Source organism: Juglans microcarpa x Juglans regia, chromosome 7S (genome assembly GCF_004785595.1).
Source record: "Juglans microcarpa x Juglans regia isolate MS1-56 chromosome 7S, Jm3101_v1.0, whole genome shotgun sequence".
Taxonomy (NCBI): Eukaryota; Viridiplantae; Streptophyta; class Magnoliopsida; order Fagales; family Juglandaceae; genus Juglans; species Juglans microcarpa x Juglans regia.
This window is the reverse complement of record NC_054607.1, coordinates 15,909,613-16,053,791: the sequence shown is the minus strand read 5'-3', so window position 1 is coordinate 16,053,791 and position 144,179 is coordinate 15,909,613. Positions and strand designations below refer to the sequence as shown.

The following is a 144,179-nucleotide window of genomic DNA, read 5'->3' as shown; positions in this document are numbered from 1 at the left end:
AGGATTTTGGAGGATCCTCCATCCCTGTTTGGATAGTAGAGCAAGATTGAAGCATCTCAAGTCTCGAAACCCAAGCCCTCCCATATCCTTCCTGCCACTAAGCTTCTCCCAGTTGACCCACTGAATTTTTGAAAAATCTTCATTGAAACCCCACTAAAACTTCCTTAGTATCTGGTTTAATTTCCTTGAAATAGAGGCTGGTAGAAGGAACATCCCCATTGCATAGGTAGGGATAGCTTGGAGCACAGCTTTGAGCAGTATCTCCTTTCCTGCTGCAGAGAGAAATTTGGTCCTCCAATTAGTGACCTGAGACCAGGTTCTATCAACTAAAGAGTGGAAGGATGCTATCTTCTTTCTACCCACCAATGAAGGTAAGCCCAGGTATTTCTCAAAGCAAGAAGTGGATTGGACACCTGCAAGGTGCATGATCAGCTGTTGGGTCATCCGGGCAGTATTCTTGCTGAAGTAAATGGCAGACTTATCCTTGTTAAGAACCTGACCTGATCCTTTCTCATATAACTCAAGGATGTTAAGAACACAATTAATTTCCTCCTGCTTGGCTTGGCAGAACAGAAGGCTATCATTAGCAAAGAAGAGATGGTTTACTTTAACAGGACCTCTACCAATTGCCACAGGAGTTATACTGCGACATGTCTCAGCATGTTTGAGGAGGGAAGAGAGGGCTTCTGCACATAGTATAAATAAGTAGGGTGACATGGGATCACTTTGTCTTAGGCCTCTCGTAGGTGCAAACTTTTTTTGAGGATCTCCATTAAGAAGTATAGAGTAAGAGACGGAAGTGAGACAAGCTTGAGTGATGTGGATCCAATGAGCAGGAAAATCCATTTTAACCATGATGGCTTCAATGAATCTCCACTCTACCCTGTCATAGGCCTTGCTCATATCCAGTTTTAGAGCCATAAAACCTTTCCTCCCTTTCATTCTAGAGTTCATAGAGTGAAGGACCTCATAAGCAATCAAGGTGTTATCAGATATGAGCCTTCCAGGGACAAAGGCACTCTGATTGGGGGCAATAATCTGTGGCAGTATGTGCTTAAGTCTATTTGCCATGGTTTTAGACACAACCTTGTATAAGACATTACAAAGGCTTATTGGTCTGTAATCCACTACTCTTTTGGGGTTCTGAACTTTGGGTATGAGAGTAATAAAAGTGTCATTTACCTCATTGAGGGTGCCCCCATGATTAAGGAAGCCAAGAGCAAAATTACAGACTTGATCCCCCACTACCTCCCAGTTCTTTTGGTAGAATTGGGCAGGGAACCCATCAGGGCTTGGAGACCCCAAGGGATTCATTCGAAAAATAGCTGCAGTGATCTCCTCCCTAGTGAAAGGGTTTAATAGCCAAGCCTTCTTAACACTGTCTAATTTGGTGTCCATTGCAAACAGACATTGGTCAATAGAACTGGGATTGGAAGTAGTGAAAAGAGAGGAGAAAAAGCTTGTGAATACCTCTCCAATTGCTAATAGGTCAGTGACACACCTTCCTTGCAGATCTTCTATGCTTTTAACTGCATTGGTCTTCCTTCTCTGGCTTGCTTGCATGTGAAAAAACTGGGTGTTTCTGTCCCCATGTTTAAGCCAGTGTTGCTTTGCCCTTTGTTTCCACTTGATATCATTTGCTATAATGGCAGAAACCACCTCCTCTTGGGTTTGTTTCATAGCTGCCAAGTGCTCACCAGTACCAACGTTCTGAACATGCCCAATAAATTGTGTCCCATTTTTAATGATCTGGTCCTCTTGTTGCTTAAGCTTTTGCCTCCAGGTCGTGAGACCCTTTTGGCAGCATTCAAGCTGTGTCCTTAAGGATTTGGCCTGACCATCTGTTATACCAGCATTTTGCCATGCCTCTCTCACCACCTTCTGACATTCTTCCTTTATTTCCCATGCCATCTCATATCTAAAGCACCATCTCCTTTTCATCCTTCCCTTAGTGGTGTTGTGCAGACTAATTGACAAAGGAGAGTGATCAGATCTAATTGCAGGAAGTGCGTTACAAACCCCATGACCATATAACTCATTCCATTCTTTATTTCCAAAAGGCTCTATCAATCTTTTCTTTAGTAAAATCATTCCCACATCTGTTATTCGACCAAGTAAACCTTTGCCCATGAGAGTGTATATCATTTAGACCACAAGCTTCCACAGCTTGTCTAAAGTCCTCAATCTGTTTATAAGGTCTGGCTGCTCCACCAATCTTTTCACTCTGATGAAGGATCTCATTAAAGTCCCCAGCACATAGCCATGCTAAGGAGTTGGTGGGTTTGAGCATCTTCAGCAAATGCCAACTACTGCCTCTTTTCCCTGTATCAGGGTGTCCATAGAACCCCGTGAATTGCCATGTAGGTCCATCCTTTATCTCCTGGATCAGAGCACTAATGTGCCATTTAGTATAATTAATGATGTTAACCCTCCACTCGTCTTTCCAGAGAAGGGCAATCCCTCCACTAAATCCCATACAGTCCATAGTAAAACACCCATCCATTTGCAGCAACCTCCTAATTGCCTCCATTTTATTACTTCTGCATTTAGTTTCCACTAGGAAAACCAAATTGGGAAACTTTTCCTTAGTCAGATTCCTAAGGACCTTAACTGTCCGAGGGTTCCCAAGCCCTCGACAGTTCCACACTAATATGCTCATTGATCATGGTAGGGCTGAAAGCCAGCCTCTGCCTTAGTCATAGGAAAATCTGTTGTATTGAGGCATCTCCTTGTCTTTTTTGAACTAGACTCCTGAAAAGTTGAGACTCTTTTGCACCCCCTCGCATACAAGTTCCTTGCATTGCATGCAGAACCATCAGCTAGGCTTGTATTACTATTGCCTTTTGTATTGGTCTCACTCTCCCGGGCTTTCCTTTTCCATTTCCTCATAGTCCTCATACCCTCAACCTTTGCCATTGGCATGATAGTGTCTTCACCAGGCGTTTGATCCATAGCCATGCTGCCTATTTTAGAAATTTCCTTTGTAACCCTTTCCACCCCTACTTCCTTCATAGACTCATGGAGGCTATATGTCCCCGACATTAGGTTAACTGCAGAAGCCTCCCCCACGTGAGAAACCTGTATCTCCTGAGGGCCACCAGGTTCTAAGAACCTATCATCCTTCTGACCAAAGGTAACCTTTATTGGGTCAGACAGTTGACTTACACCCTGGCTTCCAGCCAAGATCCCGATGCATGGATCCTCAGCAGCACCTTCTCCTCCTTTCCCATCAGTATGTGACTGATTGGTGCCTGTCTGAGACCCTTCTTACTTCTTTCTTGCTGACACCTTCTCCTTTTCACCTGCCACCTTTTTCGCGAAGGCTTCTGATGTACGAGGCACAAATATATCTTGGACAATAGTACCCTCTCCCCCTTTCTGCCCCGTCTGTTGGTTGTTTCCGCCCTTTGATCCGCCGTATCTACGGCTATCGAAAATGTTTGTGTTCCTAGGCTGTCCTCGGAGCCATGGACCAAACTGAGTTGGGGGCAAAGTCTCTCCTTGCTGAGCATTACGAGCAGTCAAGCAACCTTTGCCTTTGTGACTAAGAATACCACACTGAAAGCAAAAGTTTTGCAGCCTCTCGTATTTGAATGAGATCCAGTGTTGTTTGTCATCCAGCCTTAGCCATTTCCCTCGAAGTAGGGGTCTGTTAAGGTCCACAGCCACCCTTACTCTTAGGCATCTGCCCCAAGCACGTCCATCTGCCTCTGCTTCTACTCTTATAACCGGGCCTATAGCTTCTGCAAACTGCTCACCGAAATCTTCTGTCATGACTGATAGTGGGAGGTTGTGTAGCTGTATCCAGAATGGCTCAAAGCAGAACTTCAACCCATCTATGGATTCCTTCTCGTCCACCTCCATCATGGTGAGGAGGTGTCTGTCAAAGAACCATGGACGTCCACTTAGTACCTTTTCTTTGTCTTCTATCTTCTGAAACTCGATCAAGAAGGATTGATCACCAAGTTCCTTAAACGTCACCCACCCGTCCAGCCTCCATATTTGAGACATTGTTATTCTGAATCCTTCACTATTCACTCCCTTCTCCGTCAAAGCTTTCCCAACAATATAGTACTTTCCTCTTCTTATTCATCGCGGATGCTCTTTTGCTGGACATGGAAGCAACCACTTTCTTCCTTGGAGAGATGAAGCCTTTCCCATTGTGATGCCAGTTCCTCCTCCTCCATCTCGTCTAGCTACCCAACACCACTGTCACAGAAAAAACTCACCAAGGTGAGACTAAATCCTTTGTTGAAAACAACAAAGGCACTGGAACCCCACGCTTTCTCCCAGAGAAAGGGAAAGCACTCCTTCTTTCTTTGAAGTTGGCCATAGACTTTTTATCTTCTTCTTTATTCAATACCCATCTTTGCATGTTGCATGTGAGTTGCCCAGCACGTTCAAGTGCATTGTTCTTTTTCTTCCGCGCGGTCCTGCATCCATCTATTTTTTCTTTTCGATTTTGTGTGCGTGAGTTAGGCCTCCTTCAACGAGTAAAATAATAATAAAAAAAAAAAATACTACTTAGTCGTTTGAATTTTATTTATGCTATTTGGACTGATGTTTCATGTCTTAGGTGAGAGACAATTCAAATAGATTGCGTAGAGTTGCATTGAGCACTGAAAGAAATATACACAACTTAGAGATAGATAGGAATGATGCATGCCATGAATATCTGTTAAACATTCTTATTTCATTATCTCAAACAATTTACAAAAATTTGAAACTTTTAACCTCATTTTTCAAGCGCTCTTACTCTTCATATATCGACATATTATCCTTATCTAAAGGAGTAGAAAGTCGAAATGAAGAGACAAGTAAGGATTTTAAATCCTTATTCTCAAGCTTTAAGTCTCCTATTTTTTTGTTAGACTCATAAGCAAGTCGTTGAAGTTCATAAATCTTCTCGTTAACCTTTTCAAACTCACAAGTTTTAGACTGCAATTGCCGGGAAAATGTGACAATAGATGATAAGTATCGAGTACCGAGACCCAAAAGTTCATAAATGGCGTCATCATCTGACTTGTTAATTAAATCATTCTCATACTGCATCGTGGCACCTATGATGGATGTAGAAATAACTGGTGGCCGAGATGCAGAATACCTCATATAGTGAACAAGGGGATTGTTGGAAGAAGAGTGTCGAGCCATTAAAAAAAAAAAGCTTAGAGAGCGAGAATGCAGATGGATTTCAGAGAGCAAAGAAGATTTGATGCGAATGAAATGAAACTCAATACTGATTTTATATAGATGGAATTGAGAACAAGACAAGCTATCAGATTACAAGATATGATGGATGCATATTTTATTTAGCTAAGCCAGCGAGATTAACTGTAAATTGTCCTTATATTTCTCGTAAACGTTGAACCTCTGTTGTTAACCACTGCTGTTGAATTTGTATTTGTACCCCCTCTCGTTCTAGCTCCTCTATGCGTGGTTGCAAGTCATGAGCATACTAGTCTTTAACTCCTTGTTTTCTTGTTTTAATATTTTATTCTTTCTACTTTCATTAGCAAGCATTTGTTGCAACTCAGATATTTGATTTTTAAGATAATCAACCTCACTCACCCGTGACAGTAACCTCTGAGACATGGTTGTAATAGCGGCAACATATTAAGCACTAAGCATTCTTGATCCTGCAACAACCTCAACATTAGTCCTGCTAAAAAAATACATCTCTACTCCTATCATGGCGTTGACGACCTCAGGAGAGAAGATTAGTGGTTGGGGTGTAAATGATTTTTGATTCAAATCTGGAACATTATTGGAAGAATGTTACTCGACCATTTGAGAAATTGTGAGAAATGAGAGAAATTGTTCTGTGTGTATTTCGAAGGGTGAAATGGTCTTTTAAATAGAAGTCCAAAACATTCAAATCTCTGCAAAAGTTGATCTAGTCGGGACTCGGGGCGGGGCTCGAGGCTTTAAAGCATTTGTCGAGATTTGGGGGAAGGCTCGAGGCTTTGTTGCACTATCTTAGTGAACCCAGATGGCTTGAGCTTTACATCACGTATTAGGACCTAGGTGACTCCAGGTTTTAAGGCATTTGTTGGGCTTCGGATTTTACGGCACTTGTCAGGTTCCAAGTTTTACACAAATTATTCAACTCGATACAACTTCAGGGGTGAGAAAATTGTAGATCAATGAATTGGATGAAAGTCGTCAAGATGTCTATGACAACGCTCAGCTGGCAAAGGAACGCAAGAAGATTTTTGCATGATAAAAAAATTCATCCAAAGCATTTCACACTTGGTTAAGAAGTTTTTCTCTACAACTCTCGCTTTCATGTTTTTTCTTGTGATTTTTGAGTGTTGTTTCTTTTATTGCTTCTCTTTGTTTTTGAGTTTCATCTCATTCGCATCAAACATTTTTTGCTCTCTGAAATTTATCTACATTCTGGCTCTCTAAGCTTTTTCTTTAATGGCTCAACAATCTTTTTCTAACAATCCCCTTGTTCACTATATGGGGCATTCTGCATTTCGACCACTAGTTATTTCTACATCCACCATAAGTGTCATGATGCAGCATGAGAATGATCTGACTAACAAGTCAAATGATGATGCCATTTATGAAGTTGTGAGTCTCGGTACTCGAGAATCATATCCATTGTCGCATTTTCCTGATAATTATAGTCCAAAACTCGTGGCCAAGTTACCAGCACTCCAAAACCCGATGATAAATAAAGAGAAGCAATAAAAGAAACAACACTAAAAAATCAAGGTACTAGGAAAAACATGTAAGTGATAGTTGTAAAGAAGAACTTCTTGGCCAAGTGTGAAATGCTTGGGATGAAAAAAATTTTTATCATTCAAAATTTTCATGCGTTCCTTTGCCAGCTGAGCGTTGTCATAGGCATCTTTATGAGCTTCATTCACTTCATGGATATGCAATTTTCTCACCCTTGAAGTTGTATTGAGTTGAATAATTGCCGTAAAACTTGAACCCGACAAGTGCCGTAAAATCTGGAGCCCGACAAGTGTAGTAAAACCTGGAGTTGCCTGGGTCCCAATATGTGCTGTAAAGCTCAAGTTGCTTAGGTCTGCGGAGATAGTGCGGCAAAGCCTCGAGTCCTGACAAATGCTTTAAAGCCTCAAGCCCTACCCCGGGTCCCGCCTGGATAAACTTTTGCAAAGATTTGAATGCTCTGGGTTTCTATTTAAAAGACCATTTTCACCATTCGAAATACACACATAACAATTTCTCTCATTTCTCACAATTTCTCAAAATCTGTCAAATGGCCGAACAACTTTCTTCCAATAATGTTCCAGATTTGAATCAGGAACCATTTACGCCTCAACCACTAATCTTCTCTCCTGAGGAAGTCAACGCCATGATAGGAGCAGAGATGTATTTTTCTAGCAGGATCGATGCTGAGTTTGTTGCAAGATTGAGAATGCTCAGTGCTTAATATGCTGGCACTATTACAACCATGTCTCAGAGGTTACTATCACGGGTGAGTGAGTTGATCAGCTTAAAAATCAAATATCTGAGTTTCAACAAAGGCTTGCTAATAAAAGTAGAAAGAATAAAATATTAAAAAAAAAGAGTTTAAGAAATTTTTGGACTAGTATGTTCATGACTTGCTACCATGCATAGAGGAGCTGGAACGAGAGGAGATACAAATACAAAGTCAACAGCAGCGGTTAACAGCAGAGGTTCAGTGTTTACGAGAAATATAGAGACAATCTGCAGTTAATCTTGCTGGCTTAGCTAAATAAAATATGCATCTAGCATATCTTGTAATCTGATAGGTTGTCTTGTTCTCATTTCCATCTTTATAAAATCAGTATTGAGTTTCATCTCATTCTCATCAAATCTTCTTTTCTTTCTGAAATCCGTCTCCATTATCGCTCTCTAAGCTTTTTACCTTTTTTTTTTATTTTATTTATTTATTTTTTTTATTTTATTTCCGACCGCTTAGCAATCTTCTTCCAACAATCCCCTTAATCACTATGAGGTATTCTACATCTCAGCCACCAGTTATTTCTACATCTACCATAGGTGCCATGATGCAGCATGAGAGTGATTTGACTAACAAGTCTGATGATGACGCCATTTATGACTTTGTGGGTCTCAGTACTTGATACTCATCGTCCATTATCGCATTTTTTCGGCAGTTCCAGTCCAGAACTCGTGAGGTTGAAAAGCTTAATGAGAAGATTTGTGTGCTTCAACGACTTGTTCACGAGTCTAATAAAAAAATATGAGACTTAAAGCAGGAGAATAAAGATTTAAAATCCTTGCTTGACTCTTCATTTGAACTGCCTAGGCCTTTAGATAAGGATAACATGTTGACATATGAAGAACAAGAGCGCTTGAAAAATGAGGTTAAAAGTCTCAAGTTTTTGTAAGTCATTTGAGATAATAAAATAAAAATATTTAACAGATATTCATGGCATGCATCATTTCTATTTCTCTTCTAATCATGCATAGTCTATCTTCTAACATCGGTTTTGTGAAAATGTCTGCCAACTAATTATGTGTGCTTGTGAACTCTAGTACAACTAATCTTGGGTTGGCTAGTAGATCAGCCATTAATCATTTCATAAAGTTCATTGTCACTCTCTCTTCTTTGGAGACTGATCCTCTTTTTACCTTTCGATCATATGAAATAGGTTTAATCACTTTTAATGCATTATGGGATTCTTTTATTAGCAGGACATTCTGATGAGGGAGACTTGAATACTCAACTTCCAATCCCACATGATGTTCTTCTTTTCAAGCTTGCTTTCGCAGTTTGGATATATGGAGAACTTGATCTCAAAACATGAGCTTTTTCGTAGTTCATCACATGACAAAATCTAGTTGGAGTATTGATAAGAGCTAAGAGCCTAAGAGTGCCCTTTTGGACTTCTGGATCACGGTCTACATTTTTTGACCAATTGGTTATATCAGAGGTGGTGATCTATCATCTAATTGGTTTTTTTTTTTTTTTTTCCTTCCTTCATAGCATTAATTGGGTCTTGTTCAACTTTTGTTTCCCCGAATGAATATTTGACCTTTAGCTCCTTTGCGCTCTCTCTCTCTCTCTCTCCACCCTTACATAATAATATTCTCAATAGAAGTCTGCCTTGGACTTTATATTTCCAAAGCAGTTGGTTAAGTAGGTAAGAAGGTTTTGGTTTCTTATGCGAGAAGATTTTGTTTAACTTTGGATTTGTTTGATCAGTGAGTAAGAACTTGATCTAGTTGAAAATCCCTAGCCTAACTTTGGGAGGATGTTAAGAGTGTTTTTTTCTTTCATCTTGTTCAAGCGCTTGCTTCTGCATGAACTCTATGGAAAGCCAAGATGATCCGGAAGATCATATCAAGGAAATTAAGTTGATAATTATGAAATTAATAATCTCACATTACCTATAGATAAGGTCTTAGACATGTTTATAAGGAATGAACAATCCTCTCTTGATGAACCGGTTTTATGAGATGAGTTAGGCCCATAAATTTCTTCATGGTATCAGAGTCTGCCACAAGACGAATGGATGCCCACACTATGTATCTCGTGACAAGGATTGGAAAAAATATTAGCCTGCACATGAGGAAGTAGGCCTGCAACCCGCTAGTTAAAGTCGGGTTTGAACCCGACCCGACCCAAAAGTTCTCATGATAAGCGCCAACCCGAACCGACTCAACTCGAACAAAATCAAGCCGGGTCGACCCGTATGACCCGACCTTTAAAAACAAGTCGATCTTCTTCTCCATGCTTCCAGAAACAAAAACTGATCTTCAATAAAAAAACAAAAGAAACGAAAACCGATTTACAAACCTTGGAGAGGAAAAGAGAGAAGTTGTATTGGGATCGAAGGAGAAGATCTCGCTAAGAAGGTGAGGCATCCCCAAACGTCGACCTGTCCAGCACTAGCAGATCTGTAAACAGCGGTCTCTAGCTCCAACAACGCTACGCTGAAGGCAGAGAAGCAGATGTGTAAACGGCGGCGTCTAACGGCGTCTTCTAGATTCTTCTCTTCTCTTCTCTTCTCTGCATAGCAAACTAAAAAAAACTCATCCTTTTTTGCTTCTCTCTCGGCAACTGCTAAGGAATTTAAATTATGGTGGACGAGAAGAGGGCATGGGGTATTGGGTGGAAGGAAAGAGAGGGCCTCCAAGACAAGACAGCAAGAGAGATAGACGACGAAGATGAGCTTGGACTCTCCAACACCTTACTGCACCGTGATTGAGCATAGTCAGCGAGATTTTGCCACATTGTTGGTTTTTGGCCGCGAGTTTCAACCTTTTCTATTTCATCCTCCATGCCAGTTTCAATTTCGATTTTTTTACTCTTGATTTTTTTGTAATATTTTTGCTGCTGAATTCTAATCTGGTGGTGAAGATGAGATTGATGAGATGAATACGGAAGCTTCGCGACGGGGACGAAGTCCAACGATTGAGTAAGCAACTAGTTAGGGTTTGAGGAACAGTCGGACGGGTTGACACCAATTAATAAACCCGTTAATTTAGTCGGTTGGAGACCCGCTCAAGTCATACCCGACAAAATACGGATCAGTTTGGATCAGCATAATCGGGTTCAGCGGGTGCTCGGGTCACATGCACACCCCTATGAGGAAGGGTGTTGAGCAATAATCTCACATTACTTGTAAACAAGATTTTGGGTATATTTATAAAGAATGAGAGATCCTCTCTTGATAAATCGGTTCTATGAGATGAGTTAGATCCATGAATATCTTCAAAATTATTAATTATCCAAGTCAAATATGTCTCAAGAATTCAAAGTCACATGTGTAATAGGTGGAGTCTAGCTAGATATATATATATATATTTATATATATATATATATTAATAATTAATTGGGATTAGGGGTAAATAAAAGACGAGCTAGGAAGGATCAGGAAATCTTTGAATTTGTTACTTACGAAGCTACAAATTAACCTGGCCTGAATAAAGACTCTTACAAAAGAAAACAAAAAATGCGGAGCCCAAACATATATGCTTTAATTGATTAGCTGTTATTGTCATTACGTATTGAATAAACGTCATGGCTACCCAAAAATTCAAGGCCTCATGCATGCATGTCCGATTGCCATTATACTATTGCTTTTTATTATTATTAAAGACAATGAAAAATATGTCAACAAGTCCAGTTAGCTTCTAGTCTCATGCACAGTGTTTTCAATTATTATTCTATCCAGTGCACCGCACCAAAGGCCCACTCGAAAACAAGTACTATTGTGGGCCTACCTGATAAATTAAAGACCACATATATAAATATATATATTTATTGGCAGCGGAATGGAAGATTATTAAAAGAAAGACAGATAGGCGGTAGAACCGGCCAATATAAAATAAGATAAATAGAATATACATAATTAAGAGTAGGCGGTATAACCGACCATATGCATATATACGAAATATAGAAAATAAATAGATGCAAAAACAACAATTTGTATTGAAATATAGAATTACAAAATATTGAACTTACAAATTATAAGAGAAACAGGTGGAGGGATACAGAAGATATGGAATCAGAAATAAGAGGAAGGTCTTAAGAATTAAGCCTACCCCTTCATTCCTCAAGTACTCCTTTTAAAAATCAAGGAGTCTCTGCTTACAATAATTAAAGTAAAACAGTAAAAGTATTAAAGCCGTGAGTGAACAGTAGTTGGTACTGTTTATTCACGTAAAAGTAAAAATAATTATGTCTTTAAATTGCTTTCTTAGCGAGTCTTGTAGGAGCATCTGCTTTTGTCATAAAAGTGCCGGGAATCTGGCAAAGATGACTAATCAGTCTTTGAGACGGTAGTCTTCTTTGTCTTGTAGTGTCGGCTAGTGAATCAGGGGGTCATTCATCATCAGATAACCTTGGGATACCTTCAGAATCATGTCCAAACATATTGCTGTAGGGATCTACTACGGAAGTCTAAGATGATGCTTCTGATTTTTCCTTATCAGAATTATCATTTTCTAAAGACTTCTTTAGCAAGTGAATCAAATCTTTTTTAGTAAGACTATCCAGAACATCATTTTTCTTTTTAGTCTTGTAGTTTTTGAAGAAGTAGATGTCTTTCCTTTCTAAGAGGCAGCTGGTGAAGCAGGGGCCCTGGATTTAGGGATATCCAGTTGAAGTAAGAGAACCATAAGCATTCATCATCAGATAACCTTTGGATACCTTCAGAATCATGTCCAAACATATTGCTGTAGGGATCTGCTACGGAAGTCTCAGATGACGCTTCTGATTTTTCTTCATTAGAATTATCATTTTCTAAAGACTTCTTTAGCAAGTGAATCAAATCCTTTTTAGTAAGACTATCCAGAACATCATTTTTCTTTTTAGTCTTGTAGTTTTTGAAGAAGTAGATGTCTTTCCTTTCTAAGAGGCAGCTGGTGAAGCAGGGGCCTGGATTTGGGGATATCCAATTGAAGTAAGAGAACTATAAGTGATTGTGGAGAATTCTTCTTTATTTTGCAGATCTGGGGCAGTCTGCGGGAAATCCCTTATCACGTAATCAATTATGTTTTGGGTATAGGGGAACCTATCCTACCATTTTGTGAAGCAGCGACAGAATAATATATTGCCATGTCTGTCATAACTCCATTTCATGATCCAGGGTATTTTGTACCATTTGCAAAAATGGAGATCATAAGGAAACTTGGCCATCTGTGTGTCTAACTTTGGACCAACAACATTGGTGAAACATTTGAATGCTTTTAGAAGCATGTCAGGAAAGTTTTTAGGAACATGATCAAACTGGTTCCACCATTTTTGAAACTAGAAAGGAAGTTTTCATTTGAACTTTTTGTTGAAATTAAGAAACCATGAATGACTCATATTTGGTACTTGGAAGAACATGAATCTAGACCAAGCATCAATATAGTTATAGTAATTATAAACAACGTCAGAATCAGGAAGTATCTTAGAAGTGAAGGGGTTGGTGCCCCATTGTTCTTCTGTGATGACTTAGAGGATATAGGCACTATGGTAGATTAGTTTAGTTTTATCAGTTTTGTCATAAATTGGTTTTATGACAACGGAATCAGTTTGGAATAAAATTGGAGCGCTTTGGTGGAATTCTCCGGGATCCAGTGGAATCCTGGGGGAAAATAAGATGAAACTATTTTTAAAGGATCAGTGTATATAGAACGGTTAAGTTCTATGTAAAACAGGTTTGAAGAGTAGAATTTTCTGATATATTCAGTTTTTTATTTAGGAAGCAAATACTGAGTAGTAGTAGTAGATTTTGAAGTAATGGCTTTAGAATAGGGATCATATGGGGTGGAGACAGTTGAAGCAAAGGTAGCTGGTTGGATTATTTTGCCAAGGGTTGTAAATCTATTGGCAATATCAAGAGGTGAAGCAGGTTTATTTTTTATAAGAAGCTTATCAAGAATGGATGGTGGAATAGCTTTTTGTTTTCCCTTTTTCTTGCTCATGTTTTCAGGGTTTGCAAGAATTTACGGGTAAGAAAATCAGGAATAGAATTATTGGATCCTTTAATGTATTCAATATCAAAATAAAAAATACTTAAAATAGTTTGCCATCGTACAAAAATATATTTTGATGCAATATTTTCAACATCTTTTTCCAATACATACTTTGCACTTTTGCAATCAATGCACAATAAAAGTTTCTTATTAAAAAGATCACTTTGGAATTTCGAGATGTATAGTATTATAGCTAAAATTTCTTTTTTAATAGTACTATAGTTACTTTGTGCAGAGCTCCAGACTCCTGAATGGAAGCGAACAATTTGTTTGGATGAGTTTGGGGAAACAACATGTTTCAGAATGTCACCATAACCGATGTCAGAGGCATCAGTTTCAATAATTTTGAATGAATCAGAAGTGGGAATACCAAGAAACGAAAGAGTTTTGATGTGTGTCTTGATTTTTCTGACTAGAGCAGTATGAATTTCTATCCAAGGGGGAGGATTGGTGTGTAGCCTTTCAAAAAGTGGGTGACATTGTTTCCTCATGTCTTGATAGAAATCAACAACATAATTAAGGGAACCAAGAAAATACTGTAACTATTTTTTGTCAAGAATAACATTTGGGAATTTGTCAGCAAATTCAATAGCCCGACTGATGGGTCTGATTTTGCTTTACGAGATGTCATAACCAATAAATCTAATCTTGGTTTGAAACAATTTGATTTTCTTAGCTGCAATAACAAGATCATTTAGCCTAATGATATCTAGGAATGAATTCAAATGTTTGCAGTGTTCATCAATAGACTTGAAAAATATGATAACATCATCAATATAGACAATGGTGAAATTGGTGAATGAGTTGAAAATATCATTCATGATGTTTTGGAACTCACCAAGATATTTTTGAGACTAAAAGACATCACATTCCACTCAAAATGGCCAAAAGGAGTAATAAAAGTAATCTTATACCTATCTGACTCATTTATCTGGATTTGCCAAAGTCATGACTTTAGGTCAAATTTAGAGAAGACAACAACATCACTCAACTTGTGACTCAAGTCATTTTTATTGGGGATATGATACCTAATCCACTCTAAGACTTTGTTCAGAGGTTTGTAGTTAATAACTAGGTTCTTCTTTCGATCTCAGCATTTTTCTGGACATAAAAAGCTGCACAAGACCAAGGGTACTTACTCTGCCTAATTATGTTTTTATTAAGCAAATCAGTGATTTCTTTTTTGCAAAATTCCAAAGTTTTCCTATTCATTTAAATGGGTCGAGCTTTGGTTGGAATATTCTTTTCATTAAAATCTTTGATATAGGGAAAAGTAACAACATGTTTCTTCCTATACCGGAAAGCATTTGGTAAAACAGAATAAACATCAGAAATCAAACATTTGTTAAAATCATCAATTTTGGATTGAAGTAAAGTATTGGATAACTGTTCTGACATCTTTTTATATTTGATTTCCTATTGGAGGAAATTTAAATGTTTAATTTTTACTGAAAGCAAAGATTTCAGACTTTTATCTGTATCGATTTCAAATCTGGAAGCAAATTTAAACTTGACTTTTTTTACCAAAAGGATCGGTAGTGATACCATATTTTTCTGTAAAAAAAGGATATAAAGATGAAATAAAAGGGATTCCCAGTATAACTTTGTTAGTCATATTTCTGACCAAAACAGAAAGGATTTTAAAACAAACATTATCTTGGCAAACATGAGCAGTATTGCTTCAAAATCTACTAGTACGACTTAGTATTTGCTTCCTAAATAAAAGACTGAGTATATCATAAAATTCTACTCTTCAAACCTATTTTACATGGAACCTAACCGTTCTACATACACTGATCCTTTCAAAATAGTTTCATCTTATTTTCACCCAGGATTCCACTGGATCCCAGAGAATTTTGCCAAAACGCTCCAATTTTATTCCATTATCTTGGTCCAAACTGATTCCGTTGTCATAAAACCAATTTATGAAAAAACTGATAAAACTAAGCTAATCTACCATATATAGTGCCTATATCCTCCATGTCATCACAGAAGAATAATGGGGTACCAACCCCTTCACTTCTGAGAGACTTACTGATTCTGACATTGCTTATAATTACTATGACTATATTGATGCTTGGTCCAGATTCATGTTCTTCCAGGTACTATATATGAGTCATTCATGGTTTCTAAATTTTGACAAAAAGTTCAAAGGAAAACTTCCTTTCTGGTTTCAAAAATGGTGGAATAAGTTTGGTCCTGTTCCTGAAAACTTTCTTCTCATACTTCTAAAAGCATTCAAATGTTTCATCAATGTTGTTGGTCCAAAGTTAGCAAAACATATGGCGAAGTATCCTTATGATCTCCATTTTTGCAAATGGTACAAAATACCTTGGATCATAATATGGAGTTATGATAGACATGGCGATATATTAGTCCGACACTGCTTTACAAAATGGTGGGATATGTTCCCCTATACCCAAAACATAATTGATTACATGATAAGGGATTCTCTGTAGACTGCCCTAGATCTGCAAAATAAAAAAGAATTCCCCACAATCACTTATAGTTCTCTTACTTTAACTGGATATCTTCAAATCCAGGCCCTTGCTACACTAGCTGCCTCTCAGAAAGGGAAGACATCTACTTCTTCAAAAACTAGCAAGACTAAAAAGAAAAATGATGTTCTGGATAGTCTTACTAAAAAAGATTTGATTCACTTGCTAAAGAAGTCTTTAGAAAATGATAATTCTGATGATGAAAAATCAGAAGCATCATCTAAGGCTTGCATAGTAGATCCCTACAACAATATTTTGGACATGATTCTGAAGGTATCCCAAGGTTATCTGATGATGAATGACCCCCAGATTCACTAGTCGACACTACAAGACAAATAAGACTACTGTCTCAAAGAATGATTAGTCCTCTCTACCAGATTCCTGGCACTTTCATCACAAAAGCAGATGCTCTTGCAAGACACGCTGAGAAAGCAATCTGAAGACATAATTATTTTTACTTTCACGTGAATAAACAGTACCAACTACTGTTCACTCACAGCTTTAATACTTTTACTGTTTTACTTTAATCATTGTAAACAGGGACTCCTTGATCTATAAAAGGAGTACTTGAGGAACAAAGGGGGCAGTCTTAATTCTTAAGACCTTCCTTTTATTTCTGATTCACTTTCCTTCTCTTCTTTTTCCATATCTTATGTATCCCTCCACCTGTTTTTGTTATAATTTGTAAGTTCAATATTTTGTAATTCTATATTTCAATGCAAATTTTTATTTTTGCATCTATATATTTTCCATATTTCGCATACATGCATATGGTCGGTTTTATTGCCTGCTCTTAACTATGGATACTCTATTTATCTTGTTCTATATTGGCCGGTTCTACCACCTATCTGTCTTTCTTTTAGTAATCTTCCATTCCACTGTCCATTTGGTATCAGAGCCATTTGGCTTTTGATAGTTCGTAATTATTTCTCTTCATTTCATTTATTTTGTTCTCTTTCAACGCAATTTCTGAATTCTTACTTTGTCTATTCTATCTCCTTATTGTCCGTCTAGTACTTTAGTAAGACTCGTTTGCCGAAGAGCGTTGATGGCAGTTAGGTTGTCGAGTCGGGATAAGGATGTTAGCTCTAGGCATTGAAGGGTGAAAAAGTGTGTTGAGTGGTAACAAAATGAGTAGAATGTTTAGATCTAATTCAACTATTAGTTCCAGGTCCTCTGTGCCACCTGACATAGTTAATGAAGAAGATTATTCTTTTGAAGAAAATGCTTTAAGTGATTTCAACCAATGGAATATTCCAAAAATTTGTTCAAATTCTATTTATTGAACCTCTAGGGTTCAATCTGCTTTCAACACTGCTTTTAATGTTAGAACGGTTAAACAAACCTATGCTATTTCAAAATCTCAAGAAAAATGTTATCTCTTTACTAAAAAACTGATCCAAGAACTTTTAGTTTTTAGTAAAAGGATACAAATATATACGTATTGGTTTTGTTCAAGTTGCTGTCAAACCCCTAACAAGGAATGACATCAATGCATATGTTCTACTTTGTCTAAGAAATGCTAGATTCAACAAGTTTGAAACTAGCATTCTTGGCATGATTCAATCCTCTTTATTTAGAGGACCAGTTTATTTTGATTGTTTACCTGATTTAACTCTTGCTTTGGATGATAACAATATTATCAAAACTTTAACTTCGAATATTTTAACTTTTGGCTATGATATGCTAGAGGGAAACAAACCCCTTGCTATTGTTTATCGGATTTACTATCATCTTTTAAAAATGAATTTAAATCCAAAAGCTATTTCAAAACTAACTGTGGGAAAAACTCTCTTAATTCAGAGTTCTACCCCAGATGCGAACATTCAAGTTCCAAAGATGGTCTATTGGAAAGATATTTCCCTTCCCGAAGAATGGACTTTGGAACATGAAGTTTCCCCTGTTAAATCTGGTCCCGATAATTTCAATTTAGACTACATTCGATAATATTTGGATGGTACTGTTAAAATTAGTTTTGATCAGACTAGTACTCCTAGCTTAAGAAGAAATTCTTTTGCTGGATCTAGATTTTCTTTTGCTGGTTCTGTTTCTGATAATCTAGTAAGAAGAGACCAAAATCTCAAACAATTTCTAGAAGACTTAGTCAAAACAACCCAGCATGTTAATCATGATTTAAAACTGAATGAAATTTCTACATCCTCTTAGGTTACTTCTACTTATTATTCTACCAAGGATGATGAAATATCCAAAGACCAGCCCTTAAAGGAAGAAGCTGATAAAGAGGAAGATGCTTCATCTTTATCCCCTACAGTTTCGGATATGGCTGCTCCAGTTGCACCTATTCATCACAGCCTTACTATGATAAATTAGCCTTTTGAATTTGATTTAGTTGTTCTTGTTAATGAATATAGTTAAAAAGAAAACCGTGATAAGCGAAAAGCCTATCATTCTACTTTTTCTACTTCTAAAAAATTACGTGTTAAATGAAAATGGAAAGAAAAGATGAATTATCTACAAAGGCATATACCTTTCTTTGATTTTGTTCAAAATTATTATGTTCTAAAGAATAGTTTAAATGTTGTTAAAACTGATTTTGTCAAGGAAGAAGGTAAAATGGTGATCCAATCAAGTCACCTGCCTTTGGAGGCAGTCATTGTTTCCCATAAAGGTCTTGAAATAACTACTTCTCCTTTCAAAATCCCTGAAACTGTGTCCAAGGACCCAAAAGAAGACAAGATTTTAAAAGAAACAAAAAAAAATTATTCATCAGAATAATTTTGTAAATCTTGCTCTTCATACCATCGGACAACAATTAGATATGATTGAGGAAAAAAACAAAAAAAACCTATTTTTGCTTCAGTCCATATTTCAAAAACTATTGAAAATCCTTTAGTTTTTCCAAAAGATCAGGAAAAACCTACTTCAAAACTAATTGAAAAACCTTTGATTATTTTACCACAAGATCGGCCAAAAATGGATTTCCAAAATACACAGGCCAAAACTCTTGATAAAATTAATCAAATACTTGCTGATTTGAAAAAATGGCATTCTACTAGTGCTTTAACTAGCAATGAAAAAGAAGCTATTCTTGGCGAAACTACAGATGAATCATCTGACAGTGATACTTCTACTATTCAAAATATTGATTTAATTGAAAGAAATTTTCAAGATCTTAATTTAAAACCTGAAATTGCTAGATTTTCTTCAAAAAGACCCAAACCGATGAGTCTAACGAAAAACTGGTATTCCAGTCCTACTCTCCTGATTTACAATTTGAAGAAAAAGTTTTTCAAATACAATCTTCTTATTCTGCTGATAAAATCTACGAACGGAATATTGATGGATTGTCTAAACAAGAAATCCTCAATAATGTGAGTAAAATGTTTTCAGTTGCTAATGCTTATATTAATAATAATATTAGATAACCTGATATTGTTATTATTTTAACAAATGGTTTTTCTGGTGTGCTCCGTCATTGGTGGGATAAGTATCTCATTGATGATGCTAAGGAAACCATTCAAAATGCTGTCAAGCGTAATGATGAAAGGTTACCTATTTTTGATGAAACCATAGGGATGACTCATTCTGATGGTGTTAATACTTTGATTTACACTATTCTTAAACATTTTGTTGGAACTCCTTCAACATTTCTAATCGTATTAGTGATCAGTTGAATAATTTACGATACCATCAGATGTCTGACTATAGATGATATCAAGATGTTTTTATCTCCAGAGTAATACTTAGAGATGATAGTCATAAGCCTTACTGGAAGGAAAAATTCATTGATGGTCTACCCCATTTATTTGCTTATAAGGTTAAAAAAGAACTTATTGATATCTCGAGATTTTTTAATTACGAAAATTACACATATGGTGATATTTTCAGTGTAATTAAGAAACTTGGTATTAGTATATATAATGATCAAAGAATGTTTCGTGAACAGACGAAGAATAGCAAGAAAGCCAAATATGAAATGAGATCTTTTTGTGAACAATTTGGCTTTCCTCCTATTGCTCCATCTAGAAGAAAGCATAAGCATTTTACTAAGTTTTCTAAACCTCACGACAAGATAAAGAGAAAGCCTCGTGATGATTTTTACAAAAAATCTTTTAAAAAACCTTTTTCCAAATCCTTTCCTAAGAAAAAGAATTTTTCAAAAGGAAAATGTTATAATTGCAGCAAATCTAGACATTTTGCTGTTAAGTGTCCCCAGAAACCTAATAAATTCAAAAAGAACCTTAATCAGTTGAATATTGATGTCAATAATCAAGAAGAATTGTTTCGGCTCTTAGAAATACATTCCTCATCATTTGACGTTCATGAATTTAGTTCTAGTGATTCAGAATATCACTCAAAAACTGATTCTCCTGAGTCTTCTGATATTAAGCTTGGTTGCAATTGTGATAAATCTTGTTGCAAATCTTTGAGTAAAACAATTAATGTTTTAACCAAAGCTGAAGAATAAGAAAATCTTTTGCTAACCCCTTATTTCTCAAATTACAAATCCTGAACTCAAAGAAGAATATATTCAAAGTCTCAAGAAGACTATGGTTTGCCAAGGACCGGAAACTTCTAAACAAAAGATTAGCTTTCAAGACACTTTAGAAAGATTTCAAAAGAAAAAACCCAAAGATGTTTCTACTAATGACTTACAACAAGAAATAAATTCTAATAAAAAAGATATCATTGAGCTCAAATTTGAGATCAATAATCTTAAATCTGAAAATGGTGTTTTAAAATTGAGAAACAACTTGATCAGGATATTCTTTCAGATAATGTGCAAATAGATGATTCTGATTCAAGCAAAAAAGGAAAGGCTGTTGAAAATCAGATATGTTTGATCCATCATACTATTCCTCCCAAATGGTTTTCAAGAGTTACTATTATTGTTTGCCACGAATTTCAATTTTCAGTGTTACTATGATTGATTCCGTATCAGATATGAATTGTATCCAAGAATGATTAATATCTAGTAAATATTTTGAAAAATCTATTGAATGACTGTTTTCGGCAAATGGATCACATATGAACATCAATTATATATGTATGAATGCAAAGTACAGAAGATAGATAGATGCAAAAATAACAATTTGCATTAAAATATAAATTGTACAAAATTACAATTTAAAATAACTTATAGAACTTATTAGAGAAACTGGTGGTAGGAGATAGAGGATATGGAAGAAGAGAAGGAAGGTGAATTGGGTAGAATGAGAGGTCTGTCTGAAGCTTCTAAGAATGCTTCTAGAAAAGCTTGCCTACTTCGTTCATAAGGTGCTCCTTTTATAGACCAAGGAGTTCTTGTTTACAATAATTAAAGTGAAACAGTAAAAGTGTAAAAGCCATGAGTGAACAATAGGTTGTATTGTTTATTCACGTGAAAGTAAAATCATCATTATGTCTTCAACGTAATTTGCAGATAGAAAGGACGAGTCATATGTACCAGCTATCTTCTTTGTCATGTAGTGTCGGTGGATCATTCATCTTCAGATAACTTAGGGGTTCCTTCTAAATCATGTTCAAAAATATTGCTGTAAGGATCAGCTACTGAAGCTTCAGATGAGGCTTCTGACTTATCTTCATCAGATTTATCATTTTCCAAAGACTTATTTAACAGGTGAATTAAATCCCTTTTTGTAAGGCCACCAAGAGTATCATTTTTCTTTTTAGACCTTGAGGATTTATTAGTTTTTGTAGAAGAAGCAATTGCCTTTTCTTTTTGTGAGGCAGCAAGTGAAACAGTAGCCTGAATTAGAGGATATCTAGTTGAAACAAGAGAACCATAGGTGATTGCCGAGAATTCTTCCCTATCTTGCAGATCTGGAGCAGTCATTGGGAAGTCCTTTATCACATAGCTGATGATATCTTGGGTATAGGGGTACCTATCCCACCATTTTGTGAAGCAGTATCGGACTAGTATATCGCCATTTCTTTCATAATTCCATTTGATGATTCAAGAAATCTTGTACCATTTACAGAAATGGAGATAATAAGGAAACTTGGCGGTATGTCTGTCAAACTTTGAAACAACAACATTGGTAAAGCATTTGAATGCTCTTAGGAGCATGTCAGGGAAAATCTCTGGAATGGGGCCAAACTCGTTCCACCATTTTAAAAACCAGAGAGGAAGTTTTCCCTTGAATTTTTTGTCAAAATTAAGAAACTATGAATGACTCATATCAGGTACTTGGAACAGCATGAATCTTGACTAAGCATGAATATAGTCATAATAATTATAAGCGATTTCAGAATCAGCAAGTCTTTTTGAAGTAAAGGGGATGGTGCCCTAGTCTTCTTCAGGGAGAACTCGAAAAATATAAGCACTATGGTAAATCAATTTTGTTTTAGTAGTATTGTCATAATTGGGTTTTATGACAATAGAATCAATTTGGATTAAATACTTGAATAAAATTGGAGTGTTTTAGTTGAATTCTCCGAGATCCAAAAGAATCTTGGTGGAAAATAGGATGAAGTAATTTTTAAGGGATCTGTGTAAACAGACCTATTGGGCTCTATGTAAAATAGATTCCAAGAATATAGTTTTCTAATATACTCAGTTTTGGATTTTGGAAGAAAATACTGAGTACTGGTTTTTGAAGCAATTGGTTTAGCATAAGGATCATATGGGGTAGAAACAGTTGAAGCAAATGAAGTAGGTTGAATTACTTTGCCAAGGGTAGTGAACCTATTGGCTATTTCAATGGGTGAAGCAGGTTCATTCTTGATAAGTTTCTTATCAGGAATGGGAGGTGGAACAACTGTTTATTTTTCTTTGCCTTTTTCTTTGCTCATGATTGGGTGTCTGCAAGAATTCACGGGTAAGAAAATCAGGGATCGAATTATTATTACCTTTAATAAATTCAATATCAAAATAAAAAACGCAAGCTATTTTAAAATAGCTATGGGCTCTATGCTTAAAATAGCTTGCATTTTTTATTTTGATATTGACTTTATTAAATGTACTAATAATTCGATTCCTGATTTTTTTACCTGTGAATTCTTGCAGACACCCAATCATGAGCAAGAAAAAAGGCAAAAAAAAAAAAAAAAAAAAAACAGTTGTTCCACCTCCCATTCCTGATAAGAAACTTTTCAAGAATGAACCTGCTTGACCCATCGAAATAGCCAATAGGTTCACTACCCTTGGCAAAGTAATTCAACTTGCTTCATTTGCTTCAACTGTTTCTACCCCATATGATCCTTGTGCTAAACCAATTGCTTCAAAAACCGGTACTCAATATTTTCTTCCAAAATCCAAAACTGAGTATATTAGAAAACTATATTCTTGGAATCTGTTTTACATAGAGTCCAATAGGTATGTTTACATAGATCCCCTAAAAATTGTTTCATCCTATTTTCCACGAGGATTCCACTGGATCCCGGAGAATTCAACTAAAATACTCCAATTTTATTCCAGTATTTTAATCCAAACTAATTCTATTGTCATAAAACTTATTTATGACAAGACTGATAAAACAAAATTAATTTACTATAGTGCTTATATTCTTCAAGTTCTCACTGAAGAAGACTGAGGGACCAACCCCTTTACTTCAAAAAGACTTGCTGATTCTAAAATCGCTTATAATTATTATCACTATATTCATGCTTGGTCAAGATTCATGTTGTTCCAAGTACCTTATATGAGTCATTCATGGTTTCTTAATCTTGACAAAAAAATTAAGGGAAAACTTCCTCTCTGGTTTTTAAAATGGTGGAACGAGTGTGGCCCCATTCCGGATATTTTCCCTGACATGATCCTAAGAGCATTCAAATGCTTTACCAATGTTGTTGTTTCAAAGTTGGACAGACATACCACCAAGTTTCCTTATTCTCTCCATTTATGTAAATGGTACAAGATTCATTGGATTATGAAACGAAATTATGAAAGAAATGGCGATATACTAGTCCGATACTGTTTCACAAAATGGTGGGATAGGTACCCTTATACCCAAGATTTCATCAGCTATGTGATAAGGGACTTCCCACAGACTGCTCCAGATCTACAAGATAAGGAAGAATTATTGGCAATCACTTATGGTTCTCTTGTTTCAACTGGATATCCTCTAATTCAGGCTCATGTTTTACCTGCTGCCTCACAAAAAGAAAAGGCAACTGCTTCTTCTACAAAAACTAATAAATCCTTAAGGTCTAAAAAGAAAAATAATACTCTTGGTGGCCTTACAAAAAGAATTTAACTCACCTGCTAAAGAAGTCTTTAGAAAATGATAAATTTGATGAAGATAAGTCAAAAGCCTCATATGAAGCTTCAGTGGCTGATCCTTACAACAATATTTTTGGTCATGATTTAGAAGGAACCCCTAGGTTATCTGAAGATGAATAATCCACCGACACTACACGACAAAGAAGATAATTGGTACAGACTGACTCATCCTTTCTGTCAACACTTTATGTCAAAGCAGAAGCCTCCGAAATTACGTTGAAGACATAATGATGATTTTACTTTCACGTAACTAAACAGTACAACCTACTGTTCACTCACGACTTTTATACTTCTACTGTTTCACTTTAATTATTGTAAACAAAAACTCCTTGATCTATGAAAGAAGCACCTTATGAACGAAGAAGGCAGGCTTTTCTAGAAGCATTCTTAGAAGCTTTTAGACAGGCCTCTCCTTCTACCCAATTCAGCTTCCATCTCTTCTTCCATATCCTCTATCTCCTACCACCAGTTTCTCTGATAATTTCTGTAAGTTATTTTAAATTGTAATTTTGTACAATTTATATTTCAATACAAATTTTTATTTTTGCATCTATCTATCTTCTGTACTTTGCATTCATACATATGGTTGGTTTAACCGCAAGTTATTAACTGTGCATCCTTACTCTGCGTATTTCACTTCTTTGTTTCTTCATCCATTCCGCTATCCTTTTGGTATCATAAATATATATGGCTTGTTTACTCCCTATTTCTGTGGAACCTAGAACCTTAGTAAGACCCGTTTGCCGAGAGAGCGTTAGGGCAGGTTGGTATAAGGTTAACCAATATGAACCAATATGTAGAAATTTGTATCCTTTTACTAGAAAATTTTGGATGGATTAATTGTTTTGACTCCTGGAAACACAATCTTATGACATCCATGAGTTTAGTTCTAGTAATTTAGAGTATCACTTAGATACTGAACCATCAGATTTCCCAAATTTTAAGACATATCTGATTATCAACAACCTTTACGTTTTGGTTAGAATTAGAATCATTCGTTTGCTCATTATCAGAAGGAATATCCTAAAGTTCCAAAGAAATGAGGAGTAAACAAGACAAACTAAGAATTCAATGTTTGGTTTGAAGGATGACAAAATAAATGGAATGAAGAGAAATAAGACAATCTATCAGCAACCAAGAGCCAAACTTGGCTTTAGCTGAACTGTAAACAGTTATAAGCAGTATGCACACAATTAATAGCAGACAGTTGAACCTACCATATGCATGTATGCAGAATGCAGAAAATAGATAATGTTGAAATAAAATTCTTGCATTGAAATATAAGTTTAACAAAATTACAAAGTAAGTAGCTCATAATATTACAAGAGAAATAGGTGGAGAGGTCACAAGTATGAGAGAGAAGGAAGGTGAATTTTTGGAAGAGAGGAAGAAGCTTGTGAGTTCTAAGCCTGCCCTCTTCATTTACAAGGTTCCCCTTTTATCGCCTGTTTACAAAAATTAAAGCAGGAATAAAGTCCGTGAGTGAACAGTGAGCAGAACTGTTTATTCACATGAAAGTAATTAATCATGTCTTTGGACAACTTTTCAGTGTAACTTGCAGAAAACATCTCCTTTTGACCTTGGGAATCAGGCAGAGTGAGACAATAGTCTTCTTTGTCTTGTAGTGTCAGTAGTGAGTTAGGGGATCATTCATCTTCAGATAACCTAGGGGTACCTTCAGAATCATGTCCAAATATGTTGATGTATGGGTCAGCAACTGAAGCCTCAGATGATGCTTCTGACTTATTATCTGATCCGTCAGAATTATCATTTTCCAGGGACTTCTTTAGCAAGTAAATTAGATCCTTCTTATTAAGTCCTTCGAGGACATTAGTTTTCGTTTTAGACTTTGAGGATTTATTGGATTTGGTAGAAGAAGAAGCAGTTACATTTCCTTTTTGTGAAGTAGTTGGACAAGCAAGGGCTTGGATTAATGGATATCCAGTTGAAGCAATAGATAGCAGGGAATTCTTCCTTGTTTCTCAAATCTGCGACAGTCTGCGGGAAGTCCCTTATCACATAACTAACAATATGTTGGGTATAGGGATACCTATCCCACCATTTTACAAAACAGAATCGGACTAACAAATCTCCATTTCTCTCATAAGTCCACTTCATGATCCAAGGAACTTTGTACCATTTACAGAAATGTAGAGAATAAGGGAATTTGGCTATATGTTTGTCCAATTTACAAGGTCAAACCGGTTCCACCATTTTAAAAACCAGAGAGAGAGTTTTCCCAGCTTGTAGCAAGCCAAAAGTTTGACTGGAACCTACTTTGCTAATAGAAGAGATAGAAGGGAAAGAACTTTTTCTCGAAATTCAGAAACTAAGAGTGATTCATAACAACCACTTGAAACAACATAAATCTGGACCAAGCATCAATATAATCATAATAGTTGTAAACAATTTCTGAATTAGCAAGTCTTTTTGAAGTAAAGGGGTTGGTGCCCCAGTCTTCTTCGGTGATAACTTGGAGAATGTAAGCACTGTGATAAATCAATTTTGATTTGTCTATTTTATCATAAATTGGTTTAATCACAATGGATTCAGTTTAAATCAAGATATTGGGCACCAACCCCTTTAAAATTTTGCTAAAACCCTTCAATTTTACTCCAGTATCTTGCTTAAAACTGAAGCCATTGTGATTAAACCAATTTATGATAAAACAGACAAATCAAAATTGATTTATCATAGTGCTTACATTCTCCAAGCGAGTTATCACCGAAGAAGACTGGAGCATCAACCCCTTTACTTCAAAAAGATTTGCTGATTCAGAAATTGTTTACAATGATTATGATTATATTAATGCCTGATCCAGATTTATGTTGTTTCTAGTGGTTGATATGAGTCACTCTTGGTTTTTGAATTTTGACAAAAAGTTCAATGGAAAACTCCATCTTTGGTTTCTAAAATGGTGGAACCAGTTTAGCTCTGTTCCTGAGATCTTCCCCGAAAGGCTTAACAAAGCATTTAAATATTTTGCTAATAATGTTGTTTCAAAATTGGACAAACATACGCCAAATTCCCTTATTCTTTACATTTCTACAAATGGTACAAGGTTCCTTGGATCATGAAGTGGAGTTATGAGACAAATGGAGATTTGTTAGTCCGATTTTGTTTTGTAAAATGGTCGGATAGGTATCCCTATACCCAAGATCTTGTTAGTTATGTGATAAGGGACTTCTTGTAGACTGCCCCAAATCTGAAAAACAAGGAAGTATTCCCTGCTATCACCCATGGTTCTGTTGCTTCAACTGGATATCCGTTAATCCAAGCCCTTGCTTCTCCAACTGCTTCACAAAAAGGAAAGGTAGCTGCTTTTTCTTCTACCAGATCTAATAAATCCTCAAAGTCTAAAAAGAAAACTAATGTTCTTGAAGGACTTAATTAAAAGGATCTAATTTACTTGCTAAAGAAGTCCCTGGAAAATGATAATTCTCACGGATCAGATAATAAGTAAGAAGCATCATATGAGGCTTCAGTTGCTGACCCATATAGCAACATATTTGGACATGATTCTGAAGGTACCCCTAGGTTATCTGAAGAAGAATGATCCCTTGACTCACCGCCGACACTACAAGACAAAGAAGACTACCGTCTCACAGATTGATTTGTCCTCTCTGCCTGATTCCCAAGGTCAAAAGGAGATGTTTTTCACAAGTTACACTGAAAAGCTGTTCAAAGACATGATTAATTACTTTCACGTAAATAAACAGTTCCGTTCACTGTTCACTCACGAACTTTATTCCTGCTTTAATTATTGTAAACAAGCAACCCCTCCTTCTATAAAAGGGGAACCTTATAAATGAAGAGGGCATGCTGAAAACTCACAAGCTTCTTCCTCTCTTCCAAAAATTCACCTTCCTTCTTTCTCATACTTGTGACCTCTCCACCTATTTCCCTTTTAATATTGTGAGTTACTTACTCTGTAATTTTGTTAAACTTATATTTTAATGCAAGAATTTTATTTCAACATTATCTATTTTCTGCATTCAGCATAAATGCATATGGTCGGTTCAATCGCCAGTAATTAACTGTGTGCATACCGCTTATAACTGTTTACAGTTCAACTTATTTCTCTTTGTTTCCGCTTTGTTCGCTTTCTTTCGGGTGGATTAGTGACAATGACTAGGTGAGGGGTTCCTTTCTCTAGCTCGGCGTTATATATATAAGCAGTGCTATTTACAATCTTTTAAAGAGGACTGTTTTGTAGTTACAGTATATGAAATGACCAAATTGTTCCCATTATTAGGCTGGAATTGACTATAGCACCCTTCTTTCGTTTACAACCTAAAGCCAAAACAAATTGCAGATTTTTGTTTTCTCTGTCGCACGCCCCACAACTCAATCTCCTTCACTATTGTTGACCACCACAACCCAATCTCCTCGACCATCGATGGAACAACCACCTCCACCATTGACGGAGTCACATTTACCTGTGGAGAAGAAATTAAGAATGGGAGAGTTGTAAGTTTCCACGAGGCCGAAGGTGAATATTCGCAGGAGCTTCTATTATTGAAGTGGCCCAACATGTGTTAAACGTGTTCAATACCATCTTTAACGGACAAAATCGCCAAAGTCAACTTCCCCATCATTCCCACCAACTGATGTTATTCATCCCCATGCGCTGCGGAATGGGGTTTTGTTCCTCTGTTTTGTGTGTTCAGTCCCATTCCATTGTACACCATTGATGCAAAGCACAGCTCCCACGAGGGGCGATTTCATCTGGGTATGGGGGCAATTTCATAGCTATGCTCAAGGGGGCATTTCAATTTCATCTGGGAGGCGGGCTGTTTCATCGTGGGTTGCAAATTTCAATTTCCCTATAATGAAACATAGTGTTTCATTACTAATGGTTGAATTAGATCTAAACATTCTATCCATTTTGTTATTAGACAACACCGACCTTCGCACTTCTGGGTCCTGCGAATACCATCCTTTTTCCGACTCGACAACCAAACTGCCCTAAACGCTCTTCGGCAAACGGGACTTACCAAGGTACTAGACGGACAAAAAGGGGTAGACCAGACAAAGTAAGAACTCAGGGTGGAGGTTGTAAAACAACCTAACAAATGAAATGAAGAGAAGTAATTGCAACAAATAGATACCAGATTGGCTCTGATACCAAAAACGCTGGTCTATTACCTTGGTAAGTCCCGTTTGCTGGAGAGCGTTTAGGGCAGTTGGGTTGTCAGGTCGGGAAAAGGATGGAATTCACAAGACCCTGAAGTGCGAAGGTCGGTGTTGTCTAATAACAAAATGAATAGAATGTTTAGATCTAATTCAACCATTAGTTCCAGGTCGACTATGCCACCTGACATAGTTAATGAAGAAGATTGCTCATTCGAAGAGGCTATTTCACCTGCTTTGGAATCATGGAAGATTCTAAAGATTGATTTAAACTCTATTTATCGAACCTCTTGGGTTCAAACTACTTTCAACACTGCTTTTAATGTTAGAACGGTTGAACAAACCTATGCTCTTTCAAAATCTCAAGAAAAATGCTACCTATTTTCAAAAGAACATATCCAAGATTTTTTGAAAAGAGGTTACAAATACTTGCATATTGATTCTGTTCAAATTGCTGCCAAACCTTTAACTAGGAAAGGCATCAATGCTTCTGTTCTATTCTGTTTACGAGATGTTAGGTTCAATAACTTTGAAACTAGTATCCTTGGAATGATTCAATCCTCCCTTTCGGAAGGACCAGTTCATTTCGATTGTTTTCCTAATTTAACTCTTACTTTGGATGATAAAAATGTTCTTAAAGCTTTGACTTTAAATATTTTAACTTCGGGTTATGACATGCTAGAAGGAAGCAAACCCCTTTCTCTTATTTTTCAGATTTACTGTCGTCTGTTAAAAACGAATTTAAATCCAAAAGCCATTGCAAAATCAACTAGAGGAAAGACTTTTTTGATCTAGAGTTCTACCCCAGATGCCAATATTCAAGTTCCAAAGGTGGTTTATTGGAAATATATTTCTCTTCTCAATGAATGGACTTTAGAACATGAAGTTTCCATTATCAAAAAAATTCCCACTGAATGTAATCTTGATTACATTTGGAAATATTTAGATGAAACTATTAAAATTAGTTTTGATCAGACTAGTACTCCAAGCTTAAGAAGAAATTCTTTTGCCGGGTCTAGATCTTCTCTTGCTGGTTCTGTTTCTGAAAATCCAGTACGAAGAGACTGAAATCTCAAACAATTTCTGGAAGACTCAGTACAGACAGCCCAGCCTGTTTTAAAATTGATAGGATTATCTACATCCTCCCAGGTTACTTCTACTTTTTATTCTGCTAAGGATACTGAATCCTCTAAGAATAAGTCCGTAAAGGAAGAAGCTGATAAAGAAGAAGATAATTCATCTTTATCACCTACAGTTTCAGATATGGCAGCCCCTGTAGCTCCTGTTGCTCCTATTCATCATAGTTTAACTGTTTTAAACGAACCTTTTAAGTTTGATTTAGTCGCTCTTGTGAATGAATATAGTTCAACAGAAAATCGTGATAAGCGTAAAGCATATCATGCAAAATTTTCTGGTACTGAAAAGTTGCATGTCAAGCGCAAATGGAAAGAAGAAATGAATAAGTTCCAAAAGCATATTCTCTTCTTCGATTTTGTTGAAAACTACTATGTTTCTAAAAATACTTTAAATGTTGTTAAAACTGATTTTGTTAAGGAAGAAGGCAAGATGGTAGTTCAAGCAAGCCATCCGCCTTTAGAGATAGTACTTATTCCTTATAAGGAATCTGATGTAGCTGCTTCTCCTTTCAAAATCCCTGAAACTGTTTCCAAAGATCCTGAGAAGGACAAGATTTTAAAAGAAATGAAGAAAGTTATTCACCAGAATAATTTTGTTAATCTTGCTCTTCATACGATCGGACAACAGTTAGAACGAATTGAAGAAAAGCTTGAAAAACCTATTTTCACTTCAAATCCTTTTTTAAAAATGAAAATCCTCTGGTTTTCCCTAATGATCAACCAGATAAGAATTTAAAAAACCTGAAAAACCTTTGATCGTTTTACTAGAAAGTCGACCTAAAATTGATTTCAAGAGTTCACAGGCCAAGACACTTGATAAAATAGATCAAATGATAGCTGACCTTAAGAAAGAACATCCTTCTTCCAGTGTTTTAACGAGCAATGAAAAAGAAGAAGTTCTAGTGGAAACCTCAGAAGAATCATCTGACAATGATTCATCTGGAGAAAAGGATATAGATTCACTTGAAAAGAATTTTCAAGATTTTGATTTCAAACCTGAAATTGCCAGATTCTCTTCAAAAGGACCCAAACCAATGAGTCTTACGAAGAATTGGTATTCCAGGCCTACTCTTCCTAATTTACAGTTTGAAGAAAAAATTTTTCAAAATTAATCTTTTTACTCTGCTGACAAAGTTTACGAATTAAATATTGACGAACTATCTGAACAAGAAATCCTCAATACCATGAGTAAAATGTCTTTGGTTGCAAATGCTTATATTAACAATAATATCAGACAACCTGATATTGTTATAATTTTAACCCAAGGTTTTTCTGGCGTACTTCGCCATTGGTGGGATAAACATCTCACAAATACTACAAAGGAAACCATTCATAATGCTGTAAAGTGTAATGACGAATGGTTACCTATCTTTGATGATACTATTGGGATGGCATATCCTGATGGTGTTAACACCTTGATTTACACTATTTTAAAACATTTTATTGGTACACCATCTAATATCACTAATCGTGTCAGCGATCAGTTGAACAATCTTCGATGTCATCAGATGTCAGATTATAGATGGTACCAAGATGTTTTCATTACTAGGGTAATGCTTCGGGATGATAGCCAGAAGCCTTATTGGAAGGAGAAATTTATTGAAGGAATGAGTAAACAAATGAACCTGATTCCAGTCAAAATGACAAAACTGGTAACAATCATATATGTTTGATCCGTTATACTATTCCTCCTAAATGGTTTTCACAAGTTACTATAGTTGTTTTTCGAGATTTTTAATTCTCTGTAGTTGCTATGTTTGATTCTGATTCAGACTTGAATTGCATTTAAGAAGGATTAATCCCTAGCAAATACTTTGAGAAATCCACTGAAAAGTTATTTTCGACAAATGGATCTCAAATGAAGATCAATTATGAGCTTAATAATGCTCATGTTTGCCAAGATAACGTTTGTTTTAAAATCCCTTCTGTTTTAGTTAGAAATATGTCTAACAAAGTGATTTTAGGGATTCCTTTTATTTCTTCTTTATATCCAGTTTTTACTGAGAAAGATGGTATTACTACCGACCCTTTTGGTCAAAAGGTTAAATTTAAATTTGCTTCTCGTTTTTGAGATTGACATGGATAAAGGGCTGAAATCTTTACTTTCTGCAAAAACTAAACATTTGAATTTTCTCCAGCAAGAAATTAAATACAGAAAGATTTCAGAGCAATTATCCACTGATTTATTGATTTAAAAAATTGATGATTTTAACAAATGACTAGTTTTCAAAGTTTATTCTGATTTACCCAATGCCTTTTGGTATAGGAAAAAATATGTAGTTACTCTTCCATATATCAAAGATTTTGATGAAAAAAATATTCCAACTAAAGCCCGACCTATTCAAATGAATAGTCAGACTTTAGAATTTTGCCAAAACGAAATTGCAGATCTTCTTGAAAAAGGGATAATTAGACATAGCAAGTCTCCTTGGTCCTGTGCTGCCTTCTATGTCCAGAAAAATGCTGAACTTGAAAGAGGTACACCTTGACTAGTTATCAACTACAAACATCTGAACAAAGTCCTAGAGTGGATTAGGTACCCTATTTTCAATAAAAATGACTTGATTCATAGGTTAAATAATACTGTTGTCTTCTCCAAATTTGACATAAAGTTAGGATTCTGGCAAATTCAGATAGCTGAGTCAGATAGGTATAAGACAACCTTTAATGCCCCATTTGGTCACTATGAGTGGAATGTGACGCCTTTTGGTCTAAAAAATGCCCCTAGTGAATTCCAAAATATCATGAACGACATTTTTAATTCGTTCACCCATTTCACCATTGTCTACATTAATGATGTCCTTATTTTTTCTAAATCTATTGATGAACATTGGAAACATTTGAACTCGTTTCTTGACATCATTAGATTAAATGGTCCTTGTCGTTTCTGTGAAAAAGATCAAATTGTTTCAAACCAAGATTAGATTCCTTAGTTATGATATTTCTAAAGGTAAAATTAGACCCATCCAACGGGCCATTGAATTTGCTGACAAATTTTCAAATGTCATTACTGACAAAAAACAATTGTAAAGGTTCTTAGGATCCCTCAATATTATATTGCTGATTTCTACCAAGATATAAGAAAACAGTGTTGACGTTTCTTTAAAAGGCTTCTACAAAATCCTCCCCCTTGGTTAGAAATTCAAACTGCTCTAGTAAGGAAAATCAAAGCAGAAGTCAAAACTCTTCCGTGCCTTGGTATCCCTACTTCTGATTCTTTTAAAATTGTTGAAACAGATGTCTCTGACATTGGTTATGCTGGCATTCTGAAACAAACTGTTTATCCCACCAATGGCGAAGTACGCTAGAAAAATCTTGGGTTAAAATTAAAACAATATCAGGTTGTCTGATATTATTGTTAATATAAGCATTTCCAACCAAAGACATTTTACTCATGGTATTGAGCATTTCTTGTTCAGATAGTCCGTCAATATTCCATTCGTAAACTTTGTCAGCAGAGTAAAAAGATTAGTTTTGGAAAACTTTTTCTTCAAACTGTAAATCAGGAGCAGTAGGCCTGGAATACTAGTTCTTCGTGAGACTCATTGGTTTAGGTCCTTTTGAAGAGAATCTGGCAATTTTAGGTTTGAAATCAAAATCTTGAAAATTCTTTTCAAGTGAATCTATATCCTTTTCTCCAGATGAATCATTGTCAGATGATTCTTCTGCGGTTTCCACTAGAACTTCTTCTTTTTCATTGCTCGTTAAAGCATTGGTAGAAGGATGTTCTTTCTTAAGGCCAGCTATCATTTGATCTATTTTATCAAGTGTCTTGGCGTGTGAATTTTTTAAATCGATTTTAGGCCGACTTTCTGGTAAAATGATCAAAGGTTTTTCAGGTTTTTTTAAATTCTTATCTGGCTGATCTTTAGGGAAAACCATAGGATTTTCATTTTTAAAAACAGGATTTGAAGTGAAAATAGGTTTTTCAACCTTTACTTCAATCTGATCTAACTGTTGTCCAATAGTATGAAAAGCAAGATTTACAAAATTATTCTGGTGAATAACTTTCTTTGTTTCTTTTAAAATTTTGTCATTCTCAGGATCTCTGGAAATAGTTTCAGAGATTTTGAAATGAGAAGCAGCTACTTCAGATCCATTATAAGGAATAAGTATTGTCTCTAAAGGCAAATGGCTTGCTTGAACTACCATATTGCCTTCTTCCTTGGTAAAATTAGTTTTAACAACATTTAAAGCATTTTTAGAAATATAGTAGTTTTCAACAAAATCGAAGAAGAGAATATGCTTTTGGAGCTTATTCATTTCTTCTTTCCATTTGCGCTTAACACGCAACTTTTCAGTATCAGAAAATTTTGCATGATATGCTTTACGCTTATCACGATTTTCTTTTGAACTATATTCATTCACAAGAGCAACTAAATCAAACTTAAAAGGTTTGTTTAAAACAGTTAAACTATGATGAATAGGAGCAACGGGAGCTATAGGAGCTGCCATATCTGAAGTTGTAGGTGATAAAGATGAATTATCTTCTTCTTTATCAACTTCGGACTTATCCTTAGAGATTCAGCATTCTTAGTAGAATAAAAAGCAGTGTTGAATGTAGTTTGAACCCAAGAGGTTCGATAAATGGAGTTTAAATCAAATTTTGGAATCTTCCATGATTCCAAAGCAGTTGAAATAGCCTCTTCGAAAGAGGAATCTTCTTCATTAACTATGTCAGATGGCATAGTCGACTTGGAACTAATGGTTGAATTAGATCTAAACATTCTATCCAATTTGTTATTAGACAACACCGACCTTCGCACTTCAGGGTCCTGCGAATACCATCCTTTCCCGACCCGACAACCCAACTGCCCTAAACACTGAAAGCGGGTAGACTAGACAAAGTAAGAACTCAGGGAGGGGGTTGTAAAACAACAAAACAAATGAAATGAAGAGAAGTGGTTTCATTAAGCTTGCAACGCAGTCCCCATTTAGGAACTGCAATAAGAATTTTCCTATATATATATATATAAAACCTTTCCGAAAAATTTTAAAAAAGTGGGGCCTTCCAACATGTCGGCCATCCTTGAGAGAAAAAAGTTACAAAAGATCATAAAATAGTCAAGGAGCTTTAAACCTCCCTTTCAGGCACTCCCCCCTTCCTTTTTCTCTCTATCTCTAAAGCAAAAACCCACAGCTAAATCAAGTCCTTAAACGAAGGAAATGAAGCAACAAATTCTGAAATCCACTAGGTTAGCGTTGGGTTTGTTTATGCATTCGTATAGGGGAAAAACGGAAACGAAGATGCAAAAATATGTTGTTGTTGAAGATGTAGAAAGAAAACAAACATGCAGATTTTTTTTTTTTTTTTTAAATAAGATGCAGAAGTAAAACTACAAAAAGATTTAGAAAAGCATACAAGCGGCGAAGACAAAGAAAAACAACCCTCAAACACCGTGCACTACAGAATTTCTTTCTTCCTCTTCGGCACCTGAGTCTCTCTGCAGACACTGAAAAAGCACAACACACGACTCTGTCCTCCATCCCTTCTATCAACAGGCCAAAACATCCCCATGGTTGTTCATTAAGTAGTGGGCTATTAAGTAATCAAAACAGATGCTAAAACTGTAATAGGACTGGACACAGAGGGACATAAGTGGAGATAGAGACAAGGAAAAAGAAGGCATGGACAAAATACATTTCCCACTATCCTTTCAAGTTTTCTCGGGACCCCACTATCTTTTCATTTGTTTTTGTTCCTTCCTAATTGTTGAAGTTTTGGTCATCAGTCAATGGAGAAAATACATTTACCACTTTTCCAAGTATGATAATGATGCGAATGTATTACCTCGGGGTCTACCAATTTTAGATTTTGATATTTTACTGGTGAATGTTGTGCAGTACGTCTGGGAGATTTGTCTAACACAATCATCGTGATTTTCTAATTTCTTGTATTTGGAGTAATGTCCTTGATTGATGTATGGACACATGTTGAAGGCTATGCATGCATGAAGAAAAAAAGATATTAGTATGAACAATTAAATTTAGACAAAACAATTTTATTAAACTAAAAAATAGAAAGTTGAGAAAGATACACAATAGAAAAATAAATTGTATTCATTCAGAAGGCACATATTGGAATTAGATTACTCACAGATGTTCATGATGGATATGCCAGTGTTATTAATTCTCTGTAAATAAAATTATTTGTTTGAGTTTCTTCACAATCATTAGTTGATACTAGACTTATAAGAATTTTTATTGAAGCAGAAGTCTTGGCTCTTGACAATGCCACATAAAGTTGTCCATGACAGAATACAGGTTGAGTCAAGTATACATCAACGAAATCTAACGTTTGCCAATTTGCCTTATTTATTGTCACCACAAAGCCTAGTCTGATGGGAAATTTTGTTCTTTTGAATGGAAAACCACTATTGTCGTCTGTATTTGGTATGAAATGAATCCTTGGTATGAAAACTTTTTTCCCATTGTGGTGACCAACTGCACTTTTAGCATTAATAACATTTCGTTCAAAGGTGTGGCAAATAAGGCGCGTTCCATTGCATAGGCCTTTTGAAGGATTCACATTTCTAAGTAACATGATAGGGCAATTTTTTTTAGTAACAATTCATGGGGTGGAAGTCTATTTGGTATTAATGTGTTTAAAAAATCCTCCATAATGCATTGTTCTGATGCATCAATTGTTTCATCGAAACTATAGTATTGTGTAACTTCATCAGGAAATATTTGAATGAGCATTGCATTTATCTCATCGACATAATTTTTCTTTGATGTCAAGATAGCTCGATTTGTCATTTCGGATAAGTTTTCTAAATAACTGCCAATATCCTGGAAGACCGCATCGATCAGATTATCTAAGGACTCTTCATCATTTTTGTAAGAAATAAGCATTTCATTGGAATTTTTATCTTGTTCTCAATTGTGGTTGGTGTTGTTCCATTCCCTAACTGAAGTAAATAATTTGAGAAATTTGGATTAAATCATAGTTAGAGTGGACCACAAATATGAGGATGCTAAACTGGCATCAACCTGCTTTTGTCTTGTGCCTTTACGAATTACATGTAAGACTTCACGAAAATTCCCACCAAATACATTAACTTTTCCACCAAATGGCAATCTTGAATCAATTATATCCCGTAACATTTTATACAATGCTTCCATACATTATTTTCTAGACATAGGTGCTTCATCCCATATGATTACCTCGCAAGATGTAACAATTTGGCAAGAGTACCTTATTTGCTTGCATTACAACTGCTATTTTTGTCAAGATCTAATGAAATTTTGAAGTTTGAATGTCCTATTCGAACCCCAGGTAAAATAGATGCAGCAAGACAAGATGATGCAGTTGTAAGTGCAATTAAGTTTCTTGGTCTCACTACAGTAAGGAGTGCTTTATATAAGAATTTCTTCCCGGTTTCACTAGGACTGTCAATAAAAAATGCAACAGATTCATTTAGAAGGACTTTCTACAAAATGGATTCGTATGCATGTTATTTTTCAAGATTAAGAGTCATTGAAGCCATAAGATCTTCCTCTGGTATCAAGACTGCAAATTTATCATTTATTTCCCTAGATTCAATTTTGTTCTGATCAAAAGAAACATCATGTTCTATTAAGTGAAACATGTTTATGTCTTTTCTCATCGATTCAAGTGTAGAAGAGATGCTTTGTAAGACATTTGTTCTAATATTTGCTGATGTTGTATCACTTGTTTGAAATTTACTTGACATATCCTGTTCAAAACATTCCAAAGTTCTCTGGCATTTATGGGATTACAATATACCAAAAGTGTTGCAAATAACCATCTTAAACTATGTGGTATTTGGTACAACGAAGCCTCTTTCATACAATCGTGTAAGCTGATATCTCTTTCTAACAAACCATGTAATGTAGCTGCTTTACGAAATGTTGGTGCAATGACACCGCCAACTGTTTTGATGTGGTCAAATGACAAAGGACCTCAGATATGATTTAACAATATCCGTAAGTAGTACTTTTCACCCTCAAATGGGCTTGTTGTAACAATGCAGCCTATAACGGTTTTCTTTTTCCTCGGAATCCATATTTTATATTGTTAGCTCCAAACAAAGGCCTCAGGAAACTATTTGTACAATAGTCTTCGGGCATTTTCATTGACTTGATTTGTTGAAAAGAATTCAGTCAACATTGATTTTGCCAAGAAATCAGATTTCAGAACATTATTCAGGTCGTCATGTGCATGAAAAGCTACTAGGTGTTGCTCTTCAATATGTATATGTAAACTGTAGACTGATGGATACATCTAATAAGAGTAAATCCATATATCCGCCACTTGACTTCAGGTGGAACAATCCATCGAGCTAATTGGAATCGTTTGATTTCATCAATCTCTTGGATGTTTTGTCAAGGAATCAAATTGAAAGCAACACGATCATAACCTTTGTAAATGTACTTATAGAGGTATTTGACTGCTTTGATTGTTGAGTAAATTTCTACATTGATGTGACAATCAAATTTCCTAACAAGATATGGATTATGTAGAATAACCCAACGGTTATCTAAGCTTTTACCTCTGACTTTGGCAGTTATTTCATTATCACAACGCTTGTACTGTGGGAAACAATCGATTCCAACAATTGTATTAGATGCAAAGTTTTTGGGATAATGGTTCTTGCGAATGCCATTTATTTTCATGTACACATCGTTCGAATTCAATACTCCACAGGGGCCATGCATCATATGCCTAGTTACTATTTTGTGTAAATGCAAATTTTCACCTTTATCAGGTATTTCTGTTGATACAATTTCATCAAAAGATTCGATAGTATAGATTTTCCAATCTCTTTGTAGTATGATTAAGAAATGTGCATGTGGTAGTCCTTTTTTCTGATATTCAATTACATATACATATGTTGAAACTTTCCCAAACACCTCCTGTTTGAATAATTCATCCTTCAATTCTTCTAATTTTGCTATAAAGATACGCACAATTAAATTAGGGTGATTTTGTGCCTCTTCCTATGGACCCAACTCATCCAAGACTTCTCTCCAACTTGGCTTACATGTCATGGTTAAAAAGATGTCATGCTTTTCAAAGCTTTGGACTAAAGTCATTGCCTCTATGTATCTTTTGTGTATATCTCTTGGGCCTCCAATGAAAGAAGGCAAAATAATGCATTTGCCAACTTTGGAACCACTATTTTGTCCAATTGAAATGCTATCAATTCCTTGATACACTTCAGATCGAATTTCTTATTGCTTATTACGGAAATAATCCAATCTCGACGTCTCAATTTTTATGTACATATCAACAACAAACTGTTGTAGTAAACGACCAGACAACAACAAAATAGACCTTCTATTTTTCTTATTTGAAGTTTGTAACAATAGTACTAGCGACATGAGACAACGGGTTCTTTTTTATTCTTTTTTAGTACTGTAGGATAATAAATTTAACAAATTAGAAATGCAAAACTTTTATATTAGAACAAATAAAAGTCAAAATAATAACAATTATTCTAACCTTCTTGTTCCCTTGTAAGCAACTGCTCTACTGATATTGATTTTTGGGGGTTAATTGATGGTCCTGTTACCTAATATTGTTAATGATTTCTTATTCAGATAATCCATCAATATTCCATTCGTAAAATATTGATGGATTATCTGAACAAGAAATCATCAACACCATGAGTAAAATGTCGCTTGTTGCTAATGCTTACATTAACAATAATATCAGACAACCTGATATTGTTATGATTTTAATCCAAGGTTTTCCTGGTGTTTTACGCAACTTATGGGATAAGCATCTCACCAGTACTATGAAGGAAACCATTCAGAATGCTGTAAAGCGTAATGATGAAGGGTTACCTATTTTTTATGAAAACATTGGGATGGCTCATCCTGATGGTATTAATACCTTGATTTATACTATTTTAAAACATTTTATTGAAACACCATCTAATATAACCAATCGCATTAGCGATCAATTGAATAATCTACAATGTCATCAGATGTCAAATTATAGATGGTACCTAGATGTTTTTATAGCTCGAGTAATGCTTCGTGATGATAGTCAGAAGCCTTACTGGAAAGAAAAATTTATTGATGGTCTACCTCATTTGTTTGTTCACAAAGTGAAGAAAGAACTTACTGATATAACGAGATGTCTTAATTACGAAAATTACACATATGGTGATATTTTCAGTCTAATCAAGAAACTTGGTATCAGTATGTTCACTGATCAAAGAATACTTCGTGAACAGATGAGAAATAGTAAGAAAGCCAAATATGAAATGGGAACTTTCTGTGAACAATTTGGCCTTCCTTCTATAGCTCCATCTAAAAGAAAGCATAAGTTTTCTAAATCTCATGGTGGTACAAGGAGAAAACTACGTGATGAATTTTATAAGAAAACTTATAAAAAATATAAGCCATTTTCTAATAAAAAGAACTATAAAGATTCTTCACAAGGAAAATATTTTAATTGTGGCAAATGAGGGAATTTTGCTGAAAAATGCCACAAGAAAGCCAAAAAACTAAAAAAGAAGCTTAATCAGTTAAATATTGTTAGCAATGATAAAGAAGAACTATTTCGACTCCTAGAAATAGCTTCGTCTTCATCATCTGATATCCTAGAGTTCAGTTCTAGTAATTCAGAATATCACTCTGAAACTGAATCTCCTGATTCTATTGGTGTAAAGCTTGGTTGCAATTGTAATGATACTTGTTGCAAGCCTTCTTGTAAAACAATCAATATTTTAACCAAGGCTGAAGAAAAAGAAAATCTTTTGCTAACCTTAATTTCTCAAATCACAAATCCTGAGCTTAAAGAAGCATATCTTCTTAAACTCAAGAAGACAATGGTTCGCCAAGAATCAAAAACTTCTAGGCAAAGGATTAGTTTTCAAGAAACCTTGAAAAGATTTCAAAAGAAAAAACCCAAGGAAATTTTTACATCTGATTTACAGCATGAAATAAATCTTGTCAAAAAAGAAATCCTTGAACTAAGATCTGATATCAACAATCTTAAATCTGAAAATGCGATTTTAAAACAAGAATTTTTAGTGTTTAAAATTGATAAACAACTTGATCAGGATATTCCTTCTGACAATGAGCAAACAAATGATTCTGGTTCAAGCCAACATGAACTGGCTGCTGACAACCAGATATGTTTGATCCGCAATACTATTCCCCCTAAGTGGTTTTCAAGAGTTACTATTGTTGTTTCTCATGATTTTCAATTTTTTGTTGTTGCTATGATTGATTCTGGATCAGATTTGAATTGTATTCAAGAAGAATTAATCCCTAGCAAATATTTTGAAAAATCCATTGAAAGATTATTTTCGGCAAATGGATCTCAGATGAAGATCAATTATGAGCTCAATAATGCTCATGTTTGCCAAAATAATATCCGCTTTAAAATCCCTTATGTTTTAGTCAGAAATATGTCTGACAAAGTAATTTTAGGAATTCCTTTTATTTCGTCTTTATATCATTTTTTGACCGAAAAAGATGGTATTACTACTGATCCTTTTGGTAAAAAGTTAAATTTAAATTTGCTTCTCGTTTCGAGATTGATCAGGATAAAAGTTTAAAATCTTTGATTCTTGCAAAAGAAAAACATTTGAATTTCCTCCAGGAGGAAATCAAATATAAGAAGATTTCTGAACAATTATTTTCTTCTTTACATCTTTCAAAAATTGATAATTTTAACAAACGTTTAATTTTTTATGTTTGTTCAGATTTATCCAATACTTTTTTGTATCGGAAGAAACATATCGTTTCCCTTCCATATATAAAAATTTTTTATAACAAAATCATTCCCACTAAAGCTAGTGCTATTCAAATGAATAGTAAGACTTTAAAATTTTGTAAAATTGAAATTGCAGATCTTCTTCAAAAATGAATAATTAGACATAGCAAGTCCCCTTGGTTTTGTCCTGTCTTTTATGTCTAGAAAAATGCTAAGTTAGAAAGAGGAACCCCTTGCCTAGTCATTAATTATAAACCCTTAAACAAAGTCTTAGAGTGGATTAGGTACCCTATTCCCAACAAAAAATGACTTGATTCAAAGGTTAAGTGATGCAGTTGTCTTCTCTAAGTTTGACCTAAAATCAGGATTTTAACAAATCCAGATTGCAGAGTCGGATAGGTATAAGACAACCTTTATTACCCCTTTTGGTCACTATGAGTGGAATGTGATGCCCTTTGGCCTAAAACATGCCCCTAGTGAGTTCCAAAACATTATGAACGATAACTTCAATTCGTTCACTGCATTTATCACCATCTACATTGATGATGTTCTTGTTTTTTCAAAATCTATTGATGAACACTGGAAACATTTGAATTCGTTTCTAGACATCAATAGAATCAATGGTCTTGTCGTTTCAGCGAAAAAGATCAAATTATTTCAAACCAAGATTAGATTCCTTGGTTATGATATTTCTGAAGGCAAAATCAGGCCCATCTAAAAAACCATTGAATTTGCTGACAAATTTGCTGATGTCATCATTGACAAAAAACAATTGTAGAGATTCTTAGGATCTCTCAACTATGTTCATGATTTCAACAAGGATATGAGGAAATAATGTCGTCATTTGTTCAAACGATTTCTTTCTAATCCTCCTCATTGGACAGAAATACACACTAATCTAGTAAGGAAAATTAACATGAGACTCTTCCGTGCCTTGGTATCCCTACTTCTGATTCATTTAAAATTGTTGAAAGATGCCTCTGACATTGGTTACGGTGGCATTCTGAAACAATCTATTTCACCAGGCTCTTTTGAACAAATTTTTTGCTTCTATTCTGGAGTCTGGAACCCTGCACAAGAAAAATATAATACTATTAAAAAAGAAATTTTATCTATAGTACTATGTATTTGTAAATTTCAATTTGATTTACTTAATAAGAAATTCCTACTAAAGATTGATTGCATGAGTGCTAAAGTTGTTTTAGAAAAAAATGTTCAAAACATTACATCCATAGATATTTTTGCACGATGGCAAGCTATTTTAAGTGTTTTTAATTTTGATATTGAATTCATCAAATGCACCAACAATTCTATCCCTGATTTTCTTACCCGTGAATTGTTACAGACACCCAACCATGAGCAAGAAAAACAAAGGAAAAGAAAAACAGACAAATGTCCCTCCCCCAATTCCCAGCCTCAACCTGATAAAAAATGAGCCAACACAGACCCCTGTGTCAACATGTTTAGATATTGCCAATAGGTTCACCCCTCTTGGTAAAGTTATTCAACCTGCGACCTTTGCGTCAACAGTTTCTATGCCCTTTGATCCATATACCAAGACAATTGCATCAAAGGTTACAAACCCTGTTTCCTCTCAGTATTTCCTCCCAAAAGGAAAATCTGAGTATTTGCGTAAGCCTTTTGTATCCTATCTGTTTCATGTAGACCTAACCGGTTTGCATATATAGATGTTTTCAAAATTGCTTCTTCTTATTTTCCTCCCAATTTTCACTGGATACCAAAAGATTCTTCCAAGAATCTCCAGTTTTATTCCAGTATCTTAATTCTTACCAATTCTGTTGTCATAAAACCCATTTATGACAAAAACAATCCAAACAAATTAATCTACCATAATGCCTATATCCTTCGAGTCATCACAGAAGAAGAATGGGGAACCAATCCCTATACTCCTAAAAGACTCTCTGATATAGACACTTCTTTTACGTACCATGATTATATTACTGCCTGGAACATATTCATGTTCTTCCAGGTACCTGATATGAGCCACTCTTGGTTCATTAATTTTGATGCCAAATTCAAAGGAAGCTTTCCTTTTTGGTTTCTCCAATGGTGAAACCAATTTGGATTAATTTCAGAGAATTTCCCTGAGCAGCTCTCCCGAGCTTTTAAACATTACACCATGATTGTCGATCCCAAACTAGATCAACATTTAGTCAAATTTCCCTACTCTCTCCATTTTTGCAAAACCTACTAACTACCGTGGATTTTCAAATGGAATTATAAAAGGAATGCTAATGTTATGACCCGCGCTTACTTCACTAAGTGGTGGGATAAGTTTGCATTTATTCAAAAAACAATTGACCGAATGATCAAGGATTTTCCACAAGCTGCACCAGACCTGCAGAACAAAGAAGAATTTCCAGCCATCAAGATCGGTTCACCTGCTCCTGGATATACATTGATCCAGGCCCCTAATTCACCCACAACATCTCAACGAGGAAAAGCCACCTGCTCATCCTCAAAGAAATCTTCAAAGTCTAAAAAGAACACTGATATTCTTGATAGACTTGATAAAAATGATTTAATTAAAATATTGGAAAAACAACTATCTAAGTCCCTGAGCAATGATTCTAAAGAAGACAAGAATTCAGAAACATTATCAGAGACTTCATACAGCAACGTGTTTGGTCATGATTCAGAAGACACCCCAAGGTTATCTGATGATTGACTACTACTCAAGGTCAAAGAAGACCAGAACAGGTCAAGTCTCCTTTGATATTTGCCGCCTTATGCCGAAAGCAGCAGGCCACAGAGACTGCTGAAGACATAAAGACGACTGCCATTTTGTCATCTTATGCCGAAAGCAGAAGTCCACAGAGACAGCTGGAAGACATAATGATGATATTTGTGTCTGTGCTTAAACAGTTCCCACTGTTTACTCACGGATTTACTTTTACTGTTTTGCTTTAATAATTGTAAACAGGAACTCCTTGTATTATAAAAGGAGAACCTCTCTTCATGCTTAGGCAGAATTCACCCCGGAGAATAGATCTCATCCAAAGAACCAAGGATATAAAGACGAAATAAAAAGAATTCCTAAAATTACTTTGTCAGACATATTTCTGACTAAAACATAAGGGATTTTAAAGCAGGTATTATTTTGGCAAACATGAGCATTGTTGAGCTCATAATTGATCTTCATCTGAGATCCATTTGCCAAAAATAAGCTTTCAGTGAATTTCTCAAAATATTTGCTAGGGATTAATCATTCTTGAATACAATTCAAGTCTAATCCAAAATCAATCATAGAAACAACAGAAAATTGAAAATCATGAGAAACAACAATAGTAACTCTTGAAAACCACTTAGGGGAATAGTATGGTGGATCAAACATATCTGGTTGTCAGCAGCCAGCTCATGTTGGCTTGAACCAGAATCATTCGTTTGCTCATTGTCAGAAGGAATATCCTGATCAAGTTGTTTATCAATTTTAAACACTAAAAATTCTTGTTTTAAATCTCATTTTCAGATTTAAGATTGTTGATCTCAGATCTAAGTTCAAGGATTTCTTTTTTGACAAGATTTATTTCATGCTGTAAATCAGAAGTAGAAATTTCCTTGGGTTTTTTCTTTTGAAATCTTTCCAAGGATTCTTGAAAACTAATCCTTTGCCTAGAAGTTTTGGTTCTTGGTGAACCATTGTCTTCTAGAGTTTAAGAAGATATTCTTCTTTAAGCTCAGGATTTGTGATTTGAGAAATTAAGGTTAGCAAAAGCTTTTCCTGTTCTTCAGCCTTGGTTAAAACATTGATTGTTTTACCAGGAGGTTTGCAACAAGTATCATTACAATTGCAACCAAGCTTTGCACCAATAGAATCAGGAGATTCAGTTTCAGAGTGATATTCTGAATTACTAGAACTGAACTCTAGGATATCAGATGATGAAGAAGAAGCTATTTCTAGGAGTCGAAATAGTTCTTCTTTATCATTGCTATCAATATTCAACTGATTAAGCTTCTTTTTTTGTTTTTGGCTTTTTTGGGGCATTTGTCAGTAAAATGCCTTGATTTACCACAGTTAGAACATTTTCCTTGTGAAGAATCTTTATAGTTCTTTTTCTTAGAAAATGGCTTAGATTTTTTATAAGTTTTCTTATAAAATTCATCATGGGGTTTTCTCCTTGTACCACCATGAGGTTTAGAAAACTTATGCTTTCTTTTAAAAGAAGCTATAGAAGGAATGCCAAATTGTTTACAAAAAGTTCTCATTTCATATTTGGCTTTCTTACTATTTCTCATCTGTTCACGAAGCATTCTTTGATCATTGCACATACTGATACCAATTTTTTTTATTACACTAAAAATATCACCATAGGTGTAATTTTCGTAATTAAGACATCCCGTTATATCAGTAAGTTCTTCCTTCACTTTGTAACCAAACAAACGAGGTAGACCATCAATAAATTTTTCTTTCCAGTAAGGCTTCTGACTATCATCATGAAGCATTACTCGAGCTATAAAAACATCACGGTACCATCTATAATCTGACATCTGATGACATCGTAGATTATTCAATTGATCGCTAATACGATTGGTTATATTTGATGGTTTTCCAATAAAATGTTTTAAAATAGTATAAATCAAGGTATTAATACCGTCAGGATGAGCCATCCCAATGTTTTCATAAAAAATAGATAACCCTTCATCATTGCGCTTTACAACATTCTGAATGGTTTCCTTCATAGTACTAGTGAGATGCTTATCCCACCAGTTGTGTAAAACACCAGAAAAACCCTTGGTTAAAATCATAACAATATCAAGTTGTCTGGTATTATTGTTAATGTAAGCATTAGCAACAAGCGACATTTCACTCATGGTATTGATGATTTCTTGTTCAGATAATCCATCAATATTCCATTCGTAAACTTTGTCAGCAGAGTAAGAATATTGGTTTTGAAAAAAAATTTATTCAAACTGTAAATCAGAAGGAGTAGGCCTGGAATACCAGTTCTTTGTTAGACTCATTGGTTTGGGTCATTTTGAAGAAAATCTGGCGATTTCAAGTTTTAAATCAAAATCTTGAAAGTTCTTTTCAAGTAAATCAATATCATTTTCTTCAGAAGAGTGATCGTTAGATGACTCATCTGTGGTTTCCACAAGAACTTCTTCTCTTTCGTTACTCATTAGAGCACTAGTAGAAGGTCGTTCTTTTTTAAGATCACTAAGCATTTGATCAATCTTATCAAGAGTATTGGCTTGGGGGGTTTTAAAATCAATTTTAGGCCGACTTGATGGTTAGATAATCAAAGGTTGTTCAACTGTCTTAACAGTTTTCTGTAACTGATCTTTGGGAGGAGCCAAAGGATTTTCACATTTGAAAACAGGACTTGGAGTAAAAATAGGTTTTTTAACATTTTCTTCAATCCGGTGTAACTGTTGTCCGATCGTATGAAGAACAAGATTTATAAAGTTATTTTGGAAAATAGCCTTTTTTGTTTCTTTTAAAATCTTGTCCTTCTCTGGATATCTGGAAACAGATTCAGGGATTTTGAAAGGAGTAGCAGATACTTTAGTTCCTTTATAAGGAATAAGTACTGTTTCTAAAAGTAGATAGCTAGCTTGAACTACTATGTTACTTTCTTCCTTGACAAAATCAGTTTTTACAACATTTAAAATATTGTTAGAAACATAATAGTTTTCAACAAAATCAAAGAAGAGAATATGTCTTTGTTGCTTATTCATTTATTCTTTCCATTTTCGCTTAACGCGAAGTTTTTCTTTATCAGTATATTTCGCATGATAGGCTTTACGTCTATCACGGTTTTTGTTTAAACCATATTCATTAACAAGAGCAACCAAATCAAACTCAAAAGGTTTGTTTAAAACAGTTAAACTGTGATGAATAGGAGCAACCATATCTGAAGCTGTTGGTGATAAAGATGAATTTTCTTCTTCTTTTTCAGCTTCTTCCTGTATGGGTTTACCACTGGAAGTTTCACCTTCCTTAGTAGAATAATAAGCAGAAGTAACCTGAGAGGACGTAAAAAGTCCTTTCAGTTTTAAAACAGGATTAACTGGTTAAGCCGTTTGAATTGAGTCTTCCAGAAAACGTTTGAGATTTTGGTCTCTTCGTACTGGATTTTCAGTGACTGAACTAGCAAAGGGAGATCTAAACTTAGCAAAAGAATTTCTTCTTAGGCTCGGAATACTAGTCTGGTCAAAACTAATTTTAATAGTTCCATCTAGAAATTGTTTAATGTAAACAAGATTACATTCAGTGGGAATATTTCTGGCTAGAGGAGCTTCATGTTCCAAAGTCCATTCAGTTGGAAGATTTATATCTTGCCAATAAATCTTTTTTGGAACTTGAATATTCACATCTGGAGTTGAACTCTGGATCAGTAGAGTATATTTTCCAGAAGGTTTTGGAATAGGTTTTGGATTTAAATTCATTTTTAAAATACGATAATAAATCCGAAAAATTAATGCAAGAGGTTTGCTTCCCTCAAGCATATCATAACCAAAAGTTAAAATATTTAGAGTTAAAGCACCCAAAATATTTTTATTAGTTAAAGACAAAGTTAAATCAGGAAAACAATCGAAATGAACTGGTCCTTCTGAAAGAAAGGACTGGACCATTCCTAAGATACTAGTTTCAAAATGATTGAATCTAGCATCCCGTAAACAAAATAAAACAGAAGCATTGATGTTTTTCCTAGTTAAAGGTTTGGCAGCAATTTGGACTGAACCAACATCTAAATATTTAAATCCATTTTTTAAATACTCATCAATGTTTTCCTTTTTGAAAAGAAAACACTTTTCTTGAGATTTTGAAATGGCATAGGTTTGTTCAACTGTTTGAACATTAAAAGCATAATTAAAAGTGGATTGATACCAAGTGGTTTGGTATATGGAATTAGGGTTGATCTTTGGGATCTTCCATGATTCCAGCGCAAGGGGAACTGCTTCATCAAAAGAGCAGTCTTCTTCATTAACTATGTCTGGTGGCATAGTCGACCTGGAACTAATTGTTGAATTGGATCTATCCATCCTATTCATTTTGTCATTAGCCAACACCGATTTTCGCACTTCAGGGGCCTGCGAACATCATACCTTATCCGACCCGACAACCCAAGCTGCCCTCAACGCTCTTTGGCAAACGGGACTTACCTAGGGTACTAGACAGACAACATGGTGATGAACCAACCAAAGTAAGAACTCAGGGTGAGGGTTGTAGAACAACAAAACAAATGAAATGAAATAAAAACAATTACGAACAAGTAGATACCAGATTGGCTCTGATACCAAAAACAGCATAAAGGAAGGAGACTGAAGAATAAGAGAAGGAAGTAGAGAATTAGAGTAGATGCACAATAAATTATTATGCTGCACAATAATAATTAGGCGGTTTTATATATAATATATAATTATATATCATATATGAAATAATTTCATGTTATAATCTATAAATTATAACATGAAATGTTAATCTTAAATATGAACATTTGTAATTTGTTTGATTATATGTTATTAATATAATTATATATACGATAATGTTATTATAATTTATAAAATAAAAGTTTAATCTTAAAGATGAAAATTTAATTAATCATATGCTTTAAACATAAAAAAATATATATGAAATTATTAATAACATTTTATCATAAGAAGTAACACTTTATTATATGTTTTTACATTTTAAAAAAACCGTAAAATAGGACCGAACCGGACCGGAAATCTGTAAAACCGGAGATATTGGTTTAGGAGGGTAACCAAGGCGTAATCGGTTTTGAAAAATGTAAAACCGGTACATACCGGTTCGGTCATAAATTTTGTCCAAAACCGGACCAGGCCGGACCGGTTACACCCCTATTTGTGGTATTTTCCTAAAACCAGCCGATTGTTGATGCTGCTTTCCTACGGGGGGAAAAAAAAAGGAAAGACAAAATGATATCCTTGGCTCAAAGTTGGGTTGGTATCGAAAAAAAGAAGCAACCTATTGAATAAAAGATTGAGCATGTTGAATAAAAAAAAAAATATAGGAGAACTAACGGGAAAGAACGGTGAAAACAAATTATGTACAATAAACCTGCTCGAATGGAAGTTGATCAAGTGTATGTACATTATTTGTACATGTATTTGTTGCCCCAGGTATCGAAGACACTATGGCATTATCCAGTGAAGAGACTCTGTTGACACAATTTCAACTGTGTTTATTTGCTGACAGGAAATTCTAGAAATATCAAGATTAGAACAATATTCGATTTATTCTGCCAAGGACATATCACTGGTCCCAACATCAGCACAAAAAGTGCGTTATCTTTTTGTACAACGTGGCCTGACCTCCTAAGTATTGTGCATGAATTCTACATTACCTTCTAACGCATCTATTTCATCATGAAAGTTTGGTTGGGAGAGAAACTGTTCTTCGCGTTAAATAGTATCATTCATAGAAATTCTTTGTTGAAGATATCTTTATATCTTTTCTCGTCATATATGTTCTTTTTCTTCTAAAGGAAGAGCCCTATACATATTGTTTATTATAGGATGTTTTCCAACACATGGTGAATCGTTTTAAACAAGGACTCAAGTTATAAGAATAGAAAAGAACTAATTGATGAGATCATGATAAATTTGTACTGATCTATCAATGTGAGCTTACTGCTATTCATTTATACATGCAACGTAACAACTCATTGACAATTGAATAGAATAGTAGAGAAACAGATGCAGGAGAATCAATGAACAGCACACAAAGTCAAAATTTGTCTCTAAAAGCAAATAGGAAATGTTATAAATCTATTAATTGAATTCCCTACATTGAACAGAAGATAATGTGTAATTATTTATAATCAATCTCCTTCAATTGAGAAGAAAAACTCATGATGATTTAAAGTCAAAAACCTTTTCAATCCAAATATATGTTCCAACAGGCTAAAATCAACCATTGAAATAGATACATTCAGAGCATTGTTGGTTACCTCAGGGTTATTGGAAGTAGAATAAAGAAGTCTAACCAATTTAGCAAACTCAATCGAGCTGAAAAGAATGTAGAATGAAAATTAGAATTGCACTATCAACAAGCATAAAAATGATATACCTTTTTAGTGCCATTATAATTGAGACCTAATCGTAGAAACATTAAACATTTTTTGAATTGAAATATATTATTACTTTCATGCTACGATTTTATATAATATTCCATATCTAGAAAAAATAGAAGGGAAATGGAAAAATAACACGCACACGCACAAAAGATGCAAATTTTAGAGGGAAAATGAATACTTTAAGAGGAACTCTGTAGTATGAATTACATACTAAGAAGGTTCAAACCAAAAACCTACAACCAAATAAACTCTTTAAAAGAAGAAAAGGAAGTAACAAATTTTGAAATCTATGAGAATGTTATATTTTGTCCGTAGACTCTTATATCACTATAAGAAAACTGTTTATTTGTAGTCAGTTAATTTCAGCGAAATGATTATTTATAGTCAAAATAAGTCTGTTTTAGTCACAAATGATCTTTTCATCGCAATTAAATGGTCACAAAAGTCTATTTTTCTTGTAGTGTATACACACTACTATATGCTAATTGGAATCACCTAATAAACAATTATCTGAACCTCACCTATCAATATAACTTAAAAATAAAAATTTAGATAACGGGAAAGTAATGTATTCTAAAACCATGGCGTGCTCATGGTACGTACCGTCGACGTGTTATGGTGGTTGGCTGAGGAGAGTTAGCATGAGGGAGAAATCGGGGAGAGAGGAATGATCTTGGGTTTTGAGGAATTTTAGTTGCTCATTATTTGAGCCACTTTGGTTTTTTTCCTAATCTATTTGCTTGCTGGGAAATGCAAGAAGAGAGAAAAAAAAGGATTTCATAACCATAAGGTTTTTCTTTTAGCTTTTCTTTATCTGATTCTTGGGTAAAAGTGTAGGAGAGGAAATAAAGTATAAAATTTCTTCAAGTTTTTTGTTTTCTTTCCCCCTTTTTTATCACGAGGGCCACTCTCAAGTCACCCAGGCTACTTTTACCCAAAGCGAATTGGGTGGGGGAAGATGGTATTAAATTCCAAAGCACGCGCGTACGTTGCTTGGCACGGACATGATCAATAATTCAACGATGTTAGATGTGAGACATCTTTATGCAGTTAGAAACTTACCTTTGGGGTAATATATCTCACCTACCCACTACTATCAATGCGATTTCTCCTCCAAAAAACAGTGAGAAAGCATGAAAAGTCATCTCTTAATGAACGCCTTTTACATGAAAATTCCAAGAAAATCTTAAGAGAAAATAATGCACCTTTTTTTAAAAAAAAAATATTTATTTTAATTTGATTTTGGTTTTATGTGTTTGAATTAAAAAAATATATATATATTATTTTGTTGATAAGTTGTAAATGAAACGTAAATAGATTGTATCTGTACCATTGGTAATCCGGGATTGCAAAGTTACACTGATCACACCATGTTCTTAGCAGTACTGCTGATCCATCAACTTAAGAGGGCAAAGGTTTTTTAGTCGCTTTACAGCTTTCGTTTGTGTCTCCGGCTACCACTTTATTATATTACTATAATGGTAAAATATGTAAATATCGTATAATTATTTTTTAAAAAAATATAATCTATTAGTAAAATTTTATTTTTTTATGTAAGTCTTTTATTTTATTTATTTTTTTAAATAATTATACAATAATTACATAATTCACGTTACAGATATCTTTCTCAAATTTCAAAGGTTATGAACGTAAAAGGGTAAAGGAATATGAATTTGAATTCTAAATAAAGCAAGCTAGCCAGTTAGGTGTAATCAATTTTCAAATCCAGTGCCATTTGTTCTTTTGTTGTAAGATCTTCTAGCTAGCTAGCACTTGATAATTAAGAGAATTTTAGTCCTAATTATCTCGATAAGTGCAAGACCAGACCACGTGGGGGCCAGGTCGAGAAATCTATTTTTGGCTCTTGGAAGGACCTTCAACCTCACGAGTCCATGTTACTTATGGAATTTTTGTCTCCATATTAATTAAAAATTCTTTTATGTTTGAGCCATCTTTGTTACTTTTAGGATACCATAAAAATATTTATAATTATGAATTATATAATTGTTACGTAATTATTTTAAAAAAATAATAAAATATAAAATTTATATAAAAAAATTAATTTTTTAATAATAAATTCTATACTTTTTCAAAACAATCACGTACTTCACAGTTATATGTAAAATTACTCTTAAAACAAAAACCACCTCCATTCTTTTTGAAAATATATCTTGTTTGTAAAACTTGGTTATTATGATCATGCATCATCCTTGTATTTGATATCATCTATTTTATTGTGAATATTATTTTTTAATGCTTATAATATTATTATTACCATTGTTTAATTGGACTATCTTAAGACGATACAAATCTTACAGTGGATTTTCTCTCACTAACTTCTAGCTAGCTAGCACGCACCTGACAATTAAGAGACTTTTACTCCTGGTCATCTCTTAAGATTTTTTTCCACCACTTTCAAATAAAATAATATTATTTTAAAATATTTATTTTAATTTTGATTTTAATTTTATGTGTTTGAATTAAGGAATTTTTTTTTTTTGATAAGTTGTAAATAAAATGCAAATAGATTGTAACTGTATCATTGCTCGTCTGTGATTGCAAAGTTGCACTGATCACGCCAAGTTCTTGGAGTGCGGGCTCAACAAATTTTAATCAAAATTTTATTTAAAAATTTATTTTTATAAATTTAACTAATCAATTTTCAAAAATATCAAATAACATATTCAACAAATCTTTTATTATTTTATTAAAATATTAATTTTGAATTGTTTATTTATTTTAATTATAATTTATTCTTGTAAATTTTTTATTTTAATTCTAGTGAATATTCTTTATTTATTTTATTTACAAATTTTTGTTACTTAAAAAATTAATAGAAATTTTACCTCTAGCGTACATTCTATTATATTCGTTGAGTTAGTAAATATTGCAAAATTGAGAATCATAGTTAAGATTTTAATATATATATATATAATATATAAAGAAATTATTTTGAAAGTTCATATTCAAAACATCATCACGGTAGCATGGGAAGAAGTAAGCACTGAAAAATAATGCATTTCTACTTGTACGGAAGAGAAGCAAGTAGCAGAAATATAATGTTTTAATTCAAAAATAATATTTGGCTAGTCCTTTTAGTTCAACAAATTTAGTTAGTAATATAATCTAAAATTAAAATTATTGTTCATTATCCTATTGTTACACTTTAATTTGTCCTTAATTATTTTTTAACTAAAATTTAATTTTATTGTGCCCACTACTGATGCTCGCAGTACTACTGACACATCAACTCAGGTTTTTCATTCGCTTTACAGAATAAGCGATATTTACTGGTCCAAGAGCACCCCCTCGAGTAAAAACTTCCACAGCCGGTTGACCAAAATGAGGATCCCAAATTGCATGAGCAATAGGTCTTACATGTATGGATTCTCGAGAAGAGAGGAGCCGTGGTGGTCCCTTTCGTTTTTGTCTCCAGCTACCACTTTCTATATTACTGAAATTTCAAAGGTGATGAACGTGAAATGGGCAATCACATCTTCCTTTTGCTTTATCCAACATCACCTCAAATGTCTCTCTATTCCTACTCTATGCCTCATGGTAATTTGCATTTACACTTATCAGAAATTTGGATTTCAAAGAATAATTTTGCTAGGTATAATCGGAATATGCAAGCGGCAGGTAAATGTGAGAATTAAAAAATTAAAAATACAAAACAAATCAGACCCCTCTCTCTCTCTTTCTCTTTCTTCTTTTTCAAAAACTTTTCTTTCTTCTTCGATTTCTTCTATCTTGGCTCTCTCTTTATTTTTTTTTTTGTTTTGGGATCAATTATTTTGTGGTTGGTTGTGTTTTTTGTCCAACAACAGCACACGTTCAATCACTTCCAACTTCTATTGCCTTGATGACTGGTTTCTTCACCTCTGCTTTGGGAACGGTAATAGTGAGAACCCCATTTTCCATTACAGCCTTAATCTCATCCATCTTTGCATTCTCTGGCAGCCTGAACCTCCTCAAGAACTTGCCATTACTGTGCTCCACCTTGTGCCAAGTGTCGATCTTGTCTTCCTTCTCCACATTCCTCTACTTGCTTATCTGAAGCACATGGACTTCTGGGGTCTCTTTCCAATCCACGTGAGAATCGACGAAAGCATACTTCTCCCTTGCAAACTGAGATCCTAATAGAGAAGAAGAAGCGAGTGGAAAATTCTTAAAGGGATCCCATATTTCGAGTGAGCATGGATTGAAGACATTGCTTCGTCTGCCACAAAATGAACTTGGAATCAACGACATCTTGACTTGTTTTCTTTGACACTTAGAATGGTGGGGTCTTCAATCCCGTAGAGAACGGGCCATCAGAAAAAAGAAGTGGAGAGAAAGAGAGAGGACGAAAGTCAGCAGATGAAAAAAGAAGTGGAGAGGAAGAGAGAGGAAGAAAGTGGGAGGAAGAAAAGAGTGAGACCCAATGTCAGACAATTGTATTTCGACTGCACACACCAATTGTATGTAGAGTTTTTCTTCAAAAAAAGGAATATGAATTTGGATTCCAAATAAAGCTAGTTAGCTAGGTGTAATCAATTTTCATACCCAGTACCATTTTTTCTTGTCTTGTCTTGTCTTGATCTTTTACCAATCTGAAATTCACTCGATAATTGAAGACACTTTTTTGACCCTTGAGTAAGGCTGGCATTGGGATCAGCAGATCGGTACTACTCTTCTTCTTGTCCATCCGATCAGCTCCGTTCTCTATTGCCGCTGGGACTCCACACAAATAGTCGCCTAGTCTCGACAAGTGTTGTAAAGCCTTGAGGCTTAACTCTATGGATATAGTATATAAAGATATTCAAATCCGCTTAATGTTATTGACAAACAGGATTTTGTAGAGATTTGAAGGCTCTGGATTTCTATTTAGAAAAATCATTTTCACCCGTCGAATACCCAGGAAAAAAGATTTCTCACATTACTCCTTGAACAGATTATACATAGAATGATAGTATGACTGAACAACTTTCTTCCATTAATGTTCCAGATTTGAATCAAGAACCATTTACGCCTCAACCACCAATTTTTTCTCCTGAGACTGTCAACACCATGATAGGAGCATATATACATTTTTTTCGTAGAACTGGTTCTAAGGTTGTTGCAGAATAAAAAATGTTCAATGCTTAATATGCTACCTCTGTTACGACAATGTCTCCAAGATTACTGGCAAGGGCAAGTGAAGTTGATCAGCTTTATTGTCAAATATCTGACTTGCATCAAAGGCTTACTAATAAAAGTAGAAAGAATAAAAAGTTAAAGAAAGAAAACAATGAGTTGAAGAAATTTGGGGATTGATATGCTCATGATTTGCAATCACGAATAGAGGAGCTAGAATGAGAGAGAGTTTAAATACAAAGTCAACATCAACAGATAATAACAGAAGTTCAGCGTTTATGAGAAAAATATGGACAATCTGCAGTTAATCTAGTTGGCTTAGCTAAATAACTTTTGAAAATATGCATACAGCATATCTTGTAATCCTAACTAAGTAAGATTGGAAGAAATGATAGCTTATCTTGTTCTCATTTTTATATTTTAAAATCAATCTTGAGTTTCATCTAATTCACATCAAATCTTCTTTACCTTCTTTGCATTTTCATTCTCTAAGCTTTTTTCCTTTTTTTTGGAATGACTCATCAATCTTCTTCAAACAATTCCTTACATATTACTAACCTTGTTAACCTTGGATATTTGATTGGATCAAGAGAAATTGGATTTGGATTTGATAGCAATCAAAACCCTCTTAAAACCCGAAATTGAGGCCCATTCGGTTTTAGGCCCATTAAAGCTCACGAATTTGGTCACCTTAGCATTGATTTTTGACTAAGATATTTCACCCTACACATGGCTGATCAGATTTGTTCAAGAGGACCTAGAAGGTTCTTAAAGTGAATGGCTAAAGGGTCACCTCACTCTTTCAATTCTACACTCCACCTAGAGGAAATATCTTAAGCTGATTTTTGTATATTTTATTTGGAAGAAAAGATCAAGACTCAAGTTTTATTTCAGATTGTTACTATTCATTCCTATTCATTTCCTGTTCATCCATCGATAGATTTTTTAAATATAAGGAGATGTATATGAAACCATATGATTATGAAACCATATGATTATATAATCATATAATGAAGATTATAATATATTAAACATAGAAAAAAATTTATAAAATTGGACAATTCCTAATGTGCTAAAAAATAAATCTATAAACAATCTACTTTTTTTCAAAATTATTACATCTTACTAATTATACTATTAAAACTGTAGAAAAAACTATTAGTTTAAACAATGATTATGAAACATTATAATTATTAATCAAAGATGCTATTAAATATTATAAGGAACGGAAATATTCTTTCATACAGATTGGATTGGTACAAGTTGCTATAAAATCACTCACTAGAAATAGATTAAATGCCTCAATACTACTCTGTCTAAGAGACAGAAGACATTACTAATTTCATGACTCATTACTTGGTATGATATAAATCTAGCCTGTTCCAAGGACCGGTTTATTTCAATTGTTATCCTAATTATTCCATTTCCTTATTTGATACTAATATTTTACATACTTTAACATTAAATATTAAAATAAATGGTTATCATATAATGAAAGGATCACACTATTTAACCATAGTATATATGATCTATTATAAACTTATGAAAACAATATTAGAACCATATGCTCTCATTATCAGTCTAAAAGGTTATACATTATTATTATTATTATTATTATTATTATTATTATAATGTCCCACACCAAACTTTAATATACATATTACTAAACGGATTCATTGGAAACAAATTATTTTTGGAAGTTAGATATTATAACTCAATTATCAAAATAGAACAGTCATCCCACGCATGGGCCTCCCTCCTTCAACGCAACACCACGTGACAATCACGACTTGTGCCAACGGTGCAGGCGTACAGCATGTCCTTCAAGCCGCCAGCCAAAAACCCGCCACGCCCGCATGGCAAGTTGACAACCCGCGAAACCTCGCAACTCTCCTAAAGCAGAGCAACCACGAGAAAAGGAAGTAAGAAACAAAGAAGAAAGCCGCGAGAAAAAAGCTAGAGAAAGAGAAACGACGATCCACCAGAGGTAGAGGAGTTTCGAATTCCCAGGCTTTCAGTTTCCATTGAGTCAGTTTCCTTCTCGTTAGTATGCTTAAACTCTAGAGATTATAATTCAGAGAGAAAAAACAAAGAGACATGGAGGTGCCTTCGGGAGAGACCGAGATAGAGGGGATTTCAAAGCAGGCAAAGATATTGATAACGGCGTCAACTATGTTTCCAGGCTTTCGGTTCTCGCCGACGGACGTGGAATTGATTTCTTTTTACCTGCAGAAGAAGGTTGAGGGGTCGGATAAGCGTGTGGAAGTGATTTCCGAGGTTGACATGTATGGATACGAGCCTTGGGATTTACCAGGTTGGTTTGTTGCTTCACTTGGAACATACATCACTTTGCTCTTTCTCTCGTTTTTTGTGTGTTTTCTTAAACAACCACGTTTTGTGTTTACTTGGTGAGAATTGAAGTGCAACTAACTGGTAGAATTTTGGCTGCGTTTGATTTCTGAAAAAACGAAGGAAAGTAAAAGGGAATTAGATTTTTGTTTTTGTATTTTGCCTATTCTTTTGAGTTTCTAACTTCTTTCTTTTTGGAATTGCTCAGCCTCTAACCTTTGATATTCATCACGTGACCTGGGAAAGCGGATACAAGCATTTTGTACAATTGATTGATAATGGAGAAACGCTTAAAAATTCTAACTTGAAGAGGTTGAGAAATTAAAATCTAGCCTTTCATTACTTTTGCTGTGGTTGAAGGTTGTGACATACTTCCTCTGATGTGGTCTACCAAGCATAATAAAGGAAAATCTGTACGAACTTAAAAGGCATACAATTGTCAAGTCATCACTGTTCTCTTTTTACTCTAGATACCCAATAGGTTCAGATTCCTGATGAGTTTTAGGTCGATTAAGTTAGCATGATTTCTGTTTTCCTTTTTAAGACACCTTTTTTACTTTATTCTTCTGATTGTGTGCTTGATGTTGGTTCGTATAGGAAAATGTTTTCAATCATCTCAAATAAAATACCTTTATACTGGGAAGATTTTAAGCTTTGTTCTCACATGGAGTCTGTTGGATGCCCAGTGTTGCCATAAATTCCTTGTTCCATCAGAGTCATGAGGTTCCATACTGGCAAAGAGTCGAGCATACTTTCAGTTCTAACATTTATTTTTATTTATGTTCTTCCTATCGTATGTTAGTGATATATTATTCATCATCCTTTTAACAGGCAGTTCACTGATTTGGTATCAAATGATTAGAAATTTATTTATTATTATTATTTACCCCTCTAACAATCATATGATGCCATATTTGGGTATGATGAAAGGATGACAGTTAAAAGGATGATTAATAGCAATCCTCTTACTCTGTTGTACTCAGATGAGTTATTACTCCATGTTTCATCTTAAAATTTGGTCAAGTTTGCTTGATATCCAATTGATTAAAAAAATAATAATCTAAGCAACTTCAAGCCTACAATTGTTTACTTGCCTGGAGTGCAGAACATGTCTGAATATTTCTTGTTTTCTTTCTTAAATGAGAAAAGATATTTGCAACCGTGAATTGTGTAACCGCTTTGAAAAAAGTAAATAAAACATGGGACCCCACACTTTTTCAAAGCGATTACGCGGCGTTTATACACTTCACGGTTGTACGTAGAATTACACTTCTTAAATATGAAATCCCATAATGGTTCTGTAGTGTAAATATGCAGTGCTGGGATATATTTCACATTTGTACATTCTGGTGCAATTTCTCTTAACAACGACGCTGGTTTTAAACGGGCTTGGTTACTCATTACTGTGGGTGTATTTGCAAACAGCTAAATCAGTCATTCAATCTGATAATGAGTGGTTCTTCTTTTCTCCTCGTGGAAGAAAGTATGCAAATGGCTTGCAAAGTAAGAGGACAACTGAATTAGGGTATTGGAAAGCCACCGGGAAAGGAAGAAACATAAAGTCTGGTCCCAACATGATAGGTACAAAGAGGACTCTAGTGTTCCACAAAGGTCGTGCACCGAAAGGGGAAAGGACTGAATGGATTATGCATGAATATTGCATGAACGAAATTTCCCAGGTGACCTGTTAATAAAAAGTATATCATTCCCCTGCTAAGTAATAGATGTGAATTTTTATTTTATATCATTTTATATGGAAGGATTTGTTATGTGATTACAATTCATGCACCTGTGATTTGTTATCCTGCGGAGACGGCAATTTAGACGCAATTTAGCGGGGACATTTCCTACCATGCATGGCATTGGGTGGATATTCCTTATTCATCTACTAAGGTTTGTACAATTTTAGAATATAGACAAATTTGACCAGTGAAATTTATTTCATTTCTCATACATGCTGGGTTTAATGTGTCATTTTTACTTATATATATACTTTTCAGTGTGCAATATAAAAATAAATTGATAAACAAATGAGGAAATACATAAAATGGGGCATGGTGAGGCATATATGGATACAGGGACAGTTAGGGGATAGGGGAAGATTACCTTGACAGGGATGGAAATGGGAGTGTGGCCCCCAAATTGGTATCATTGAGAAACAACGTAGCTGTAGCTAACCGGTTGGCTGCATTTGAATGTCTTAGTTGAGCAATTCACCTTGTTGAACAAAATCTTAGAGCTGTTTACATTTGCACTTGTAGCAGCAAAATTATGAGTATTTTCTTCAGTTCCATGAAGTGGCGTCTTTTATATTTCTGTTCTTGTTTTGCTTTGTTTTGCCTCCCTAAGGGGGATGTTCTATTTGGATTTTCATCAGATGAGCATTTTACGCTGCTTGGACCCAGCAGCTTTCCAAGAATTATTGCAGGTCTAGCTCTGCTCCTAGTTTGCCTGAATACTCTGGATGCCGGATAAGGCAGAAATGATTTTAATTATAAAACAGTAGTGTTGGTTAGGTTCCTTGTACGGGATATATAAACTGCTGATGTTCCGTTTACACTTTTGTTTTGGTAATCATATCAGAAACTTGTTTCTTATTTTCTGCAAGTATATTAGCATGGAAAGCATGATTGGATTTGAGGCTCTACTCTGCAGTAGACCAGTAGTGTGTTGTCAGTAGCTCTCTCTCTCTCTCTCTCTTGAGTTAAGAATTATGTTATGAGAAAGATGATTGTTACGACTACAAAGAGATTTCACAAAAATAATTTTACAAACTGAAATAACTTCATGTCATCTATTAGATTTATTTTAAAATCTGACGAACTATATTAAATTACATCAGTTTGTAGAATTACTTTTGTGTAATCTTTTTGTGGCCAAAGTATTTCTATATGAGAAAAGTATTCAAAGTGGAACATTCATACTATTAAAGTCTGAACATTTTGCTCTCTCTGAAAGCACAACATACCCCACAAAGGGACCACCTTTGAAATCTGGCCTCTTAAGGTTTCCTCCAAACTGTCATTCTCAGTCAAGCAATAGCGGTAGTTTCTGCTTGACTTAATATAACCCAGATCTTTCAACTAGCCCCCCCCTTTTTTTTCAAATAAAAAGATGGCTGTTATTTTCTTTGCTCAAGTCTAGGCAGTACACATGCTCTTTTACCCCCAAGATACCATGCATTTCTGATCTCTAGCCTCAACGCCACTGGGAAGGTTCACCTGGATATGTTTGGACCTGCAGTTTCCGTGGTCTTACATTGCCTGAATCGGTGCGCAATGTCTGCGTCATTTAATTATGGAAATAGTGACTTTGACACTTCATTAGATATCAATCATGCGAAAGGGAAGTTTATGGCTGCCCTATAGCTATCACATAGGTTGAAATTATCCAACTCAGAAACATTTGTCATTCATGTTTGATGTTCATGAATGTAACATGCATGCATTATAGTAAATATGGAATTAATGTAACAGAATTATAATATCAATTGAATTTGAAGATATAAACCTAAGTGAAATACAAAATCTTTCTTATAGTTTGATATTCTTCTTAGTTACGGATTCTGGAACTCATAAGGGAGGAAGGGAAATTGGAGGGGAATCAGTTCTCTCTCTTTCTCTCTCCCTCTCTCTTTCTCTCTAAATTAGGTGAAGGGCAAGGGAAATTGAGGGATCAACCTTTTGCTTTCTTTGAAGTTTGGAGAACTCAATGCAACCCCCTATCCCCCCCACCCCAATGAAAGGTTTTCCCTTCCTTTCCTTCCTGGACAACCAAACAACCAAAAATAAAGGTCCCTTACATCTCTTTCCTTCCTTGCATGGTGTATATAATAATATGTTCTTTATTTGCTTTGTAATTTCTGGGAATAAGAATTTGGGTTTGTAGATATCCTTTTCTAATTCATCCCCCTGAAATAAATTAGCAGCAAGGCTTTAATTGTTGCTCAGTTTGGTGATTATTTTTCATGCTGCAGATAAATTTTGATGGGAAATGGTATCTTATGAAATGTGGAGTTTCAGTGAACCAGTATTAGTTAATTGTAAGATGTTTGCACTTGCTTAAACTTCATTACGTTCTTTCTGGAGGAATTAGTATTTGCTGGATTCTTCCCTTGTCTATATGCAGGATACTTTGGTTGTTTGTCAGCTCCGGAAGAACAGTGGCTTCCATTTAAAAGATTCCTCAACCCGAGCTTCTTCTAGAAAAAGGAATTTGCTAACTCTGCCTTCGAGTAATCGCGCAGTCTCCAAAGTTGGTATTGAGGAGTTGGGATTATCTAAGGAGGGTGAGGCAGTTGGTGGAAGTCACGATTCTTATTCCAATAATCAAACTGATTTGACATCTGAATATGATCAGAAACTAACAAATATGGCCGCAATGGCAGAAACTTCCAGTCTCAAGAAGGTAGTTTTGTTGGGGGAAATTGCATTGTAACTCCACATGCTAACTAAAAGACATCTTATCCATCCTGTTCTTACAATCTAGGGAACTGGCATTGAAGAAGATCTTTACGCTGAGATACTTAAAGATGACATCATTAAGCTGGACGAATCTTCTTCATCTGTTACTCCCAGACCCGTTCCAGTAATGACTAGGGCCGAGGGAGTAGCTCAACAACCAATTCGAGAAATTGCTGCACGGGGGCTTCCTTTACAAGGCAGGGCAAATCGCAGAATCAAACTAAGAATGAAAAAAGCAAGAGTCTTTCCTGCAGATGCATCGAAACTGTTGGAAACTGGGGAAGATGAAAATCCAAACCAAGAGCAGCCACCAAAATGTCTGTTGGGTAGATTTTCTCTTAGAACAAGCAATCATCGGCGAGCATCTTTGCTTTTTGTTATTTTTACTTCGCTAGCTTTGTTTGTGTCTTTTTTGGGAGGTTCCCTCTGCAAACTAGAAGGATAGCATTTGCCACCTTGTACGGGCACTTTTGGCAGGGGATGTAATCATGTGTCACTTCAGTCCATGATGTAAATATCAGAATGGGTTTGTATTCGTAATCCATCTCAACTCATTTTATTATTATTTATTATTATTCATCAACTTTAACTCACAAATCTCACTACTATTTACAACTCATTTCACTACTATTCATAATTCATTTCAATTCATCTTCAAATCCAAACGACACAAAAGAGCATTCTCTTTTAGACATTTGGGTCTATGCGAAGTAGTTGGTTGTTTCATAAAACCTGTTTTTCGTTGTCTTGGGGCCATTTTTGGAGAATAGTTGTGGTTGTGAGCTTAATAGACATGAGTTCCATTTATATGTTGGTTTATATGCTCAAGAATGATATATATTAATTCATTTTCAGTTCTACCTGGGTTCCTCACTTAGGTTTGAACCCTCTTTCGATATTTGTTCTAAGACAACATCAAAGAACTAACATTATAACATAAGTCTAAATAAAGAGAAATGATAGTTGCAGTCATTAGTGTGTAAGAGTCGTACAATCATTTTGACAAAAGTAAATAAATACGGAATCAACATGAAAAAATAATAATTTTTTAATAGTAGACCTTACTATTTTTCAAAGCGACTGTATGACACTTGCGCATTCCACAACTGCATGTAGCATTACTCAGAAATAAATTAGACACTAGTATAGAAATAACTAATATATAAGTCTTGTATAATAAGTTAATAATACATAATACTAATTTACTAAAGTATAATAACAAGTGATTCGACACTAGAAATAAGTCTAGTATAGAAATAAGTTATAAATAAGTTAGATACTAATATAATATAATAACATGTAATACTATAGTATAGTAATTTGTAATTAGACACTGAAAGTAATGTGTAATATTATACTATGATAAAATATAATTAAACACTATACTATAAGTCTAGCATAAAAATAAATTAGATATTAGTATACAAGTAAATTAACAGTAAATGATTAGTTTTAATTTTTAATTTTTTTTTCAAAAAATTGAATTTTGAAAGCCCATAAAAGGTTATTTTTTAAATAGGTTAAATATAAAACTAAAAAAAAAAAAAGCCCAAATCCGACTCTACTCCGACAAGTCGGAGTTAGAGTTCAAATTTGAATTCCAACAAAGTCAGAGTTGGAGTCGAATTTAAGGGAATCCCGACTCCAACTCCGACAAAGTAGTGCATACTCACCCCTATAATAAGTAAAACTTGAGGAAACCTTTTTCCCATTAAACCTAAATTCAAATCCACCTATTTTGAAATAGTTGTTAAATGAGAATGATATTTGCAATTTTGAATAGCGCAAGTGCCGCATAATCCCTTTGAAAAAAGTGAGTAAATACGAGATCCACATGAAAAAATTAATTTTACAATAGTAGATCCTACTCTTTTTCAAAATGATTACACGGCGATTATGTATTCCACGATTGTATGTAGAATTACTCTTATTAAATAATCTTAATATATATTTTGCAATGCATGAGGCTCTTATATATTCTATCACAAATAGGTAAAATTAGTGATTATATAAACAATTTAAATCATACGATATCTTATAAAATGGTGGGAATATTATTATTTCAACTATATTTCGAGACTATCAAGTAATTAATTAACTCACATTTTTCTTATTAATAATCCTCGTGGGGACAAATTTTCTATGTTGAAGCTAATTAAAAGACGAGAAAAAAATGTATTCCATGGTGAAACGTTTTTACAGTGTTTATGATGTTAGTATTATTGTACTGTTAATTGAAAATAAAGTTTAACTAAATAATGTCATGGTGGAGGAAGAACCTTCAAATTTGCACGGCGTAATTTGGAACCATGAATCACGCTATGAACAGGGCTCGATCGGTGCTTCAATATTCTTCTTTATTAATGGAATTGAAGACTTCGGGTCCTTACGTACGGTACGTAGTTTCAACATCATTTTCTTTACTGTAACATCATTTTCAACGTGTTAAGAACGATGAGTGAAAAAAATGAAAAGTAGAATCAATTAAACACAATACAAGATTTAGGTACGTGATTCAACAACATATCTCTACATCTACAGAGGTGTAGAAAATTTTAGTTTTGATGATTGGCAAAAGAAGCACGAAGCATATAAGAATACAATGCAAGTAATCCCTCTTCCATAGGATTGGATGTAGGACGAAAATGGGTCAAAAGGCCACCTATTGGCCAAAGCCTCCGCTCGATAGCCCAATCCTCTTTGAGAATTCACTAAACTGCGTTTGGATGTTAATTTGAGCTCAGCTCTTTATGAATAATAGTGAATTGAATAGTGTAGGGGGTTATGTAAGACCTATCTAAACTGAGTTTAAAATGTATTTAGATATTAAGATGAGTTTAATACTTTTTATGAGAAGTTGAAAAAAGGTTGTAGGTCTCACGTATAGAGATGTATTAAGTTGAAAAAGGTTGTGAGTCCCACGTGTAAGGAGGTTTTGAGTTGAGATAATTTTAGTAATTTGAGTGTTTAGATGTTAGACTCATCTTAAAATTAAATTGAGTTCAACTGAGTCTTGTAACCAAACGCAACAAAAATTCAAAACAAATCCTTGTCATAACAAGTCATCAATCGGGCTGGAAAAACTCTACTCAACCTCCGGTTCTCTAACCGCATGCCACACTCCTGACGTGGCCGAACCCTGTTCTTGCCCATGTCACGGTTCTTGCTCTACTCAATCCCGGGCTGCTTCACTCTCCCTCTTCTCCCTCAGAGTGACTCGACGCAACGCATCTCCCTCTTCGAGCCTCAGACCTCTCACCCTCGTTCTCCCTAAGACCTCTAAACTCTCCCTCTCGAACCTCATACTCTTCTCTCTCACGCCTTCTTTCTCACCCCGAAGCCCTAACCCCAAAATCTCCCGAACCCTAGAAAATTTCCAAAATCTCGAACTCTAGAAAAGTTCAGCAACAACATCTAACTCGAAGACCTTCTCTTTCTTTAACTCCTTCTCTCTCCCCCTTCAGTCCCAAGCCGCTGGAGTGATGGAGCCATAACCTTTGAAGACCCATCTCCCTCATCCCCTTCAGTAGAAGAAATCTTCATCAAAGGTATTTTTTTTTTCCAATTCGTTTTAAATGTCTACCTTTATGTCAATGCTGCGTCCTTCTCTCTCAGAGTTTCTGCATTATTTTTGGAGACACGGGGACCGACTTACCACAACCTTTTGAAGACCCATCTCCCTCACCCCCTTCAGTTTGAAGAAATCTCCGTGAAAGGTAATTTTTTTTTCCAATTCGTTTGAAATGTCTACCTTTGTTCTCTTAGAGTTTTTGCATTTTTTTTAGAGACACTTTAATGGGACTCACTTCTCAATCGCACATGTTTACACATTAAATTCTGGATTTTTTTTATGCTCTGCGTCTGAATTCCAATGTTAATGGCCATGTATCATTTCTATGGTACAATGCACAAAAGCAAAAGCCGACTGAAAACCCTAGTATTTTTTATACTCCAAATAAAAAACCCTTTAGAAATTAGGTTACATCCCTTGTAAATTACATTTTGTTTTTGTGAAAGATCCCTGTTATGAACTATGTTAAATGTTGAATGTAAAATAATTGCCAAGTAAACAGTTAGCAAATTGCCAAAATATTTTATGCCAGAGAAGCTAATGTGCTCGATAGTGGCCTGGATAACTTAGGGTTTAAAACAACATAAATCATGGCTGTCACAGAGAATTGATCTTCTCCTTAGATGGAGCACTACTAATGATGTGCTCAGATTTTTGAAATGGTTCTGCCTAATAAATTGGCATCTTAGACACTTCTTCACATTTATAGCAGCTGTTTGGATTTATATGCCTTGTCAACATCTCTTCAATACATGCTTGTACAGGAGCAATGTTATAGTGCCCTTTTTTTAGGAGTATAATTCCATATAGTTTTTTCTTTGTTCTTTTGATTCTTCTTGATGCATGAACAACATAGTAGATTAAGAAAGTCACATTGATAAAAACCATTAAGACATGTCGATATTGCCTAAATTCCCAATTTGTATGGGGGTACTTAATCCCAATTGTGTTGGCATTTGAAACTTCAAAGTAGATGAGGAACTTGAATATGTGACCTAAAATAGAGGTGAGTTGGTCATTGCTGGGATTTTAAAATTTGAAGCTTTATTAGAATAAGAAATTGACTATTTCATATAAACCTAAGCATTTATAAATATAGTAATTTGCATGATATGAAGCATGTGATCGTTGATGAGCCTTATCTCTATTCAATAGCTTCTGTTATGGTTAAGAAATTCGAAATGTTAGCATTGAGGGGAGATTTTTTGCCCATATGTGAATGGGAGTGTTAGAATTAACTATTCTTATCCACTTAACTTTCAGAGTTAGTGACAATTAATCAATATATTTTCATGCTCTATTTGGATATATTCAATCCTTCTTTTCAAACTGGAAACCAATTGGTTCCAATAATAATATTATGTTGTTATTCCCTTTGGTGCACCCTATTTCCAATATGTTATCCTCACACTTTTGGACTCTAGCTCTGTGTGCTTCCTAGTCGAGGATGCTTAACCTCAGTTGTATTTTCTTAAAATTTTCCATTTATCTAATTTAGTTAGACTTAAGTGGTGTATAGGTACAAAACAATGTCAGAGGTGATCTGTTTATGTTGTGTAACATTATTGAAGTTCAAAGTTAGAATTTATTAGGTTATTGAGAGTCAGGACTCTTGTTTATGATCTATGCCATTAAACATTTTTTAGTTAATATATCCCCAGCCTTGCGAAGTAGACATTTTTACACTTTCATGAAGAGAGCTCCAAATTTGTTTTGTTTCTCATTGTTTATATTGATATGCAATCTTGGTAAATGCAGCATGCTCATTGTCATTTTACAAGATAAAATGTATGTGTATGACATAAATAAAGTAAATATATTGGACGCTATTGACACAGTGCCAAATCTAAAAGGTTGGTTGAAAATATGTTCTTTTGTTCCTATAATGTCATTCATAAATTGTTCATCACTTATAATTTTTTTTCATAGAATTCTGGTTATTGTTTATCTTTGTCTTCACTTTTTTTTTTTTTTTTTAAAAACGTTCTGGTTTTTGTTTGGTAACTACAATTGAAGTGGAACCCAAGAGTCCTTTGGGAGGTGGAAATCAAAAGGTCCTCTGGGAGTTAAAAATCACAAGTTCTTTTATGCAACAAATGGTCATTTAAATTGTAGGGGGAGGGTAAGAGATAGGTAAGTGAATGATCACAATGGGTGAAGTGAAAATCTTGGCATTGTCGTTAAGCGAATAATAAAATTAAGTAACCGATATAAGGGTGAAAAAACTAAGGTAATTAGGAAAATGATGAACTGGCTCAACCAGAGTAACAAAAATGCTTCAAAAACTATATAGGTCATAAACTGAAACAGTAAATAAAATCCAGAAATGATTTTTTTACCAAATTACCATTCATTAGTTCTATAGGGACGAGAGTAATTTCTGTGGATACTTGGAGAGCATCTTTATCTGTGGTATCTTTCACATGTTTCCTTTAAAAATTTCTTCGTTATTTATTTTGGAGTTGATTGAATATTGTATAGATTGAAAATATATGGGCATATTTTGGTATACTGCATTTATCATGAAGAATATATAACACTTGTAATTTGGTGTTACTCTTCCTGTAAGCCTTCTTATTTTTAAAATAAGTCCTCGTGCTATGTCATTTTGTGTGGTCATGACTATCAGGAACAAAGGCATACCAATCATACCTTTTCATCAAAAACTTATATTTCATACCATATAATAGTCACAGTTTTTTGATAAGTAAGTTAATGTAATTATTAAAGAAAAGCTATAAGGGTGCTACCCAAGTACACAGGAATGTATAGGAGATGCACCTAAAAGTATCTTAGACATAAAATATAATGTCTAGAACTTTATATGTCACACTAAAATTTACAGTTCTGCAGACCTGACATCAAGTTAGATGATTACATTTCTAAATGTAGTCAAACAATAGAAGCTCCCAGATTTGTTGTTAGCATTTTAAACTGCATCTTAACTGCTTTTAGATAGATTTATACTTGGTTTGAAAAAATAATAATGTCAAATTGATGTGAACAATAGATGCACCCAGATTTGTTGTTAGCATTTTAACTTGTTTGCATATTAACATGCATCTTAACTTCTTTTAGATAGATTTATACTTGGTTGGAAAAAAAAATAAATTAATGTCAAACAATAGATGCACCCAGATTTGTTGTTAGCATTTTAATGCTATTCATCTTGTTAGCATATTAACATGCATCTTAACTGCTTTTAGATAGATTTATACTTGGTTTGAAAAAAAAATAATAATGTCAAACATTAGAAGCACCCAGATTTGTTGTTAGCATTCTCTTATTTTGTCTGCAAATTGTTATCATAATATTGATTGTGGTTTATATGATGTGGAATATTCTGCTCCTACCTTGTAATAATTCTGATAATGAAGCATGTGGGTAATAACTCAATGTTGCATTTAAAAGTAGTCATATGTCAATCATCACATAGATCAATTATGGCATCGAGTCAATCATCATCATGTGTAGTTAATGAGCTTGAAATGGAATCACCGAGTTGTTGGTGTAGTTTGAAAGCACCATTAAAGATCTCCCACACCCACAAAAATCTTGGAATGAAATTTTATGCTTGTCCGAGTTATGGAACGGTAAATAATTTGCCAATTTTTTGTATTGCAGTTGAATGCATGTACCAAAATATTTATTTACATGAATTTGAAATTCTTGAATCGTACACAGGGAGAAACAAGATGTCAATTCTTCATTTGGGCAGATATACTTCAATCAGTATTATCTGAGAAAAACCTGACAAGAGAGAATGAAATTCGGAAGAGGGAGGATGCTTTATTGTTGTGTGAGTATGAAGCTCAAAAAATAGAGGACAAACTAATAGAGAGAGAGAAAACGCTTCAGAAGCAAGATGACGACCTTCATAGAAGGATAGTAGAGAATATGGTTGTACGTATATTGTTGTGTCTATATTGGATTGTATCTCTTGTAATTGTTTTTGGTTGGTTCTGAATGTAAATGTATCATATTAGTTTTAAATGAAAACAGACTGATGGAATCCTAACATATATGATATATTATCTATGAATATAATTATGACAGCTTATATGTATATGAAGTTCAATGTTTTGCATGTGTAGTTGGCATAGCCATTTTTTGAGTGATATTTGGCAATGGCAAGATTTTTTGTGTTTAGATATTTAGAGTTGGCAATATTTTTTTAGTAGAGTTTTTGTTTTTTGAGTTGGCTTTATTAGAGGAAATGTACGCACTTTTCTTATCCAGGATGTTCCCATCTAGGAAGTGATTTTGTTTCTATGGCCAATATGAAAATCCTTCACCGGCTAATTGAGGAAAAATAGCTGTTATTCAAGGATTGATAAATGATTCCAGATCCTAACATACATACGATCCAGTTGCTTCAAAATGTAAAAAACAATTAAAATGAAGACATCAATATACCATCACAAACATCTCCATACAGGTTCAAGAACATAACATTGCAATTACTCAATACAGGTTCCAAAGCTTGTTATAAATTCACCAAAACATCTCCAGACTCTACTCCCTCTCGTTTCATCCTCTGGTGAAAACAAAACAACTTCCAATTTCCCAAGCTCTTCATACAGCGTCTCAATCTTATCATATAAGAATAGTCCCATTTCTGTGTCCATCTTTTGGCAAGGAGTTTTCAGCAGGTATTCATCAATCCCACCTGCCTCTTCTATGCGGCTCAGGGCATAGTGGCGAATTTAACTCAAATACCCGTGGTCTAAAATGTAACTGAAGAGCCGCTTCTCCTGAACAGTTGAAGAGAAAGTTCTCAATAATATAGTTCTTCAAAGTTGATAAAAGGCAACAGAACAAAGAGAAAGCTAGGAAGTGGCAAACACTCTTGTTTAGGCTATATACAAAAATAATACAGCTTCATCCTATGAGGATCCAATGGCACCAACACCTGTGGGTGTATTCACGTTTTATCCAAGCACGTGTCAATCATCTTTATTTAACTTAGTTGCAATAGATTGGTTCTATACAATAGAATTAAAGAAATACAATTGTAAACACACCCCCTCCGCATTCCCCAAGTTTGTTTGTTGGATCAAAGTTCTTGGTGGCGGATCAAAGTTCTGTGCAGATCTATACCTCTAAGATCTGGACAATACAGTCACTGAGTGTCAATAGAGAGAAAATACTGTAAACAATATTTTATAATCTTTTTCTAATTCTTAATCCGTAAGGAGAGAGCCAAATTGTGTCAAATTTCGAAGGAAAAAGAAAAGAAAAAAATGCCCATAAAAAGCTTTCAAGATGGTATGGGGAATATAAATATGTTATAGCAGATACACAACTCAAAACCATGCATAAACTTCATTCGATGAAGTCATCTCAGTTTTCTCAAAAAATCATGGTATTGAAATAGTTACTCTCATTTTAAGACAACTATAATGCACATGTAGGAAAAAGATACAAGATTTTGAATCGTTCAGCTCAATACATCCACCCAAAAAATCAATTATGACATGGATTTGTAAGACTATACAGTTATGCTAATGTGGGCTACTTTATGCTAGACCTGATTGGTTCGTGTCTATATGCTTTACAAAATCTATGCATAGATAGAACAAGAAATACTGGATGCCAATAAACAAAGATCTGAACTAGGATTCAATACAAATATTTCATACCATTGTCAGTAGAGATTTTGCCTCCCAGCCAGCCTTTCAGGTTCATGATACAGCGGGGATGGAAAGATTAAAAATACTACCGCAGCCACTGTCCCAACCATTATTATTAAATACTTTTTGTTGTCACCATCTGACGGAGGTTTGAAATCTGGGAGAAGAGGAAAATTTTCCAATCAACCAAATGAAAGGAACAACTAGATTCATTTAAAGGCAAACAGAAATGGTCTAGCCTCATAAACAAATCCCAACCTTATTTCTCGGGCCTTTACTTTTGGTTTCAAAATTAATTCTCACTAGTTGTCATGAGAAATTATTAAGTTTTTTTATTTTATTTTATTCCCTTACCTCTCTCATAGTCATGAGAACCTCGGCATACTTGTCAATTTATACATAGAGGAGGGGAGGGGGGGAGGGGGTGGGAGGGGGAAGTGGAGTTAAAAAGAGAAATGAACCATCATGTTGCTTATCTATGTTGGTCATTGGACTTGTTCTGAGCCATGGTTCATATTTTCCCTTTATTCGGCCATCCAACCCTCATCAATATAGGCTGAAATGTAAACTTCCTTTTTCATTTACTGCTCATTGCACCTTTTATACTGCTGTTCAACTTTGTAGGAAACACTCCATTCTTTTTTCTTAAATTTCATTTTCCAACTTTCCTGCAGCATAGGACGTCTAAATTATAATAAATTGGCAGACACACTGGGTAATACAGTTTTCTTCCAAATAGTTACATTCTTTATTGCTACACCAGGCCTCTTCCTTCAGTTCACTTGCTACTACCACTAGTATTACATTCATTTTACAGGAGGGAATTAAAGAATGCTAGGCATTCTAGCTATAGAACAGGAATAATTTCAAACACAAGTGGTTATATAGGGAAAAAAAATTAAACGCTAATAGCACACAGATCAGTCCTTGGTGAAAAACCAACTATACAAGAAAAACCAACTAGCACACCACCCAATCCCCAGTATAAACAAATCAGAGACACATCTGATTTATAAGGAACAAAAAAATCACAGACAAATATACATATAGAAGTACAAAATATACAGGCCTACTTAGAACTGGACAATCTAACCCAATTATATTAATCTGCTCAAAAATCACAGACCAGGGCAAATCACATAAGAAGTAAGAGTATCTGTGGAATGCTGATTTCCACCACAACTAGGTTAATAAACCTGCAAGATGTCCTAATTTACATGAACACACATTGACAAAGTCCAAAATGCAGTGATACTTGATCTGGTAGTCCTTGAGGACATATTTAAAAAAAATAAAAAGAATTCTAGACTAAAATCTTGAAAAAATACCAATGTACCCAATAAAGGGAATATAGCAGGGAATTAATAATGAATAATCTGGGAGCATTCATTTTCATCAGATTTGCTATTTGCTGCAACCACATGAATATGGACAGACTGAGATATCTGTCCCTGTGAAAAGAAAGCTAAACATGCTAGAACCTACAGAACTCGGGAGTGGCAGAACTAATTCAGCTGAGAAAGTAGATTAATTTTGTAGTAGAAATTTTTTTAAACTTCTTTTTAAAGAAGCATTGAAGATTGGGACAAGCAGAAGCAAGATATTACAATTAGCTCATTGTTTTACCTTAAAAAAAGGGACATCAAGCCACTGTATCCCAAAATGCTCTGAAATATTGATCCAACGATTATTGCCCCTTGCAGTTCCCTCATTATGTGTCTGAATTTCTGCAATACACAAGGCCATGGCCATGTTTCGATAACACATTTTTCCAAAACTTTTTGAAACTGTTTTTCAACTTCAAACCAAAAACCTTTCAATCTCAAAAACAAAAAAAAAAAAAAAATACTATTTTAAGTTTTCATCTAAGTAGTTGCCTAGATTTCAGTAGAATGACAAAAAAAAAAAAGCTGGGCAAAAACCAAAACAAAATATACCCTTAAAAAATTATATCCAAACAAATTATCATCTCTACCACTTTCACAAATCCCAATACAAAAATATATTTTAAAAAAAAATTATTCAACTTTTCCTATGATCAACCAAAATGATCAATTGTTACTTACAGGAAGTAAGTCTACATCATGTGTGTAAGGCCCAGTGGGTTGTGAAGCCGGTCCGTGCTTGTGGGCCTAGCCCTTTCATTTTCGGTGGGCGAACGACGTCGTTTGGAGGGGTAAGCTTTTCTTTTTTCCCTCCCCCGATTTCTTTTCCTTCTCTTTCGGCTTTACAGTTACTCTGTTTAGTTCTTTCTTTTCTTTATCCGCAACTCTCTCCGTCCCACGTTTCTTTCCTTTTTCCTTTCAGTTTCAACTTCATTTCTTGTTGTTGGCATTAGTTTGAGTTTCCGAATCCCATGCCCTAGACCTCCTCACTTGGATTTCTGTTGCTGCGTTGCTTCTGGTTTCCCGAGTGTTGCCGTCTGCTACACTCTGTTTTCCCTCCATTTTCGACTGGTAAGGGTTTCTTTCTCATCCAAGTTTCGGTTTCTCCTTCTGTAATCGTGCGATTTCTGCTTCTTAGTTTTGGGCTTGGTTTATCTTCATTTTGATGCAATATCTGTTTTGGCTGTGAGTTTGAGTAGCTTTTTGTGAGTTTTTCTGGTTGTTGCATGGTGAGTATTTCGGGTTGGTTTGTCCTAGGTTTGAATTATTTGAAGTTTCATTGTAGTGGAATTGTTGGACTGGTGGTTGAGAAAATATTTGGAAGTATTAGTTTATACTTTATGTTATGGAGTTGGGAATGGAAAGAAGAGTGCTTTGTGTAGTGTAAACTGGTTATGTTGGCAAAATCTGTGTACTTCGCTCGAGCGGACTGTCGAGCGCGATTCGAGCGAACAGCCAAATGAGCATTGGCTTGAGCAGGGTGTCGAGCGAGACTCGAGCGAACCTCTCTGACTTGCATTCGCTCGAGCGGAGTGTCGAGCGAGACTCAAGCGAACCTCTCTGTCTTGCTTTAGCTCGAGCGGAGTGTCGAGCGAGACTCGAGCGAACCTCTCTGACTTGCCTTCGCTCGAGCGGTCTGTCGAGCGAACTTGGCTCGAGCCAACTGTCAAGCCAACTTTCAGCAAACATTTTTTTTAGTTCCAAATCAGTCTTCACTTATAACCAACATACTGAGTTTAGTATAGAATATTTTGGGTCGAAGTGTGGGCTGTCCGGATTGTTATTTGGCTAGTTAAGTTTGATTAAACTCATTGAATTATGGTCTAGAGTTTGAGTCTTGAGTTGTTTAAGACCAATTGTGTATTGTTGGACTTTAATATTTAGTTTATATTATCTTATGAATAGGTGGCGAGACGGATAGAGACCGTATTCAAGTCATAGATAATACGCTGCAGGAGTCAGGTAAGCAGGGTTCCTATGCTAGGTTTTATACAAGTTAATAAGACTGAGGTTGACCTTCTGAAAACTTGCATATTTTGTGATGAGATGAGAACTTGGGAAAACAAAGATTAACCTCAGTCGCTTATTTGCATTATTCATGAAATCTGTATGAAAAAGGAAAAATACTTTCTGACATGCATTGTGTAGACATGAGCTAAATTCTGTCATGTGTTTTCTGAAATCTGGAAAAAAAGCGATATTGAGGATATGAAAAGTTGTGCATTTATTTAGAAAGATGTTCTGGCTTTTGTGTTCAGCGTGTATAACTGTCTGATTCTGTTTTGGTACTCTGTATTATTTTGTTATAACATCTGAAAACCTTTGGCATGGTGTACTGGTTTTCGTATCTGACTCTGTCTCTGCTTTGCTCTGCTCTGCTCTGTTATGCTCTGCTCTGTTTGGGTTGGTACCAACTTCTCTGTCTCTGAGTGCACCCACTTTGGAAACAAAGTGATTTTATTGTGGTCTTTCCTGTGTGCACACTCGGGGCTCCGAGAAGAATAAAGGAAAGATTTCACCTCTGTCTCTGCCTGGTTTGGCCACCGGGGTTAGCACAACCCTACCACGGGGGTGAAACATGGTCTCTGCTCTGTTTGATGCTCTGTTTTGATTTGATGATGATACTCAGTTTATGTTAGGCCAAAGTACCATGAGTTTTACTTGCTTTAAAACCATCGCTCTGTCATTTTGAAAATATGTTCTATTCTGCATGATAACTCTGGAAAAATATTTTGTTCTGCATACTCTCCTTGATAAATGCTCATGTTTGCACGCTAGCATATGATTTCTGCTTACTGAGTTGTTGATGACTCACCCCCTATCATTATAATATTTTTCAGATGATGTGGTGAGTCCAAATGAGGACCTGGATTAGAATGCTGGTTGTGTCTAAGCTGAGGAGATGTTGGTAGAAGAAGGACTTCGGGTGTTCTTAGTTATAATATCTTTGAGTGTTATTTATGTCTTGAGTTTAGTAAGATTTATGAAATATTTAGTTGGTTTGTTATGATTATCGGGAAGTTATGGACCCCTTTGATTTATTATTATTGCATTAAAGATTGCGTGGAGTTTGTAATGAGATTATTGAGAAGATTTGAGATTGATTTCATTTATGAAGTTTTTGGAGTTTAATCTTTGGATGTGTTGGGAGGTATGTTTATGAGTGACAAGTAGAAATTCTCCAAGCCACCCGGGTTTGGGGCGTTACAATGTGTACTTGGGATATGCCTTCTTTAATGGATCAGAGTTTTTGAATTGTTTGATAAATATAAGTGAATTCAAAATTGGATGTCTACAACACATTCTTGGCTCAGTATTTGTTCAAACTGTCATGTGAACCCCATTCACATTAAGGTATGATGGACAAGGCTGTTAACAACGCTACAATAACATTAATCCCCAACTTAGATAGAGTATCACAATAAATTGATTACATACCTGGTCCTTTTCAACCAATATAGGAGATGCACCTTTTTGGAAATTAGTTCTTGTGTTTTCTCATAAGGCAAGTTTATACGGTAATTGAGATCACCCAACCAAATATTCTTTTGCAGATGAAAGTAAAATGATGTTACTAAACCAACTCCTTTTGTTTGATAATATCTGAAACCTATAAAAAAAATATTTTAACCTAAGACGTACCATAACCCCCCACCTTCCATAACAGAAGAAATGTTGAAGTTGATGCTTAAAAGTTCAACATTTGTCCTACACATAACATATAAGTTCGGTATGTTTAGCATGATTACATACCTATCCTATTACATAATCAAGCTTCAGCCATTTCAATAGACATAATTTGTCAAAACTTCAAATGCATGTCTACAGAAGATCAGTTTAGGGCATACCTCGACTGTGACTACATAAGATATCTCCCATTCAAAAATCTCTGAAGACAAAGGCAACTAATCAGGAATGTACAAAATCATTTAAAAAAATTGTAATGTTAGTGTATGAATTAGTTAAAACACATACAACATTATGTGTAGTTTCTCACGCTTACCAACAGCAGTAATACTTAACTTTTGTAAACTGGTACCCTGCAATGTAGCTGGAAATAGTAAACAAAGACGTATCAGAGTGCTTCCACCATATTCGCTTTCAGACAAAATGCCCAAACTCTATCTTCCACCATAGTTCCCAAAAGACTGAGATCTCCAAAATACATATACACAATTAGCAGGCCAATGCTCAACTCAAACTCAGGAAATAGTAAACAAAACGTATCAGAGTGCTTCCACCATATTCGCTTTCAGACAAAATGCCCAAACTCTATCTTCCACCATAGTTCCCAAAAGACTGAGATCTCCAAAATACATATACACAATTAGCAGGCCAATGCTCAACTCAAACTCAGTAAATAGTAAACAAAACGTATCAGAGTGCTTCCACCATATTTGCTTTCAGACAAAATGCCCAAACTCTATCTTCCACCATAGTTCCCAAAAAACTGAGATCTCCAAAATACATATACACAATTAGCAGGCCAATGCTCAACTCAAACTCAGGAAATAGTAAACAAAACGTATCAGAATGCTTCCACCATATTTGCTTTCAGACAAAATGCCCAAACTCTATCTTCCACCATAGTTCCCAAAAGACTGAGATCTCCAAAATTATTTCTGAGATTACATTAAAAACAGAAAAATATATATGCCAAAAGGTGGGAATAACCTCACACCTCATCATTGGCCAGAGGCCTTACTTGTGTTAGAGTACTACACTGGGTTTGGATAACAACCTCGTCAACAGTAGCACCAACTTCTGACACCGGGAGGTCAACATTATATGAATCGTCGTCAAATAGATTCCTTTAAGTCTAAATTGGAAAATAAAAATTTACATCTATTAGGAACAATATATGTATACAGTCCAATATCTACACAACTGACGATGCAAAATGTAATACCTGTGTCTTCTTTCTCTTCCTTGTAGCCTTCTCGACCATCGGGACCTTTCTTCTCGTTGGCGGTCTCCCTTTCCTCCGAACAACGTTCAGGCTTAATATTTTCTTATCTTTATTGGCGACCACATTCTCTTTTAACTTTGTTGAACCGGATTCAGGCTCTAATCCTATATACTTATGCTCAAACTCATCCAACATATGAAAGAATGCATTCACATGCTCATCATTTCGAGATACACGCGTCGCAAATCTTAGACATCTTTTAACGACAAGCTCATACCGTCGTGCATCTGCATTGACCCGTAAATCATCATAGCTACTCTTAACAAGTGTGAATCTTCTCTTTAAGTCTTTCCTCCATCTATCCAACACATATTTATCTGGCAGCACATGAATGTACTTCATTTGACAGACTTTCAATGCATGCCTACAGAGAATTCCCCTCATCTCAAACAAGGCACACATGCATTTAACTTCGCATTCGTCTTCATTAAAGTAAACTATGTACTTCACAATTTTGGACTGTCCATCAGGTGTAGAGATTTCTTCGAAAACATCGAAGGTGGAAATGCACCCTTCAGTGCCCACAAGTGAAGGGTTACATAAAAGCATCCCCCATACCTCTACTTAGACTTCTTTAAATTTTGTATTTGTGTACAATGATTGAAACTGGCTCTCAATTTTGAATAGGGATACACATGGGATTGTTTGGTTACACGACTGGAAATCAGCTGTCGTCTCCGCCTCCACCTTCTTCTTCAAAGCATTGTCAAATTGATCGACAAATTCTTTCAATGTCGTACCGGAATGCACATATCCATCAAAGAAGGCGTTCATGCTTTCAGACCGTTGGGTAGTGCTCATACCAGCCCAGAATACACCTTTCAAGTAAACTGGTACCCAAAATGACCTCTCGGTGTACAACCCCTGCAACCATGCATTATCAATAAAGTCATACTTATGAATTAACTGCCCCCACTTCTCCTCAAATTGTTCAAAATTTTGTGTATCATAGACTGCACTCTGAATTGCAGTCTTCAACCCTGCGTTATATACCGAGTGGGATCCCAATTTCTCAGGCAGTTTCCGCATTATATGCCAGAGACAATATCTATGTCTTGCATTTGGGAATACAATTTGAATCGCAATTTTCATTGCCCTGTCTTGGTCTGTTATGATGGCTGCGGGTGCTCGTCCATTCATGCATTCTAACCATGCTTCAAACAACCACACGAAGGTGCTTGTGTCCTCGCTTGAAATCAAGCCTGTAATCTAGATTTTTGTGAGCTAACTGTACTGTGATTATGAACAAGATCAACACTGATCAACACCCATACCCCATTCACAAAGCGAGTATTTATCTTTGCCTTACAATCAGTTTTTGTCGTTGGTCGTGGCTTTGATAGATTACTGTGGCTAGGATAGTACCTGCCGCCACGTGCACAACCAATGGTCACATACTTCGCATCCCCATCCAGATCTCTCTTCGTCCTTTTTATGATAACACCAAAACCCTCTTGTTTGGCGTATCGTTTGTAATAGTCTAAAACCTCTTTATCAGTAGAAAATTGCATACCAGACTTTGGAGGCTCGACTCTATTATCATCATCTGATACTTCATTCATCCCCTCTGGATCTGGCTCTATATTTATGTCGGACGAAGTTTCTGACAAGGAAGATTGCATGGTTAGGAACATTATCCTATGATTATATATACTGTGGATTTTAACTCATATGGTTAAAAGTGTACCTCCTAAATTCTTTTCACCTACAACATTGGATGGCATAGTTGATGACTCACTTGCGCAATGTGGGTACGGCATATTTGGCACACATGGTGGCATCGCCGAATGCTGCATTTTTTCGAAATGCACGTTATTCAGTAAGGAAAATACAGAGGTAGAAGAAAAAATCATAAAAAGAGACTCAAATGAACTACTTGAATTGTATTTTCACCTCGTCTCAACTCATCCGGATTAGTCGACAAAGGGGATGGCATGTTTGGTCCAAAGGGTGGCCGTGGCAGTTGCTGCAAAAAATCCACTTTGTTAGAATGACTCAAGCCAACGCACAAAAAAAAAAAAAAAATACTAAAATAACTTTACCTGGCTACCCCAAGCATATGGATATGGATGTCGATATGTATTTGAAGGCATCATATATGGCAGATTATATGGATTTACAGTTCCATAATATCCCTATAATATACAAATAAATCATGGATTAACTATTCTCCTACAATATTTGAAGCTGCGATATTTTCAAATAACCAATGTGTATCATACCTGGGTGAGTGAAATCGATGTAGAAGGCCTAGGCGGCCTTCCATCTTCCTCTTCGCCCATCACATGGGATATTCAATAACTATTGAGTGTTACAATATCATATTAGCATAAGAAATCCCATAACCTACATTCACAAAGTATAGTTTATATACTAAAAAGAAGAAGGAAATATCCCATATATCTAACAACTATGCATTGATCATACAAGCTCATAATTAATCCTCATAATTAATTAGGGAGACATATAATTAGAAGCTAAGAGTTGGAAAAAACCTGCATAAAAAGTCACTAAAAGTAGTCCCATTCAAGATAAAAGAGGCCACTTGTAAATGCGAGCAGCAAGCCTATTATTATTTTTTTCATTCAGATGAAAAGTGATATAAGACAACTATTTTTTAAAAATTTTATAAATTTATTTTAAAATTTTAAATGAAGCTTGTTTTTACTATCGTTACTCTTCTCAAATATATGGAAAGAGAAAAAAGGGGTCAACGAAAAATCTAAGTTGGGTTTTTTTTTTCTTAAATTTCTCATTATGACTATCAAATTATCTTATTTTCATTTTATTCGAATATTTAATGGGTGCGATCACATTCAAAAACAAAATATAAGTTCGGTATTATTTTCATTTTTTTAAGTAACATATACAAAGAACTCTTTCTAGCTAGCCCCAAAAAATCTAATCTAAACTTTTACAACTCAATTAAAGATCAATTTCATATAAGAATTACAAAGGCATTTCAAGTGATTAGATCAGAATCCTATAATCAACACGATATTTTCTAGTATTATTTGGTAGCTAGCTAGTCACTTGAAATCGCCGCATTGGACTAGTTTTTTTTCCAGCAATAATTATTTATTGTTGCCATAATGTAATTCCCAACAAGGTAATTTTTGCCGGAATAGAGATTTGCGGCAATATGTGATCGCCACAAATAAGTTTATTGAACAAAAAATATTTTTAGCCGAATTTTACTTGCCATAAAAGGTCTTTCACAAAATTAAATAAAAAAAAAAGCACAAAAACAAAATACATAAATTACTTGCACTCCCCAACTCACACATGAAAAAGGTCATTATGATCAAACAACACATGTAGTACCTCTTCAACTGAGAAAGAATGAAAATCGAATAAAATGTCACAATTTAATGGCCAAATGAAATGAAGAGGTAACAACAGCAATTTAAAAAAAAAGTAAAGTAACAGCAGCAATTTAACAATGTATAACAACAGCAATTTAACAGCCTATGGTAACAGCAGCAATTTAGCAGCAGCAATTTAACAACAGCAGCAATTTAACAAAAAAAGTAACAGCAGCAAGAAATCCACCAGTGTATAGAAAATTTCACAGCCAAATGAAATGAAGAGGTAGTCGGACATATCAAGTGTATAGAAATCCAACCAGGCCAATGGCTATAGCCATGGACAAATCCCTCAACCTACATTCAGATTTCAAGTAAAACATTCAGATTTCAAGTAAAATAGCCTACATGGCCACCTGATCTAGAAGGACAGTGTTTCAACCCAAACATCCTACCAATATTGATAGTTGTGAATGGAAAAGTTAAAAAGTCCGTCCTAAAAATGATAGTTATTTTTAGCAACGGAAGATAAGGAGTTACGCGAGCAACTACTTATCGATGCATATTTGAATAGAGAACCTAAAACTTAAGGCCAAAACTACATCGACTGAGAAACTCCCATACACTTTTTTATTAAATAAGAAACCAAGTTGTATATAGTCTAGATAATGGCAATGCAAAAGCTCACTCCCGATATGCAAGCTGTCCATCATGCTAGAAAAACATGGGAAGCCATCCTTCACCCCACTCAAATGTATTAGAAACTGTTTTCCATGTAGGGGGTCCATGCTATTTCACTGCATAAAGATAAACATATTGAACTAATTGTAAACCATACAACCACATGGAGTATTAAAAGTCACCCTTTTAGGCAATTCTTCATCTTTTCTTTCTGGACTTTTTTTCCTGGGCCTTTGAAGGTGTTAGCTAATAGGAATTTGCCTAATCACTCTTTAAAATTACAGGTTGAAATGTATGACATAAGATAACATGCTTTTTCAAATGAGAACAATCTGCACAAGTAGCCTAAATACAATTAAATACCCATCAGGTTCGTATCATCAAACCAAAGTGTCACCGTAATATAGGTTGACAAACGAAATTTTTTTAATCAGTTAAAAAAAATCTCTAGTCTAATATTCTAAATTCAGTCAACTATCCACATTTTCTAAGAGTCCTGGTAAGGGAAAAGTCAGTAAGGTAATGCATATGAGCTATAATATGCAGTAAGGGCAAATATCACGTTAGTTGAGGATTGAACCCTACTTAAGTAAACATCACATTGAACATCCACAAGGTGCAAAGTCTGACTTGCATTTCAAAAAATCTGCAAATGCTTTTATAACGTTATTATCAACTGAACTCTCTAAACTATTTGGTAGCAGACCCATAGTTTAACAATGACACCCAGATAAAAGCAACTGTTAGTGAAAACCTTGAAAAAAAATATTTCAAGAATACATTTTAAGCCTCTATTTGATGGCTTATATTGTTAAGTAGCTTCCCATTTGGGCTTCCAAGCATTCATTTTCATCCACTTCCAAGATTGGAACAAACCTTAAAAGCAATAACATCAACAACCAAAAAATCTCGCTCATTTAAGATGTTATCAACAACCAAAAAATCAGTGTCATACGTACAACATCAACAACCAAAAAATCCCCACAAAACACAGATCAAATAAACATCAAATCACAGATCCATAAACAGACAAAATGAGTAATGCTAGAAATGGGAGATGAAACGAAAAGAGAAAAATAAAAACCCTTTAATTTAATTTCTTGCCCTTGTAAGACGTATGGTGGCTCTCGGCAGCTATAATACAATACCAACGGAGGACTGAAGCCGTGCGGAAGTGGTGAAGCTGGTGAAGTCGTACGGAGGTTGCGTGAATAGTGAGGAGACTATTTTTTACACGGTGCCGGAGTAATGGAGCCACAAACTTCCGGAGTGATGTAGCCACACGGGATGGGGAGAGGTTGAGGGGCGAAACGACATGAGCTGGTTGGGGGAGTGGAGGGGATGAGTGAGAGAATGCGGGGGAAGGAGTGAAGCAGAACGCGCGGGGCAGGGGAGGGGGGGGGAATTGAAAACAAACGTGGGTTTTGTTAAAAAAAAAAAAAAAAAAAAAGGCCACGTCAGATGGAGTGCGGAGGTTGCATGAACAGTGGCGGTTGAGTAGTATAACTCATCGGGCTGCCTACAAACAAAACCAAATTCTACAATAAGAAGTCTCAACCTAAAGTTTAGAATGAGAAAGAAATAGGCACATAAAGTAGACTCTATAATATTTATTGAACATTTAATATTATTTAGAAAATTATTCGAATAATTATAAATATTGTAAAATAAAACTTAACTATTCATCTCGTGAATCCGATCTAATCTATCACAGATGATAAAGGTGTGAAAGTAATGCCATGTTGCTAGAGGCCTTTGGCCAATGGTATTTTAAGGTTGCAACTTGGTTTTTTTTAATATATTTAATTTTTCAACTGAATCAAATGGAGCTCGAAATTAATCTTTTAGCAATTCTTTATACAGTTATTTTTACGTACTCTTTGTGCACTTCATAGATGTGGTGGAACTCATTATTTATTTTATATTAAAAAATAAATGACGCAGCCAATCTAATCAGTAGAGTGATCAAGGAGTACATAAAAGTGATTGAAAAGTTTGAATCTTTAACTTCCTACAATAAGCTCTCCGCTTGTGTTCCATCTACCTTACCTTGCGCCTGTGAGCAAAATAGAACATTACCTCACTACAAAACTTCCTCAGTATTTTGCGATGATGAAACAATAATCTATACTTGGTTTTAGAAGATTCATTGGGTTAATGGTGAATTTCTAAAATTTTGGAATGTTCAAATTCTAGAATCCAATTTTCGGGATATTGGATTCTCATCAATGTTTACATTACTCAAGCCGACATTCTCGCTTCTGCTTCGTCCATCGATGCTTGCACAAGTGCTTCCCCCTAAGGCGGAACACTCCCCTACCGATGCTTTTTTACATCCCACAACTTCGACAGATTGCTTAGCCCTATTCATCTTTAGTGCAAAAGCGCTCGATCAGTGAGCTATTACACACTTTTTCAAAGGTGGCTGCTTGAATCATACTGATTGATGTTGTTAAGCTGACCATGCATTTGGAACAAAGACGCAAATAGAAACAACCAAAATAAAAGGTAATAAATAAAATATTGAGATTTATTATGCATCAGCTACTATTTATTTTCTCATCTCACACTGTACTTATAACTTTTTCATAGAGTGTGTGGGTATCTTTCATAGAATATAAAAGTATTTTTCATAGGTGTGGAGTGGTAATAGCGGCTGATGAGAAAAACTTTTTTAATGAAAAATACACCAATACATGCAAAGCAATCGGATGATATATATTTGTGAAAAAAAATATATTTGGAGAAATACTAAGCGGCCGACCTTGTTGCTATAAGTTATTTTATATATTCTTAAGTCGGTGAGTAGAGCATAACATTGGCATTACTTAATGATAAGATTTGATTTATAAAATTTAAAATTTATCTTTCAAATCAAAACATGTAATATAAATATTTTATTAAATGTTACTATAAAGTGAAAGAAAAATGCTTACTCCACATATGAAGCCCACCGAAAGCAGCCACCGATTTTTTTTTTTTTTTTTATTATTATTTTTACTTAATGATTAAAAAAATGTTTTTAAATGATATTGTAAATTTTAAAAAATATATATTTAAAAATATGAAAAAAAAATGTATGAAAAAATAAATAAATAAACACATTTACTCTGTTCGGTGGCTCGGTGGCCTAGACGTAGCAGCGTCCTCCTAACCAATAATTGCCGCCCAACAATTAAAACGACATGACAGGCGTTATCATCAGACTTAGCAAAGCTAGCACATGGACCACGTAAATTGTCTTCTTACATTGTCCTTAGTGTATTTTAAACGTGAACATATATATATATATATATACACCAGTAAAGGGCAAACGCGTGCAATGCACGTGCTCAATTGCAAAAATATGAAAAGTATTTTTAAAAATAAGAATTTTTTGTAAAAATATGTAATAATAAAAAATAGATTAATATATATGATTATGAAATGTAATAGTTTTGTCTATATTTTAAAATTTTTTCATTGATTATAAAAAATATCATATATATTATCTGTAGAATATCTATAACTATAACATAGGAATTTTCACAAACACAGTTACAGCTATACGATTTTCTATTGCAGATTCAAAAGCGACTATTGAAGTTGATGTGCTATCACTATACATTTCTAAATAAACTTGATATCTAAAAATAGTAAATAAATTATTATTTATTGATATTAGCAATTAATATATTCTAATTATAATGTAAAAATTTTTAACTACAGAATATGAGAAGAAATGTTTATCTTGATTGTAAAGCCTCAATTTTTTTGTAACTATAACATAAAATGTTCTCATCTTTTTCATATTCAGTTGTTTTGTTGTAATTTTTACATGATATGTAATAAAATGATTGATGTAATAAAATTTAAGTATATCCACAGTCTAAAATCTAAAACATAAACGCAGAATTTATCAAAACATTATTCTTCAAAAAGTAAGTGCGACAAGATATCTTAAATTTTGGAGACTCTTTTTTTTTTATTATAATCTTATGGGTAATTGATATATTATTTTGGGTTGAAAATTATTTTTAACACTTACGTATTTTTCACATCTAAAGTTGTAAATGGGACAAGTAGTGAAAATAAATACAAAAGCAGGGGTAAATTTTTTGAGCAAATGCTACATAACTTCTTAACCTCTACACACTATATTTTTTAAAAATTTTTTTAATCTTTTTAATATTTTTTTAAGTTTATTCTTTTTAAATTAATTTAATTCTTCTATTCATTATTCATATATTAAATATTTGATAAAAGAAAAAAATAATAAAAATTAAAAAAAATGTGGTGTGGTTGTGTGAATAGTAAGAGATTGTATAAATTTTTTCAAATTTTTTTCCCCTTCTATTTTTTCCTCTTAGCGCCGACGCCTCTTTATTTTCTCACAAAATGTTCTCTCTCATATCCCTAACGTTCCAGATTCTTCTTCACCTCCTCTCTCTTCTTTCTTTCTTTTTTCCATCTCTTGCTTCCACTCTTAGCCACACCAATGCCAACAACAACACGGCAGCACCGTCTTGCGTAGCCTTATCTCGCATCACTCGACCAAATAAACAACAATCTCTAATTCTCCATCTCTTTAATCTCTATTTCTTTGTATTTTTTGATTTCTTAGAATTTTTTTTACGAATTCTTACAAATCTAAAAGTTTATTTTTCAGATCTAGAGGATTTTTATTTTCTTGTTTTTATTTTTGCATATTAAGATGATTGTATCTCTTGGATTTTGATTTTTCTTTTTCCTTTTATTTTTGTGCTTTGGGTTGCTGTAATGATTATTTTGGTTGCAAACTATTTTTTTTTCAAATGTTAATATATCTCTAGATTTGTTCTTCAGATTTAAAAATGTTAATATTTCATATTTTTTGTTTGTATATAAATTTTTTTCATTTTTTTAAAATCTGAGATTTTTATTTTATATTTTATTCTTTCGCTTGACGTGTATTGAATTTTTTTTTTTTTTTGACAAATCCTTATAGATGCGAACTTATTTTCTGATCTTAAAATATTCTTATCTTCTCATTTCTGTTTTTATATATTTTTTTTTCTTCTTTTTGATTTGATATGTATTTTGCTCTACGATTTTAGCATATATTTTTCTAAACTCAGATCTGAAAATTTATTTATTAGCTCTATAGGGATTTTTTTTAGATCTGAAAGTCATCATTAAAGTATACTTACACGCAGGAAACAATACGTGTACTACACGTGTAAATGTACACTTTAATGATGTATACTTTAATGATCTGAATAAAGTAGTAAATAAAGTACTATACACGTGGAAGTATACTTTAATGATATGACCCAAACTCATCTTCCCAAAATGCCCCTCGTCTTTGTCCGCTAGTACTGGCTTTGACACACAACACGTGGCCTCATTCCATAGCCATAAGGAACAAACACTACCCTCATCAGAACCGTTCGAACTCAGAACCTCTTAGGTATCATTTGGATTCGAAGATGAGTTGAGATGAGTTGAGATGGATTGTGAATAATAGTGAGATGAGTTGTGAATAGTAATAAAATTTGTGAGTTAAAGTTGATGAATAATAATGAATAATAGTGAGATGAGTTGAGATAAATTGAAATGAGTTGAGATAACTTGCGAATACAAACCGGACCTTATAAAACAAGATTGGAAGACCCATTTCATAAACATAAAACCGACCCACCTTCACAGCATCAGAGAGAAACAGAAGGTAAAAACTCTCTGCGTAAGGGTCCAGTACGTTTCCATGGTGAGAGTGGTGGGTCCAATACGTTTCCTTGCTCCTCCTCTGCTCTCCCCAACCTCCAGCTTCCACAAACGGCACTGTCGGCCATCACATGTCCACCCTCCATGTACATTCACAACATGCATGCACGCACCTCCCTCCTCCGCTAGAGCCTCCAAAAGCCTACTACCGAAAGCCAACAGCTGTACGAAGAACCCAAGAGGCCTTTGTTTTTAGCAATCGTAAGGATCTCGGTGTAAGGATCTCATTTTTTCTATTATTTGTCTATTCTTTATTTTCTTCTTCTATCTCTGATCTGTAGGGTTCATTTTCTACAGATCCGAGTTCTTGCACAATTTTTAACTCATTTTATTTCTGTTACATTTTTTTCCTTATAGATCTAGATCTGAACAGATCTTCGTATATTTGAAGATATTGTGTTAGATCTGTGTTTTATTTTATTTTATTTTATTACTGTTTATTTTTTCTCTTTCACTCTGGTCTTCTCTATTCTCTCTCTCTCTTGTTTGTTTTTTCTTCTATCGTGGATCTGCAGGTAAATGAACGCATGTTGTATGTTTCTGTTGCCGATTTTTTTTTCCTATAAATCTCAACAGATCTTCATATATTTGAAGATAACGTGTTCAGATTTTAGTGTTCTTAGTTTTTTTTCCCTCTGGGTTGATCTTTATTTTTTGTTGTTTTTCTTTGTCCCTTGTTTGGTTTGTTTTTTCTTCTATTGTGGATCTGTAGGTAATGAATGGATGTTGTTCGGTTCTGTTGCTACTTGTGTTTTTCATATCGATTTCAACAGATCTTCACATATTTGAAGAGATCGTGTTCATATATCAATCTTATTTTTTTCCTTCTCAGTTGATTTCTATTTTATGTTCTGGATTTTTCATTGCAGTTTTTTGTATAACTTTACAAATCCCTTTTTTTTCAGATCTGTGATTTTTGTTACTCTTATTTTTGCTTCTGTAAATTTCCTGTTAATACCTTCTTTGCTTCGTTATGCATTTTCTTCTATCATTTTTTGTTTATCTATCGAGCATATTTGCTTAGCTGTGATCTGAGGTTCTGTGAAACTTCTGGGTTTGGAAAAGTATACTTCTTTCGATAGTTATTCATCTCGTTTCTATATGCACATATATTTTTACAGTTTTGCCAATTTTACACATGTATTTCGTGTTTCGATCTTTTACACCTACATGAATTTTATTTAGTTTAACAATTTCTTCTATACCTACTTCTTTCTATTTTCTTTATTCGTCAAGCATATGTCTACTCTGTTTAGATGCAAATTTTTTTTTTGGTAGCTGTAATTTCTATTTTTTACGTTATAATTTCTACTTTTAATTTTTTTAATTGCAATCCCGACTTTCTTCGTCACGTATGTCTATTCTGTTATGAATTTACGTTATTATATTTTACATTGTAAATATTGGGTCTGAAATTATCCAAGCTAAAAAATTTTAACATGCATATGTATGAACTATTTCATGAAAGTATAGAGAAATTCATATTTAATTGAGAGCAAAAGCAAATGGAAGCATATCAAGTTGATTATATTTCATCAAAGCATAGAAAATTTCATATTTTTCTGAGAAAAAAAACAAACAAAAACATACCGTGTTGATTTCAAAATTTACGAACGATCGAGCAGGTTTCACATACATCAACCTCTGAACATTTTCATAAATTAGATCTACTGAACTCTTAGGATGAACACTGCGAGTTTTTCATTCACCTACACGGGAAAAAAGAAACAAGAATATTCACATCTATGAAAAAAAAATTACTTTTTATTATTATTGGTCGTATGGTTCTTCATTTAATTTTTTTTCCTAGAAAACTCAACAGATCTCAACAGATCTATTAAAAAAAGGATATCAAGGGACAACAAAACTATTTAGAAAAGTGAAAATTAATTTATTTCTAACAATTAATTATTGCATATAAAATAAAGAACTGAATAAATAGTAAAAAATACTCAATCCAGAAGAATCAACATAAAAAAAAATACCTGTGAAAGTCGAGAGCTGAGAGGTAAATTTAGAACCAGATTTGAGAATGTTAAAATAACGAGATGACTGAATTTAATACAAAGCGGCAAGCGGTGGAAGGGGTGGGAAAAATAAATAATCGGAAACCGATAACAAAAATCCAAAGTTCGAGAAAATGCTAACAAAAGCATGGGCAAAAGCGTAAAGAAGATGAAAATGCTAACAAAAAAACCAAGCGGCAAGCGGTGGAAAATGGGAAAAAAAATAAATCCGAATCCAACAGCAGTGGGTGCAAAACTCTTCTCCAAACATGGAGCTAAAGTTGTTATTGCAGACATCCAAGATGACTTGGGTCATTCTATCTGCAAAGATCTAAACTCTAAATCCACATCCTTTGTCCATTGCGACGTAAACAAGGAAACAAATGTGGAAAATACAATTAACTTTGCTGTTTCCAATTTTGGAAAGCTTGACATTATGTTTAACAATGCTGGTGTTGTTGGAGTTGCCAAACCAAACATCCTTGACAACACCAAGGCTGAGTTTGAGCAAGTAATTGGTGTTAACCTAGTTGGTGCCTTCCTTGGAACCAAATATGCAGCTCGTGTCATGGTCCCAACCCACCGTGGCAGTATTATTACAACTGCTAGTGTTTGCTCTACTATAGGAGGGATTGCATCACATGCCTACACGAGCTCCAAGCATGGCGTGGTGGGATTAATGAGAAACACAGCAGTGGAACTTGGACAGTTTGGCATTCGTGTGAATTGTGTATCACCTTGTCTAGTTGCTACACCATTGGCAAAGGATTTCTTCAAACTTGATGACAATGGAGTTTACAGTGTTTATTCCAACCTTAAAGACAGTCTCCTCAAATCAGAAGATGTGGCTGAAGCTGCTCTTTATTTGGGAAGTGATGAGTCAAAGTATGTGAGTGGACACAATCTTTTGGTAGATGGAGGCTTTTCCATTAGCAATCCAGGCTTTGCCATGTTTGTACAAAAGTTTTGAATTCCGTTTCAGTTGAGGTATTGGAACGGAATATTTCGATACCGATACGTTTTGACATACTGTTTTGGGATAGACATTATATGAATAAATTATATATAATAATAACTATATTCTAAAATAAATGAAAAAAATGCTTTGTATTTCTTAAGAGAGAGAGAAAAAATGAAAAGAAACTCTTTTATCTTTAGAGTAATGATAGTTGCAATCATGAGTGCGTAAGCGTCGCGCAATCAATTTGAAAAGAGTGAATAAATATGGGACCTACATAAAAAGAAAATTAATTTTTTAATAGTGCATGCTACTCTTTTTCAAAGTAACTATACGTCGCTTGCGTACTCTACGACTGTATGTTGCATTACTCTTATCTTTATTCTTTTAGTTTTCCTTAAAACCTACCCAAAGTAAAAGCATTTCAGATATCGCCTTCCTATTTAAACCAATCAATAACCATGTCAAAGAGAAATGAAGACAAGTATCAATGTGCAGAAGTTCTATTCCATTGTGCCTAAAGAGAAGGGCCCAATTTTGATATAATGATGTGTAAAATATAAATCCATAGCAGAATGACAAATTGACAATCCAAGATTCGTAAAATCAAACTGGAGCATGAAGAGAAACTATTCATCACTTCCAAACAAAAATAAATAAAAAAATATAGATTAAGTCTGTGGTGTCGTCAGTGGGATTTGTTAAGTCTCACAGTTTACGTGCTTTTCACATGCCTATCACTACTCGGTCTTAGGTAATTAGAGATCAGGGAGAAAATTCACAAAACATGGAGGAGAAACTTGCGGAAATGGAGAAGATGATAAAGAAACTTTCCACAGAAGTGGATGCACTGCGTAAGGAAAATAAGACTCTCAAGTCACGAAACGGGTCGTCAGGAGAGGATGCTACACCCAGTTAGGCCGATAGAGATGGAGGCAAATAGTGCAGGAAAAGGCCATCAAGGGAACGAGGAAGCGAAGAAGTTGCACCACGACGTACGCAACTTGATGGATAAATCTGAGGAGATGACCAAGAAGATAGACACGTCCTCTTCGGTCGATTAGTTGCTGTCCAGCACAAATTTACCATTTTCTACAGAAATCATGACGATGCCTCTACCCATGAAATTTAAAGTCCTATCGATGGACATCTACAATGGCTCGAAAGATCCCGTGGAACACTTTGAGACTTTAGAAGTCCATATGACGCTTCATGGAATCCCTGGAGAAATTACGTGTAGACTTTGAGTCTACAGGAATCGGTGAGATGGTGGTTTGATGCACTACAACCAAACTACATAGAAAGTTTTGAAGAACTGGGCCGACAGTTCTTGACCCAATTCATGGCGAGTAGAAAGCGTAGAAGACTTGTCGCATACTTGTTGACTGTCAAGCAGCGGGAGGAGGAAAGTTTGAAAGCGTAATTGACACGCTTCAATAAAGAAAAAATGATGACTAATGACAAAGACGAGAAAATCATGCTAGCAGCACTATTGGGAGATGTTTGGCCAGGAGCCCTTTCATGGCCGAGCTGAACCGAAAAACTCCTTCCACCTTACGAGAGTTTATGGACAAGGCTGATGATTTTGTTAATGCTGAAGACACTTTGATTGCCTTAACCACCCAACTAGAAAGGCGTGAACGAGAATGGAAATGTGGCTAGGAAAGACCAAGATGGAGGTCAAAAGGCGAAGAGAGACCAACAGGAGTCAAGGTGGGACGGTAATTTAAGAAGGCATAGTGGCAATTATGTACACTATTCAGAAAAACAAACGAAGAAGAACCAATCAACGATAACGAACGCCAAGCTGAGAAGTACAAGGAGACAAAAACCAAGAACTGCTACAACTTAAAATGAAGAGTGGAAGAAATAAGGAATAGTGGGGAGTTGGAATGATTGATCGCCCAGAACATCACCCCCCCTCCCCCACGGTGAACAAGCGAACGAAAGAATGAGTACAAAAAATGAAGAAGTAAGAGCCCTAGGCAACGGGAATCACCAAAAAGGGAGAGGAGGTAAAATGAATCTTGGCAGTGCACATGCCCTTTTACCCCCAAGATACTATGCATTTCTGATCTTTAGCCTCATCGCCACTGGGAAGGTTCCCCCGGATATGTTTGAATCTGCAGTTTCTGTGGTCTTACATAACCTGAATCGGTGCACAATGTCTGCGTAATTTAATTATGGAACTAGTGACTTTGACACTTCATTAGATATCAATCATGCGAAAGGGAAGTTTGTGGCTGCCCTATAGCTATGACATAGCTTGAAATTATCCAACTCAGAAACATTTGTCATCCATGTTTGATGTTCCTAAATGTAACATGCATGCATTATAGCAAATATGGAATTATTATAACAGAATTATAATATCAATTGAATTTGAAGATATAAACCTAAGTGAAATACAAAATCTTTCTTATAGTTTGATATTCTTCTTAGTTACGGATTCTTGGAACTCGTAAGGGAGGAAGAGAAATTGGAGGGGAATCAGTTCTCTCTCTTTCTCTCTCCGTCTCTCTTTCTCTCTAAATTTTGGGGAGGGCAAGGGAAATTGAGGATCAACCTTTTGCTTTCTTTGAAGTTTGGAGAACTCAATGCAACCCCCTTATCCCCCCGCCCCAATGAAAGGTTTTCCCCTCCTTTCTTCCTGAACAACCAAGCAACCAAAAATAAAGGTCCCTTACATCTCTTTCCTTCCTTGCATGGTGTATATAATAAATAATATGTTCTTAATTTGCTTTGTAATTTCTGGGAATAAGAATTTGGGTTTGTAGATATCCTTTTCTAATTCATCCCCCTTGAAATATATCAGCAACAAGGCTTTAATTGTTGCTCGATTTGGTGATTATTTTTCATTGTAACTCCACATGCTAACTAAAAGACATCTTATCCATCCCGTTCTTACAATCTAGAGTAAGCAAGAGTCTTTCCTGCAGATGCATCGAAACTGTTGGAAACTGAGGAAGATGAAAATGCAAACGAAGAGTAGCCACCAAAATACCTGTTTGGTAGATTTTCTCTTAGAAGAAGCAATCATTGGCGAGCATCATTGCTTTTGTTATTTTTACTTTGCTAGCTTTGTTTCTGTCTTTGTTGGGAGGTTCCCTTTGCAAGCTAGAAGGATAACATTTAATCATGTAAGTATCACTTAAGTCCATGATGTAAGTATCAGAATGGGTACTTTTCACACTTAATATCATAGTAGTTGAATGTTCCAACCACCAAAAGAGCATGTTCTTTTAGACATTTGGCTCTATGCGAAGTAAATCTGTTTTTCGTTGTATGGGGGGCCATTTCTTGAGGAATAGTTGTGGTTGTGTGCTTAATAAACATGAGTTCCACTTATATGTTGGTTTATATGCTCAAGAATGATATATATTAATTCATTTTCAGTTCTACTTGGATTCCTCACTTAGGTTTGAACCCTCTAAGACAACATGAAAGAACTAACACTATAATATAAGTCTTGTATAGAAATAAATTAGACACTAGTATAGAAATAACTAATATATAAGTCTAGTATAATAAATTAATAATACATATATAAGTCTAGAAATAAGTCTAGTCTAGAAATAAGTTATAAATAAGTTAGACACTAGTATAATATAATAACATGTAATTCTATAGTATAATAATTTGTAATATTATTGTATGATAAATAATAATTAGACACTATACTATAAGTCTAGTATAAAAATAAATTAGATATTAGTATACAAGTAAATTAGCAATAAATGATTTAGTTTTGGTTTTTATTTTTTTTTTGCGAAAAATCGAAATTTGAATGCCCCCAAAAGATTCTTTTTTAAATAGGCTAAATATGAAACTATAAAAAAATGAAGCCCAAAGTTAAAAGCTCAAATCCGACTCTGCTCCGACATGTCGAAGTCAAAGTTCAAATTCAAATTTCAACAAAATCAGAGTCGGAGTCAGATTTAGGGAAATCCAACTCCTACTAAGTTGGTGCATACTCACCCCTAAGTAAAACTTGAGGAAATCTTTTTCCCATTAAACCTAAATTCAAATCCACCTACTTTGAAATAGATTTTAAATGAGAATGATATTTGCAATTGTGAGTAAATATGAGATCCACATAAAAAAATTAATTTTTAATAGTAGATCCCACTTCTTTTCAAAATTATTAGGCGGTGATTACACATTCCACGACCGTATGTAAAATTACTCTTATTAAATAATCTTAATATATATTATACAATGCAAGAGGCTTGGTTGAGCGCAATTCTTTTTGTGAAGATTAATTTTCAAGCTTGAGCATAGAGCGTGATTTTTTATGCATTACATTTTGTTGATGTGTGGTTTGAAACACTGATATGCTATACTTATTGAGATGAGACTTGATAAGATTTATATAGAACGAATGACAAATTTTGAAGGACATTTTGTACATGCTTACACTTATAATGTTCCTCATTTATTGTTCATTGATTTAACACAGGAAAAGAAAACTTTGAATTACCGAGCCATGCTAAAAAAAAAAGAAAAAAAGAAAGAAAGAAAGCACAAAAAAAAAAGGAGAAAAAAAAAGAGATTTGAAAAGAATAGAAAAAAAGGGGGTACCAGCTTGTGAGTGCAGAAGCCGAAACTAGTAGGGGGTATCAACCTGTGGTTCCCTATCCTCAGAGATTGGCAGCTGGCCAAAAGAACAAATACCACACTGAGATTCAGGAGATCTTCAAGCAAGTAAATATTAATATTCTACTCTTGGATGCCATACAACAAGTTCCATTATATGCAAAATTTCTGGAGAACTTGTGTACAGTGAAGAGGAAGTTGAATGTAAAGAAGAAAGTTTTCCAGACGGAACAAGACAGTGCGTTGATATTGAGCGAGACTCCTCAGAAGTTCGGAGATCCCGACTCTCTCAACATTTCTATTATGATTGGTGAGTCACACATTGAGAGAATTTTACTTGATTTGGAGAGTAGTGTGAACTTGCTACCGTTCTCAGTGTATGAGCAATTGGTAACAGATCAGTTAAGCCGCTTTTTTTTTTTTTTAGCATGGCTCAGTAGTCCTGCAGTTTACTTTTCCTTTATTAAATCAATGAACAGTAAATGGGTAACACTACAAGTGTAAGCATGTGCAAAATGCTTTTCAAAATTTTTCATTCGTTCTATATAAATCTTATCAAATCTCATCTCAATAAGTATAGCATCCCAGTATTTCAAACCACACATCAACAAAATGTGATGCATTGCAAATCATGCTCTATGCTCAAGCTTGAAAATAAATCTTCACAAAAAGAATTCCGCTCAACCATTCCACCAAGGTGCTCAAATTTCACAAAATGTTAGAAATAGAGTGTGTCAATCATTTGTGTATCAATGCACATCACATTAATGCAAAATTGTGTTGTCCGGTGCACACACACTACCCCCCCAACTAGTGAGAGACATGGTTCTCAATGAATCGATCGAAAGAAACCAAAGTGCACATGAATAAGTAAGCAAGACAGATAACGTAGCATGTGATATAAAATCAAAGCAAAACAATAAATGTAGATAAAAGACAAAATACAATTAAAGAAAGCCATAAAGGGAAGAAAACAAATCAAAATCAAAATCAAAATACTTCCCTGGGGTCTTGCACAAGCAAGATCTCTTCGTTTGGATCGAAAGAAGTCATAAACGACTTTAGTCGTTGTCTATTGATAATGAAGCTATTACCATTCTTTGGATTGACAATGCCCCGTGAGTATGAAGCTTCTTTACAGTGTACGGCCCACTCCATTAGAATTTCAATTTACCAAGAAAAATGTGTAAGTGAGAGTTGTAAAGAAGAATTTCTTGGCCAAGTGTGAAATGCTTGGAATGAATTTTCTGATCATGTAGAATTTTCATGTGTTCCTTCGCCAGCAAAGCGTTGTATAGGCATCTCGACGAGTTTCATCCAATTCATTGATCTGCAATTTTCTCAATCCTGAAACTTCATCAAGTGATATGTTAACATGTTTTATAGCCCAAAGAGCTCAATCCTGAATATCAATAGGTAAATGACAAGTTTCACCATAAACTAATTGATAAGGAGACATCCTTAGATTAGTTTTAAAAGATGCATCAAGAAGCTTAACTGACAAGTCTTTCCTATTAGGACTGATAGTTTTCTCCAAAATGATTTTGATCTCTCTGTTTGGCAATTCTACTTGCCAATTTGTTTGAGAGTGATAAGGGGTAAAAACTTGGTGTGTGATATCATATTTCTTCATGAGTGTAGAAAATGGTTTGTTGCAAAAATGAAAACCCCCATCACTAATGATAACTTTGGGCATACCAAAGCGAGCAAACATAGATTGCAAAAATTTTAGGACAACACGATGATCATTTGTTTTGCAAGCGACGACCTCCACCCATTTTGAAACATAATCCACAGCCAATAAAATATATGTGTTTCCAAAGGAAACCGAAAAATGTCCCATGAAGTCTATTCCCCAATAGACAAAAATTTCTAAAGTGAGAATAGGAGAAAAATACATCATGTCTCTTTTGCTGATGGATCCCAACTTTTGACAAGGCTCATTAGGCTTAACAAAAATTGTAAGCATCTTTAAATATGGAAGGATAGTAAAAACCGTTTTGCACAATTTTAAATATGATCTGAACAATATTTGAAAAGGTAGGGATCATCAAAGTAAAAGTGTCATACCTTAGAGAGAAATTGGCACTTATCTTGGATGGACTATTCAGAGGGCATTTGCTTAGTCACCAAATAGTTAACTGTGTCAGCAAACCAGGGAGCTTTGTGAACCCCAAATAGATGCTCATTCGGAAAACTATCATCAAGAGGAAAGATGACTTTTGAAGGGGAGGATGGTGGCAATCTGGAGAGATGGTCAGCTATCACATTTTCGACTCCTTTCTTGACCTTAATGGTGATGTTGAACTCTTGAAGTAGTAAAATTCAGCGGATCAAGCATGGTTTTGCATCTTTCTTAGCCAACAAATATTTAAGAGTAAAGTGGTCAGTGAAAATAGTAACATGGGAACAAAAAATGTAAGCCCGAAATTTATCAAGTGCAAAAACCACTGCAAGTAATTCTTTTTCAACAGTGGTGTAATTTTTCTGGGCTTCATTTAAAGTCCTACTGGCATAGTAAATCACAGAAGGCATATTATTCACACGTTGACCCAAAATAGCCCCTAAGGCATAGTCACTAGCATCAATCATGATTTCAAAGGGAAGGTCCCACTGTGGAGGTTGCATAATGAGGGGTGTGATAAGTGATTCCTTAAAGGTATCAGAAGCTTTTTGGAACTCATTGGACCAAACAAATTCAACATCATTTTGTAAAAGAGTACGCAAAAGTTTTGCAACAAAATGAAACCCCTGAATAAATCGCCTGTAAAAGCCAGCATGACCAAGAAAGAAACGAATATCTTTAATTGTCCTAGGGATATGAAGTTTAGATTTTAATTCAATTTTTGCCTTATCGACCTTTATACCTTCAGAAGAAACAATATGACCTAAAACATTGCCATGAGTAACCATAAATTGACATTTCTGCCAATTAAAAAAAAGATTTTTTTTTCACATCTTTGAAGAACACAAGCAAGATTATATAAACAACTCTCAAAAGATTTTTCAAAAATAGAGAAATCTTCCAAGAATACTTCACAAATATTCTCAATCATGTCAAAAAAAATACTCATCATGTATCTCTGAAAAGTAGCTGGAGCATTACACAAACCAAAAGGCATTCTGGTAAAAGGAAAAGTGCCAAAAGGACAGGTAAAAGTGTTCTTCTCCTGGTCCTCAGGTGCTACAACAAGTTGGTAATAACCAGAAAATTCATCCAAGAAACAGTAAAATGCATTACCAACCACACGTTATAAAATTTGATCCAAAAATGATAAATGAAAATGATCTTTCCTACTAGCTAAATTAAGTTTTCTATAATCAATACACATCCTCCAGCTAGTGACCATTCTAGTTGGAATCAATTAATTTTTCTTATTTTTTACAACTGTTAAACCAGATGTTTTTGGTACCACTTGAGTTGGACTTACCTACTTCCTGTCTGAGATGGGGTAAATGATACCCACTGTGAGCAGTTTGAGCACTTCCTCTTTGCAAACTTCCTTCATGGTAGGATTGAGCCTTCGTTGAGTATCACAGACCTGTCTAACATTGTCTTCAAGATGGATTTTGTGGGTACAAACAACAACATCAATACTTTTGATGTCGGGTATTATCCAACCAATTGCGCCTCGATACTTTCTTAAGATTTCAATCAACTGGGCTTCATTCTTCTTATTTAACTTCGAGTAAATCACCACAAGAAAAGTGTCTTCTTCAGGACCAAGAAAAACATACTTTAAATCTTGAGGAAATTATTTCAGTTCCAAATGCGGAACTTCTTCCTCTGAAAATTTAAGTATGTCTAGTGGTGGTAGAGTTTCAAACTGTGATTGCTATCTTGCACTTCCAAATTGCACTTCAAGTGGTAAAGAATAATCTGCAAAACAGTCCAAAACTTCAAGGACATTTTCATTAACATGGTCAGCTTTTTCATCAATTCAGGTGTCTGAAAAATGGAATCATCATCAGAGAAGGAAAAATTCGAGCAAATAAATCTTGTTGGTGTCAAACTCTCTACAACATTCAAATCACTTGTGTCATCAAAATGTGATGGCATCTTGCAAGCATTGAAAATGTTCAACTTAAGTGCCATGTTCCCAAAAGAAAGTTTCAGAACTCCACTTCTACAATTAATCAAAGCATTTGACGTATTTAGAAATGGTCTTCCAAGGATGACAGGAGCTTGATAAATAGTAGAGGTTGGCTGCTGCATATCAAGAATTACAAAATTCACTGGGTAGTAAAATTTATCCACTGGACCAACACATCATCAATAATACGCCTCAGCACCTTAACAGATCTGTCAACCAACTGTAGCATGATAAAGGTGTTTTTCAACTCTCCCAATCCCAACTGCTCATACACTGAGAACGGTAGTAAGTTCACACTACTCTCCAAATCAAGTAAAGTTCTCCCAATGCGTGACTCACCGATCATAATAGAAATGTTAGGAGAGGCAAAATCTCTGAACTTCTGAAGAGTCTTGCTCAATATCAATGCACTGACTTGCTCCGTTAAGAAAGCTTTATTCTTTACATTTAACTTCCTCTTCACTGTGCACAAGCCCTTCAAAAATTTTTCATATGAAGGAATTTGTTGTATGACATCCAAGAGTGGAGTATTAATCTTTACTTGCTTGAAGATCTCTGAATCTCAATGTGGTATTTGTTCTTTTGACCAGCTACCAATCTATGAGGATAGGGAACCACAAGTTGGCACCCTTACTAGTTTCAGCCTCTGCACTCACAGACTTCTTCGACTCTGGTCTCACTACCTCTAGTTCTTTTTTTCTTCATCAGTCTTTGTTAGATCTTCTGGTATATGAGCAACTACCTGTTTGCCATGGTCATCTCAGGTTGGGGAACTTCCTTTCCACTTCATAAAATAGGAACGGCCTTCGTTGTCTCAATAACCTCCCCTAAGATATTATGTACCTGGTGTGATTGTTTCTAGTATACATGAGGATTAGGCTGAGGCTGAGTTAGAAATTTTCCACTCTCTAGAGAGCTCAATGTCGTGCTGATCTTATTGATGGTGCCCCGCAAGTCATTTATGGCCTGAGTGTTCTGATTATTTGTGGTGGCTTGAATATGTATGAATTGCTTAAGCGTATTGGTCATCTGTGTCATACTGTCATTTAGAGACTTCTTCGCAGATGATTGAGGCTGAGAACTCTGTGCAGCTACATGAGGTTGAAATCCTAGTGGTGCTACAAAAGGATAGCTCTGAGAACTCTGATATGGCTGATACTTGTGCTGAGGAGCAGCCTGATGAAATGGCTGCTAAGAAGGTGGTGGAGACCGGCCAGGCTAATCATTTCTCCATGAGAAATTTGGGTGATTCCTCCACCCGAAATTATATGTATTGGAGAATGGTTGATTTTGTGCTCTGTTAACCCATTTCACTGATTGCATCTGCTCAGACCTATTCTCATGAAATACTGGCATAATTGGGCAGTTTTGGGTCTTTTGGTTTGAATCAGCACATAAAGAATATGCCTCTACTGCTTTCACGGCCTTCACTTTTTCCATCTTCATGACCTCTAATCTTCTAGTCAATGCAGCTATTTGGGCTTGAACACCAATGTCCTCCTTATGCTCATATCTGTCCCCACCAACAATAGTCCTCAGTGGTTGTGCTGTCAATGAAACTCGATCAGCTCGAGTGTTCCATTGTTGTGCGCTAATGTTTTGAATACCGTACTAGATGTCGTACTGGTCAAGGCACTGGAACAAAATATTTCGATACCGGTACCGTTTCATATACCGTTTCAGGATAGTTGATATATGAATAATATATATATAAATATATATAAATTATATTCCAAAATAATAGTCTATATAGAAATAAATTATATATAAATACATATATATAAATTATAAATAGTTTAATCTGAATTGGGGGTCAAAAAATAAGTTTGTAGTTTGAAAAAATGAAAAAAAATTAAAGACAGAAATATTGGCCGGTACAGGCCGAAATACAGGCCGGTACCAGCCCGGTATTTGAGCTGGTACGAAATGTATATAATACCTGTACCGGCCCAGTGGCCGATACAAAAAATGACAATGTTTCATCAGGTTCCTTGGTAAAGAATTCTCCATTGCACATAATCTAAACAAACTGCTTGCATTCTGAAGTGAGACCAATGTAAAAATAATTCACTAGCCTCTATGATTCAAAACCGTGATGTGAACAAATGTTCACCAAATCCTTAAAACTTTCTCAACTGACCTAGAAAGCCTCGCCAGATTTCTTAACTAGCTGATTTACTCTTGTAAACACTTAGCTCTCTGAAAATGATTTTTTTTTTTTTGTAAGAACTCACGCTACATATCAGACAGACTAGAGATAGAGTTAGACCTCAAATAATTAAATCAAATATTCGCTTTATCCTTTAAAGAGAATGAAATAAAAGAAGTCTAATAAATTCATCAGTAGTAGCTCTATTGATAAAAGTAGTGCAGGTCAACACAAAATCTGTCAGGTGCTGATAAGGACTCTCAGAATTCATCCTGTGGAACTGAGGTATCACTGACATCATGCCATGCTTAATAGAAAAATTAGGTGCGTCATCAGATAAAATAATGCATGATGGTGTAGTGGTGCGAGTGGGCTGCAAATAATCCCTAAGAGTGTGTGGTGCAGGTGCAACCATGGTTTGTTCAATTTTAATGTCCTCGTCTGCAGAAAAAATAGAAGAACTATTATCTCTAAACCGTGTATACTACTCTCAGTGCTCGTAACTCTAAGCAACCTATTTGAATTGTCTCTCAACCATGAAATGAAACATCAATCTAAATAGCATAAGTAAGATTCAAGCAACTAAGTAGTAGGTGACAAGTGAAATTTGTAATCAGAGATAACATAGTGAAATAAGCATTTGAGATAAAAAATAAAAATAAAAATAACGAGTTTAAATTTACGTCAATCAACTAATCCCTGGCACTTGACTCACTAAAAAATGAGCAGAGCAAAGGCTGTCCCCAGTATAAGAGGATGTCACGTAATAATTAGGAATAAATTTCTAAATTGTCTCCTTATGGAAAGTTGCTTAAAATCAAACTCGTTCAAAATAGTGAAAATATTCACAAAGAGAAACTAAAAGTTGTGGTATGTGCAATGAATGAAAAAGTGCAACAAAAATAAAAAGGGCACTAGTCATGGACCAGATTCATATTTTTAGATTTTTTGAGTGTCGAAATGAAATATAAGTTACTAACAAATTGAAATTAACAATCAAAGAACCAAATAAGCTAATTAAACAATCTCAATTAATTAATAAAATTGAAATTAATTAAGTCCTAATTAACCTAATATGCAATGGAACTAAAAGATTAACAAAATTAAACTAAGAACTAAACTAGATTAGAAAATAATTAATGCAATATGAGCTGAAAATTGAAAAGTCACAAAATCAAAATTTTAGGGTTCATCCTTGTATTTAAATCATAAATTCTTAAAATCAATCCATGATAATTGTAATACCTATTTAATGGAAGATTAAAGAAGCAAGAAAAATAACTAACATCAAGTAAATAAACATCAAATAAAATGTCCAAAGGTCTAAGCCAAATATCTCAAAAATACATTATAAACTTTAAACTAAAATTAAATAAATAGTAGAGAGTGGAAAGAGCAAGCCAAATTAATCGAGATGGAGGAGGCTGAGTAGTGGCCGTTGGACCCTTCAAGGTTCTTCAACATGCAGCACTCTCTATTTGTGTTCGTCCAAAAAAAACCAGAAGAAAAAAATATATTGGGTCCCCCGTGTCTTTTTGCTTCTTCAAACCCAAGTGTAAAGTCGTAGAGCCCTTTATTCGTTCAAAATTGAAAAAGCCCTTGCTCTTTTTCTTTTTCTTTTTCTTTTTCTTTTTTTTTTTTTTTCTGTGTAGTGTACGTCCGTTTCTTTCTTTTTCCTTTCTCGTGTGTGTTGCCCGACGTGCGTTTTGAGAGAGAATCAAAAGAGCTTTGCCTGCTTCCGTCCAAACACCAAGAGAAAAAATGTTGGGTCCCGCATGCATGTGTGGCTTTAGAGAAACCAAAACAAAAACCTGCTACTCTCATCTCATCATTACAACTTTTCTAAATTCTCATATAAAATAAGATAAACAAATTAACGTTTTCAAATCTCAAAACAAAAATAATAATAAAAAATATATTATAACAATATTTTATTCAACTTTTTAACTATAATCTCAATTCATCTCATCTCATCTCATCTCTGAAAACAAACGAGGCCTTATTTTTACGTTTCTATTGTTTCATGCTTTGCATTTCTTGGCCTGAAAAAGAAAATAGAAATAAGAAATAAAATAAAATAAAAAGAAGAATAGAAGATAAAAAAAAAAATGTGTTGTGCATGCGAAGAAAATATTGCCTAATTAAATCACAAGTTATAAAATTAAGTATAAACTATACTATAAATAAATTTAAATCGCAACTCGGATTTATGCATCTTAACTATTTTCTATCTAAAACTAATAATAATGTAATGAAATAATATATATATGAGTTCTAGACGTATAAAATATGTAATAATTTAGCTCAATCGAGGCTCTTATATATTCTATCATAAATACGTAAAATTAGTGATTATATAAATACTTTAAATCATACGATATCTTATGAAATGGTGGGAATATTATTATTTTAACTATATTTCGAGACTATCAAGTAATTAATTAACTCTCATTTTTCTTATTAATAATCCTCGTGGGGACAAATTTTCTATGCTGAAGCTAATAAAAAGACGAGAAAAACATTTATTCCATGGTGAAACGTTTGTACAGTGTTTATGATGTTAGTATTATTGTACTGTTAATTGAAAATAAAGTTTAACTAAATAATATCCTGGTGGAGGAAGAATCACGCTATGAACAGGGCTCGGTCGGTGCTTCAATATTCTTCTTTATTAATGGAATTGAAGACTTCGGGTCCTTACGTACGGTAGTTTCAACATCATTTTCTTTACTGTAACATCATTTTCAAATTTGCATGATGCACGGCGTAATTTGGAACCATGAATCACGCTATGAACAGGGCTCGGTGCTTCAATATTCTTCTTTATTAATGGAATTGAAGACTTCGGGTCCTTACGTACAGTACGTAGTTTCAACGTCATTTTCTTTACTCTGTTCGGTGGCCTAGACGTAGCAGCGTCCTTGTTACCAATAATCGCTGACCAACAATCAAAACGACATGACAGCTACTATCATCAGACTTCGCAAAGCTAGCATATGGACCACGTTAATTGTCTTCGTATATTGTCCTTGGTGTATTTTAAAAACGTGAACACACACATATATATATATATATATATATATATATATATATATATAATTAAAATGCCTCTATATAAGGGTAGTTACTTTGAGAAGTGAGGCCAATGGTTCTAATATTGGGGGTCTATTTTCGTTTCCGTAGCTGCCAGAGGTTTTAGAAATCAGGTTGCCATGACAAGTGTTTCTTTAGTCTCAGCGGCTGCCCGAAGGTATAGAAAATTTTCAGATTCTATGAGAATTGTGTCGTATTAACAATTTGACTAAAGTAGACATTATTATGTTAAGGAAACTCTCTCTCAGATCTGTTTTTCTCCTTTTAAGTAGTTTTGCTTTTATGCTTCTCTCTCTGTGTGGAAGTATCAAGAAGTCAAACTCACTTCGTATTGTTAATTTGTATTGGTTACTGCTGTTGATGAGTTTTCTTCACGTAGTTGGGTTTGGTCTAAAGGTGGGACATCTGCTTTTGATGCGATATATGTTGCTGGATTCTCTGTTATTTCCATGAACTGGATTGTGTCTGGATTATGGGGAAGGCTCTTTAGTTGCAGGGGTAGAAGGGGTTTGTTAGCAGGGAAGAAGGTTTTTGTTTAGAGGGATTTTAATCAAGTGTAAAATGAACAGATGATGAGTTTTTGTTATTTCCGCAAATTTCTTACGTGTCTTTACATAAGTGGAGGGCTGTTTTTTTCACAACTTCAGATAGGCTGGTTTGAAGCTTTCTCACTTATAAATAGTAATAAAATGATTTTTAAATAGTAATAGAATAGATTGAATTAAAATTTTTTATTGAGTTTTGAAAAAAAAGACAAAAAAAAATTGAATAAATTATTATAAAGTTAAAAAGTAGTTTGAGTATAATTTTTTTAATATTATTTTTATTTTGTAATTTAAAAAGTTGTATTATTTTTATGTTTCGTTTAGAAGTTTAGAAAAGTTATAATGATTAGATAAAAAAGAAATTATTTTGTATTTAAATGATATCTATAAAGATAATTTTAAAAAATTTTGAAATAAGATGAGAATTTCTAGTCTTATCTAAATTGTCAAACAACCGTCTTAGGCCTCGTTTTTTTTTATAATTATTTTCATCTCATTTTATTTAATTATTATAATTTTTTTAAATTTTTATATAAAATAAAATAAAAAATTCAACTGTTTTGAATTTTAAAATAAAAATAATATTAAAAATATATATATTCTAATATTATTTTATTTAATTTTTAATTTTTATTTTAATTTATCTGTAAAAATAAACAAAGCCTTGGATGCGACAAAATATAATAGGAAAATTTCGTCTTTTCCTAATTAAAATCCTCAAGTATAGAAAAAGGAAAGATTTGCTTTCATATCAGTAACCCTTACGTGGGAATAGCTGTATCCTGTAGGCTGTAAATGTACCTATCACTCAACCATTGATTAAGGCTGTGTTTGGTAAGAGTGTTGATATTAGACTAGTCAAATATCAGTTAAATTTAAATTTTGATTAAATTTTTTTAAAATCAATTGTATTAGATTAGTCAAATCACTTTAAATCAAATTATTAGTTACAATAAATAGAAAACAAAAGTTTTATTTAGTGAGTTACTATTCACCAACCAAAATAATATTTTATTAAAAAGTATTTGCTTAATTAAAAAGTCATATTTTAGTGAGTTACTTTCTCTTTCTTTCTTCTTCTTTTCTCTTCATTTTTTCTTAATGTTAAATAATTTTAGATATTACAAATTAAATTATTAATTAAGATATGGAATGTATTTTCAAAATATAAAAAATATAATTATTAAAATATATAATATTATATTATTATTTTGATTTTAGAATGATTAGTCTAATATAGATTAACTACTTCAAAAATTTTGGCCAAAACCTTAAGTTTGAGTCAAAATTTGAACTTGACTATGACTAGGCCGACATTGCCAATGGTAGGCTGCCTTTGACAAATAATTATTTTATTATTATTTATAAATTATTTATTATTATTTTTTTATTATTCACATATCATCTTGATCATCTTAATATTCAAATGTAGCCTAAGATGTTTTCTGCTAATAAAGTATAGACCCCTTTGTTCGTGGACTAATTTTTTTTCTTTAATCTCAACCTTCTTTATTATTTATATTCTTGCAATTTATATTTAACCTTATATTAGATACAGTAAAAATGGGTATAAATCTTATTGGAGTTGCATTAAGAATTTAAAAAAAATGCTTAAATTGTCTTTAAAATTTTTTAATTATAAAATTAATTTATTTGTGTGTTACTTATTAAATTACTTTTTAATCTCATATAAACTAATTCCCAAACAATCCCAAAATTCAAATCCTCAAGTTTGGATAATAACTCGACTAGATATTTTTCGTATTGTCACAGGCTAGAAGGGAAAGTGGCAATAATCACTGGTGGAGCAAGTGGCATTGGGGAGTCTACAGCAAGACTCTTCTCCAAACATGGAGCTAAAGTTGTTATTGCAGACATCCAAGATGACTTGGGTCATTCTGTCTGCAAAGATCTAAACTCTAAGTCCACCTCATTTGTCCATTGTGATGTCTCTAAGGAAACAGATGTGGAAAACGCAATTAACTTTGCTGTTTCCAAGTTTGGAAAGCTTGACATTATGTTCAACAATGCTGGTGTTGGTGGAGTTCCCAAACCAAACATCCTTGACAACACCAAGGCTGAGTTTGAGCAAGTAATTGGTGTTAACCTAGTTGGTGCCTTCCTTGGAACCAAACATGCAGCTCGTGTCATGGTCCCGGCTCGCCGTGGCAGCATTATTACAACTGCTAGTGTTTGCTCTACTATAGGAGGGTCTGCATCGCATGCCTACACGAGCTCCAAGCATGGCGTGGTGGGATTAATGAGAAACACAGCAGTGGAACTTGGACAGTTTGGCATTCGTGTGAACTGTGTATCACCTCACCTAGTTGCTACACCATTGGCAAAGGATTTCTTCAAACTTGATGACAATGGAGTTTACAATGTTTATTCCAACCTTAAAGGCAGTCTCCTCAAACCAGAAGATGTGGCTGAAGCTGCTCTTTATTTGGGAAGTGATGAGTCAAAGTATGTGAGTGGACACAATCTTTTGGTAGATGGAGGCTTTTCCATTAGCAACCCAAGCTTTTCCATGTTTGTACAAAAGTTTTGAATTCCATTTCGGTTGAAGTACTAGAACGGAATATGTCGATACCGATACATTTTGACATACTGTTTCGGAATAGACATTATATGAATAAATTATATATAATAATAACTATATTCCAAAATAAATGAAAAAAATTGCTTTGTATTTCTTAAGAGAGAAAAAAATGAAAAGAAACTCTTTTATCTTTATTCTTTTATTTTCCTTTAAAACCTATCCAAAGTAAAAGCATTTCAGATATCGCCTTCCTATTTAAACCAATCAATAACCATTTCAAAGAAAAATGAAGACAAGTATCAATGTGCAGAAGTTCTATTCCAATGTGCATAAAGAGAAGGGCCCAATTTTGATACAACGATGTGTAAAATATAAATCCATAGCAAAATGACAAATTGACAACCCAAGATTCGTAAAATCAAACTGGAGCATGGGGAGAGAAACTATTCATCACTTCCAAACAGAAATAAGCAAAAAAAACAAAGATTAAGTCTATGGCGCCGTTTGTGGGATTTGTTAAGTCTCACACTTTACATGCTTTTCACATGCCTATTACTACTCAGTTTTAGCCAACTAGAGATCAGAGAGAAACTTCACAAAACATGGAGGAGAAACTTGCAGAAATGGAGGAGATGATAAAGAAAATTTCCACAGAGATGGATGCACTACGTAAGGAAAATAAGACTCTCAAGTCACGAAATGGGCCGTCAAGAGAGGATACTACACCAAGTTAGGCCAATAGGATAGAGATGCAGGTAAATAGTGCGAGAAAAGGCCATCAAGGGAATGAGGAAGCGAAGAAGTTGCACCACAACATACGTAGCTTGATGGATAAATATGAGGAGATGACCAAGAAGATAGGCACGTCCTCTTCACTCAATCAGTTGTTGTCTAGTTACTATTTTCTACGGAAATCATGACGATGCCTTTGCCCACGAAATTTAAAGTCCCGTTGATGGACCTCTACGATGGGTCGAAAGATCCCTAAGAGCACTTTGAGACTTTCGAAGTCACAGAGTCCCTAGAGAAATTACATGTAGAGCTTTCCCTTTGAATCTAAAGGGATTAGTGAGAGGGTGGTTTGGTGCACTACAACCAAACTCTACAGAAAGTTTTGAAGAACTGGGCCGAAAATTCTTGACCCAGTTCATGGCGAGTAGAAAGCGCAGAAGACCCGCCGCATACTTGTTGACTGTTAAGCAGCGGGAGGAGGAAAGTTTGAAAACGTAATTGACACACTTCAATAAAGAAAAAATGACGACTGATGACCAAGACGATAAAATCATGCTAGCAGCACTATTGGGAGGTGTTTGGCCAAGGAGCCCTTTCATGGCCGAGCTGACTCGAAAAACCCCTTTCACCTTACGAGAGTTTATGGACAAGGTTGATGATTTTGTTAATGTTGAAGACACCTTGATCGCCTTAACCACCCAACTGGAAAGAAGGAGTGAACGTGAATTGAAAAGAGGACACAGAAAAAACTGAGATGGAGCTCAAAAGGTGAAAAGAGACCAACAGGAGTCAAGGCTGGATGGTAATTTAAGAAGACATAGTGGCGATTATGTACACTATTCCGAAAAAACAAAGGAAGAAGAACCAATCAACGATAACGAACACCAAACCGAGAAGTACTGCACTTATCACAAAACAAGGAGACAAAGAACCAAGGACTTCTGCTACAACTTAAAACAAAAAGTGGAAGAAATGAGGAATAGTGGGGAGTTGGAACGATTGATCGCCCAGAACATCACCCTGCCCCCCAAAGGCGAACAAGCAAACGAAAGAATGAGCACAAAAAATGAAGAAGTAAGAGCCCTAGGCGACGGGAATCACCAAAAAGGGGGGAGGAGGTCAAATGAACCTTGGCAGTACACATGCCCTTTTACCCCTAAGATACTATGCATTTCTGATCTCTAGCCTCAACGCCACTGGGAAGGTTCTCCTGGATATGTTTGGATCTGCAGTTTTTGAGGTCTTACATAGCCTGAATCGGTGCACAATGTCTGCGTGATTTAATTATGGAACTAGTGACTTTGACACTTCATTAGATATCAATCATGCGAAAAGGAAGTTTGTGGCTGCCCTATAGCTATGACATAGGTTGAAATTATCCAACTCAAAAACAATTGTCATCCAAGTTTGATGTTCCTAAATGTAACATGCATGCATTATAGCAAATATGGAATTAATATAACATAATTATAATATCAAATGAATTTGAAGATATAATCCTAAGTGAAATGCAAAATCTTTCTTATAGTTTGATATTCTTCCTAGTTACGGATTCTTGGAACTCATAAGGGAGGAAGGGAAATTGGAGGGGAATCAGTTCTCTCTCTTTCTCTCTCCTTCTCTCTTTCTCTCTAAATTTGGGAGAGGGCAAAGGAAATTGAGGGATCAACCTTTTGCTTTCTTTGAAGTTTGGAGAACTCAATGCAACCCCCTATCCCCCCCGCCCCAATGAAAGGTTGTCCTTTCCTTTCCTTCCTGGACAACCAAACAACCAAAAACAAAGGTCCCTTACATCTGTTTCCTTCCTTGCATGGTGTATATAATAATATGTTCTTAATTTGCTTTCTAATTTCTAGGAATAAGAATTTGGGTTTGTAAATATCCTTTTCTAATTCATCCCCCCTGAAATATATCAGCAGCAAGGCTTTAATTGTTGCTCAATTTGGTGATTATTTTTCATTGCAACTCCACATGCTAACTAAAAGGCATCTTATCCATCATGTTCTTAAATCTAGGGTAAGCAAGAGTGTTTCCTATAGATGCATCGAAACTGTTGGAAACTGGGGAAGATGAAAATGCAAACCAAGAGCAGCCACCAAAATGCCTGTTGGGTAGATTTTCTCTTAGAACAAGCAATCATTGGCGAGCATCATTGCTTTTTGTTATTTTTACTTTGCTAGCTTTGTTTGTGTCTTTGTTGGGAGGTTCCCTCTGCAAGCTAGAAGGATAACATTTAATCATGTAAGTATCACTTAAGTCCATGATGTAAATATCCGGATGGGTACTTTTCACACTTAAGATCATAGTAGTTGAATGTTCCAACCACGAAAAGAGCATGTTCTTTTAGACATTTGGGTCTATGCGAACTAAACTTGTTTTTGGTTGTATGGGGGGCCATTTCTTGAGGAATAGTTGTGGTTGTGTGCTTAATAGACATGAGTTCCACTTATATGTTGGTTTATATGCTCAAGAATGATATATATTAATTCATTATCAATTCTACTTGGATTCCTCACTTAGGTTTGAATCCTCTAAGACAACATGAAAGATCTAACACTATAATATAAGTCTTGTATAGAAATAAATTAAACACTAGTATAGAAATAACTAATATATAAGTCAAGTATAATAAGTTAATAATACAAAATACTAATTTACTAAAGTATAATAACAAGTAATTAGACACTAGAAATAAGTCTAGTCTAGAAATAAGTTATAAATAAGTTAGACACTAGTATAATATAATAACATGTAATACTATATTATAATAATTTGTAATATTATTGTATGATAAAATATAACTAGACACTATACTAAAAGTCTGGTATAAAAATAAATTAGATATTAGTATACAAGCAAATTTGTAGTAAATGATTTAGTTTTAGTTTTTATTTTTTTTTTTCAAAAAATTGAAATTTGAAAGCCCACAAAATATTCTTTTTTAAATACGCTAAATATGAAACTATAAAAAAAAAAGAAGCCCAAAGTTAAAAGCTCAAATCCGACTCTGCTCCGACAAGTCGGAGTCAAAGTTCAGATTCAAATTCCAACAAAGTCAGAATCGTAGTCAGATTTAGGGGAATCCAACTCCTACTAAGTTGGTGCATACACACCCCTAAGTAAAACTTGAGGAAATCTTTTTCCCATTAAACCTAAATTCAAATCCACCTACTTTGAAATAGTTATTAAATGAGAATGATCTTTGCAATTGTTAGTAAATACGAGATCCACATGAAAAAATTAATTTTTAATAGTAGATCCAACTCTTTTTCAAAATGATTACGCGGCAATTACGCATTCCACGACTATATGTAAAATTACTCTTATTAAATAATCTTAATATATATTATACAATGCATGAGGCTTGGTTGAGCGCAATTCTTTTTGCGAAGATTTATTTTCAAGCTTGAGCATAGAGCATGATTTTTGAGGCATTACATTCTGTTGATGTGTGGTTTGAAACACCGAAATGCTATACTTATTGAGATGAGACTTGGTAAGATTTATATAGAACGAATGGCAAATTTTGAAGGACACTTTGTACATGCTTACACTTGTAACGTTCCTCATTTATGGTTCATTGATTTAACACTGGAAAATAAAACTGCAGAACTACCGAGTCATGCTAAAAAAAAAAGAAAGAAAGAAAGCAAAAAATAAAAATAAAAAAAAAGGAGAAAAAAAAAAAGAGATTTGAAAAGAATAGAAAAAAAAAGGGTACCCGCTTGTGAGTATGAAAGTCGAAACTAGTAGGGGATATCAACCTGTGGTTCCCTATCCTCAGAGATTGGCAGCTGGCCAAAAGAACAAATACCACACTGAGATTCAGGAGATTTTCAAGCAAGTAAAGATTAATATTCCACTCTTGGATGCCGTACACAAGTTCTTTCATATGCAAAATTTCTGGAAGACCTGTGCACAATGAAGCGGAAGCTGAATGTAAAGAAGAAAGTTTTATTGACGCAGCAAGACAGTGCATTGATATTGTGCGAGGTTCCTAAGAAGTTCAGAGATCCCGGCTCTCCCAACATTTCTATTATGATCGGTGAGTCATGCATTGAGAGAGTTTTACTTGATTTGGAGAATTGTGTAAACTTGCTACCGTTCTCAATGTATGAGCAGTTGGGATTGGGTGACAGATCAGTTAAGCCGCTTCTTTTTTTTTTTTAGCATGGCTCGGTAGTCCTGCGGTTTACTTTTCCTTTGTTAAATCAATGAACAGTAAATGAGGAATACTACAAGTGTAAGCATGTGCAAAATGTTTTTCAAAATTTGCCACTCGTTCTATATAAATCTTACCAAATCTCATCTCAATAAGTATAGCATCCCGATATTTCAAACCACACATCAACAAAATATGATGCATTGAAAATCGTGCTCTATGCTCAAGCTTGAAAATAAATCTTCACAAAAAAAAATCCGCTCTACCACTCCACCAAGGTGCTCAAATTTCACAAAATGTTAGAAATAGAGTGTGTGTCAATCATTTGTGTATTAATGCATATCACATTAATTCAAAATTGTGTTGTCTGGTGCACACACACTACCCCCAACTAGTGAGAGACATGGTCTTCAATGAATTGAATGAAAGAAACCAAAGTGCACAGGAATAAGTAAGCAAAACAGATAACCTAACATGTGATATAAAATCAAAGCAAAACAATACATGTAGATAAAAGACAAAATGCAATTAAAGAAAGCCGTAAAGGGAAGAAAACAAATCAAAATCAAAATCAAAATATTTCCTTGGGGTCTTGCACAAGCAAGATCTTTTCGTTTGGATCAAAAGCAGTAATAAACGGCTTTAGACGTTGTTCACTAATAATAAAGCCATTACCATTCTTTGAATTGACAATGTCTACTGCCCGTGAGGATGAACCTTCTTTACAATGTACGGCCCACTCCATCGAAATTTCAATTTACCAGGAAAATATGTAAGTGAGAGTTGTAAAGAATAATTTCTTGGCCAAGTGTGAAATGTTTGGGATGAATTTTCTGATCATGTAGAATTTTCATGTGTTCCTTCACCAGCTGAGCATTGTCATAGGCATCTCGACGAGTTTCATCCAATTCATTGATCTGTAGTTTTCTCAACCCTGAAACTTCATCAAGTGACATGTTAACATGTTTTATATAGCCCAAAGAGCTCGATGTTAAATATCAACAGGTAAATGACAAATTTCACCATAAACTAATCGATAAGGCGACATCCTTATATTAGTTTTAAAAGATGCATCAAGAAGCTTAATTGACCAGTCTTTCCTATTAGGATTGATAGTTTTCTCTAAAATGATTTTGATATCTCTGTTTGCCAATTCTACTTGCCAATTTGTTTGAGAGTGATAAGGGGTAGAAACTCGGTGTGTTATTCATATTTCTTCATGAGTGTAGAAAATGGTTTGTTGCAAAAATGAGAACCCCCATCACTAATGATAACTTTGGGCATACCAAAATGAGTAAACAGAGATTGCAAAAATTTTAGGACAACACGATAATCATTTGTCTTGTAAGCGACAACCTCCACCCATTCTGAAACATAATCCACAGCCAATAAAATATGTGTTTCCAAAGGAAACCGGAAAATGTCCCATGAAGTCTATTCCCCAACAGTCAAAAATTTATAAAGTGAGAATAGGAGAAAAATGCATCACGTCTCTTTTGCTGATGGATCCCAACTTTTGACAAGGCTCACAAGGCTTAACAAAAATTGTAAGCATCTTTAAATATGGAAAACTAGTAAAAACCGTTTTGCACAATTTTAGCAATTGTTTTCTTTGTTGAAAAATGGCCACCTCATGCACTCATTTGACAAAATCTCAACACGAAAGAAAACTCATCATCAGGAAGCATCTTCGAATCAATTGGTCCGAACAATATTTGAAAAAGTAGGGATCATCAAAGTAAAAGTGTCATTCCTCAAAGAGAAATTGGCATTTATCTTGGATGGATCATTCAAAAGGCATTTGCTTAGTCACCAAATAGTTAATTATGTCAGCAAACCAGGGAGTTTTGTGAACCCCAAATAGATGCTCATCCGGAAAACTATCATCAAGGGGAAATATGACTTTTGAAGGGGAGGATGGTGGCAAACTGAAGAGATGATCAGCCACCACATTTTTTACTCCTTTATTGTCCTTAATGGTGATGTTGAACTCTTGAAGTAATAAAATTTAGCGAATCAAGCATAGTTTTGCTTCTTTTTTAGCCAACAAATACTTAAGAGCAAAGTGGTCAGTGAAAATAGTAACAAGGGAACCAAAAATGTAAGCCTGAAATTTATCAAGTGCAAAAACCACTGCTAGCAATTCTTTTTCAACAGTGGTGTAATTTTTCTGGGCTTCATTTAAAGTCCTACTGGCATAGTAAATCACAGAAGACATATTATTCACACGTTGACCCAAACTAGCCTCCAAGGCATGGTCACTAGTATGATCACGATTTCAAAGGGAAGGTCCCTCTGTGGGGGTTGCATAATGAGGGGTGTGGTAAGTGATTCTTTAAATGTATCAGAAGCTTTTTGGCACTCATCGGACCAAAAAATTCAACATCATTTTGTAAAAGAGTACACAAAAGTTTTGCAATAGAACTAAACCATTGAATAAATTGCCTGTAAAAAACCAGCATGACTAAGAAATGAACGAATATCTTTAATTGTCCTAGGGATATGAAGTATAGATTTTAATTTTTGCCTTATCAACCTTTATACATTCAGAAGAAACAATATGACCTAAAACAATGCCATGAGTAACCATAAATTGACATTTCTCTCAGTTAAGCAAAATATTTTTTTTTTCACATCTTTGAAGAGCACAAGCAAGATTATGTAAACAACTCTCAAAAGATTTTCAAAAAATAGAGAAATCTTCCATGAATACTTCACAAATATCCTCAATCATGTCAGAAAAAATATTCATCATGTATCTCTGAAAAGACCAAAAGGCATTCTGGTAAAAGTAAAAGTACCAAAAGGACAGGTGAAAGTGTTCTTCTCCTGATCCTCAGGTGCTACAACAATTTGGTAATAACCAGAGAATTCATCCAAGAAACAGTAAAATGCATTACACACGTTCTAAAATTTGATCTAAAAATGATAAATGAAAATGATCTTTCCTACTGGCTAAATTAAGTTTTCTATAATCGATACACATCCTCCAGCCAGTGACCATTCTAGTTAGAATCAATTCATTTTTTTTATTTTTGACAATAGTTAAACCGGATTTTTTTGGTACCACTTGAGTTGGACTTACCCACTTACTGTCTGAGATGGGATAAATGATACCTACTGTGAGCAGTTTGAGCACTTCCTCTTTAACAACTTCCTTCATGGTAGGATTGAGCCTACGTTGAGTATCACGAACTGGTCTAGTATCGTCTTCAAGATGGATTTTGTGGGTACAAACAACAGCATCAATACCTTTGATGTTGGGGATTGTCCAACCAATTGTGCATCAATGCTTTCTTAATATTTCAATCAACTGGGCTTCATCCTTCTGATTTAACTTCGAGGAATCACCACAAGAAAAATGTCTTCTTCAGGACCAAGAAAAACATATTTTAAATCTTGAGAAAATTATTTCAGTTCCAAATGTGGAACTTCTTCCTTTGAAGATTTAAGTATGTCCAGTGGTGATAGAGTTTCAAACTATGGTTGCTATCTTGCGCTTGCAAATTGTACTTCAAGTGGTAAAGAATAATCTGCAAAACAGTCCAAAACTTCAAGGACATTTTCATTAACATGGTCAGTTTTTTCATCAATTCAGGTGTCTGAAAAATGGAATCATCATCAGAGAAAGAAAAATTCGAGAAAATAAATCTTGTTGTGTCAAACTCTCTACAACATTCAAATCACTTATGTCATCAAAATGTGATGGCATCTTGCAAGCATTGAAAACGTTCAACTCAAGTGTAATGTCCCAAAAGTAAGCTTCAGAACTCTACTTCTGCAATTAATCAAAGTATTTGACGTAGCTAGAAATGGTCTTACAATGATGACAGGAGCTTGGTAAATAGTAGAGGCTGGCTGCTGCATATCAAGAACTACAAACTTCACTAGGTAGTAAAATTTATCCACTGGACTAGCACATCATCAACAATACGTCTTGGCACCTGAACTGATTTGTCAGCCAACTGTAGCATGATGAAGGTGTTTTTCAACTCTCCCAATCCCAACTGCTCATACACTGAGAACGATAGCAAGTTCACACTACTCTCCAAATCAAGTAAAGCTCTTCCCATGCGTGACTCACCTATCAAAATAGAAATGTTAGGAGAGGCGGGATCTCCGAACTTCTGAAGAGTCTTGCTCAATATCAATGCATTGAGTTGCTCCGTTAGGAAAGTTTTCTTCTTTACATTCAACTTCCTCTTCACTGTGCACAAGTCCTTCAAAAAATTTTCATATGAAGGAACTTGTTGTATGGCATTCAAGAGTGGAGTATTAATCTTTATTTGCTTGAAGATCTCTGAATCTCAGTGTGGTATTTGTTCTTTTGACCAGCTGCTAATCTCTGAGGATAGGGAACCACAAGTTGGCACCCTTACTAACAGCCTTCGCACTCACAAGCTTCTTCGACTCTAGTCTCACTACCTCTGGTTTTTTTTCAGTTTCATCAGTATTTGTTACATCTTTAGGTATATGAGCAACTACCTATCTGCCATGATTATCTCAGGTTGGGGAACTTCCTTTCCACTTCATAAAATAGGAATGACCTTCACTATCTCAATAACCTCCCCTGAGACATTATGTACCTGTTGTGGTTGTTTTTGGTGTACTTGAGGATTAGGCTGAGGCTAGGTTGGAAATTTTTCACTTTCTAGAGAGCTCAATGTCGTACTCATCTTATTGATGGTGCCCCACAAGTCATTTATGGCCTGAGTGTTCTGATTATTTGTGGTAGCCTGAATCTGCATGAATTACTTAAGTGTATTGGCCATTTGTGTTATACTGTCATTTAGAGACTTCTTCGCAAATCATTGAGGCTGAGAACTCTGTGCCCAGATGATTGAGGCTGAGAACTTTGTGTAGCTACATGAGGCTGAATTCCTAGTGGTGCTACAAAATGATTACTGTGAGAACTCTAATATGACTGATACTGGTGCTGAGGAGCAGCCTGATGAAATGGCTACTAAGAAGGTGGTGGAGACTGGCCAGGCTGATCATTCCTCCATGAGAAATTTGGGTGATTCCTCCACCCCAGATTATATGTATTGGAAAAAGGCTGATTTTGTACTCTGTTAACCCAGTTCACTGATTGCATCTGCTCAGACCTATTCTCATGAAATACTGGCATAATTGGGCAGTCTTGAGTCTTGTGGTTTGAATCAGCACATAAAGAATATGCCTCTATTGCTTTCACGGCCTTCACTTTTTCTATCTCCATGACCTCTAATCTGCTAGTTAATGCAGCTATTTGGGCTTCAACGCCAATGTCCTCCTTAAGCTCATATCTGCCCCACCAGCAATAGACTTTAGTGGCTGTGCTGTCAATGAAACTCGATTAGTCCGAGTGTTTCATTGTTGTGCGCCAATGTTTTGAATACCGTACCGGAGGCTGTACCGGTCAAGGCACTGAAACAAAATATTTTAGTACCGATATCGTTTCAAGATAGTCGATATATGAATAAATTATATATAAATATATATATAAATAAATTATAAATAGCTTAGTTTGAATTGGGGGTCAAAAAATAAGTTTGTAGTTTGAAAATATAAAAAAAGAATTAAAGGCCGAAATATCGGCCGGTACAGGCCGAAATACAGGCCGGTATTGGCCCAGTATTTGAGCCGGTACAAAATGTATATGATACATATACTGGCCTTGTGGCTGGTATGGAAAATACCAGCCGTACCGGCCGGTATGGTACAAGATTAAAAATACTGTTGTGCGCTCTCAACAAGATAGTCAAAAAATGATAATGTTTCGTCAGGTTCCTTGCTAGAGAATACTCCATTGGACATAGTCTGAACAAACTGTTTGCATTCTGAAGTGAGACTAGTGTAAAAATAATTCACTAGCCTCCAGGATTCAAAACCGTGATGTGAACAGATGTTCACCAAATCCTTAAAACTTTCCCAGCTGGCTAAGAAAGTCTCGCCAGATTCCTGATTGAACTGGCTGATTTACTCTTATAAACATTGGGTTCTCTGAAAAGGAATTTTTTTTTATAAGAACTCACGCTGCATATCAGACCGACTAGAGATAGAATTAGGCCTCAAAGAATTAAATCAAATCTTCATTTTATCGTTTAAAGAGAAATGAAATAGAAGAAGTCTAATAAATTCATCAGTAGTGGCTCTATTGATAAAAGTAGTACAGGATACTCAAAATCTGTTAGGTGCTGATAAGGACTCTCAGAATTCATCCTATGGAACTGAGGTATCACTCACATCATGCCATGCTTAATAGAAAAATTAGGTGCGTCATTAGGTAAAATAATGCATGATGGTGTAATGGTGCGAGTGGGCTGCAAATAATCCCTAAGAGTGTTTGGTACAGGTGCAGCCATCGTTTGTTCAATTTTAATATCCTTGTTTGCAGAAAAAAATAGAAGAATTATCTATCTCTGAACTGTGTATACTACTCTTAGTGCTCGTAACTCTAAGCAACCTATTTGAATTGTCTCTCACCCCTGAAATGAAACATCAATCCAAATAGCATAAGTAAGGTTCAAGTAACTAAATATTAGGTGACAAGTGAAATGTGTAACCAAAGATAACATAGTGAAAGAAGCATTTGAGATAAAAATAAAAATAAAAATAACGAGTTTAAATTTACGTCAATCAACTAATACTCGGCAACGGTGACAAAAACTTGACTCACTAAAAAATGAGCAGAGTGAAGGCTGTCCCCAGTATAGGAGGATGTCGCGTAATAATTAGGAATAAATTCTTAAATTGTCTACTCAGGAAAAATTGCTTAAAATCAAACTCGTTTAAAATGGTGAAAATATTCACAAAGAGAAACTAAAAGTTGTGGTATGTGCAACGAATGAAAGAGTGCAATAGGAATAAAAAGGGCACTGGTCATGGACTAGATTCATATTTTTAGAATTTTTTAGTGTCGAAATAAAATATAAGAGACTAAAAAATTAAAATTAACAATCAAATAATCAAATAAGCTAATTAAATAATCTCAATTAATCAAAAAATTAATTAATAAAATTGAAATTAATTAAATCCTAATTAACCTAATATACAATGGAACTAAAAGATTAACAAAACTAAACTAAGAATTAAGCTAGATTAGAAAATAATTAATGCAATATGAGCTAAAAATTGAAAAGTCCTAAAATCAAAATTCTAGGGTTCATCATTGTATTTAAATCATAAATTCTCAAAATCAATCCATGACAATTGTAATGCCTATTTAATAGAAGATTAAAGAAGTAAGAAAAATAACTAACATCAAGTAAATAAATAACAAATAAAATGCCCAAAGGTTTAAGTCAAATATCTCAAAAATACATCATAAACTTTAAACTAAAATTAAATAAATAGTAGAGAGTGGAAAAAGCAAGCCAAATTAATCGAGATGGAGGAGGCTGAGCAGCGGCAGTTGGACCCTTCAAGGTTCTTCAACATGCGGCACTCTCTATTCGTGTTCGTCCAAAAAAAACAAAAAGAAAAAAATATATCGGGTCCCCCTGTGCCTTTTTGCATCTTCAAACCCAAGTGTAAGCCCTAGAGCCCTATATTCGTTCAAAACCAGAAAAGCCCTTGCTCTTCTTTGTTTTTTTTTTGGTGCGGCGTACGTCCGTTTTTTTTTTTTTTTCCCTTTCTTGCGTGTGTTGCCCGATGTGCGTTTTGAGAGAGAACCAAAAGAGCTTTGCCTTGCTTCCGTCCAAACACCAAGAGAAAAAATGTTGGATCCCGCATGCATGTGTGGCTTTAGAGAAACCAAAACAAAAACCTACTACTCTCATCTCATCATTACAACTTTTCCAAATTCTTATACAAAATAAAATAAACAAATCAACTTTTTCAAATCTCAAAATAAAAATAATAATAATAAATGTATTATAATAATATTTTATTCAACTTTTTAACTATAATCTCATTTCATCTCTGAAAACAAACGATGCTTTATTTTTACTTTTCTATTTTTTCATGTTTTGCATTTCTTGGCCTGAAAAAGAAAATAGAAATAAGAAAAAAATAAAAATTAAAAGAAGAATAAAATATATAAAAAAAAAAAAGTGTTGTGCATGTGAAGAAAATGTTGCCCAATTAAATCACAAATTATAAAATTAAGCATAAACTATGCTATAAATCAATTTAAATCACAACTCAGATTTATGCGTCTTAACCATTTTTTCATCTAAAACTAATATATAATAATGTAATGAAATAATAAATATATGGGTTCTAAACGTATAAAATATGCAATAATTCAGCTCAATAAAGACTCTTATATATTCTATCACAAATAGGTAAAATTAGTGATTATATAAACAATGTAAATGATACGATATCTTATAAAATGGTGGGAATATTATTATTTCAACTATATTTCGAGACTATCAAGTAATTAATTAACTCACATTTTTCTTATTAATAATCCTCGTGGGGACAAATATTCTATGTTGAAGCTAATAAAAAGACGAGAAAAACATGTATTCCATGGTGAAACGTTTTTACAGTGTTTATGATGTTAGTATTATTGTACTGTTAATTGAAAATAAAGTTCAAATAAAGTAATGTCCTGGTACTTGAGGAAACACCTTCAAATTTGCATGATGTACGGCGTAATTTGGAACCATGAATCACGCTATGAACAGGGCTCGATCGGTGCTTCAATATTCTTCTTTATTAATGGAATTGAAGACTTCGGGTCCTTACGTACGGTACGTAGTTTCAACATCATTTTCTTTACTGTAACACTCCATGTATAGTATTTAATCGGAGTTGAGTCTTCTACAGTTTCTACTGAACTCTAAAGTGTTAAGAACGATAAGCGAATAAAACGAAAAATAGAATCATTTACACACAATACAAAATTTAACAGTATGTCCACCTCTACAGAGTTGTAAAAAATTTTAGTTTTGATTATGGCAAAATTTAATTGTAAGCGATTCTGCGTACTAATATGCACACCTTTTTAATATGATTAGTCAAAAAGTAGACTTTATTGAAAATAGTGCTAGTTTAAATTTAGAATATAAAGATAACAATATTAATACGGAGATTAGTATGCAAACTTGCTTGTACATAGCAAAACTCCTAATCCATAAAATCGGATGTAAGACAAAAATAGGTCAAAAGGCCACCTTTTGGCCGATGCCTCCGCTCCATATAGTGCTCAAAGAGTACATAAAAGTGATTGAAAAGTTTGAATCTTCGATTTCTTCCAATAAGCTCTCCACTTGTGTTGCATCTGCCCTAACTCGTGCCTGTGAGCGAAATAGAACAATTATCTCACTACAAAAACTTCAATACAAATAAAATTATTGTGAAATAAAGCCAGAGTTAGGAGCTACCTACCTGTGGCCATCTGTTCTTCCTTAATGGTCACACTGAAACCCAAACATGCAAAACCTAAGTTCAAAGTAATTAATTACAGCTTTTGTGAAAGGTGAAAGCTCAAACATGCTGGTTCTTTGTACCTAGTATGCTAACAAATCCTTCGAACAGAGAACATATACTAACTGCTAAAGAAAAATAAAAAACCGGCTGCTAAATAAAACTTATAGAAGACGTTGGAAAAGTATGCCAGACCAATCACACCGATGCCTTTTTCTATTGGAGTGGGTGGGTTCTAGATCAGGTTATATCATATGATCCAATGAATGCTACAGCATATTCTGTGTACCAAAGGCATCTTTGGATGCTGATAACCGGAAAAAGTTCTTAGCTATACAAGGAATAAGTAATTAGATGAATCACTGATTGATATATACTATAAGAAAACTGTTTATTTACGATCAGTTATTTTCAGTAAAATAATTATTTTCAGTTAAAATTAATCTATTTTTGTCGCAAATAATCCATTTTGTTGCAAAAGAATAGTCATTGCATTTGGAACAAAGATGCAAATAGAAATAGCCAAAAAAAAAAAAGGTAATAAATAAAATAATGAGATTTACTATGCATCACTATTTACTTTCACACCTCACACTGTACTTATAGCTTTTTTATAGGGTGTGTGTATTTTTTTTATAGAATATGAATGTATTTTTCGTAAGGTATGGGGTGATGAATAATGATTGATGAGAAAAACTTTTCTAATGAAAAATACATCAATACATGCAAAGCAACGTGATGATATATATTTGTGAAAAAAAAATATATTTGGGAAAATATTGAGTGGCCGGCTTTGTTACTATAAGTTATTTTATATATTCTCAAGTCGATATGTAGAACATAACATTCATATCACTTAAATTGTAAAATTTAATTTGTAAAATTTAAATTTTAAAATTTATTTTTCAAATCAAATTATGTAATATAAACATTTTATTAAATGTTACTATATAGTGAAAACCGAGAATTGCCGTCCAACAATTAAAGGGACATGACAGCTATCAATTAGCTAGCATATGGACCACGTTAATTGTCTTCTTACATTGTCCTTAGTGTATTTTAAACGTGAACATATATAGATATATATATCTATATATATATATGTTCACGTTCTAAATGTGATGCCAATGAGATAAAATGAATTCTAAACGAAAATATATTTAAAACGTGAACATTTTAAATGCCTCTATATAAGGGTAGTTACTTTTAGAAGTGATGCCAATGCAACTTGGTTAAAGTTCTAATTTTGGGGGTCAACTTCGTTTCCCTAGCTGTAGACAAGTGTCAGCGGCTGCCATGACAAGTGTTTCTTTAGTCTCAGCTGCTGCCCGCAGGTACTATACAAAATTTTCAGATTCTTCGAGAATTTGTATCGTATTAACAATTTGACTAAATTAGACATTATGTTAAGGAACCTTTCTCTTAGATCTGTTTTTCTCCTTTCAAGTAGTTTTGCTTTTATGCTATTCCGACAGTCATGAACTATGTGTTACATTAACGTTTGTAATTAGATGATCTTGTGAATCTAAGGACATATTATCACCATTCCCATGCATTTGCCTATACCCGAACACTCGTGTCTCGCTTTCTGTCTATTCGAATCCAAATCCATGCTCACCACACTCCATCCCAACCCAAACTCGACAGCACCCCACTCATCCTCGACAGCAGAGAACACGACAACTACCTCTCGAAAGAGCTCCATCTCACAAACCCACCCTCCCAAAACCCCATCGACGGACTCACTACAATCCTACCAACCAAGAACATGCTCGTCCGATCGACGTGGTGGTCACCCCTATCTCACTTAATCTTGGGATTACTTTTACATTCCCAATTTGAAGTTCTTTGAGTGGATAAGATAGCATCTCTCCACTTCCACTTCAATCTACCTGCTTTTAGTGAAATCGGAGGCGGCAGAGCTTCATTCTCCATTTCTTCTCTTTCATCAGTTTCTTCCAAGTAATTTTTGTTTCTTTTTTATTTTTTAACTAAAAAGCTTTTGTGGATTTGATACTTTGTTGTGTGGAAGTATCAAGAAGTCAAACTCACTTCGTATTGTTACTGTTTCTTGTTAATTTGTATTGGTTACTGTTGTTGATGATTTTTCTTCACGTAGTTGGGTTTGGTCTAAAGGTGGGGCATCTGCTTTTGGTGCTATATTTGTTGCTGGATTGTGTCTATTATTTCCATGAACTGGATTGTGTTTGGATTATTTTGCAGGGGAAGGCTCTTTAGTTATAGGGGTAGAAGGGGTTTGTTCGCAGGGAAGAAAGTTTTTGTTTAAATGGGTTTTAATCAAGTTTAAAATGAACAGATGATGAGTTTTTGTTATTTCCTCAACTTTCTTACGTGTCTTTGTCAAATAATTATTTTATTATTATTTATAAATTATTTATTATTATTTTTTTATTATTCATATATCATCTTAAACATCCTCATATTCAAACGTAGCCTAAGATGTTTTTGGCTAATAGAGTCTAGACCCCTTGTTCGTGGACTAGATTTTTTTTTAATCTCAACCTTCTTTTATAATTTATATTCTTGCAATTTATATTTAATGTTATATTAAATACAGTAAAAATGGATATAAATCTGATTGGGGTTGCGTTAAGAATTTTAAAAAATGCTTAAACTATCTGTAAAATTTTTTAATTATAAAATTAATTTATTTGTGTTACATAATAAATTACTTTTTAATCTCATATAAACTAATTCCCAAACAGCCCCAAAATTAAAATCCTCAAGTTCGGATAATAACTCGACCCGGATAATTTTCCTATTGTCACAGGCTAGAAGGGAAAGTGGCAGTAATCACTGGTGGAGCAAGTGGCATTGGGGAGTCTACAGCAAGACTCTTCTCCAAACATGGAGCTAAAATTGTTATTGCAGACATCCAAGATGACTTGGGTCATTCTGTCTGCAAAGATCTAAACTCTAAGTCCACCTCATTTGTCCATTGTGATGTCTCTAAGGAAACAGATGTGGAAAACGCAATTAACTTTGCTGTTTCCAAGTTTGGAAAGCTTGACATTATGTTCAACAATGCTGGTGTTGTTGGAGTTGCCAAACCAAACATCCTTGACAACACCAAGGCTGAGTTTGAGCAAGTAATTGGTGTTAACCTAGTTGGTGCCTTCCTTGGAACCAAACATGCAGCTCGTGTCATGGTCCCAACTCGTCGTGGCAGCATTATTACAACTGCTAGTGTTTGCTCTACTATAGGAGGGATTGCATCACATGCCTACACGAGCTCCAAGCATGGCGTGGTGGGATTAATGAGAAACACAGCAGTGGAACTTGGACAGTTTGGCATTCGTGTGAATTGTGTATCACCTTATCTAGTTGCTACACCATTGGCAAAGGATTTCTTCAAACTTGATGACAATGGAGTTTACAGTGTTTATTCCAACCTTAAAGGCAGTCTCCTCAAACCAGAAGATGTGGCTGAAGCTGCTCTTTATTTAGGAAGTGATGAGTCAAAGTATGTGAGTGGACACAATCTTTTGGTAGATGGAGGCTTTTCCATTTGCAATCCAGGCCTTTCCATGTTTGTACCAAAGTTTTGAATTTCGTTTCAGTTACCATTTTGGTTGAGGTACTGGAATAGAATATTTCGATACTGATACGTTTTGACATACCGTTTCAGGATAGACATTATATGAATAAATTTTATATAATAAAAATTATATTCTAAAATAAATGAAAAAAAATACTTTATATTTCTTAAGAGAGAAAAAATGGAAAGAAATTCATTTATCTTTATTCATTCATTTTTTCTTAAAACTTATCAAAGTAAAAGCATTTCAGATATTGCCTTCTTATGTAAATCAATCAATAACCATATCAAAAAGAAATGAAAACAAGTATCAATGTGCAGAAGTTCTATTCCAATGTGTAGAAGTTCTATTCCAATGTGTATAAAGAGAAGGGGCCAGTTTTGATATAATGATGTGTAAAATATAAATCCATAGCAGAATGACAAAGCGACAACCCAAGATCCAAGATTAGTAAAATCAAACTGGAGCATGGGAGAGAAATTATTCATCACTTCCAAACAGAAATAAACATAAAAATATTGATTAATACTAGGTGGTGGGTGGGTCCTGGGAAGATACAAAATTTATTTTAAAGAAGGTGATACCCAGTGCCCGCGGTGACGTTAAAGAAGGGGATCTGGGAATCGAGATTCTGGGGTCGTCGACTCGTCGGAGCTGCGCCGTTGGCTGTGGAGATCGACGGCTGTGGAGCGATGTTGGCGTCGTTGTGGAGGAGCTGCTGCTGTATCAATGGAGATTGGATCAGCACGTTTTTTTTCACTGAGATTGGACTTGGAGAGCTGCGGGCCATCAACTATCAATGGGAAGAAATAGAATCGCGATACACTGCAGAAGCACTAAATCAGTATTTTATTCGATTAAAGTCCCGTCCAACTATCCCTCTCTCTTTCCCCGTATTTCTCTTTTCTGTTTCAGGCCCGACCCTCGCTTTTCTCTCCCTCTTCTCTCTGTTTTCTCTCTTTCTTGAACGATTGTCTCTCTGTTCTTGGGTCCAAGAATTCTTGAGTCCCTTTCCTAGCTGGTTCCCGTCATCCCAGGGTTGTGCGATTTCCTTTCTCTCTCTCTCAGCTTGGCTCAAGAACATTCGACAACACTCTCCCGGTTTGGGTTTCCTTCGCACGGCTGGTGCTGGCTAGCTTTTTGAGGAAAGAGCGGCTGTTTAAGAAGTTCGGGAATGTGAGGATGGTTGTTAGAGCGAATCTGGTTACGTATCGGGGGCCAACGATGGTGAGCAATACGCTTCACGCGGCGACAATCTTGTTGAGTAAGGGAACTTAAAAACTCGATGCTAGTTGAATTGTCGCCTAAGGGAACTTAAAAACTCGATGCTAGTTGAATTTTGGGTTTTACCACTACCGATAAGCTCTATTTGGGTATAAATTAAGTTGCTTTGTATTGGCTCTTTAACTTGTGAAATGGGTATGACTTTTGAGTATTTTTTCTAAAAAAACTAAGTGCACGCCTTCAAGAGTAGAAAAAATACAGTTATATGTGGGTGATGGATTTTTCTTGATTTGGTGTTTGTGAATTTTTGTGGGAGTCAAGTTGTTGCTGGTGCTGTTTATCCTTGAATTTACCATGTACATAATTTCTTATTTCCAGTTTTTGGCTTAGTACCCATTAGAGGTGTGTTTAATTTTGCGATTTCAAAGTTATTTTCCCAAAAGCTGAACTGATCATTGTGTCTAATTATAGCATTGTTTTTATTAATTTGACTAATGTATTGGGAAAATTGTTATTAAAAAATGATGCTATTCTAGGAATTACTCTCCATTGCCACTTTCTGATGCCATTCGATTTGTGACTTCTTTTCTATATCACAGATCTGCTTCATACATTGTCAGCTATTCCAAGAAACCTTAATTTATTGAGCATACAAGTGACATGGGCTGGAAGGAGTATTTGGCTAATCATTTTTCTTTTGTCGATTGTTTTTAATTTTGGTTGAATTAGTTCAAAAGCAGTACAAGAATTGTTTTTAACTTTCTGCGCAAATCGAAATGATTATGTGTTATTATATGAACGAGCCTATAACCCACGCAATGCGCAGATTGTTGTGTATGAGGGAGAAAGATTTAGAGAGAGACCGGATTTTATAGTGGAGAAATTCGAAATGATATATAAGGCGGTTTATTTGACGAAACAATATAAAGGTTAAAAAAATGCCTTTGGATGGAGACTTGAATCGGTTTATATCTTTATATGTAAAAAATGAAAAGAAACTTAAAAATTACAACAATTCATAATGAAACATTGTTTTTAAAATGATTATCGCTCTATAAACATAACATTTCAAGTTTAATGGGTAGAATGCCTATTTTTATGTGTAGAATGTTACATTGGAGTCATATAATTCCGCTTAAAATACAAAACAATATAAATGTTTAATTAGTGCTTTTGAGTGAAGTCTTGAATCGGTTTATATCTTTAAATGTAAGAAAAGAAATGAAACTTAAAAGTTATAATGGTTTATAATGAAACATTATTTTTAAAAGGTTTACTACTTCATATACATAACACTTCAAATTTAATGGATAGAATGCCATATCAAAATTATATGACTCCGCTTTTATATATAGTAATAGATTTTAGTTATTTCTGCATTTCAAAGAGGCATAATGTACGTTTAGGGACCCGAATCATTTTGACATTATAGAGCATGCTAGTTCAAAACCTATTTTTATGTGTTTAAGGGCTCCTAACAGTTACTTCCATGCTCTATTAGTTTCCAAATGTGAACTTTGTTCTTATGAGAATGCAAACATGATATTAGAATTTGATACAAATGTAGAGATTTGTTCATTGATTTCTTCAGATTCCGCTAGGATGATGCTCTCCCAGCCTTTTGTAGAGTTTTGTTCATGGGATGGGACAATCTCGGAGGGTAGTCCTCATGTATTATGCCAACTATCTTTCTTCACCTGAAGGGTATTTCGATACAGTTATCTGCAATGCACTGGAGTTCCTGAATACTACTGTAAACCAAGACCTCCACTTCATATTGTGGGACAATCCTCCCAAACAACACCCATATTTTCTCGCTAACAATGACTATCAAGGATGGTAGACAGCAATGCCCCGTTGCGAGGAAACTTGGCAGGAATGAGCCTGTTCTTAGGAAGATTGATTCTAAGCCTTTGGGTTGCAATGTTGATGGATTTGTGCCTGGTGGATGGTTTAATCATCAATGAAATGTAAACATGACTGTTCCACAACAGATCATAGCAAACACCACTGAACTCAGGCCAGGTCCAAGTTCTGTTGAAAGGCTCAAACGCCACCATCAATGGTTTGTTGTCAGCTGAGGATTTTTATGCAAAGCAATGCGCTTGATAACCATTCATGTGTATAAAGATGCTCCATTGAAAATATGGTTGTTTAAATAATAATTTAATTATAGTTTTATTATTAATTAACATATGATCGGTAGAGTTGCAAAATATAACAAAAATTAATTAGATAAAAAAACTATTAAATTAATGATATTTTATTATTTTAACTAATAAATAGATAATTTAATGTGAGAATAGATTTTAAATGTAATAGATAAAAGGCAAAATATATGATATTAGTCAAATTTTAAATTTGACTTTACCTATTCCCATGCTAATGGGCATGGAAAATTTTACTCATCATCTCTACACATCACACATTATATTTTTATTTTTATTTTTTTATTTTATCGAATGTATGGTGTATAAATGATGATTAGAATAATTGAATTAGTTTAAGAAGAAAAAATTTAAAAAATAAATGAAAAATAAATGTAATGTAATACTTAATAAAGATGAATAGCAAAGCTCGGTACATGCAATTCCGGTCCAGTCCGGTCAGAGATCACTCTTTTAAAAGGCATACGAATTAAAGAAGCGAACGTCAACCTTCCAGCAATCTACGGTTGGTGGTGCCTTTTTCAACTCTCCCACTGCTGTGCGTACCGCTCACAAACCGATCAGGCAGACACAAAAAACGCTTTCCAAGTTTGAAGAAAGTGCAAGCACTCGTCCCAAGGAGTCCCAAGGAGGTCGATCATGAAGTTAGGGTTTTCTTGCCGGCACCAGTCTGTGAGTCTTTCTCTACGTTTTGATTTTAATTGGTATTGCTCGTTGATTCCGAGTTTGTGGTTTGTTTGGTGGCTATCAAATCGCTGGAAAAGAAATGAAATCAGTGTTTGAATTCTTCACTGGGCTTAATATAACCAGTTTAAATTTTTTGGGAACTATTACATTTCCATGGTTTTGCCTATTCTTCTAAAAGGGGGGAAATAACAGAAAATTAAATGCGCTGAAGTTAATTGAACTATTTCTGTCGAGTGGAGTTTTTCAAGTTCGGGAAACCTAAATAGCACGCTGAAAGTTTAAAAAAATAAAAATTGCTTTGTTCCCTCCTTTTTCCAACAGTTTCGCTTAGCTATCAAACACCGAAAGAAAAAACCTATCAAACTGATAGAGTATTATGGCTGGATTTTTTTTCTTTCAGTGTAATCGCTTATTTTTGTTTTTCTTTCTTGGTTTCGGTTCAGTTCTCATATAATTTTTTGTACGGGTTTTAGATTATGGTCGTAGATTTTGTGAATTTAAAAGTTGTTGTGAATTGTGCTTCATTTATCTTATCGAAAGATCTGTTATTTTTATGATTATCTGCACTTCCGTTGATTTTAACTTCATTTGCTTGCTTGGAAACGAAGGAATATAATTGAGTTTAGAGTTTAGAATCTTGGGGGATTCATTGCTGGAAATCACGTTCTCTAAAGGGCGCTTCTATGGCCATGTGGTTGGACTGACAAGTATGAAAATCAAATAATATAGGATATTGCTTGTAGAACTCCATTTCTTTTTTTCCCCAGTTTTCTTTTAGGTCAAAAGGATGGTTTTCTTGCTGGAGATGTTGTGGTATGGCAAGGGTAATACAGTGATACTTATAAAACTTCTTACATACTGAACAGGTTTTGTGAGAGCTGCTTGCAATGATGTCAAGACCCATGTTGCTTGTTTTTCTGTTGCTTATACTTATAATCACTTCTCAGTTTGAGTGGAAGCAACAACTCGTCTTTGACCTCGACTCAACTCCGAGCATCTCACAGAAGCACCACCAAATTTCGAAGAGGGAAGAAGTTGTAAAGGAGAAGGTAAGAAGCCTCTCCTATTTTTTGGTTATTGAGCGAAGATGTTGGTTGTGTGAAAACATTTTTTTGTCTCAAAGATATATCACTAGTCAGTTATGATGCTTTTAATATACAAAATTCTGCATGCGATCATTAGTGTGCTGATTGCTCTTGGACCTGCAAACTTCTTTTGTGAATTTGGTCCCTTAGTTAAAGTTGCAAAGCCTGAATCTCCTAACTTAGTTAAGGTTATAAATTGTGTTTTAAGATGTAATCTCTGATTACTGTTTCTTTTTACAGGGTTAAACTTACTTTTTTGCATGAATTCATTATTTTGAGAAACCAAGCCTTAAGAGTGCGTAGGATTTATTGCCAGTATTCGGAATAGAATTAAGTTATTATGTTGACCTTGCAAGTCTTCTTTGCAGTGAAGACAATGATGCAGTCAGGCCTTAAGGTGTGAAAAAATTTCTTTGGGGTTTTTTATATCATTGTGGGAAACATTATAGAAAATATCCTATGGCTAGAATGTGTGCGCATAACTGGAAGGAAGTGGCCTTTTTGTACATGAACTTGAATGTTATCTTTTATAGGTGCACCAAAGGAATATAAAATTAACAATATTTCCCTGCAGTTGTCTCTAAATTACCCTTAGCTCTTTGATTTGTCAATTTAATACAATTAAAAAATGATGTACACCCCCTCTCAAATATATATATATATATATATATCCATATGTGTTGTGCTTGTATTTGTGTTCCCTACATTAAATTGTAAACTTGTATTGTATGTGTAACTTGTAAGCAAATGGAGAGACTTTCAATCGTTTGTTCATTGCTCAATTACTATGGAGCTACAGGCTTTTGTCTTTGTGGTTTATGCTATGATATGGGTTGTTGGTGTATGAAACCCACTTCATTCAGGAATAGGGCTTGGAGTGTGGTGCTAGGCTCTCATGAGGACTATATTGTGGGAAAGAAATAATGGACTTTTGCGGGGACACAGCCTTTCTATTGATATAATCAAGTGTTTTCTTGTATAAATGCCTCACCATAATCCACCACCGCCATATAACGGCCTCGATCATTCACACAACGTTGTGCTATAAAGCTACGGCTGCCTTCCCGGACTGTGGTGTAAAAATCCTTTTTTTCTTCCTTTGAACACGCTTCCATGGCCTTGGCCAGCCACTGCACCGATGAAGGTCACAGAACCACCTTAGCCACCACCTTCCAACTCTCTGTAATAACCAAACTGCCCCCCTTTCACAAGAGTAAAACATTTAGAGTCTATGACCAACTCCTTAGAGAGACCCATTTTTTTCACTCCCATAAAACTCCCATCACCTTCCATCTTGGTAACTTGTAAACAGAAACAGAAAAAAAAAAAAAGGAAGCAAAGAAACAAAGGAGGGAATCAGCTCCAGCGAGAAGCGCCGGAGATGGGTTTACGTGCGTGCATGAGAACAGAGAAGACAAAAGGGAAAAAGTGTACGGAGAGAAAAAAGGTTATCCAGGGAATACTGTAACACACACTTAAGGCAGATTTGATTTAAAATTGCCTTATCTTTTATCTTCTCCTGCAGATCATGCTAAACCTACCAGCTTAGCTTAGGAAAACATTTCAGTGCTGAATCAGCTGCCTGTTTAAGGGGCTAAAAATTGTATGAAATTCAGAAGACTTCTATATTTTGGTAGCTAAGTTTGACAGAATTTTCTTATACTCCATCTATGGTATTGCTTGAGTATGCAAAAGTGTATTCTTGAAAGCAGTCATGGATATGACTGGGTTACTTATAAAAAAGAAGAAGATATGACTGAGGTTAATTCACCATATTGCCAGAATTTTGACCCTCATAGCCTTTTGTTATTTGGTCTGAATGAGCTACTGCCCTTTTGGAATGGTAGAAGATAACTTTTAAGACTCCACACTCCAAAGTTCTAAACTTTTAAGGGTATATTTGGTTTAACAAAATTTTTCAAAAGCTTTTTAAAGTCAAGCCAAACATCTTTAAATCTCAAAACAAATTATATTTTAACTTTTTATCCAATCATTACCCAAACACAAAAATAATAAACCTTTTACAAACTTCAAAACAAAAATACTCTCAATGATTGTATTTAAACAACTTCTCAACTCTACCTATCCACTTTCATAAACTCCACAGTACAAAACTTATTTCCAGAAAAGATTTTATTCAAGTTTTTCTCTCTCCTAGCATACCCTAATTTTCCTTGAAAAATTATGAGCAATTCACTGTTCTAAGCAATTCACACTCTTCTAAGGCTCCTATATTGTGGAATGGTTGGTTGATATTACCGGAGGGTCCGGAAGGTCATTTTATAGGAAATAATACTTCCACTGGTGGTTGGGGTATGCACTTAAAAGGATTTGGAGGGAGGTTTATACAAATTGTGTTTTTGTTTGAAAATAATATTGTGGTGTTGCTCTTGTATATGTCCCATGTACTTGGGCTATGCCTAGTTCTCATCAATAAAATCCTTATTTACCAATCAAAAACAATATTGTGGTGACTGTACAGCCCAAATAGTTATGGCAAAGCTTAAGGTACTGCGATACTATAATTCACTTAGACAGAAGATGCACATTACCATGTGTAGTGTGTTTATTATGATACATAGTTGTGTGGTTCATGGGGTCTTTAGTATGCAGATTTAGGCCTGGTTTGGATAGCAAAAGCCTCCCATCTCATCTCATATCATCCCATCTTCTCAATCTCCAAACACCACAAATACAAACATTTTTTAATTTCAAATCTTCAACTTTTTCAGCTAATCATTACAACTTTTTCAAACTTCCAAACAAAACACAAAAAACAATTCAACTTTTTCAAATCCGAAAAAAAAAAAAAAAAAAAAAAACTTCTCAACTCAAACAATTTCACTACTATTCACAAATCATCTCATCTCACTATCCAAACAAGGCCTTAAATTTGATGTCTCACCTTTGACTAGTGATGAGCCAGTTTTCTCCAATCACCTCATTTAGGCATTTGATATTCTGTGTTATGGATTTATGACCAACGGTTGGTAATTTAGGTAAGCCATAATAATTTGGTTCTGTTTTATAATGGCATTGGTTTGGCTCCTTGGGGCCTGTTTGGATAAGAAAAATTTTCTGTTGCTGAGAAAATTTTTTAAGATGCTTTTTTTGTTTGAGCTTGTCAAAGTGGTTGGGTCCACAGAGTATCTGTTTGGGAGAACATTCATGAGGCTTGCTACTTTTTTGGGTTTTTTTCAAGTGTTCTTCATTTTATGTTTTTTTTAATATAAACCAATCCTGGTGATTAGATGATTTTTTTTTTGGGAGATGAAACATTATTTTTGGGTTTAAAACATACTTAGATTGAAAGTCGAAATTATTTCTAGAAAACTGAAAATCCTTTTACTGCCTAAAGCTAGATTAATGTTTCTGATAGACATGCTTCTATGACCTATCTCATTAAACAAAAAACAGAATACTTTTGTCAATGTCATGACTGCTAACATGTATTTCATTGAAATAGTTACCAAATTATGATTTCTTTTCTTTTGATTTAGTGGGATATTTCTTATGATCATCAATGTTGAAGTTTATTTCTGCCACTTTTTTCTATTTTAAGAGCAACAGCTAGGGCTTATTGATCCTATACTGACAAAGGCTTTGGTTGGAAACTGAAAAAGTCTTAACAAAAACTAGCTGTATAAAGTGGGTACTTTAGGGCTAGTTTGGTTACACAAAACCAAACTATCTCATCTCATCTCATTTCATATAATTATTACAACTTTCTCAAACTCCCATACAAAATATAATAAACAATTCAACTTTTTCAAATCCCAAAACAAAAATAACATTAAAAAATAATATTATAATAATATTTTTTTCAACTTTCAACAAAACATCTCATCATCTCATTTGAACTGCTTAACCAAACAAGTAATCATCACAGTCATTTTAAAATGAACAACTGCTGTAATGGTGGTACTAACTTATATATATATATATAAGTTTTTTCTAATTCGCATATATGAATATGGCAACCTTTTGCTGCTCAATGTTATGTTACAATAAAAGTTATGTTATTATGAAGAGTAGAAACCTACCGTTGGTTGGGAAGGTACTGACTTTGTGCTAAAACAGCATATGAGTTGTGAAATTTGATATATTTTCCAGTAATATGCTTGGTTAGGTGGTTCTTGGGGTGGGGGGAGATTGGGAAGGTGTTATTGGTGGGGGTGTCCAATACAGATATTACTTTCTTTGTATTAAGATTTTCCTTAAGATTTTTGAAATCATAACATTTTTTTCAGGTTTTGTCAAAGATATGGAGTAAGTAAAAAATATGTTTGAATTGAGAAAATTTTTGAAATATGTTTCTATTAGAGTTTGTAAAAGTAGTGAAACGCACTGAAAAAATGTCTGGAAAGAAAATTTTGTGAGATGTATTATTTAAATATCTTGTGAAAGCTATTTTGAGTTGTGTTTTTGTCATGGAGGTCGAGGAAAATTATTAGTAGGAATTTTTTCAGGGATGACTTTTTTTGGGTGTGTAAAAGATGTTTTGGTTGTATTTGAAAAACAAGTTTTTTTTTTTTTTAAATCCAAATATGGTCTAATATTGATGTTGGTGGTTTAATGTATCTCAGTTAGTTACTTGTCAAAAAAATGTATCTTGAATGTGTTCTTTACAATTTTCTTAATCCTTTTCAAGCCTGTAATTGCAGTGTGCTACTGTGGCTTGTCAATCATGTAGTGTTTGTCAGCTTTGTTGAATTCATTTCCGATGTATTTTTCACTTGGTGGTGCAGATAATTTTAACACAAGAACAGAACATTCAGAGACTCAATGAACTTGTACGGAGTCTCAGAAAACAATTGCAGCAGTGCAGAAACAATAATGAGACTTCAGATCGTAATTTAAGCCCTTTAACTGAGCATGTTATCCGGCTAGAACGACAGCAGATCCTGGAAAACTGAAATGGGTATGGGACCAGGCAAGTTCTTATCAACATTTACTGTTTTCCCATGTCGTATGACCTCTGTTTCTTCACCCAGCATTCCAGTTATTTTTCCTTTGGTCATTAGCTTCCTATCTTCTTGTTTAAATGATCATTGATGCACAATGTCAAAAGCCCCACCCACTATACCCATCCATTGAAACTGATAGGATGAGGCCATTTATATTTAACTTTTCATCGGTGTTACACTAATTAATCTCGTTGTACTTAATATAAATGGGAACTCAATTAAATTTGAGTATGCTAGATACAGTATTGGAGTTCACAAGCGCCGTGCAATCATTTTGAAAAAGAGTGAAGTCTACTATTAAAAAATTATTATTTTTTATGTGGATCCCGTATTTACTCATTTTTTAAAGAGATTGCGCAATGTTTGTACACTCAACGACTACAAATATCAATTCTCATTACATTTAAGCCACATGACAAAATTTTCTGTTGTTGTGATATGATACCAATGAAGCAAGTCTAGGGCATGAGAAGTGGGGCTTTATTAGGTAGTTTCGGATTACAAACGAGGATGTCATATCATTGGATGTCATTTCGTTAAATCTTTTTATGTTACAAATTCTTTAAGAAAAATGATATTTGCAGTCGTGGAGTGTGCAAACGCCGCGCAACCTCTTTGAAAAAAGCGAATAAATACGAAACTCACATGAAAAAAAACTAATTTTTTAATAGTAGACTCCACTTGTTTTCAAAAGGATTGTGTGGCGCTTGCACACTTCATGACTATATCTAGCATTACTCTTACTTGGGAGTCCATTTCATGGTTATTTTCCAACAATAATATTGGAGGGATTTTTTTTTTTCCGCGTACCTAAGCCAAAAAAGTTTCAATTATGTTGTACCAAAAAGACACCCCACCCTCCCCCCCATAAAAGAAAAAAAAAAAGAAAAAAAAACACTAACAAAAAATGTGCTTTTTTGGGTTAATGGATATTGCTCTCATCTAAATTTATCTGAGAATCCCTTCGGATTGCTTAAAAAAAATTCCCACAAAACGGCCACATTCAATCAACCCAGTAAGCATAGTGTGTTAGTGGGAGATTTGTTTTAGACTCGGTTTGGATTGAGAGTTAATCTCAACCTATTCATCTCATCTGATCTCATCATTACAACTTTCACAAATTTTCACATAAAATACAATAAACAAATCAACTTTTTCAAATTCCAAAACGATAGTAATATTAAAAAATAATATTTTAACAATATGTTAGTCAATTTTCAACTTTCATCTCAACTCATTTCATCTCAATTCACTATCCAAACCTAACCTAATGTCAAAATATATGTTTTCTAGAATTTTTTAAATTACTTATTTGTAATTAGTTATTGAACACTTGAATATAATCTCCAAAAGATTTTACTTTTAGTTGGCCGGGGCTGAAAATTTTACTTTCAATGGCACTTTGAGACAATTTCAAAGTGCTATGCAACTAACAACATTACGTAAAAAAAAAAAAAATGAAAAAAGAAAAAAACTGCAACAACAGTTTTGTTCTGGAGGCAATGTTCTTTTTCTTTTCTCATAATTTTTTCTCTTCACACTTCGAGTCTCTTTTGTTTCGAATAAAAAAAAAAAAACTATTTCGGCAATTTATTTTATGGGAACATAAATAGTTTTCTTGTTTTGGCTCTTGTTGTAAATACTTATTTTAAATCACTTCCTATTGTTTGGTGGAGGATAATGCAATTTTCATAATAAATATCCTAGACGAATTTTCATAATTACTAATAAAATGATATAAAATTTTGCAATCTCACCTGATTTTAGGTGATGGTCTTGAATCCTTAGAGGACAACTTACATGTATATATATATATATATGTAGATATATGATACACACACACGCACACATATATTGGCCTTCTCACCTCCACCATAATTGTTGGCGCCACACAGTTGGAATGTTTGAGTGTCGCCAAGTCCCTGGGCTCCTATGGCGCCCCCCCCCCCCCCCCCCCCCCCCCCCCCCCCCCCCCCCCCCCCCCCCCCCCCCCCCCCCCAAAAAAAAACCTCTTGCCGCCTCCCTCATAATTGCTGATGCCACACTTGTGACTTTCAATTCATGTCTGCTCCATGATTTTCTTTCTGCTTATCTCAATTTCATTCAATTGTTCTTCGTTGCGAATTGAAATTTTGGTTTCGAATATGCCATTTCACTGCCATAAGACCTGTTGGTTTTCATTGCCTAGGTTTTGTTCCATTATGCCCATTTTTGGCAGTGCCTAAAACAAGTTATTTTGTTTAGTGATTCAACTTGGGATTTTTGGATTTTGTTATTGATTCATCTTGTTAGTAGTTTAAGAGCAGTGACCAAAATCTTTGTGAGTAGTGATTCAATTCAACTTCAATTTTAATGATTTTCATGTATTGGTTAGTCATTTATTCAGCTTGTTAGAGGTGTTAGTGAATGTTATACTCAAGTGTTGATGAAATGTGAAATATGATTGGTTAGTACTTCAGTTTGGAATCAACTAATGTGTGGTTTGCCATTTCATTTGAACAGGCAAAGTAGCTAAGGTTTCATTCATTGTATTTTTCCAGCATAATGAAAAGTTCTAGTTTTATCCCGGGTCGAGTTATTGGACTGCAACGGAGGAAGATTGAGCCAATTTGAAGAGACCATTACGCTATTGTGGCATTCCATCCAAACTGAGAACATCTAGCAAGGTAAGAAGTTTCCGTAGATGGTTTTATAGTTCACATTATAAGATGAATAGTCTTTTTTTTTTTTTCACTGTAACATTGGCTATGTATCAAAATTTCTTCAGCAGTTCGATAGCAATCAACAGAAACTACAGCTTTTTTTTTTCATACATACTATATCTTAGGCAGCACTGAGTCTTGTTCAACACAAATCAAATGAATTAAATTCAGTTCCACTCTTCGTTACAAGATCAATAGACAGTGTAGATTGTTTTTAATGAGCTTGTTCTCAAAATGGAACAAAGTGTTTGTTGTAAAAGGACACGAAGGATGAAAGAATAAATGTGACAATTGCGACGATGTAGGAAGCGAAATTCCGAAAATATAAGAGCCTTCAAGAGACTTTGGGTATATTTGGTAAATGAGATGAGAGCTTTTCAAAATTTCTCGCAATTTCATTTTCAAACATTATTCAAATGCAAAACACTTTCAATATTTGTGATCCAAACATGATGCAAATCCAAATCTTCCTACCCAAATCCAAGCATCCAAACGCCCCGAATCAGGATTGAATTTTAGTCCTGTTTTAGAGGACTTCAGCAACGATCATCCTCTATTCTAAAGATTAGTTAAGAGTTGGTGAAATCGTAGTCTTTGTATTAATTAGAGAGGCTGTAGTTCCAGTATCTCCTTAATATGAGAAATTAAAGTCAGTTGTTAAACGCATTATATACTCAGTGCACCTCATAATATTTCATCAACAACGACAATACCTGCCACCTAGACACCTACCAAACTATCTTATCTTACATTTTAGTAAGGATCTTAACTGCCCACATTTACCTGCTAATTTATTACCCTTTTTACCCTTTAGGTCCTCGTTATAGCACATCTAATTCATTTATAATTTTATAAATGAAAACCCACAAATGGGAAGAAAATGTAGATGGTCATGTTAAATTCCATCAAACAGCACCTGAAACTTCGAGTTTCTATTCAATATTCTTTTAGCCACGGATGCGTGGTGTTTGCATCTTTTCATAAGATGACGTGTCATTAAAAATCAGAGAAATATTTTAACTACAAAGAGATTATATAAAAACAATTTACAAACTGATGTAGCTTAATGTGATTCGTTAGATTATAAAGTTATTTTTATTGTAAAGTAGATATAATAGATTAGGTGAAATTACATCAATTTGTAAGATTATTTTTATATAGTTCGTTTGTGTATGTAGCAGTATTCTAGAAATTAATATTTATATAACTAATTTAGTGATATGTCATGCCTCATCATTTATACTCAGAGAATATTTAATAAGAATAATTCTTTTCATTAATCACTATTTATTACTATACATCATATGAAAAATACTTCACATTCTATTTTAAAAAAAAAAAAAACTATCAAACGTGGGGTGTGAAGTGAATAGTAACTGATTTATACCAAAAACTCATTTAATAATTATCGGATTTCACGAGCTAACTGTATTTTCAAAGAATATTTAATTTACTTGCAGTTTGGTAGTTAGATTGAGTATTAGGAGAGTTGATAAGAGTATTGTCAGGAACTTGAAGCTGGCCGCTAAAAAAATCTCTCTCGGGAGTGCTGCACTGTGAGGATAAGATAGTCATAATAATACTGTAGGTGAATATAAATGGAGCAAAATTTATTTGAGAAATAATAAACTTCAACAGTACTAGATACTTCCATTTGACATAAAGTGTTCAAAAAAAAAAAAAAAAACAGTTCATTGGTACACGTGCGCATGCACAAGAAGTTAATTAGAACACCTACACATGATACAGGTGCATACTCCACGGGAACTAATTCATAATGACAGAAAATGATGTTTTGCACCAAAATGTGGTCACGAATTGTTGCTTAAACGTCCATCCAAGTTTCCAGCTTGAGGATTGTCAAATGGGATTTGTTAGATACAACTGGTTTGACGCATTAAATAGCGTATCAACACTCATATAATTATTTTTATTACAAAAAAATAATAATAAAAGAAAAATTATTTTGAGAGAAAAATAAAATTTTCTGTCTCACGAAAATAATTTTCGTCTTCAATTTATATTGTTTCATTAAACGAATGCCTTATATTTAATATTAGTACGATATTTAGTGTGTGAAATCGATTGCAAGAAAGACTTGTCAAATACATCCCAATTAGTTTGGGTCTTAGCAGCCACAAACAAAAAAATATCTTCAATTCAATAAACTTTGTTGAATTTTCTACTCCAATATTATATGGCTAATTAGTCATATGCATTAAAGTCAATATTCAATACTATATAATAAATGATAGCTTAGACTTCGAACAAAAGCCCACATAAAATTAAAGTTGGTCACATTAAGATCAGAGCATTGGGCAAACGGAAAATATCCTTATTTTTTTAAGAATAATATTTTTTTTTTTACCATCCTTTTAATTTATCATCATTTTATAATTTGTGATAATTAATTATTGTCATATAAATAAACGATTTCTTATCATTTGATGCCATGTCATGAGATGAGATGATGAGTAGTATTTTTCAAAACATTTTATTTTACATTTAAGCTGAAGGGTGGGTAGGAATAAAAGAACAAATTTGATATGGAGATAAGCAAGTTAATTATTCTATGATAAAAATAGGTCAACCACCTACATATATATATATATATATATATATATTTATATAATATAAGCCAACTCTCCCAAGCATTTTGAAGATAATAAGGTATACCTTTCTTCCTACCAATATTAAGCATCTTGGCATTCTTTCCTACCTCAATTAATACATTAGAAATCATAATTTTAGACTTCCTACCGATCGATCCATCCTTTGTTCCCTACAACTCAATCCAATCCATCTCTCGATCTCGTCCCTTCGTCTTAATTCATTTCTCCTAACACTGCATTCGTATCCATTATTTATGGAGGATTAAAGCTCTCTCTCTCTCTCAAATCTACTATATATATAATGATCTTTTGAGATCGATCCACCGTCAAAAACAAAAGACAAACAACCTTTGTTGGTGGGGCCGTAGGTAAATGCTTAACAGAAAGTCCTAAGTAGCAGAACTTTGTCCAATTTTCAACCCAACTCGATCTGATTTTCTCCAGCTCTGTTCTTTCATCAATCTAGGTAAGATTTACTTTTGCAACAATCGAACACTATTCATCTTATATATGTTCTTAGTTTGCAATCTTTCTCGCATTACCTGAACTAATTTCCAACCATTAACTGATGGACTCTTTGTTTCGTGGCGCATGCAGACAGAAACATGAGCAAAAGAGTTGCAAAGAGTCCAAAGTTGGAGCTGAAACTGAATTTGTCACCACCGAGAGAAAACCCTCCAGTTGAATCACCTGATGTTTCGACTACTTCGCCCGCGTCGTCATCATCGTCCGAAATGTCGATTGAAGGCTCCTGCGTTTCGTCCGAGGCTGAAGATCAGATAACAGTGAAGAAGGGGCCCAGAAACTCGGAGGCGACATCGATGATGCTGGTAGGGTGTCCTAGATGCCTCATGTACGTCATGTTGTCCGAGGTTGATCCAAAATGCCCCAAATGCAAGAGCACTGTCCTGCTCGATTTCCTCAAAGACGAAAAGAATCGTGCCAAGAATAATACCAGCAACTGATCAGAGCAACTGCATGCTTTTCGATCGATGCATGCAGCCAGCTTAAATTCGTGAACTTTGAGAACTACCCTTTCTTTTCCCTGCTCTGTTTTCCTTATTTTCCTGTCTTCTGTTTTGTTTTGCCTAGAAAAAAAAAAAAAAAAGAAGGTTTTTCATTTCTTTGTTATTCTCCTCTTTTTCTTTTTCTTTTTTCCCTTCTTCTGCATGTATTTTGTGAAATTTGGTGCCCTAGAAGAGAAAAAAGTTTTGGTTCACTTCTCTAATATTACTCTCCTTTTATTTTCTCTGTTTTGTATTTTGTTAATTTTCATTGTCTTTATCAACACTAGCTTTCTCCGCAACCCAACAAAACCTTATATTTTCTTCCTTGCTATTCAAGATGTGGCTAACTAGGCCTCTATTCTCATTTACGCAACTTCTCGACAGGAAGATGATTCTCGTAGCTACTTGGGCCTGAGCTTCTTAACCCCTAGGGGTTGGCTCAATCTATCGATTCCACTCTGTCGGGGTCAAAGCACCCATCAAACGGAGCCGGAGTCGGAGTGTTTATCGAAAATTTGATCGAAGTCAGAGTTGGAGACAAAGTGTTTTCTCTTACTTTGAACTTACTAGATATAAGATATAAAATATATATTACAATTATTTTCTATAGTTATCTTATATGCAGATAATATATACATAAAACAAATTATATTCAATAAGTGTTAATTATTATAGCATCATATGCTTGTAGTATCCATTATACTCAATACTAGTTGTGTGTAAAGTACTCAATACATTTATAACAAGTAGTTATAATAGTTATACTAGTTTATTGTTAATAGATATACTAGTTGTATGTTTTGTTAGTAATCAATACTAGTAATTGTTAATACATATAGTAGGGTGTTAACAATTAGACAAAGCCTCGTTTGATTACACAGATGAGATGAGATGAGATGAGATAAGAAATTTGTAAATAATAAGGAGGTAATTTAAGAATATTAGTTAAATTGTTTGAGTTAAAATGTTTTATGGAGTTTTGAGAAATGAGAGAGAAAAAGTTGAATACAAATATTATAAAAATTGACTCAAAGAGCAAAAGAAAGTCAAGTTTTATAAAATTGAATTTATTTTAAATTAAATTACAAAATTATGTTGGTTGATTGAATTTATTTTCTGCTAGATTATGTAACAAGATCATGTTCTGAGATTTTTAATCCAGATTCAAATAGCAAAACGAACAAAACAAAAATTGAGTAATAAATCAATAGTAAAAGTGGTGTAAAAATATCATTACCCGTATGTAAATATGGATAGCGGATGGAGTAGGAAATGAGTTAATGAGTTGATATTGTGGTTATGGCTACGAACATATATAACTAAAGTCACGTCCCGACATAGATTTCATCGACATATGATGCACCCAACGGTTAACAGAAGGTAGTTGAGCTAACTCCTGACCTTATTTTACGCTGAATGTATAATATATATCGTATTATATATCTATGTACTTAACCTAACTGAAAACCTGCGGGAATTAATGAATGCCCGCCTTTAAAACTGCCCACGGAAAATCTGGAAATATTTAAGAAATATCATAAACACAACACCACTTGTGACCTGCACATTAG

General features: G+C 34.5%; 8 protein-coding genes, 2 long non-coding RNA genes and 2 pseudogenes across 17 annotated transcripts; 7 read left to right on the top strand and 5 right to left on the bottom strand.

The window, feature by feature from the left end:
• The first annotated feature begins 28,853 nt into the window (after window positions 1–28,853).
• LOC121240719 lies at window positions 28,854–35,503 on the top strand. Its single transcript, XR_005935595.1, has 3 exons — window positions 28,854–28,975; window positions 34,028–34,037; window positions 35,289–35,503. It is a non-coding gene; the product is annotated as an uncharacterized LOC121240719 (long non-coding RNA).
• Window positions 35,504–50,653: 15,150 nt separating this feature from the next.
• On the bottom strand, window positions 50,654–51,942 carry LOC121241343. Its single transcript, XR_005935708.1, has 2 exons — window positions 51,753–51,942; window positions 50,654–51,081 (listed from the first exon to the last, which is right to left on the bottom strand). It is a non-coding gene; the product is annotated as an uncharacterized LOC121241343 (long non-coding RNA).
• Window positions 51,943–54,983: 3,041 nt separating this feature from the next.
• On the bottom strand, window positions 54,984–55,425 carry LOC121241364 (annotated as a pseudogene).
• A 2,607-nt stretch (window positions 55,426–58,032) lies between these two features.
• LOC121241154 (NAC domain-containing protein 89-like) lies at window positions 58,033–94,550 on the top strand. The gene is made up of 7 exons (XM_041138798.1): window positions 58,033–58,251; window positions 58,343–58,578; window positions 60,039–60,292; window positions 62,742–63,020; window positions 63,102–63,568; window positions 90,394–90,396; window positions 94,472–94,550. Exons 2-5 carry the CDS (start codon window positions 58,362–58,364, stop codon window positions 63,519–63,521), a joined length of 1,170 nt encoding a protein of 389 aa, XP_040994732.1. The 5' UTR covers window positions 58,033–58,251; window positions 58,343–58,361; the 3' UTR covers window positions 63,522–63,568; window positions 90,394–90,396; window positions 94,472–94,550.
• LOC121240865 (protein FAR1-RELATED SEQUENCE 1-like) lies at window positions 78,341–79,774 on the bottom strand. Its single transcript, XM_041138391.1, has 3 exons — window positions 79,288–79,774; window positions 78,558–79,146; window positions 78,341–78,476 (listed from the first exon to the last, which is right to left on the bottom strand). Exons 1-3 carry the CDS (start codon window positions 79,772–79,774, stop codon window positions 78,341–78,343), a joined length of 1,212 nt encoding a protein of 403 aa, XP_040994325.1.
• On the bottom strand, window positions 79,831–80,916 carry LOC121240864 (protein FAR1-RELATED SEQUENCE 1-like). Its single transcript, XM_041138390.1, has 4 exons — window positions 80,857–80,916; window positions 80,677–80,769; window positions 80,322–80,424; window positions 79,831–80,237 (listed from the first exon to the last, which is right to left on the bottom strand). Exons 1-4 carry the CDS (start codon window positions 80,914–80,916, stop codon window positions 79,831–79,833), a joined length of 663 nt encoding a protein of 220 aa, XP_040994324.1.
• On the top strand, window positions 90,580–91,395 carry LOC121240863 (secoisolariciresinol dehydrogenase-like). The gene has a single exon (XM_041138389.1). It carries the CDS (start codon window positions 90,580–90,582, stop codon window positions 91,336–91,338), a length of 759 nt encoding a protein of 252 aa, XP_040994323.1. The 3' UTR covers window positions 91,339–91,395.
• A 3,697-nt stretch (window positions 94,551–98,247) lies between the features above and the next one.
• Window positions 98,248–101,045, bottom strand: LOC121240861. Its single transcript, XM_041138388.1, has 6 exons — window positions 100,884–101,045; window positions 100,216–100,491; window positions 99,751–100,132; window positions 99,386–99,637; window positions 99,035–99,106; window positions 98,248–98,810 (listed from the first exon to the last, which is right to left on the bottom strand). Exons 1-6 carry the CDS (start codon window positions 101,043–101,045, stop codon window positions 98,248–98,250), a joined length of 1,707 nt encoding a protein of 568 aa, XP_040994322.1.
• Window positions 101,046–105,284: 4,239 nt separating this feature from the next.
• Window positions 105,285–108,459, top strand: LOC121241591 (secoisolariciresinol dehydrogenase-like). Its single transcript, XM_041139420.1, has 2 exons — window positions 105,285–105,415; window positions 107,577–108,459. The coding sequence occupies exons 1-2, from the start codon at window positions 105,378–105,380 to the stop codon at window positions 108,352–108,354; spliced, it is 816 nt and encodes a 271-aa protein (XP_040995354.1). The 5' UTR covers window positions 105,285–105,377; the 3' UTR covers window positions 108,355–108,459.
• A 15,321-nt stretch (window positions 108,460–123,780) lies between these two features.
• LOC121241592 (secoisolariciresinol dehydrogenase-like) lies at window positions 123,781–126,179 on the top strand. The gene is made up of 2 exons (XM_041139422.1): window positions 123,781–123,930; window positions 125,388–126,179. The coding sequence occupies exons 1-2, from the start codon at window positions 123,893–123,895 to the stop codon at window positions 126,163–126,165; spliced, it is 816 nt and encodes a 271-aa protein (XP_040995356.1). The 5' UTR covers window positions 123,781–123,892; the 3' UTR covers window positions 126,166–126,179.
• Window positions 126,180–128,919: 2,740 nt separating this feature from the next.
• LOC121240860 lies at window positions 128,920–129,489 on the top strand (annotated as a pseudogene).
• A 481-nt stretch (window positions 129,490–129,970) lies between these two features.
• LOC121241486 lies at window positions 129,971–139,170 on the top strand. 8 transcript variants are annotated; one of them, XM_041139266.1, is made up of 6 exons: window positions 129,971–130,220; window positions 130,844–130,942; window positions 131,102–131,284; window positions 136,069–136,253; window positions 138,682–138,733; window positions 138,828–139,170. In XM_041139266.1, the coding sequence occupies exons 3-4, from the start codon at window positions 131,123–131,125 to the stop codon at window positions 136,234–136,236; spliced, it is 330 nt and encodes a 109-aa protein (XP_040995200.1). In that variant the 5' UTR covers window positions 129,971–130,220; window positions 130,844–130,942; window positions 131,102–131,122; the 3' UTR covers window positions 136,237–136,253; window positions 138,682–138,733; window positions 138,828–139,170. The 8 variants fall into 8 exon arrangements, with proteins under 8 accessions (XP_040995200.1, XP_040995201.1, XP_040995197.1 ...); XM_041139267.1 differs by lacking the exon at window positions 130,844–130,942 and having other exon boundaries at window positions 131,183–131,284; XM_041139263.1 differs by lacking the exon at window positions 130,844–130,942 and having other exon boundaries at window positions 136,069–136,241.
• The last annotated feature ends 5,009 nt before the right edge of the window (window positions 139,171–144,179 follow it).

Bases quoted from the DNA above. Each gene is read 5' to 3' on its own strand.
- LOC121240865 (XM_041138391.1), bottom strand. From the start codon at position 79,774: ATGAATGGACGAGCACCCGCAGCCATCATAACAGACCAAGACAGGGCA. The intron at 79,147-79,287 runs GTAACCAAACAA...TGGGCACTGAAG, and splicing joins GACAGCTGATTTCCAGTCGT to GGTGCATTTCCACCTTCGAT. The intron at 78,477-78,557 runs GTCAGTTGTGTA...TTAGACTTAAAG, and splicing joins CAGGTATTACATTTTGCATC to GAATCTATTTGACGACGATT.
- LOC121240864 (XM_041138390.1), bottom strand. From the start codon at position 80,916: ATGGGCGAAGAGGAAGATGGAAGGCCGCCTAGGCCTTCTACATCGATT. The intron at 80,425-80,676 runs GTAAAGTTATTT...GAAAAAATGCAG, and splicing joins CATATGCTTGGGGTAGCCAG to CATTCGGCGATGCCACCATG. The intron at 80,238-80,321 runs GTACACTTTTAA...CTTCCTTGTCAG, and splicing joins AGGTGAAAAGAATTTAGGAG to AAACTTCGTCCGACATAAAT.
- LOC121241591 (XM_041139420.1), top strand. From the start codon at position 105,378: ATGACAAGTGTTTCTTTAGTCTCAGCGGCTGCCCGAAG. The intron at 105,416-107,576 runs GTATAGAAAATT...GTATTGTCACAG, and splicing joins GTCTCAGCGGCTGCCCGAAG to GCTAGAAGGGAAAGTGGCAA.
- LOC121241486 (XM_041139265.1), top strand. From the start codon at position 131,123: ATGATGTCAAGACCCATGTTGCTTGTTTTTCTGTTGCTTATACTTATA. The intron at 131,285-136,068 runs GTAAGAAGCCTC...TTGGTGGTGCAG, and splicing joins AAGAAGTTGTAAAGGAGAAG to ATAATTTTAACACAAGAACA.
- LOC121241154 (XM_041138798.1), top strand. From the start codon at position 58,362: ATGGAGGTGCCTTCGGGAGAGACCGAGATAGAGGGGATTTCAAAGCAG. The intron at 58,579-60,038 runs GTTGGTTTGTTG...ATTTGCAAACAG, and splicing joins CGAGCCTTGGGATTTACCAG to CTAAATCAGTCATTCAATCT. The intron at 63,021-63,101 runs GTAGTTTTGTTG...CTTACAATCTAG, and splicing joins AAACTTCCAGTCTCAAGAAG to GGAACTGGCATTGAAGAAGA.
- LOC121240863 (XM_041138389.1), top strand. From the start codon at position 90,580: ATGGGAAAAAAAATAAATCCGAATCCAACAGCAGTGGGTGCAAAACTC.
- LOC121240861 (XM_041138388.1), bottom strand. From the start codon at position 101,045: ATGACCAATACGCTTAAGCAATTCATACATATTCAAGCCACCACAAAT. The intron at 100,492-100,883 runs GTATACTAGAAA...AAATTTTTGAAG, and splicing joins AGCCTCAGCCTAATCCTCAT to GGCTTGTGCACAGTGAAGAG. The intron at 98,811-99,034 runs GTTTGTGTAATG...GCAATGTTTTAG, and splicing joins TTTTACCAGAATGCCTTTTG to GTCATATTGTTTCTTCTGAA.
- LOC121241592 (XM_041139422.1), top strand. From the start codon at position 123,893: ATGACAAGTGTTTCTTTAGTCTCAGCTGCTGCCCGCAG. The intron at 123,931-125,387 runs GTACTATACAAA...CTATTGTCACAG, and splicing joins GTCTCAGCTGCTGCCCGCAG to GCTAGAAGGGAAAGTGGCAG.